The sequence below is a fragment of the Saccoglossus kowalevskii genome, chromosome 12 (assembly GCF_978046115.1).
Source record: "Saccoglossus kowalevskii chromosome 12, keSacKowa6.1, whole genome shotgun sequence".
In the NCBI taxonomy this organism is placed as follows: domain Eukaryota; kingdom Metazoa; phylum Hemichordata; class Enteropneusta; family Harrimaniidae; genus Saccoglossus; species Saccoglossus kowalevskii.
Genome location: NC_140652.1, coordinates 24631765 through 24753660, shown reverse-complemented (window position 1 = coordinate 24753660; position 121896 = coordinate 24631765). Strand labels below are relative to the sequence as shown.

Here is a 121896-nt window from a genome sequence, read left to right as displayed (position 1 = left end):
AAAGTCTATTGAGACCGCTGCTAAACTGCCACTGTATGCATATTATTTTACCGCCCTCTAAAAACAGATTTACAGTGAACCAAATATATTTACATACTGTAAGAAACTTGGTAGTATGCTATTGGTTAGAGCATTTAATTTGTTTGATGCAATCATTGTGCCAACTATTTCTTATGGTAGCGATATGGGGGTACGTAAATTCGGAAATGGAGAGAGTACAGATAACATTTTGCAGATATCTACCCGGTATTTATTATTAATAGTTGTACAAAAATGTAGCGATGTTAGACGAATGTGGAAGGCTGCCATTGTGCTGTGGTTATTTCAAGCGTTGTATCTCATATTGGTTAAAATTACTGAAACCCCAAAACATGTTATATCATGCTTAAACGATTAGACAAGACCGGCAGACTTGCTTGGGAAACCCACATAAAAATCTCCTGTTCAAATATGGTTTCAACATTGTCTGGTTTGAAAAACAAGTTGGAGATACTGCAAATTTCTTAGGGATATTTACTCAAAGAATAAAAAAAATAGTGGCATGCCTCAATTTCACAATCATCCAGGCTGTGTACTTTTGGAAAAATCAAAGTAGTATTATAACCTGGGAGATTCATTGGCAAGCAATTATAGACTAAAATATATACTGACGAGTTTTCGCTGTTTTGGCCATAAACATAATGTTGAATTAGGTAGACACACAAAAATACAGTTCGATCAATAATTTTTTTAGTTTTTGCAGTGATACGTTCGAATTTAGCATGGTAGAAAATGAAATTCACTTTCTTTTTATATGTCCATTTTATAATGATCTAAGGGCTGATCTTTTGTCAATAACCCTATGCAATTATGCAAATACTGACAGTCTGGGCTTACTTCGTCGCTACACAAACTGCCACACCATATATCAAATAGCTCTATATCTTTTAAAAGTTTTCAAGCGACGAGATGAATATGAATTCAGCTTAACTTAGTACCATATGTTTACATGGATGTTGTATTGTGTTTAAAACGTGCTATGCACTTTTCTACCCATTACATTTTGTACGATAGGCTGAGGCCCTGTACAGAAATAAAATTACATAATACAAAATTGACTAATACTAAAACGAATAATTGTAGACAGATTTCGACGTGAAATCGTGTCACTTTTATGTGCGCTAACATCTGCGAAGAGCGAAAAAACTCGTAAGTAGCCTTCTACCTTAAAATACTTAGACAATAATGCTAAGATACGTACAGTCTTGTCTTTTTTGTGTACAACATTTTGCCGTAGTGGATCAATGGTGTGGAAGTGTTTGTCTGTAGGCGAGGAATGGCTCAGGACCCCTTCTCTAAAATGGTAAAATAGTTCAAAGATGTTATGTGAAATATCTTACCAATAAAATTTAATTTAAAACCGATAATATAAAAATGTCTGTAACAGAGCTCAAACACACTTTTTGAATATTATAAAATTCACACATTTCACATCAAATATATAATTGTTGTTTTCGAACCCCCTATTCAAAAGTGCTGGCTACGGGCCTGCATATGCTATCGAAATCGTCGCTGCTCGGGCGATCTAATATGCGGTTGAATGCCGAAGGAAAATATGAGGGGAGACTGCTAAATACACACAAAAATATAACTGCAAATTTTTTATTTCTTCGGTATAAAGAATTTATTTATTTTGAATGCAACTATTGCATTTTTGATTTGCAGTTTGCTAACAATTAGGCCCTCGCACCTCGCAGTTTGGCAAGACTTCACGCATCGGTATTGGTGATTTTGGTGATAATTTTGTTCTGCCATGTAGATACATTTTCTCGCAAATATGTGTTGACCTTTGATAATTCTCACCATTTATCAGAGAGAATTTAGATTTTCGTCATTAACATGTTATATTTCAAAATTCCACGCGACCGCCACGTCGAAAAATATCAGTTATTGTCGAACTACAGACATTCTCTCCATATTAAAGGGCGGTGGTCGTCGTGCCGCGTCCTGTTCGACATGGGACTCATAGCGACGTATACAACGCGTGTAAAATACATTGTTTATTCACCCCATACTCGTTGAAATCTTGTTATATAGGCGTTGGTTCATATGTATGTGACAATAGATGAATACAAAATAAAATGTGCGTAATAACACGTCTACAATAGGTAATTTCTACATAGCCGCCCCCCCCCCGGGGATACTACCCCTGAAGTAGCAGTACTGCAGTGATAATCTGGTGCTTTTTAGATTGAACCATGATCAGCACATTACGACCATGCGTCACAAGTCTGACCTACTCCAGATTGATCCAACAACAACTTCTACGGCCAGTATACAGGCTTGCTTCAAGCACATATGGACCGGAGAGGGCCTGCAGTAGAGATGAAAGTAAGTTGCTGATGAAAGTACTAGTAAGTTACTAAGTGGGAATAAAGGGTGAATAAATGTGGTTTCGGTCAGCAGAGCTGGTTTGTAAACTTTTCCTATTTTTCTTATTTAGTACGCCAGTTTCAAATCAGTATTTGTATCTAATAAAATATGCAAATTCGGACGCAGATTCCAATAATTATGACAGATACACCAGACCACATCAATATAGTCAATTATACACCATTACGTTAGAGTATATTAGTAGTTTCAATTGTGTGATAGGGTTCTCTTTAGAACGCTTTTTATCACAAATTTCAATTTTATAAATATTACAATTTAAAGACTCACATATATTTAAACGAAATGGTTTGGTCAATTAGTTGATTGTCAATTTCAATATTTAAACTATTTGAATGACTTTCGGATGTGCTAAAAAGGCACACAAGAGTATATTCGGTCATTCATTGAGGTTATGAAGAATTTACTGTGTAGCAAAAAACAATCTGTGTCCGATAGCATCAGATTATTATTATATATGGTAAATAGAAATGGTCCTAGTACAAATCCTTGGTACGCAATTCATACAAATTGACTGCTGGCGACTGGTGAGATAATTACTGACCATGCGTAAACTCCGTCCCATATTTCACTGAGCCCGCACGATAAAATAAAAAAAGTCCATTATAATGCATATTCTGTAAAACGTACCAAGTTGGATAATACCTCTAATAATGCATTGACCGTAGAACAAGAACTGAAATCAGATTGATAAAGCCTATTCCTTTTATATACCGGTAGCTGCTCATGAACGATATTCTCAAAATGTCACTGGCAACACTGCGATAGGCCGGTAGTCGATGGCTCTTGGCTCGTGTTATTGCCTTCTATATTTCGCTGATGGAATATTGAAAACATCCGCGGGATCTACATGATACGTGGAACCATATGATAAATATGGTATACGAGATGAAATGATCATATCATAATTCTTGTGTGTATTAAAATTTTATTATATTTACATTTCGTTTTATTAATCTGTAGATGTCTACAAGGCGCCTGCTGCGCGAGTACCATCGATCAAAAGGCTTCAAGAGATAGCAACAAACAATGGCTTAGATATCAACAACGAATATTTAAACCATTATCGAGGTATTAATTAATTGGTTTTAAATATTTATAGTATTTTATGATAAATGAAAAATTTGGAATTATTGGTGAATAACTGGTGTTTTTGTTTTGTTTTGTTTTTTGTGATCAGATTTTATAGAAAATGTAATATGTAGTGCTATGGATGTGGTGGATAGTTATCCAGAACCGACCCTTCCTGTGAAATACCCAAGAACCCCTGGCTACAGACCTAAGCAGGTTGAAAATCAACTTAATGGGTGGTAAATGTAACCATTAAAGAGATTATTTAAAGACAGTGGTCGTGGCGACCAGGTGCATTCTATATGGGTCCCATACTATGCATAGCAACGTGTATACATTCGGCTCAAATTTGTTGCTACACAAATATTCGAATGCACATGGCCGCGATGACAACATCACTTTAAAGCGTGGAAGTCGTCACCTACGCATGCGTCAGATGGCCATAGCGTCTGCCCATGAGCCTTTGCGTTTTAGTATGCGTTTTTATTTAATACTAAATTCACGCGCGACCCATCTGCTTTAAATTCATCTAGCTTTTAAGCGGGATTCGGGAATTAAGTCGATTAACTGTATCTTCTGACTATCTGTAGTGAACAGATAAATTCGCAAGAATCTCACCGAATCAAATTTAGTGACGTCTTATTGAATCCATGTTTTATGTTGTGTATGGAAGGTACTGGCGCTGTGATATTAAAGGCGCCGATGACGGTATATTACACGGTAAAACTGTTGCTATTAAAGACAATATCCCAGTAGCTGGTGTTCCTATGATGAATGGGAGTTACGTGTTGGAAGGTTATGTGCCTGAATATGATGCAACAGTTGTTACCAAGATACTAGATGCAGGTATGAATCAAGGGAGCTAATTACATAATATATCAGAGCTCGTTCATGAAGTTAAACTGAAACATTGTACAATTAGAGAAAGGGCAATGGGGGTAGCTGGTACAGGTTACAGGAAATAAAAACGCATTTTACGTTAACGTTCCTACAGGAAATACAATGAAAGTTCCATTTACTGTAAAAAATAGGTTTTTACACTTTACAGATAAAGCAAATTCCTAACTACATTTTACATTTTTATAATATTTTTTATAATTTGTGTTTATGAATCATAATTTGAAATTGCGTACGAATTACGACATTTAATTTGGAAAATACTTTATACACTTACAAAAAATAATATCTCTGTACAAATTACAGAAGAATAAAATAACTGATTTCATTTTACACCTTGCTCATGTCATGTCCATGAATTAAATTTTTTTATTTATTTAAATTACAGTATACGAAAATACCCCCGACTCTCTAGAGTGATAAAGGCATCTGTCCAGGGCACGGGCCAACAACGCCCGTTACTATCTGTAACCAATATAAATGATCCTCATTCATAGTAGGAATGAAATCGCACAATTTTGTTAAGTTTGAATGTGTCAAAATATGCGCATTAAATGACAGGCGCACTATCCTCTAAATGCTGTCGCTATATCACGACAACGTCTACTACGCAAGTTGTTTAGTCACTGGTTACATCACATTCAATGCTAAACCTATGTTATATCAAGAAAGTGACCTTACCACAATTATAACCCTAATACATATAAGAACCCACGTTATGCGATATTCTTCACGATCTTCACTACCCACAAATAATGTATCATTTGTCGATCCCTGACTGTTCCAACACATAATTGTAAAACATTAAAGGACGGCAGTCGTTGTGCCGCGTCCTGTTCGATACGGGACTCATAGCGACGTATACAACGCGTGTAAAATACATTGTTTGTTTACACGAAATTCGAACACGCGCTGCGCGACGACCACCGCGCTTTAATACTAAAACAGAAATATTATCAAATATCAACTCTGAATGTCAATAAAACTACAGGAAATACACCCCCTTAACTGTACAAAAAAACACGTGACAGAAAAACTACGCATGCTTATTGAGTCTCAGCAATTGGTCATTGTTCATTGACTGTTAAATACAGTTGCCAATTACCCAAGCACAAACAAAACTGTTAACACACGTGTGCTTTCTATTCAAAAACTACGCCGCCTCGTTTGGGAAAATTACTTGTATTCCGCGTAACCTTCATTTGTATTTATACTATTTTCTAATATCTCATATATAATTCACTCGTCAGGTGGTCGGATTACAGGAAAGTCGACTTGTGAAGACATGTGTTTTTCTGGAACTAGCTATATAACTACAAAGGGTGCAGTCAGAAACCCCCACAATACGAATTATGCAGCTGGAGGGTCTAGTAGTGGGTGTGCGGCACTGGTAAAGTATTTTTTTATATTTATATAAGTTTTATTCATTTTGTTATCGCATAAATAATACAGAATATTTAAGACAGAAAAAGAAATACGCAAGAACAAACAAACTAAGAGGAAACAATTAACAAAACAAAACACAGGGTCATTTTGGGGTTTTTATTAGTTCCGCTGTCGACTTTGTCGAGCGGAGCTTATCATATAAGTGATTGTCCGTCGTCCGTGTCAATGTTTTACTTTTTCGACTTCTTCTTGAAAACTACAAGCCTGAATGCTTTGATACTTGGTGTATATGTACCTTGGGTAGGCCTATCTTAGATTTGTTTATTTCATGATGATATCTTCAATTTTCTGGTAAAAAGGATATTTTCGACTTCTTGTTAAAAACCGCAAGTCTGATTGCTTTTATATTACATATATAGGTACTACATGTGGAACTCTCCCAGATTTGTTCATTTTGTGATGATATCTTTAAATCTCCAATTTTGGTGAATATTTTTGTAGTTTTTGGTAAAAAGTGTTATTTTCGACTTCTTGTAAAAAACGGAAAGTCCGATTGCTTTGATATTACATATATAGCTACTACATGTGGACCTCTCTCAGATTTGTTCATTTCGTAATGATATCTTCCATTATTTGATAAAAAGTTATAGTTTTTCGAATTCTTGTTCAGAACAGCAAGTCTGATTGCTTTGATACAATGTACTATACATATTGTTCATTTTCTAATGATATCTTCAGTTCTTTAATTGAAATGTGCATTGCTAACAGCGGATCTATCTCAGCCGACAGACTGCTTGTCCACATACACAGTCGTCACAATGAAATTTAACTACAAATGGTACAGTAATCGTAAAGTACAGTACAGTAATGGGAAATGCACAGCATCACTGGTAACAAAAACAAATTATGCGTTTTTCAGTAATCAGAAAGTGATTTAGTATTTGAGAAATATCACATATTCAAGAGTTGGAAAATCAGAAAATTCTGGCAGATTTGCAAAGGACTATTTAAAAGAAGTCCAGAAAGCCCTTGAGTGGGTACAGAAATAAATAGGTCGTCAATCTTAAGTGATTTAATCTCATCTAAATCTTCATCTGTATAGAAAATACGGCGCAATAGTTTCACTACTCTGTTAATTGAACACTTAGAATAGGTATACTAATTAAATAAATTAGACACCAAGACTTAGAGATTGAATTATTTCATTACATAACGTAAACTTATAGGGAATTCATACATTTTACTACGATTATTACTTTTTAATTTAATTTAATTTAATTTAATTTAATTTTAATTTATGAATTTATTTTACTTTAAGTTTATGAATTTTTCATTCAAGTAAACAAAACAAGAATCTAGCGAAACAGCCGGCCGCGTGGCTGGCATTCTTTAGGGGGGGGGGGGGGTAACTTCAGGTTAACCGGAATTGCATCTAAGATACTTTTGAAATTCTGGGTTGGTGATAGATGGTAAATTTCGGATAGTAAATACATTATCTCGATGTGTTATTTTCCAAAGATATCAGCAATGTAACCAATACCTTTGTCACAAAGTAAAGTATTTCTAATATTAAATTATTATGATGGTCAAACATAAGAAACATCTAAACAACAGCTTATTACTACCTTATACTAAAATATGTTTGGATATTTAGAGTACTAAAAAAATTTCACTTCCGGTCCGGGTAGACTTAAAATACACCACGAATATTCAATTTTGAGATATAATTTTTGGTATGTGTTGATTCTTTGATATTTTGTCTTCAACGTCCTGTACTTCGTTTAGTAATTCGAACGTCCTAGTTTGCGTAAAAGGGACGAGTTTCGCGATTTCGACATCGAAAATGCCTTTGCTTCATTATTTGCTGAGGGACGGTCGCTTAGGTATGTGCTCTGTAACTTGCAGCAAATGAACCTAAAAACGTTAGGTAATCAAACACACATGACGTATAATTTATATATAGAGCAAACTCTTGTCAACTGAACAGCGTAATTTGTCTGTTTTTGCTTTTTAAAGGTTGCTGCTGGATACGTGGATATGGCAGTGGGTGCTGACCAAGCTGGATCCGTACGTTCTCCGGCAGCATGGTGTGGTATTGTGGGCATGAAACCCACATATGGATTAATTCCTTATACTGGTATTGTGCCAATTGAGTTCACAATTGATTGCGTGGGACCTATGGCAAGAAACGTTTATGACTGTGCATTACTGTTAGAGGTAACTGTCAAGTAGTAATTGAATCTTTATCTTTGATAGTTGTTCTGTGGCAGTAGCGTGGGAATGTGTGATTTATGTGTAATTCCCTTCAAAATGACCCAGTGTCCGATCATCATCAACTAGTGTTCAACGATTACAGTAAATCATTCAAACATTTTTGTGTGATGATTCACATACATGCAGGTCCTTCATATTTAAATTTTTTTAGGGAGAAAGAGGAATATGTTTACAAGAAAATATAAAAAGCGGCCATTTTGGAACATTGTCCATAGGATTTAATGTATTCCATAGATAATTTATACTAATATATAGAATTCTCCCATTTTTTCGTGACAGCCATATGTAGTCCTTATAACAGTACATATATTTTTTTAAGATAGGTCACCGAACAAAATTTTGTGATATGATGGAATGTTACTGTCATAGGAACAAATTGTAAACTATTCAAAAAAAACGCATTTTTGATCAATTTTCGAGGTTGTTTTTTGGAAATCTTCAGTGACCATATATTTTTACACATTTTGAACATTACAGTGACCCAACCCCTCTTGCTTGATTTCAATGATTTCTACTTTAATCGCGGTACTTCCTGATTAAAATGATAGTCTAAATGTTTTTTTTTTTTGTTTTTTGCAGGCTATTGCTGGTCCAGACAATGGCTTGGATCCCAGACAACCAGTTAATTTCACTGTACCATCCTATAGTAAAGGGGTATTTGTTTAGCACTTTTTAAAGCGGGGGAGTCGTCACTTGCGCATGCGTCAGACGGTCATAGCGCATGCCGCTCATGATACTTCGCGTTTTTAGTCGTGTATCATCTTCGCTTAGGACTCAATTCTCGTGCGTGCCCAGAAGACAACCTCTCCACTCGGACTAAGCGTCATCTACAAAAATTAAGTGATTCAATTTTGAATATGAAATTATTCTCTCCATCCCAAAATACCGATCTTTGAAATAGGATTGTGGTGTTGAGATATCCTCATTTCATCAGATTTGGCCACCATCAAATGTGTATAGCACATTATTAGACGTGGAAATATCCCCAAAATAATTTTTAAGATTGTGTTGGACCAATATTCATGGAGACTTTAGGGAGTCATTTACATTGACTAGATGGACCTGTGCACTTACGATCTCCCACTGAGACAAATCTTTCCACCAGCAGTGGAGATAAGCAGTGGAAATAATCGAAAATAAAGGCACATAGCAACATTTAAAATGATCAAATATACGATTTTAACCTTTTCACCACCTGACTTTCTTGTCCGAATTTTTTGTCATTTTTTTTATATTCTTCAATATTTTGGAACCAACAGACCAACATTTTTAATTGTTAGTTTTGTCCCCATCATCTAAAGTGCAGATTTTAAAAAGGACTATTTTGTGAATTTGTGATGAAAAGAGGAAACTGGTTGCGAAAAGGTTAAACGCCATATATATTACCGCCAACATCTTAGTGCACATTTTGTGTATTTTCCTATAATTAATCAGTCATAAATTAAAACTTTTGAAAAATATATAAAACCATATTTTGTTAAAGGTGACAAAAGATTATATTTGCAGTCAAATAAATAGTTGTAATTTAATGGTATTTTATCATGGTACATTTTTCTTTTTCAGTTTAGTACAAAGACACCGGGTGTAAAGATCGGCGTACTGAAGGAAGGTTTCAGTCACGAGCAATTACAACAAGATGTCGCTGATATTGTTAAAACAACAGCGTTTCAACTAACAACTCTGGGAGCTGAAGTCGAGGAAATTTCTATACCCATACATTTGGATGGTAAGGCATTTTGTTACTGGTTTATTGTATATCCTTCAAATATAACTTGCATACACTATTAATATTAACATGGGGTGGGATGAGATCATTGCCAACACTATTTGTATTTGCTTTATTTGAGTGTTCTCTTCTGTAAATTATCCTAAAGTTGTCAAGACAATGTCAACCTAATGCAAAGACAATATAAAAATGTCAAGACAATGTCAACCTAATGCAAAGACAATATAAAAATGTCAAGACAATGTCAACCTAATGCAAAGACAATATAAAAATGTCAAGACAATGTCAACCTAATGCAAAGACAATATAAAAATGTCAAGACAATGTCAACCTAATGCAAAGACAATATAAAAATGTCAAGACAATGTCAACCTAATGCAAAGACAATATAAAAATGTCAAGACAATGTCAACCTAATGCAAAGACAATATAAAAATGTCAAGACAATGTCAACCTAATGCAAAGACAATATAAAAATGTCAAGACAATGTCAACCTAATGCAAAGACAATATAAAAATGTCAAGACAATGTCAACCTAATGCAAAAACAATATAAAAATGTCAAGACAATGTCAACCTAATGCAAAGACAATATAAAAATGTCAAGACAATACCAACCCAATGCAAAGACAGTATACAAATTTTAAGACAATACGAACCTAATGCAAAGACAGTATACAAATTTTAAGACAATGCCAACCTAATGCAAAGACAATATAAAAATGTCAAGACAATGCCAACCCAATGCAAAGACAATATAAAAATGTCAAGTCAATGCCAACCTAATGCAAAGACAATATAAAAATGTCAAGACAATGTCAACCTAATGCAAAGACAATATAAAAATGTCAAGACAATGTCAACCTAATGCAAAGACAATATAAAAACGTCAAGACAATGTCAACCTAATGCAAAGACAATATAAAAATGTCAAGACAATGTCAACCTAATGCAAAGACAATATAAAAATGTCAAGACAATGTCAACCTAATGCAAAGACAATATAAAAATGTCAAGACAATGTCAACCTAATGCAAAGACAATATAAAAATGTCAAGACAATGTCAACCTAATGCAAAGACAATATAAAAATGTCAAGACAATGTCAACCTAATGCAAAGACAATATAAAAACGTCAAGACAATGTCAACCTAATGCAAAGACAATATAAAAATGTCAAGACAATGTCAACCTAATGCAAAGACAATATAAAAATGTCAAGACAATGTCAACCTAATGCAAAGACAATATAAAAATGTCAAGACAATGTCAACCTAATGCAAAGACAATATACACATTTTAAGACAATACCAACCCAATGCAAAGACAATATAAAAATGTCAAGATAATACCAACCTAATGCAAAGACAATATACACATTTTAAGACAATACCAACCCAATGCAAAGACAATATAAAAATGTCAAGATAATGTCAACCTAATGCAAAGACAATATAAAAATGTCAAGACAATGTCAACCTAATGCAAAGACAATATAAAAATGTCAAGACAATGTCAACCTAATGCAAAGACAATATAAAAATGTCAAGACAATGTCAACCTAATGCAAAGACAATATAAAAATGTCAAGACAATGTCAACCTAATGCAAAGACAATATAAAAATGTCAAGACAATGTCAACCTAATGCAAAGACAATATAAAAATGTCAAGACAATACCAACCCAATGCAAAGACAGTATACAAATTTTAAGACAATACGAACCTAATGCAAAGACAGTATACAAATTTTAAGACAATGCCAACCTAATGCAAAGACAATATAAAAATGTCAAGACAATGCCAACCCAATGCAAAGACAATATAAAAATGTCAAGTCAATGCCAACCTAATGCAAAGACAATATAAAAATGTCAAGACAATGTCAACCTAATGCAAAGACAATATAAAAATGTCAAGACAATGTCAACCTAATGCAAAGACAATATAAAAACGTCAAGACAATGTCAACCTAATGCAAAGACAATATAAAAATGTCAAGACAATGTCAACCTAATGCAAAGACAATATAAAAATGTCAAGACAATGTCAACCTAATGCAAAGACAATATAAAAATGTCAAGACAATGTCAACCTAATGCAAAGACAATATAAAAATGTCAAGACAATGTCAACCTAATGCAAAGACAATATAAAAATGTCAAGACAATGTCAACCTAATGCAAAGACAATATAAAAACGTCAAGACAATGTCAACCTAATGCAAAGACAATATAAAAATGTCAAGACAATGTCAACCTAATGCAAAGACAATATAAAAATGTCAAGACAATGTCAACCTAATGCAAAGACAATATAAAAATGTCAAGACAATGTCAACCTAATGCAAAGACAATATACACATTTTAAGACAATACCAACCCAATGCAAAGACAATATAAAAATGTCAAGATAATACCAACCTAATGCAAAGACAATATACACATTTTAAGACAATACCAACCCAATGCAAAGACAATATAAAAATGTCAAGATAATACCAACCTAATGCAAAGACAATATACAAATTTTAAGACAATACCAACCCAATGCAAAGACAATATAAAAATGTCAAGATAATACCAACCTAATGCAAAGACAATATACACATTTTAAGACAATACCAACCCAATTCAAAGACAATATAAAAATGTCAAGATAATACCAACCTAATGCAAAGACAATATACACATTTTAAGACAATACCAACCCAATGCAAAGACAATATAAAAATGTCAAGATAATACCAACCTAATGCAAAGACAATATACAAATGTCAAGATAATACCAACCTAATGCAAAGATAATATACAAATTTTAAGACAATACCAACCTAATGCAAAGACAATATACACATTTTAAGACAATACCAACCTAATGCAAAGATAATATAAAAATGTCAAGGCAATACCAACCTAATGCAAAGACAATATACAAATTGTAAGACAATACCAACCCAATGCAAAGACAATATAAAAATATCAAGGCAATACCAACCTAATGCAAAGACAATATAAAAATGTCAAGACAATACCAACCTAATGCAAAGACAATATACAAATTTTAAGACAATACCAACCTAATGCAAAGACAATATACAAATTGTAAGACAATACCAACCCAATGCAAAGACAATATAAAAATATCAAGGCAATACCAACCTAATGCAAAGACAATATAAAAATGTCAAGATAATACCAACCTAATGCAAAGACAATATACACATTTTAAGACAATACCAACCCAATGCAAAGACAATATAAAAATGTCAAGATAATACCAACCTAATGCAAAGACAATATACACATTTTAAGACAATACCAACCCAATGCAAAGACAATATAAAAATGTCAAGATAATACCAACCTAATGCAAAGACAATATACAAATGTCAAGATAATACCAACCTAATGCAAAGATAATATACAAATTTTAAGACAATACCAACCTAATGCAAAGACAATATACACATGTTAAGACAATACCAACCTAATGCAAAGATAATATAAAAATGTCAAGGCAATACCAACCTAATGCAAAGACAATATACAAATTGTAAGACAATACCAACCCAATGCAAAGACAATATAAAAATATCAAGGCAATACCAACCTAATGCAAAGACAATATAAAAATGTCAAGACAATACCAACCTAATGCAAAGACAATATACAAATTTTAAGACAATACCAACCTAATGCAAAGACAATATACAAATTGTAAGACAATACCAACCCAATGCAAAGACAATATAAAAATATCAAGGCAATACCAACCTAATGCAAAGACAATATAAAAATGTCAAGACAATACCAACCTAATGCAAAGACAATATACAAATTGTAAGACAATACAAACCTAATGCAAAGACAATATAAAAATGTCAAGGCAATACCAACCTAATGCAAAGACAATATACAAATTTTAAGACAATACAAACCTAATGCAAAGACAATATACAAATTTTAAGAAAATACCAACCTAATGCAAAGACAATATAAAAATGTCAAGGCAATACCAACCTAATGCAAAGACAATATAAAAATGTCAAGACAATGTCAACCTTATGCAAAGACAATATAAAAACGTCAAGACAATGCCAACCTAATGCAAAGACAATATACAAATTTTAAGACAATACAAACCTAATGCAAAGACAATATAAAAATGTCAAGACAATACCAACCTAATGCAAAGACAATATAAAAATGTCAAGACAATACCAACCCAATGCAAAGACAGTATACAAATTTTAAGACAATACGAACCTAATGCAAAGACAATATAAAAATGTCAAGACAATGCCAACCTAATGCAAAGACAATATAAAAATGTCAAGGCAATACCAACCTAATGCAAAGACAATATAAAAATGTCAAGACAATGTCAACCTTATGCAAAGACAATATAAAAACGTCAAGACAATGCCAACCTAATGCAAAGACAATATACAAATTTTAAGACAATACAAACCTAATGCAAAGACAATATACAAATGTTAAGACAATACAAACCTAATGCAAAGACAATATAAAAATGTCAAGACAAAACCAACCTAATGCAAAGACAATATACAAATTTTAAGACAATACCAACCTAATGCAAAGACAATATACAATATTAAGACAATACCAACATGATGCAAAGACAATATAAAAATTTAAGACAATACCAACCCAATGCAAAGACAATATACAAATTTTAAGATAATACCAACCTAATGTAAAGAAAATATAAAAATGTCAAGATAATACCAACCTAATGCAAAGACAATATACAAATTTTAAGACAATACCAACCCAATGCAAAGACAATATACAAATGTCAAGATAATACCAACCTAATGCAAAGACAATATACAAATTTTAAGACAATACAAACCTAATGCAAAGACAATATAAAAATGTCAAGACAATGCCAACCTAATGCAAAGACAATATACAAATTTTAAGACAATACCAACCCAATGCAAAGACAATATAAAAATGTCAAGATAATACCAACCTAATGCAAAGACAGTATACACATTTTAAGGCAATACCAACCTAATGCAAAGACAATATACAAATGTTAAGACAATACCAACCTAATGCAAAGACAATATAAAAATGTCAAGACAATACCAACCCAATGCAAAGACGATATAAAAATGTCAAGGCAATACCAACCTAATGCAAAGACAATATAAAAATGTTTACAACAATACCAACCTAATGCAAAGACAATATAAAAATGTCAAGACAATGTCAACCTAATGCAAAGACAATATACAAATTTTAAGACAATACCAACCTAATGCAAAGACAATATAAAAATTTTAAGGCAATACCAACCTAATGCAAAGACAATATACAAATGTTAAGACAATACCAACCTAATGCAAAGACAATATAAAAATGTCAAGACAATACCAACCCAATGCAAAGACAATATAAAAATGTCAAGGCAATACCAACCTAATGCAAAGACAATATAAAAATGTTTACAACAATACCAACCTAATGCAAAGACAATATAAAAATGTCAAGAGAATGTCAACCTAATGCAAAGACAATATACAAATTTTAAGACAATACCAACTCAATGCAAAGACAATATACAAATTTTAAGACAATACGAACATAATGCAAAGACAATATACAAATTGTAAGATAATATACAAATGTTTACGACAATACGAACCTAATGCAAAGACAATATACAAATGTTTACGACAATACCAACATAATGCAAAGACAATATACAAATTTAAGACAATGCGAACCTAATGCAAAAACAATATACAAATTTTAAGACAATACCAACCTAATGCAAAGACAATATACACATTTTAAGACAATACGAACCTAATGCAAAAACAATATACAACTTTTAAGACAATACGAACATAATGCAAAAACAATATACAAATGTTAAGACAATACCAACCTGATGTAAAGACATTATACAAATTTAAGAAAATACGAACCTAATGCAAAAACAATATACAAATTTTAAGACAATACGAACCTAATGCAAAAACAATATACAAATTTTAAGACAATACCAACCTGATGTAAAGACATTATACAAATTTAGGACAATACGAACCTAATGCAAAAACAATATACAAATTTTAAGACAACACGAACCTAATGCAAAGACAATATACAAATTTTAAGACAATACGAACCTAATGCAAAAACAATATACAAATTTTAAGACAATACCAACCTGATGTAAAGACATTATACAAATTTAAGACAATACGAACCTAATGCAAAAACAATATACAAATTTTAAGGCAATACCAACCTAATGCAAAGACAATATACAAATTTTAAGACAATACGAACCTAATGCAAAGACAATATACAAATGTCAAGATAATACCAACCTAATGCAAAGACAATATACAAATTTTAAGACAATACAAACCTAATGCAAAGACAATATAAAAATGTCAAGACAATGCCAACCTAATGCAAAGACAATATACAAATTTTAAGACAATACCAACCCAATGCAAAGGCAATATAAAAATGTCAAGATAATACCAACCTAATGCAAAGACAGTATACACATTTTAAGGCAATACCAACCTAATGCAAAGACAATATACAAATGTTAAGACAATACCAACCTAATGCAAAGACAATATAAAAATGTCAAGACAATACCAACCCAATGCAAAGACAATATAAAAATGTCAAGGCAATACCAACCTAATGCAAAGACAATATAAAAATGTTTACAACAATACCAACCTAATGCAAAGACAATATAAAAATGTCAAGACAATGTCAACCTAATGCAAAGACAATATACAAATTTTAAGACAATACCAACCTAATGCAAAGACAATATAAAAATTTTAAGGCAATACCAACCTAATGCAAAGACAATATACAAATGTTAAGACAATACCAACCTAATGCAAAGACAATATAAAAATGTCAAGACAATACCAACCCAATGCAAAGACAATATAAAAATGTCAAGGCAATACCAACCTAATGCAAAGACAATATAAAAATGTTTACAACAATACCAACCTAATGCAAAGACAATATAAAAATGTCAAGACAATGTCAACCTAATGCAAAGACAATATACAAATTTTAAGACAATACCAACTCAATGCAAAGACAATATACAAATTTTAAGACAATACGAACATAATGCAAAGACAATATACAAATTGTAAGATAATATACAAATGTTTACGACAATACGAACCTAATGCAAAGACAATATACAAATGTTTACGACAATACCAACATAATGCAAAGACAATATACAAATTTAAGACAATGCGAACCTAATGCAAAAACAATATACAAATTTTAAGACAATACCAACCTAATGCAAAGACAATATACACATTTTAAGACAATACGAACCTAATGCAAAAACAATATACAAATTTTAAGACAATACGAACCTAATGCAAAAACAATATACAAATTTTAAGACAATACCAACCTGATGTAAAGACATTATACAAATTTAAGACAATACGAACCTTATGCAAAAACAATATACAAATTTTAAGACAATACGAACCTAATGCAAAAACAATATACAAATTTTAAGACAATACCAACCTGATGTAAAGACATTATACAAATTTAAGACAATACGAACCTAATGCAAAAACAATATACAAATTTTAAGACAATACGAACCTAATGCAAAGACAATATACAAATTTTAAGACAATACGAACCTAATGCAAAAACAATATACAAATTTTAAAACAATACCAACCTGATGTAAAGACATTATACAAATTTAAGACAATACGAACCTAATGCAAAAACAATATACAAATTTTAAGGCAATACGAACCTAATGCAAAAACAATATACAAATTTTAAGACAATACCAACCTGATGTAAAGACATTATACAAATTTAAGACAATACGAACCTAATGCAAAAACAATATACAAATTTTAAGGCAATACCAACCTTATGCAAAGACAATATACAAATTTTAAGACAATACGAACCTAATGCAAAGACAATATAAAAATGTCAAGATAATACCAACCTAATGCAAAGACAATATACAAATGTTAAGACAATACGAACCTAATGCAAAAACAAATACAAAGTTTAAGACAATACAAACCTAATGCAAAGACAATATACACATTTTAAGACAATACCAACCTAATGCAAAGACAATATAAAAATTTTAAGACAATACCAACCTAATGTAAAGACAGCATACAAAGTTAAGACAATACCAACCTGATGCAAAGACATTATACAAATTTAAGACAATACCAACCAAATGCAAAGACAATATACAATATTAAGACAATACCAATCTAATGCAAAGACAATATATAAATTTTAAGACAAGACCAACCCAATGCAAAGACAATATAAAATGTTTAAGACAATACCAACCTAATGCAAAGACAATATACAATATTAAGACAATACCAACATGATGCAAAGACAATATAAAAATTTCAGACAATACCAACCCAATGCAAAGAAATACACAAATTTTAAGACAATACGAACCTAATGCAAAGACAATATAAAAATTTAAGACAATACCAACCTAATGCAAAGACAATATACAAATTTCAAGACAATACGAACCTAATGCAAAGACAATATAACACTTTAAGACAATACCAACCTAACGCAAAGACGATATACAAATTTTAAGACAATACCAACCCAATGCAAAGACAATATACAAATTTTAAGACAATACCAACCTAATGCAAAGACAATATAACACTTTAAGACAATACCAACCTAACGCAAAGACGATATACAAATTTTAAGACAATACCAACCAAATGCAAAGACAATATACAAATTTTAAGACAATACCAACCCAATGCAAAGACAATATAACACTTTAAGACAATACCAACCTAACGCAAAGACGATATACAAATTGTAAGACAATACCAACCCAATGCAAAGACAATATAACACTTTAAGACAATACCAACCTAACGCAAAGACGATATACAAATTTTAAGACAATACCAACCCAATGCAAAGACAATATACAAATTTTAAGACAATACCAACCCAATGCAAAGACAATATAACACTTTAAGACAATACCAACCTAACGCAAAGACGATATACAAATTTTAAGACAATACCAACCCAATGCAAAGACAATATAACACTTAAAGACAATACCAACCTAACGCAAAGACGATATACGAATTTTAAGACAATACCAACCCAATGCAAAGACAATATACAAATTTTAAGACAATACCAACCCAATGCAAAGACAATATAACACTTTAAGACAATACCAACCTAACGCAAAGACGATATACAAATTTTAAGACAATACCAACCCAATGCAAAGACAATATAACACTTTAAGACAATACCAACCTAACGCAAAGACGATATACAAATTTTAAGACAATACCAACCCAATGCAAAGACAATATAACACTTTAAGACAATACCAACCTAACGCAAAGACAATATACAATATTAAGACAATACCAACCCAATGCAAAGACAATATAACAATTTTAAGACAATACGAACCTAATGCAAAGACAATATACAATATAAAGACAATACCAACATGATGCAAAGACAATATAAAAATTTAAGACAATACGAACCCAATGCAAAGAAATACACAAATTTTAAGACAATACGAAACTAATGCAAAGACAATATAAAAATTTAAGACAATACCAACCCAATGCAAAGATAATATAAAACTTTAAGACAATACCAACTCAATGCAAAGACAATATACAAATTTTAAGACAATACGAACCTAATGCAAAGACAATATACAAATTTTTAGACAATACCAACCTAATGCAAAGACAATATACAAATTTTAAGACAATACAAACCTAATGCAAAGACAATATAAAAATGTCAAGACAATGCCAACCTAATGCAAAGACAATATACAAATGTTAAGACAATACCAACTTAATGCAAAGACAATATACAAATTTTAAGACAATACAAACCTAATGCAAAGACAATATAAAAATGTCAAGACAATGCCAACCTAATGCAAAGACAATATACAAATTTTAAGGCAATACCAACCTATTGCAAAGACAATATACAAATGTTAAGACAATGCCAACCTAATGCAAAGACAATATACAAATTTTAAGGCAATACCAACCTATTGCAAAGACAGTATACAAATTTTAAGACAATACCAACCTAATGCAAAGACAATATACAAATTTTTAGACAATGCCAACCTAATACAAAGACAATATACAAATTTTAAGACAATACAAACCTAATGCAAAGACAATATAAAAATGTCAAGACAATGCCAACCTAATGCAAAGACAATATACAAATTTTAAGGCAATACCAACCTATTGCAAAGACAATATACAAATGTTAAGACAATACCAACTTAATGCAAAGACAATATAAAAATGTCAAGACAATACCAACCCAATGCAAAGACAATATATAAATTTTAAGACAATACCAACCCAATGCAAAGACAATATAACAATTTTAAGACAATACGAACCTAATGCAAAGACAATATACAATATTAAGACAATACCAACATGATGCAAAGACAATATAAAAATTTAAGACAATACGAACCCAATGCAAAGAAATACACAAATGTTAAGACAATACGAACCTAATGCAAAGACAATATAAAAATTTAAGACAATACCAACCCAATGCAAAGATAATATAAAACTTTAAGACAATACCAACTCAATGCAAAGACAATATACAAATTTTAAGACAATACAAACCTAATGCAAAGACAATATACAAATTTTAAGACAATACAAACCTAATGCAAAGACAATATAAAAATGTCAAGACAATGCCAACCTAATGCAAAGACAATATACAAATTTTAAGGCAATACCAACCTATTGCAAAGACAATATACAAATTTAAGACAATACCAACCTAATGCAAAGATAATATACAAATTTTAAGACAATACAAACCTAATGCAAAGACAATATACAAATGTCAAGATAATACCAACCTAATGCAAAGACAATATACAAATTGTAAGACAATACAAACCCAATGCAAAGACAATATAAAAATGTCAAGATAATACGAACCTAATGCAAAGACAGTATACAAATTTTAAGGCAATACCAACCTAATGCAAAGACAATATACAAATTTTAAGACAATACAAACCTAATGCAAAGACAATATACAAATGTCAAGATAATACCAACCTAATGTAAAGACAATATACAAATTTTAAGACAATACCAACCCAATGCAAAGACAATATACAAATTTTAAGACAATACGAACCCAATGTAAAAACAATATACAAATGTCAAGACAATGCCAACCTAATGCAAAGACAATATTCAAATTTTAAGACAATACCAACACAATGCAAAGACAATATACAAATTTTAAGACAATACAAACCTAATGCAAAGACAATATAAAAATGTCAAGACAATGCCAACCTAATGCAAAGACAATATACAAATTTTAAGACAATACCAACCTAATGCAAAGACAATATACAAATTTTAAGACAATACGAACCTAATGCAAAGACAATATAAAAATGTCAAGACAATGCCAACATAATGCAAAGACAATATACAAATTTTAAGACAATACCAACCTAATGCAAAGACAATATAAAAATGTCAAGATAATACCAACCTAATGCAAAGACAGTATACAAACTTTAAGGCAATACCAACCTAATGCAAAGACAATATACAAATGTTAAGACAATACCAACCTAATGCAAAGACAATATAAAAATGTCAAGACAATACCAACCCAATGCAAAGACAATATACAAATTTTAAGACAATACCAACCTAATGCAAAGACAATATAAAAATGTCAAGATAATACCAACCTAATGCAAAGACAGTATACAAACTTTAAGGCAATACCAACCTAATGCAAAGACAATATACAAATGTTAAGACAATACCAACCTAATGCAAAGACAATATAAAAATGTCAAGACAATACCAACCCAATGCAAAGACAATATAAAAATGTCAAGGCAATACCAACCTAATGCAAAGACAATATAAAAATGTTTACAACAATACAAACCTAATGCAAAGACAATATACAAATTTAAGACAATACCAACCTAATGCAAAGACAATATACAAATATTAAGACAATACCAACCCAATGCAAAGACAATATACAAATTTTAAGACAATATACAAATGTTTACGACAATACCAACCTAATGCAAAGACAATATACAAATGTTTACGACAATACAAACCTAATGCAAAGACAATATACAAATGTTTACGACAATACAAACCTAATGCAAAGACAATATACAAATTTTAAGACAATACCAACCTAATGCAAAGACAATATACAAATTTTAAGACAATACCAACCTAATGCAAAGACAATATACAAATTTTAAGACAATACAAACCTAATGCAAAGACAATATACAAATTTTAAGACAATACAAACCTAATGCAAAGACAGCATACAAATTTAAGACAATACCAACCTGATGCAAACACATTATACAAATTTAAGACAATACCAACATAATGCAAAGAAAATACACAAATTTTAAGACAATACGAACCTAATGTAAAGACAATATATAAATTTTAAGACAATACGAACCTAATGCAAAGACGATATACAAATTTTAAGACAATACCAACCCAATGCAAAGACAACATAACACTTTAAGACAATACCAACCTAACGCAAAGACAATATACAATATTAAGACAATACCAATCTAATGCAAAGACAATATATAAATTTTAAGACAAGACCAACCCAATGCAAAGACAATATAAAAAATTTAAGACAATACCAACCTAATGCAAAGACAATATACAATATTAAGACAATACCAACATGATGCAAAGACAATATAAAAATTTAAGACAATACCAACCCAATGCAAAGAAATACACAAATTTTAAGACAATACGAACCTAATGCAAAGACAATATAACAATTTAAGACAATACCAACCCAATGCAAAGATAATATACACATTTTAAGACAATACCAACTCAATGCAAAGACAATATACAAATTTTAAGATAATACCAACCTAATGTAAAGAAAATATAAAAATGTCAAGACAATGCCAACCTAATGTAAAGAAAATATATAAATTTTAAGACAATACGAACCTAATGCAAAGACAATATACAAATGTCAAGACAATACCAACCTAATGCAAAGACAATATACAAATGTCAAGATAATACCAACCTAATGCAAAGACAATATACAAATGTTTACGACAATACAAACCTAATGCAAAGACAATATACAAATGTTTACGACAATACAAACCTAATGCAAAGACAATATACAAATTTTAAGACAATACCAACCTAATGCAAAGACAATATACAAATTTTAAGACAATACCAACCTAATGCAAAGACAATATACAAATTTTAAGACAATACAAACCTAATGCAAAGACAATATACAAATTTTAAGACAATACAAACCTAATGCAAAGACTGCATACAAATTTAAGACAATACCAACCTGATGCAAACACATTATACAAATTTAAGACAATACCAACATAATGCAAAGAAAATACACAAATTTTAAGACAATACGAACCTAATGTAAAGACAATATATACATTTTAAGACAATACGAACCTAATGCAAAGACGATATACAAATTTTAAGACAATACCAACCCAATGCAAAGACAACATAACACTTTAAGACAATACCAACCTAACGCAAAGACAATATACAATATTAAGACAATACCAATCTAATGCAAAGACAATATATAAATTTTAAGACAATACCAACCCAATGCAAAGACAATATAAAAAATTTAAGACAATACCAACCTAATGCAAAGACAATATACAATATTAAGACAATACCAACATGATGCAAAGACAATATAAAAATTTAAGACAATACCAACCCAATGCAAAGAAATACACAAATTTTAAGACAATACGAACCTAATGCAAAGACAATATAAAAATTTAAGACAATACCAACCCAATGCAAAGATAATATACACATTTTAAGACAATACCAACTCAATGCAAAGACAATATACAAATGTTTACGACAATACCAACATAATGCAAAGACAATATACAAATTTAAGACAATGCGAACCTAATGCAAAAACAATATACAAATTTTAAGACAATACCAACCTAATGCAAAGACAATATACACATTTTAAGACAATACGAACCTAATGCAAAAACAATATACAAATTTTAAGACAATACGAACCTAATGCAAAAACAATATACAAATTTTAAGACAATACCAACCTGATGTAAAGACATTATACAAATTTAAGACAATACGAACCTAATGCAAAAACAATATACAAATTTTAAGACAATACGAACCTAATGCAAAAACAATATACAAATTTTAAGACAATACCAACCTGATGTAAAGACATTATACAAATTTAAGACAATACGAACCTAATGCAAAAACAATATACAAATTTTAAGACAATACGAACCTAATGCAAAGACAATATACAAATTTTAAGACAATACGAACCTAATGCAAAAACAATATACAAATTTTAAGACAATACCAACCTGATGTAAAGACATTATACAAATTTAAGACAATACGAACCTAATGCAAAAACAATATACAAATTTTAAGGCAATACGAACCTAATGCAAAAACAATATACAAATTTTAAGACAATACCAACCTGATGTAAAGACATTATACAAATTTAAGACAATACGAACCTAATGCAAAAACAATATACAAATTTTAAGGCAATACCAACCTAATGCAAAGACAATATACAAATTTTAAGACAATACGAACCTAATGCAAAGACAATATAAAAATGTCAAGATAATACCAACCTAATGCAAAGACAATATACAAATGTTAAGACAATACGAACCTAATGCAAAAACAAATACAAAGTTTAAGACAATACAAACCTAATGCAAAGACAATATACACATTTTAAGACAATACCAACCTAATGCAAAGACAATATAAAAATATTAAGACAATACCAACCTAATGTAAAGACAGCATACAAAGTTAAGACAATACCAACCTGATGCAAAGACATTATACAAATTTAAGACAATACCAACCTAATGCAAAGACAATATACAATATTAAGACAATACCAATCTAATGCAAAGACAATATATAAATTTTAAGACAAGACCAACCCAATGCAAAGACAATATAAAATGTTTAAGACAATACCAACCTAATGCAAAGACAATATACAATATTAAGACAATACCAACCCAATGCAAAGAAATACACACATTTTAAGACAATACGAACCTAATGCAAAGACAATATAAAAATTTAAGACAATACCAACCTAATGCAAAGACAATATACAAATTTCAAGACAATACGAACCTAATGCAAAGACAATATAACACTTTAAGACAATACCAACCTAACGCAAAGACGATATACAAATTTTAAGACAATACCAACCCAATGCAAAGACAATATACAAATTTTAAGACAATACCAACCTAATGCAAAGACAATATAACACTTTAAGACAATACCAACCTAACGCAAAGACGATATACAAATTTTAAGACAATACCAACCAAATGCAAAGACAATATACAAATTTTAAGACAATACCAACCCAATGCAAAGACAATATAACACTTTAAGACAATACCAACCTAACGCAAAGACGATATACAAATTGTAAGACAATACCAACCCAATGCAAAGACAATATAACACTTTAAGACAATACCAACCTAACGCAAAGACGATATACAAATTTTAAGACAATACCAACCCAATGCAAAGACAATATACAAATTTTAAGACAATACCAACCCAATGCAAAGACAATATAACACTTTAAGACAATATCAACCTAACGCAAAGACGATATACAAATTTTAAGACAATACCAACCCAATGCAAAGACAATATAACACTTTAAGACAATACCAACCTAACGCAAAGACGATATACGAATTTTAAGACAATACCAACCCAATGCAAAGACAATATACAAATTTTAAGACAATACCAACCCAATGCAAAGACAATATAACACTTTAAGACAATACCAACCTAACGCAAAGACGATATACAAATTTTAAGACAATACCAACCCAATGCAAAGACAATATAACACTTTAAGACAATACCAACCTAACGCAAAGACGATATACAAATTTTAAGACAATACCAACCCAATGCAAAGACAATATAACACTTTAAGACAATACCAACCTAACGCAAAGACAATATACAATATTAAGACAATACCAACCCAATGCAAAGACAATATAACAATTTTAAGACAATACGAACCTAATGCAAAGACAATATACAATATAAAGACAATACCAACATGATGCAAAGACAATATAAAAATTTAAGACAATACGAACCCAATGCAAAGAAATACACAAATTTTAAGACAATACGAAACTAATGCAAAGACAATATAAAAATTTAAGACAATACCAACCCAATGCAAAGATAATATAAAACTTTAAGACAATACCAACTCAATGCAAAGACAATATACAAATTTTAAGACAATACGAACCTAATGCAAAGACAATATACAAATTTTTAGACAATACCAACCTAATGCAAAGACAATATACAAATTTTAAGACAATACAAACCTAATGCAAAGACAATATAAAAATGTCAAGACAATGCCAACCTAATGCAAAGACAATATACAAATGTTAAGACAATACCAACTTAATGCAAAGACAATATACAAATTTTAAGACAATACAAACCTAATGCAAAGACAATATAAAAATGTCAAGACAATGCCAACCTAATGCAAAGACAATATACAATTTTTAAGGCAATACCAACCTATTGCAAAGACAATATACAAATGTTAAGACAATGCCAACCTAATGCAAAGACAATATACAAATTTTAAGGCAATACCAACCTATTGCAAAGACAGTATACAAATTTTAAGACAATACCAACCTAATGCAAAGACAATATACAAATTTTTAGACAATACCAACCTAATACAAAGACAATATACAAATTTTAAGACAATACAAACCTAATGCAAAGACAATATAAAAATGTCAAGACAATGCCAACCTAATGCAAAGACAATATACAAATTTTAAGGCAATACCAACCTATTGCAAAGACAATATACAAATGTTAAGACAATACCAACTTAATGCAAAGACAATATAAAAATGTCAAGACAATACCAACCCAATGCAAAGACAATATATAAATTTTAAGACAATACCAACCCAATGCAAAGACAATATAACAATTTTAAGACAATACGAACCTAATGCAAAGACAATATACAATATTAAGACAATACCAACATGATGCAAAGACAATATAAAAATTTAAGACAATACGAACCCAATGCAAAGAAATACACAAATGTTAAGACAATACGAACCTAATGCAAAGACAATATAAAAATTTAAGACAATACCAACCCAATGCAAAGATAATATAAAACTTTAAGACAATACCAACTCAATGCAAAGACAATATACAAATTTTAAGACAATACAAACCTAATGCAAAGACAATATACAAATTTTAAGACAATACAAACCTAATGCAAAGACAATATAAAAATGTCAAGACAATGCCAACCTAATGCAAAGACAATATACAAATTTTAAGGCAATACCAACCTATTGCAAAGACAATATACAAATTTAAGACAATACCAACCTAATGCAAAGATAATATACAAATTTTAAGACAATACAAACCTAATGCAAAGACAATATACAAATGTCAAGATAATACCAACCTAATGCAAAGACAATATACAAATTGTAAGACAATACAAACCCAATGCAAAGACAATATAAAAATGTCAAGATAATACGAACCTAATGCAAAGACAGTATACAAATTTTAAGGCAATACCAACCTAATGCAAAGACAATATACAAATTTTAAGACAATACAAACCTAATGCAAAGACAATATACAAATGTCAAGATAATACCAACCTAATGTAAAGACAATATACAAATTTTAAGACAATACCAACCCAATGCAAAGACAATATACAAATTTTAAGACAATACGAACCCAATGTAAAGACAATATACAAATGTCAAGACAATGCCAACCTAATGCAAAGACAATATTCAAATTTTAAGACAATACCAACCCAATGCAAAGACAATATACAAATTTTAAGACAATACAAACCTAATGCAAAGACAATATAAAAATGTCAAGACAATGCCAACCTAATGCAAAGACAATATACAAATTTTAAGACAATACCAACCTAATGCAAAGACAATATACAAATTTTAAGACAATACGAACCTAATGCAAAGACAATATAAAAATGTCAAGACAATGCCAACATAATGCAAAGACAATATACAAATTTTAAGACAATACCAACCTAATGCAAAGACAATATAAAAATGTCAAGATAATACCAACCTAATGCAAAGACAGTATACAAACTTTAAGGCAATACCAACCTAATGCAAAGACAATATACAAATGTTAAGACAATACCAACCTAATGCAAAGACAATATAAAAATGTCAAGACAATACCAACCCAATGCAAAGACAATATACAAATTTTAAGACAATACCAACCTAATGCAAAGACAATATAAAAATGTCAAGATAATACCAACCTAATGCAAAGACAGTATACAAACTTTAAGGCAATACCAACCTAATGCAAAGACAATATACAAATGTTAAGACAATACCAACCTAATGCAAAGACAATATAAAAATGTCAAGACAATACCAACCCAATGCAAAGACAATATAAAAATGTCAAGGCAATACCAACCTAATGCAAAGACAATATAAAAATGTTTACAACAATACAAACCTAATGCAAAGACAATATACAAATTTAAGACAATACCAACCTAATGCAAAGACAATATACAAATATTAAGACAATACCAACCCAATGCAAAGACAATATACAAATTTTAAGACAATATACAAATGTTTACGACAATACCAACCTAATGCAAAGACAATATACAAATGTTTACGACAATACAAACCTAATACAAAGACAATATACAAATGTTTACGACAATACAAACCTAATGCAAAGACAATATACAAATTTTAAGACAATACCAACCTAATGCAAAGACAATATACAAATTTTAAGACAATACCAACCTAATGCAAAGACAATATACAAATGTCAAGATAATACCAACCTAATGCAAAGACAATATACAAATGTTTACGACAATACAAACCTAATGCAAAGACAATATACAAATGTTTACGACAATACAAACCTAATGCAAAGACAATATACAAATTTTAAGACAATACCAACCTAATGCAAAGACAATATACACATTTTAAGACAATACCAACCTAATGCAAAGACAATATACAAATTTTAAGACAATACAAACCTAATGCAAAGACAATTTACAAATTTTAAGACAATACAAACCTAATGCAAAGACTGCATACAAATTTAAGACAATACCAACCTGATGCAAACACATTATACAAATTTAAGACAATACCAACATAATGCAAAGAAAATACACAAATTTTAAGACAATACGAACCTAATGTAAAGACAATATATACATTTTAAGACAATACGAACCTAATGCAAAGACGATATACAAATTTTAAGACAATACCAACCCAATGCAAAGACAACATAACACTTTAAGACAATACCAACCTAACGCAAAGACAATATACAATATTAAGACAATACCAATCTAATGCAAAGACAATATATAAATTTTAAGACAATACCAACCCAATGCAAAGACAATATAAACAATTTAAGACAATACCAACCTAATGCAAAGACAATATACAATATTAAGACAATACCAACATGATGCAAAGACAATATAAAAATTTAAGACAATACCAACCCAATGCAAAGAAATACACAAATTTTAAGACAATACGAACCTAATGCAAAGACAATATAAAAATTTAAGACAATACCAACCCAATGCAAAGATAATATACACATTTTAAGACAATACCAACTCAATGCAAAGACAATATACAAATTTTAAGATAATACCAACCTAATGTAAAGAAAATATAAAAATGTCAAGACAATGCCAACCTAATGTAAAGAAAATATATAAATTTTAAGACAATACGAACCTAATGCAAAGACAATATACAAATGTCAAGACAATACGAACCTAATGCAAAGACAATATACAAATGTCAAGATAATACCAACCTAATGTAAAGAAAATATATAAATTTTAAGACAATACCAACCTAATGCAAAGACAATATACAAATGTCAAGATAATACCAACCTAATGCAAAGACAATATACAAATTTTAAGATAATACCAACCTAATGCAAAGACAATATAAAAATGTCAAGATAATACCAACCTAATGCAAAGACAATATACAAATTTTAAGACAATACCAACCCAATGCAAAGACAATATACAAATTTTAAGATAATACCAACCTAATGTAAAGAAAATATATAAATTTTAAGACAATACGAACCTAATGCAAAGACAATATACAAATTTTAAGACAATACAAACCTAATGCAAAGACAATATAAAAATGTCAAGACAATGCCAACCTAATGCAAAGACAATATACAAATTTTAAGACAATACCAACCCAATGCAAAGACAATATAAAAATGTCAAGATAATACCAACCTAATGCAAAGACAGTATACAAATTTTAAGGCAATACCAACCTAATGCATAGACAATATACAAATGTTAAGACAATACCAACCTAATGCAAAGACAATATAAAAATGTCAAGACAATACCAACCCAATGCAAAGACAATATAAAAATGTCAAGGCAATACCAACCTAATGCAAAGACAATATAAAAATGTTTACAACAATACCAACCTAATGCAAAGACAATATAAAAATGTCAAGACAATGTCAACCTAATGCAAAGACAATATACAAATTTTAAGACAATACCAACCTAATGCAAAGACAATATAAAAATGTTTACAACAATACCAACCTAATGCAAAGACAATATAAAAATGTCAAGATAATGTCAACCTAATGCAAAGACAATATACAAATTTTAAGACAATACCAACCTAATGCAAAGACAATATAAAAATGTCAAGATAATACCAACCCAATGCAAAGACAATATACAAATTTTAAGACAATACCAACCTAATGCAAAGACAATATAAAAATGTCAAGATAATACCAACCTAATGCAAAGACAGTACACAAACTTTAAGGCAATACCAACCTAATGCAAAGACAATATACAAATGTTAAGACAATACCAACCTAATGCAAAGACAATATAAAAATGTCAAGACAATACCAACCCAATGCAAAGACAATATAAAAATGTCAAGGCAATACCAACCTAATGCAAAGACAATATAAAAATGTTTACAACAATACAAACCTAATGCAAAGACAATATACAAATTTAAGACAATACCAACCTAATGCAAAGACAATATACAAATGTTAAGACAATACCAACCTAATGCAAAGACAATATAAAAATGTCAAGACAATACCAACCCAATGCAAAGACAATATAAAAATGTCAAGGCAATACCAACCTAATGCAAAGACAATATAAAAATGTTTACAACAATACAAACCTAATGCAAAGACAATATACAAATTTAAGACAATACCAACCTAATGCAAAGACAATATACAAATTTTAAGACAATACCAACCTAATGCAAAGACAATATACAAATTTTAAGACAATATACAAATGTTTACGACAATACCAACCTAATGCAAAGACAATATACAAATGTTTACGACAATACAAACCTAATGCAAAGACAATATACAAATGTTTACGACAATACAAACCTAATGCAAAGACAATATACAAATTTTAAGACAATACCAACCTAATGCAAAGACAATATACAAATTTTAAGACAATACCAACCTAATGCAAAGACAATATACAAATTTTAAGACAATACAAACCTGATGCAAAGACATTATACAAATTTAAGACAATACCAACCTAATGCAAAGAAAATATATAAATTTTAAGACAATACGAACCTAATGCAAAGACAATATACAAATGTTAAGACAATACCAACCTAATGCAAAGACAATATAAAAATGTCAAGACAATACCAACCCAATGCAAAGACAATATAAAAATGTCAAGGCAATACCAACCTAATGCAAAGACAATATAAAAATGTTTACAACAATACCAACCTAATGCAAAGACAATATAAAAATGTCAAGACAATGTCAACCTAATGCAAAGACAATATACAAATTTTAAGACAATACCAACCTAATGCAAAGACAATATAAAAATGTTTACAACAATACCAACCTAATGCAAAGACAATATAAAAATGTCAAGACAATGTCAACCTAATGCAAAGACAATATACAAATTTTAAGACAATACCAACCTAATGCAAAGACAATATAAAAATGTCAAGATAATACCAACCCAATGCAAAGACAATATACAAATTTTAAGACAATACAAACCTAATGCAAAGACAATATAAAAATGTCAAGACAATGCCAACCTAATGCAAAGACAATATACAAATTTTAAGACAATACCAACCTAATGCAAAGACAATATAAAAATGTCAAGATAATAACAACCTAATGCAAAGACAGTATACAAACTTTAAGGCAATACCAACCTAATGCAAAGACAATATACAAATGTTAAGACAATACCAACCTAATGCAAAGACAATATAAAAATGTCAAGACAATACCAACCCAATGCAAAGACAATATAAAAATGTCAAGGCAATACCAACCTAATGCAAAGACAATATAAAAATGTTTACAACAATACAAACCTAATGCAAAGACAATATACAAATTTAAGACAATACCAACCTAATGCAAAGACAATATACAAATGTTAAGACAATACCAACCTAATGCAAAGACAATATAAAAATGTCAAGACAATACCAACCCAATGCAAAGACAATATAAAAATGTCAAGGCAATACCAACCTAATGCAAAGACAATATAAAAATGTTTACAACAATACAAACCTAATGCAAAGACAATATACAAATGTCAAGACAATACCAACCTAATGCAAAGACAAAATACAAATGTCAAGATAATACCAACCTAATGTAAAGAAAATATATAAATTTTAAGACAATACGAACCTAATGCAAAGACAATATACAAATGTCAAGATAATACCAACCTAATGTAAAGAAAATATATAAATTTTAAGACAATACCAACCTAATGCAAAGACAATATACAAATGTCAAGATAATACCAACCTAATGCAAAGACAATATACAAATTTTAAGATAATACCAACCTAATGCAAAGACAATATAAAAATGTCAAGATAATACCAACCTAATGCAAAGACAATATACAAATTTTAAGACAATACCAACCCAATGCAAAGACAATATACAAATTTTAAGATAATACCAACCTAATGTAAAGAAAATATATAAATTTTAAGACAATACGAACCTAATGCAAAGACAATATACAAATTTTAAGACAATACAAACCTAATGCAAAGACAATATAAAAATGTCAAGACAATGCCAACCTAATGCAAAGACAATATACAAATTTTAAGACAATACCAACCCAATGCAAAGACAATATAAAAATGTCAAGATAATACCAACCTAATGCAAAGACAGTATACAAATTTTAAGGCAATACCAACCTAATGCATAGACAATATACAAATGTTAAGACAATACCAACCTAATGCAAAGACAATATAAAAATGTCAAGACAATACCAACCCAATGCAAAGACAATATAAAAATGTCAAGGCAATACCAACCTAATGCAAAGACAATATAAAAATGTTTACAACAATACCAACCTAATGCAAAGACAATATAAAAATGTCAAGACAATGTCAACCTAATGCAAAGACAATATACAAATTTTAAGACAATACCAACCTAATGCAAAGACAATATAAAAATGTTTACAACAATACCAACCTAATGCAAAGACAATATAAAAATGTCAAGATAATGTCAACCTAATGCAAAGACAATATACAAATTTTAAGACAATACCAACCTAATGCAAAGACAATATAAAAATGTCAAGATAATACCAACCCAATGCAAAGACAATATACAAATTTTAAGACAATACCAACCTAATGCAAAGACAATATAAAAATGTCAAGATAATACCAACCTAATGCAAAGACAGTATACAAACTTTAAGGCAATACCAACCTAATGCAAAGACAATATACAAATGTTAAGACAATACCAACCTAATGCAAAGACAATATAAAAATGTCAAGACAATACCAACCCAATGCAAAGACAATATAAAAATGTCAAGGCAATACCAACCTAATGCAAAGACAATATAAAAATGTTTACAACAATACAAACCTAATGCAAAGACAATATACAAATTTAAGACAATACCAACCTAATGCAAAGACAATATACAAATGTTAAGACAATACCAACCTAATGCAAAGACAATATAAAAATGTCAAGACAATACCAACCCAATGCAAAGACAATATAAAAATGTCAAGGCAATACCAACCTAATGCAAAGACAATATAAAAATGTTTACAACAATACAAACCTAATGCAAAGACAATATACAAATTTAAGACAATACCAACCTAATGCAAAGACAATATACAAATTTTAAGACAATACCAACCTAATGCAAAGACAATATACAAATTTTAAGACAATATACAAATGTTTACGACAATACCAACCTAATGCAAAGACAATATACAAATGTTTACGACAATACAAACCTAATGCAAAGACAATATACAAATGTTTACGACAATACAAACCTAATGCAAAGACAATATACAAATTTTAAGACAATACCAACCTAATGCAAAGACAATATACAAATTTTAAGACAATACCAACCTAATGCAAAGACAATATACAAATTTTAAGACAATACAAACCTGATGCAAAGACATTATACAAATTTAAGACAATACCAACCTAATGCAAAGAAAATATATAAATTTTAAGACAATACGAACCTAATGCAAAGACAATATACAAATGTTAAGACAATACCAACCTAATGCAAAGACAATATAAAAATGTCAAGACAATACCAACCCAATGCAAAGACAATATAAAAATGTCAAGGCAATACCAACCTAATTCAAAGACAATATAAAAATGTTTACAACAATACCAACCTAATGCAAAAACAATATAAAAATGTCAAGACAATGTCAACCTAATGCAAAGACAATATACAAATTTTAAGACAATACCAACCTAATGCAAAGACAATATAAAAATGTTTACAACAATACCAACCTAATGCAAAGACAATATAAAAATGTCAAGACAATGTCAACCTAATGCAAAGACAATATACAAATTTTAAGACAATACCAACCTAATGCAAAGACAATATAAAAATGTCAAGATAATACCAACCCAATGCAAAGACAATATACAAATTTTAAGACAATACAAACCTAATGCAAAGACAATATAAAAATGTCAAGACAATGCCAACCTAATGCAAAGACAATATACAAATTTTAAGACAATACCAACCTAATGCAAAGACAATATAAAAATGTCAAGATAATAACAACCTAATGCAAAGACAGTATACAAACTTTAAGGCAATACCAACCTAATGCAAAGACAATATACAAATGTTAAGACAATACCAACCTAATGCAAAGACAATATAAAAATGTCAAGACAATACCAACCCAATGCAAAGACAATATAAAAATGTCAAGGCAATACCAACCTAATGCAAAGACAATATAAAAATGTTTACAACAATACAAACCTAATGCAAAGACAATATACAAATTTAAGACAATACCAACCTAATGCAAAGACAATATACAAATGTTAAGACAATACCAACCTAATGCAAAGACAATATAAAAATGTCAAGACAATACCAACCCAATGCAAAGACAATATAAAAATGTCAAGGCAATACCAACCTAATGCAAAGACAATATAAAAATGTTTACAACAATACAAACCTAATGCAAAGACAATATACAAATTTAAGACAATACCAACCTAATGCAAAGACAATATACAAATTTTAAGACAATACCAACCTAATGCAAAGACAATATACAAATTTTAAGACAATATACAAATGTTTACGACAATACCAACCTAATGCAAAGACAATATACAAATGTTTACGACAATACAAACCTAATGCAAAGACAATATACAAATGTTTACGACAATACAAACCTAATGCAAAGACAATATACAAATTTTAAGACAATACCAACCTAATGCAAAGACAATATACAAATTTTAAGACAATACCAACCTAATGCAAAGACAATATACAAATATTAAGACAATACCAACCCAATGCAAAGACAATATACAAATTTTAAGACAATATACAAATGTTTACGACAATACCAACCTAATGCAAAGACAATATACAAATGTTTACGACAATACAAACCTAATGCAAAGACAATATACAAATGTTTACGACAATACAAACCTAATGCAAAGACAATATACAAATTTTAAGACAATACCAACCTAATGCAAAGACAATATACAAATTTTAAGACAATACCAACCTAATGCAAAGACAATATACAAATGTCAAGATAATACCAACCTAATGCAAAGACAATATACAAATGTTTACGACAATACAAACCTAATGCAAAGACAATATACAAATGTTTACGACAATACAAACCTAATGCAAAGACAATATACAAATTTTAAGACAATACCAACCTAATGCAAAGACAATATACAAATTTTAAGACAATACCAACCTAATGCAAAGACAATATACAAATTTTAAGACAATACAAACCTAATGCAAAGACAATATACAAATTTTAAGACAATACAAACCTAATGCAAAGACTGCATACAAATTTAAGACAATACCAACCTGATGCAAACACATTATACAAATTTAAGACAATACCAACATAATGCAAAGAAAATACACAAATTTTAAGACAATACGAACCTAATGTAAAGACAATATATACATTTTAAGACAATACGAACCTAATGCAAAGACGATATACAAATTTTAAGACAATACCAACCCAATGCAAAGACAACATAACACTTTAAGACAATACCAACCTAACGCAAAGACAATATACAATATTAAGACAATACCAATCTAATGCAAAGACAATATATAAATTTTAAGACAATACCAACCCAATGCAAAGACAATATAAACAATTTAAGACAATACCAACCTAATGCAAAGACAATATACAATATTAAGACAATACCAACATGATGCAAAGACAATATAAAAATTTAAGACAATACCAACCCAATGCAAAGAAATACACAAATTTTAAGACAATACGAACCTAATGCAAAGACAATATAAAATTTAAGACAATACCAACCCAATGCAAAGATAATATACACATTTTAAGACAATACCAACTCAATGCAAAGACAATATACAAATTTTAAGATAATACCAACCTAATGTAAAGAAAATATAAAAATGTCAAGACAATGCCAACCTAATGTAAAGAAAATATATAAATTTTAAGACAATACGAACCTAATGCAAAGACAATATACAAATGTCAAGACAATACCAACCTAATGCAAAGACAATATACAAATGTCAAGATAATATCAACCTAATGTAAAGAAAATATATAAATTTTAAGACAATACGAACCTAATGCAAAGACAATATACAAATGTCAAGATAATACCAACCTAATGTAAAGAAAATATATAAATTTTAAGACAATACCAACCTAATGCAAAGACAATATACAAATGTCAAGATAATACCAACCTAATGCAAAGACAATATACAAATTTTAAGATAATACCAACCTAATGCAAAGACAATATAAAAATGTCAAGATAATACCAACCTAATGCAAAGACAATATACAAATTTTAAGACAATACCAACCCAATGCAAAGACAATATACAAATTTTAAGATAATACCAACCTAATGTAAAGAAAATATATAAATTTTAAGACAATACGAACCTAATGCAAAGACAATATACAAATTTTAAGACAATACAAACCTAATGCAAAGACAATATAAAAATGTCAAGACAATGCCAACCTAATGCAAAGACAATATACAAATTTTAAGACAATACCAACCCAATGCAAAGACAATATAAAAATGTCAAGATAATACCAACCTAATGCAAAGACAGTATACAAATTTTAAGGCAATACCAACCTAATGCATAGACAATATACAAATGTTAAGACAATACCAACCTAATGCAAAGACAATATAAAAATGTCAAGACAATACCAACCCAATGCAAAGACAATATAAAAATGTCAAGGCAATACCAACCTAATGCAAAGACAATATAAAAATGTTTACAACAATACAAACCTAATGCAAAGACAATATACAAATTTAAGACAATACCAACCTAATGCAAAGACAATATACAAATTTTAAGACAATACCAACCTAATGCAAAGACAATATACAAATTTTAAGACAATATACAAATGTTTACGACAATACCAACCTAATGCAAAGACAATATACAAATGTTTACGACAATACAAACCTAATGCAAAGACAATATACAAATGTTTACGACAATACAAACCTAATGCAAAGACAATATACAAATTTTAAGACAATACCAACCTAATGCAAAGACAATATACAAATTTTAAGACAATACCAACCTAATGCAAAGACAATATACAAATTTTAAGACAATACAAACCTGATGCAAAGACATTATACAAATTTAAGACAATACCAACCTAATGCAAAGAAAATATATAAATTTTAAGACAATACGAACCTAATGCAAAGACAATATACAAATGTTAAGACAATACCAACCTAATGCAAAGACAATATAAAAATGTCAAGACAATACCAACCCAATGCAAAGACAATATAAAAATGTCAAGGCAATACCAACCTAATGCAAAGACAATATAAAAATGTTTACAACAATACCAACCTAATGCAAAGACAATATAAAAATGTCAAGACAATGTCAACCTAATGCAAAGACAATATACAAATTTTAAGACAATACCAACCTAATGCAAAGACAATATAAAAATGTTTACAACAATACCAACCTAATGCAAAGACAATATAAAAATGTCAAGACAATGTCAACCTAATGCAAAGACAATATACAAATTTTAAGACAATACCAACCTAATGCAAAGACAATATAAAAATGTCAAGATTATACCAACCCAATGCAAAGACAATATACAAATTTTAAGACAATACAAACCTAATGCAAAGACAATATAAAAATGTCAAGACAATGCCAACCTAATGCAAAGACAATATACAAATTTTAAGACAATACCAACCTAATGCAAAGACAATATAAAAATGTCAAGATAATAACAACCTAATGCAAAGACAGTATACAAACTTTAAGGCAATACCAACCTAATGCAAAGACAATATACAAATGTTAAGACAATACCAACCTAATGCAAAGACAATATAAAAATGTCAAGACAATACCAACCCAATGCAAAGACAATATAAAAATGTCAAGGCAATACCAACCTAATGCAAAGACAATATAAAAATGTTTACAACAATACAAACCTAATGCAAAGACAATATACAAATTTAAGACAATACCAACCTAATGCAAAGACAATATACAAATGTTAAGACAATACCAACCTAATGCAAAGACAATATAAAAATGTCAAGACAATACCAACCCAATGCAAAGACAATATAAAAATGTCAAGGCAATACCAACCTAATGCAAAGACAATATAAAAATGTTTACAACAATACAAACCTAATGCAAAGACAATATACAAATTTAAGACAATACCAACCTAATGCAAAGACAATATACAAATTTTAAAACAATACCAACCTAATGCAAAGACAATATACAAATTTTAAGACAATATACAAATGTTTACGACAATACCAACCTAATGCAAAGACAATATACAAATGTTTACGACAATACAAACCTAATGCAAAGACAATATACAAATGTTTACGACAATACAAACCTAATGCAAAGACAATATACAAATTTTAAGACAATACCAACCTAATGCAAAGACAATATACAAATTTTAAGACAATACCAACCTAATGCAAAGACAATATACAAATTTTAAGACAATACAAACCTGATGCAAAGACATTATACAAATTTAAGACAATACCAACCTAATGCAAAGAAAATATATAAATTTTAAGACAATACGAACCTAATGCAAAGACAATATACAAATGTTAAGACAATACCAACCTAATGCAAAGACAATATAAAAATGTCAAGACAATACCAACCCAATGCAAAGACAATATAAAAATGTCAAGGCAATACCAACCTAATGCAAAGACAATATAAAAATGTTTACAACAATACCAACCTAATGCAAAGACAATATAAAAATGTCAAGACAATGTCAACCTAATGCAAAGACAATATACAAATTTTAAGACAATACCAACCTAATGCAAAGACAATATAAAAATGTTTACAACAATACCAACCTAATGCAAAGACAATATAAAAATGTCAAGACAATGTCAACCTAATGCAAAGACAATATACAAATTTTAAGACAATACCAACCTAATGCAAAGACAATATAAAAATGTCAAGATAATACCAACCCAATGCAAAGACAATATACAAATTTTAAGACAATACAAACCTAATGCAAAGACAATATAAAAATGTCAAGACAATGCCAACCTAATGCAAAGACAATATACAAATTTTAAGACAATACCAACCTAATGCAAAGACAATATAAAAATGTCAAGATAATACCAACCTAATGCAAAGACAGTATACAAACTTTAAGGCAATACCAACCTAATGCAAAGACAATATACAAATGTTAAGACAATACCAACCTAATGCAAAGACAATATAAAAATGTCAAGACAATACCAACCCAATGCAAAGACAATATAAAAATGTCAAGGCAATACCAACCTAATGCAAAGACAATATAAAAATGTTTACAACAATACAAATCTAATGCAAAGACAATATACAAATTTAAGACAATACCAACCTAATGCAAAGACAATATACAAATGTTAAGACAATACCAACCTAATGCAAAGACAATATAAAAATGTCAAGACAATACCAACCCAATGCAAAGACAATATAAAAATGTCAAGGCAATACCAACCTAATGCAAAGACAATATAAAAATGTTTACAACAATACAAACCTAATGCAAAGACAATATACAAATTTAAGACAATACCAACCTAATGCAAAGACAATATACAAATTTTAAGACAATACCAACCTAATGCAAAGACAATATACAAATTTTAAGACAATATACAAATGTTTACGACAATACCAACCTAATGCAAAGACAATATACAAATGTTTACGACAATACAAACCTAATGCAAAGACAATATACAAATGTTTACGACAATACAAACCTAATGCAAAGACAATATACAAATTTTAAGACAATACCAACCTAATGAAAAGACAATATACAAATTTTAAGACAATACCAACCTAATGCAAAGACAATATACAAATTTTAAGACAATACAAACCTGATGCAAAGACATTATACAAATTTAAGACAATACCAACCTAATGCAAAGAAAATATATAAATTTTAAGACAATACGAACCTAATGCAAAGACGATATACAAATTTTAAGACAATACCAACCCAATGCAAAGACAATATAACACTTTAAGACAATACCAACCTAACGCAAAGACAATATACAATATTAAGACAATACCAATCTAATGCAAAGACAATATATAAATTTTAAGACAATACCAACCCAATGCAAAGACAATATAAAAAATTTAAGACAATACCAACCTAATGCAAAGACAATATACAATATTAAGACAATACCAACATGATGCAAAGACAATATAAAAATTTAAGACAATACCAACCCAATGCAAAGAAATACACAAATTTTAAGACAATACGAACCTAATGCAAAGACAATATAAAAATTTAAGACAATACCAACCCAATGCAAAGATAATATACACATTTTAAGACAATACCAACTCAATGCAAAGACAATATACTAATTTTAAGACAATACAAACCTAATGCAAAGACAATATACAAATGTCAAGATAATACCAACCTAATGCAAAGACAATATACAAATTTTAAGATAATACCAACCTAATGCAAAGACAGCATACAAATTTTAAGACAATACGAACCTAATGCAAAGACAATATACAAATTTTAAGATAATACCAACCTAATGCAAAGACAATATACAAATGTCAAGATAATACCAACCTAATGCAAAGACAATATACAAATTTTAAGATAATACCAACCTAATGCAAAGACAATATACAAATTTTAAGACAATACCAACCTAATGCAAAGACAATATACAAATGTCAAGACATTACCAACCTAATGCAAAGAAAATATACAAATTTTAAGACAATACCAACCCAATGCAAAGACAATATATAAATTTTAAGACAATACCAACCTAATGTAAAGATAATATACAAATTGTAAGACAATATACAAATGTTTACGACAATACCAACCTAATGCAAAGACAATATACAAATGTTTACGACAATACAAACCTAATGCAAAGACTATATACAAATTTTTAGACAATACCAACCTAATGCAAAGACAATATATAAATTTTAAGACAATACGAACCTAATGCAAAGACAATATACAAATGTCAAGATAATACCAACCTAATGCAAAGACAATATACAAATTTTAAGATAATACCAACCTAATGCAAAGACAATATACAAATTTTAAGACAATACCAACCTAATGCAAAGACAATATAAAAATGTCAAGACAATACCAACCCAATGCAAAGACAATATAAAAATGTCAAGGCAATACCAACCTAATGCAAAGACAATATAATAATGTTTACAACAATACAAACCTAATGCAAAGACAATATACAAATTTTAAGACAATACCAACCTAATGCAAAGACAATATACAAATTTTAAGACAATACCAACCTAATGTAAAGATAATATACAAATTGTAACACAATATACAAATGTTTACGACAATACCAACCTAATGCAAAGACAATATACAAATGTTTACGACAATACAAACCTAATGCAAAGACAATATACAAATTTTTAGACAATACCAACCTAATGCAAAGACAATATACAATTGTAAGACAATACAAACCTAATGCAAAGACAATATACAAATGTCAAGATAATACCAACCTAATGCAAAGACAATATACAAATTTTAAGACAATACAAACCTAATGCAAAGACAATATACAAATTTTAAGACAATACCAACCTAATGCAAAAATAATATACAAATATTAAGACAATACAAACCTAATGCAAAGACAGCATACAAATTTAAGACAATACCAACCTGATGTAAAGACATTATACAAATTTAAGACAATACCAACCTAATGCAAAGAAAATACACAAATTTTAAGACAATACGAACCTAATGCAAAGACAATATAAAAATTTAAGACAATACCAACCCAATGCAAAGACAATATACAAATTGTAAGACAATACTAACCTAATGCAAAGACAATATACAAATTTTAAGACAATACAATACAAAGACAATATACAAATGTCAAGGCAATACCAACCTAATCCAAAGACAATATAAAAATGTCAAGACAATACCAACCTAATGCAAAGACAATATACAAATTGTAAGACAATACTAACCTAATGCAAAGACAATATACAAATTTTAAGACAATACTAACCTAATGCAAAGACAATATACAAATTTTAAGACAATACCTCTCTAATGCAAAGACAATATAAAAATGTCAAGGCAATACCAACATAATGCAAAGACAATATACAAATTGTAAGACAATACCAACCCAATGCAAAGACAATATAAAAATATCAAGGCAATACCAACCTAATGCAAAGACAATATAAAAATTGTAAGACAATACCAACCTAATGTAAAGATAATATACAAATTGTAAGACAATATACAAATGTTTACGACAATACCAACCTAATGCAAAGACAATATAAAAATGTCAAGACAATACCAACCTAATGCAAAGACAATATACAAATGTTTACGACAATACAAACCTAATGCAAAGACAATATAAAAATGTCAAGGCAATACCAACCTAATGCAAAGACAATATACAAATTTTAAGCCAATACCAACCTGATGTAAAGACAATATACACATTTTAAGACAATACCAACCTAATGCAAAGACAATATACAAATTTTAAGACAATACCAACCTAATGCAAAGACAATATACACATTTTAAGACAATACCAACCTAATGCAAAGACAATATACAAATTTTAAGACAATACCAACCTAATGCAAATACAATACACAAATTTTAAGACAATACCAACCTAATGCAAAGACAATATACACATTTTAAGAAAATACCAACCTAATGCAAAGACAATATACAAATTTTAAGACAATACCAACCTAATGCAAAGACAATATACAAATTTTAAGACAATACTAACCTAATGCAAAGACAATATACACATTTTAAGACAATACCAACCTAATGCAAAGACAATATACAAATTTTAAGCCAATACCAACCTGATGTAAAGACAATATACAAATTTTAAGACAATACCAACCTAATGCAAAGACAATATACAAATTTTAAGACAATACCAACCTAATGCAAAGACAATATACAAATTTTAAGACAATACCAACCTAATGCAAAGACAATATACACATTTTAAGACAATACCAACCTAATGCAAAGACAATATACACATTTTAAGACAATACAAACCTAATGCAAAGACAATATAAAAATGTCAAGACAATACCAACCTAATGCAAAGACAATATACAAATTTTAAGACAATACCAACCTAATGCAAAGACAATATACAAATTTTAAGACAATACCAACCTAATGCAAAGACAATATACACATTTTAAGACAATACCAACCTAATGCAAAGACAATATACACATTTTAAGACAATACCAACCTAATGCAAAGATAATATAAAAATTTTAAGACAATACCAACCTAATGCAAAGATAATATACAAATTGTAAGACAATATACGAATGTTTACGACAATGCCAACCTAATGCAAAAACAATATACAAATTTAAGACAATACCAACCCAATGCAAAGACAATATACAAATTGTAAGACAATACTAACCTAATGCAAAGACAATATACAAATTTTAAGACAATACAATACAAAGACAATATACAAATGTCAAGGCAATACCAACCTAATCCAAAGACAATATAAAAATGTCAAGACAATACCAACCTAATGCAAAGACAATATACAAATTGTAAGACAATACTAACCTAATGCAAAGACAATATACAAATTTTAAGACAATACTAACCTAATGCAAAGACAATATACAAATTTTAAGACAATACCTCTCTAATGCAAAGACAATATAAAAATGTCAAGGCAATACCAACCTAATGCAAAGACAATATACAAATTGTAAGACAATACCAACCCAATGCAAAGACAATATAAAAATATCAAGGCAATACCAACCTAATGCAAAGACAATATAAAAATTGTAAGACAATACCAACCTAATGTAAAGATAATATACAAATTGTAAGACAATATACAAATGTTTACGACAATACCAACCTAATGCAAAGACAATATAAAAATGTCAAGACAATACCAACCTAATGCAAAGACAATATACAAATGTTTACGACAATACAAACCTAATGCAAAGACAATATAAAAATGTCAAGGCAATACCAACCTAATGCAAAGACAATATACAAATTTTAAGCCAATACCAACCTGATGTAAAGACAATATACAAATTTTAAGACAATACCAACCTAATGCAAAGACAATATACAAATTTTAAGACAATACCAACCTAATGCAAAGACAATATACACATTTTAAGACAATACCAACCTAATGCAAAGACAATATACAAATTTTAAGACAATACCAACCTAATGCAAATACAATACACAAATTTTAAGACAATACCAACCTAATGCAAAGACAATATACACATTTTAAGACAATACCAACCTAATGCAAAGACAATATACAAATTTTAAGACAATACCAACCTAATGCGAAGACAATATACAAATTTTAAGACAATACTAACCTAATGCAAAGACAATATACACATTTTAAGACAATACCAACCTAATGCAAAGACAATATACAAATTTTAAGCCAATACCAACCTGATGTAAAGACAATAAACAAATTTTAAGACAATACCAACCTAATGCAAAGACAATATACAAATTTTAAGACAATACCAACCTAATGCAAAGACAATATACAAATTTTAAGACAATACCAACCTAATGCAAAGACAATATACACATTTTAAGACAATACCAACCTAATGCAAAGACAATATACACATTTTAAGACAATACCAACCTAATGCAAAGATAATATAAAAATTTTAAGACAATACCAACCTAATGCAAAGATAATATACAAATTGTAAGACAATATACAAATGTTTACGACAATGCCAACCTAATGCAAAAACAATATACAAATTTTAAGACAATACCAACCTAATGCAAAGACAATATACACATTTTAAGACAATACCAACCTAATGTAAAGATAATATAAAAACGTCAAGACAATACCAACCTAATGCAAAGACAATATATAAAATTTAAGACAATACCAACCTAATTCGAAGACAATATACACATTTTAAGACAATACCAACCCAATGCAAAGACAATATACAAATTTTAAGACAATACCAACCTAATGCAAAGATAATATACAAATTGTAAGACAATATACAAATGTTTACGACAATGCCAACCTAATGCAAAAACAATATACAAATTTTAAGACAATACCAACCTAATACAAAGACAATATACACATTTTAAGACAATACCAACCTAATGCAAAGATAATATACAAATTTTAAGACAATACAAACCTAATGCAAAGACAGCATACAAATTTAAGACAATACCAACCTGATGCAAAGACATTATACAAATTTAAGACAATACCAACCTTATGCAAAGACAATATACAATATTAAGACAATACCAACATGATGCAAAGACAATATAAAAATTTAAAACAATACCAACCCAATGCAAAGAAAATACTCAAATTTTAAGACAATACGAACCTAATGCAAAGATAATATAAAAATGTAAGACAATACCAACCTAATGCAAAGACAATATATAAATTTTAAGACAATACCAACCTAATGCAAAGACAATATAAAAATTTAAGACAATACCAACCTAATTCGAAGACAATATACAAATTTTAAGACAATACAAATCTAAACCAAAGACAATATACACATTTTAAGCCAATACCAACCTAATGTAAAGATAATATAAAATCGTCAAGACAATACCAACTAATGCAAAGACAATATGTAAAATTTAAGACAATACCAACCTAATTCGAAGACAATATACACATTTTAAGACAATACCAACCCAATGCAAAGATAATATAAAAATTTTAAGACAATACAAACCTAATGCAAAGATAATATACAAATTTTAAGACAATACAAACCTAAACCAAAGACAATATACACATTTTAAGCCAATACCAACCTAATGTAAAGATAATATAAAAACGTCAAGACAATACCAACCTAATGCAAAGACAATATATAAAATTTAAGACAATACCAACCTAATGCAAAGACAATATACAAATTTAAGACAATACCAACCTAATTCGAAGACAATATACAAATTTTAAGACAATACAAACCTAAACCAAAGACAATATACACATTTTAAGCCAATACCAACCTAATGTAAAGATAATATAAAAACGTCAAGACAATACCAACCTAATGCAAAGACAATATATAAAATTTAAGACAATACCAACCTAATTCGAAGACAATATACACATTTTAAGACAATACCAACCCAATGCAAAGACAATATACAAATTTTAAGACAATACCAACCTAATGCAAAGACAATATAAAAATGTCAAGATAATACCAACCTAATGCAAAGACAGTATACAAACTTTAAGGCAATACCAACCTAATGCAAAGACAATATACAAATGTTAAGACAATACCAACCTAATGCAAAGACAATATAAAAATGTCAAGACAATACCAACCCAATGCAAAGACAATATAAAAATGTCAAGGCAATACCAACCTAATGCAAAGACAATATAAAAATGTTTACAACAATACAAACCTAATGCAAAGACAATATACAAATTTAAGACAATACCAACCTAATGCAAAGACAATATACAAATGTTAAGACAATACCAACCTAATGCAAAGACAATATAAAAATGTCAAGACAATACCAACCCAATGCAAAGACAATATAAAAATGTCAAGGCAATACCAACCTAATGCAAAGACAATATAAAAATGTTTACAACAATACAAACCTAATGCAAAGACAATATACAAATTTAAGACAATACCAACCTAATGCAAAGACAATATACAAATTTTAAGACAATACCAACCTAATGCAAAGACAATATAAAAATGTCAAGACAATACCAACCCAATGCAAAGACAATATAAAAATGTCAAGGCAATACCAACCTAATGCAAAGACAATATAAAAATGTTTACAACAATACAAACCTAATGCAAAGACAATATACAAATTTAAGACAATACCAACCTAATGCAAAGACAATATACAAATTTTAAGACAATATACAAATGTTTACGACAATACCAACCTAATGCAAAGACAATATACAAATGTTTACGACAATACAAACCTAATGCAAAGACAATATACAAATGTTTACGACAATACAAACCTAATGCAAAGACAATATACAAATTTTAAGACAATACCAACCTAATGCAAAGACAATATACAAATTTTAAGACAATACAAACCTGATGCAAAGACATTATACAAATTTAAGACAATACCAACCTAATGCAAAGAAAATATATAAATTTTAAGACAATACGAACCTAATGCAAAGACAATATACAAATGTTAAGACAATACCAACCTAATGCAAAGACAATATAAAAATGTCAAGACAATACCAACCCAATGCAAAGACAATATAAAAATGTCAAGGCAATACCAACCTAATGCAAAGACAATATAAAAATGTTTACAACAATACCAACCTAATGCAAAGACAATATAAAAATGTCAAGACAATGTCAACCTAATGCAAAGACAATATACAAATTTTAAGACAATACCAACCTAATGCAAAGACAATATAAAAATGTTTACAACAATACCAACCTAATGCAAAGACAATATAAAAATGTCAAGACAATGTCAACCTAATGCAAAGACAATATACAAATTTTAAGACAATACCAACCTAATGCAAAGACAATATAAAAATGTCAAGATAATACCAACCCAATGCAAAGACAATATACAAATTTTAAGACAATACAAACCTAATGCAAAGACAATATAAAAATGTCAAGACAATGCCAACCTAATGCAAAGACAATATACAAATTTTAAGACAATACCAACCTAATGCAAAGACAATATAAAAATGTCAAGATAATACCAACCTAATGCAAAGACAGTATACAAACTTTAAGGCAATACCAACCTAATGCAAAGACAATATACAAATGTTAAGACAATACCAACCTAATGCAAAGACAATATAAAAATGTCAAGACAATACCAACCCAATGCAAAGACAATATAAAAATGTCAAGGCAATACCAACCTAATGCAAAGACAATATAAAAATGTTTACAACAATACAAACCTAATGCAAAGACAATATACAAATTTAAGACAATACCAACCTAATGCAAAGACAATATACAAATGTTAAGACAATACCAACCTAATGCAAAGACAATATAAAAATGTCAAGACAATACCAACCCAATGCAAAGACAATATAAAAATGTCAAGGCAATACCAACCTAATGCAAAGACAATATAAAAATGTTTACAACAATACAAACCTAATGCAAAGACAATATACAAATTTAAGACAATACCAACCTAATGCAAAGACAATATACAAATTTTAAGACAATACCAACCTAATGCAAAGACAATATACAAATTTTAAGACAATATACAAATATTTACGACAATACCAACCTAATGCAAAGACAATATACAAATGTTTACGACAATACAAACCTAATGCAAAGACAATATACAAATGTTTACGACAATACAAACCTAATGCAAAGACAATATACAAATTTTAAGACAATACCAACCTAATGCAAAGACAATATACAAATTTTAAGACAATACCAACCTAATGCAAAGACAATATACAAATTTTAAGACAATACAAACCTGATGCAAAGACATTATACAAATTTAAGACAATACCAACCTAATGCAAAGAAAATATATAAATTTTAAGACAATACGAACCTAATGCAAAGACGATATACAAATTTTAAGACAATACCAACCCAATGCAAAGACAATATAACACTTTAAGACAATACCAACCTAACGCAAAGACAATATACAATATTAAGACAATACCAATCTAATGCAAAGACAATATATAAATTTTAAGACAATACCAACCCAATGCAAAGACAATATAAAAAATTTAAGACAATACCAACCTAATGCAAAGACAATATACAATATTAAGACAATACCAACATGATGCAAAGACAATATAAAAATTTAAGACAATACCAACCCAATGCAAAGAAATACACAAATTTTAAGACAATACGAACCTAATGCAAAGACAATATAAAAATTTAAGACAATACCAACCCAATGCAAAGATAATATACACATTTTAAGACAATACCAACTCAATGCAAAGACAATATACAAATTTTAAGACAATACAAACCTAATGCAAAGACAATATACAAATGTCAAGATAATACCAACCTAATGCAAAGACAATATACAAATTTTAAGATAATACCAACCTAATGCAAAGACAGCATACAAATTTTAAGACAATACGAACCTAATGCAAAGACAATATACAAATTTTAAGATAATACCAACCTAATGCAAAGACAATATACAAATGTCAAGATAATACCAACCTAATGCAAAGACAATATACAAATTTTAAGATAATACCAACCTAATGCAAAGACAATATACAAATTTTAAGACAATACCAACCTAATGCAAAGACAATATACAAATGTCAAGACAATACCAACCTAATGCAAAGACAATATACAAATTTTAAGACAATACCAACCCAATGCAAAGACAATATATAAATTTTAAGACAATACCAACCTAATGTAAAGATAATATACAAATTGTAAGACAATATACAAATGTTTAAGACAATACCAACCTAATGCAAAGACAATATACAAATGTTTACGACAATACAAACCTAATGCAAAGACTATATACAAATTTTTAGACAATACCAACCTAATGCAAAGACAATATATAAATTTTAAGACAATACGAACCTAATGCAAAGACAATATACAAATGTCAAGATAATACCAACCTAATGCAAAGACAATATACAAATTTTAAGATAATACCAACCTAATGCAAAGACAATATACAAATTTTAAGACAATACCAACCTAATGCAAAGACAATATACAAATGTCAAGACAATACCAACCTAATGTAAAGAAAATATATAAATTTTAAGACAATACGAACCTAATGCCAAGACAATATACAAATGTCAAGATAATACCAACCTAATGCAAAGACAATATACAAATTTTAAGACAATACAAACCTAATGCAAAGACAATATAAAAATGTCAAGACAATGCCAACCTAATGCAAAGACAATATACAAATTTTAAGACAATACCAACCCAATGCAAAGACAATATAAAAATGTCAAGATAATACCAACCTAATGCAAAGACAATATACACATTTTAAGACAATACCAACCTAATGCAAAGACAATATACAAATTTTAAGACAATACCAACCTAATGCAAAGACAATATACACATTTTAAGACAATACCAACCTAATGCAAAGACAATATACAAATTTTAAGACAATACCAACCTAATGCAAATACAATACACAAATTTTAAGACAATACCAACCTAATGCAAAGACAATATACACATTTTAAGAAAATACCAACCTAATGCAAAGACAATATACAAATTTTAAGACAATACCAACCTAATGCAAAGACAATATACAAATTTTAAGACAATACTAACCTAATGCAAAGACAATATACACATTTTAAGACAATACCAACCTAATGCAAAGACAATATACAAATTTTAAGCCAATACCAACCTGATGTAAAGACAATATACAAATTTTAAGACAATACCAACCTAATGCAAAGACAATATACAAATTTTAAGACAATACCAACCTAATGCAAAGACAATATACAAATTTTAAGACAATACCAACCTAATGCAAAGACAATATACACATTTTAAGACAATACCAACCTAATGCAAAGACAATATACACATTTTAAGACAATACAAACCTAATGCAAAGACAATATAAAAATGTCAAGACAATACCAACCTAATGCAAAGACAATATACAAATTTTAAGACAATACCAACCTAATGCAAAGACAATATACAAATTTTAAGACAATACCAACCTAATGCAAAGACAATATACACATTTTAAGACAATACCAACCTAATGCAAAGACAATATACACATTTTAAGACAATACCAACCTAATGCAAAGATAATATAAACATTTTAAGACAATACCAACCTAATGCAAAGATAATATACAAATTGTAAGACAATATACGAATGTTTACGACAATGCCAACCTAATGCAAAAACAATATACAAATTTAAGACAATACCAACCCAATGCAAAGACAATATACAAATTGTAAGACAATACTAACCTAATGCAAAGACAATATACAAATTTTAAGACAATACAATACAAAGACAATATACAAATGTCAAGGCAATACCAACCTAATCCAAAGACAATATAAAAATGTCAAGACAATACCAACCTAATGCAAAGACAATATACAAATTGTAAGACAATACTAACCTAATGCAAAGACAATATACAAATTTTAAGACAATACTAACCTAATGCAAAGACAATATACAAATTTTAAGACAATACCTCTCTAATGCAAAGACAATATAAAAATGTCAAGGCAATACCAACCTAATGCAAAGACAATATACAAATTGTAAGACAATACCAACCCAATGCAAAGACAATATAAAAATATCAAGGCAATACCAACCTAATGCAAAGACAATATAAAAATTGTAAGACAATACCAACCTAATGTAAAGATAATATACAAATTGTAAGACAATATACAAATGTTTACGACAATACCAACCTAATGCAAAGACAATATAAAAATGTCAAGACAATACCAACCTAATGCAAAGACAATATACAAATGTTTACGACAATACAAACCTAATGCAAAGACAATATAAAAATGTCAAGGCAATACCAACCTAATGCAAAGACAATATACAAATTTTAAGCCAATACCAACCTGATGTAAAGACAATATACAAATTTTAAGACAATACCAACCTAATGCAAAGACAATATACAAATTTTAAGACAATACCAACCTAATGCAAAGACAATATACACATTTTAAGACAATACCAACCTAATGCAAAGACAATATACAAATTTTAAGACAATACCAACCTAATGCAAATACAATACACAAATTTGAAGACAATACCAACCTAATGCAAAGACAATATACACATTTTAAGACAATACCAACCTAATGCAAAGACAATATACAAATTTTAAGACAATACCAACCTAATGCGAAGACAATATACAAATTTTAAGACAATACTAACCTAATGCAAAGACAATATACACATTTTAAGACAATACCAACCTAATGCAAAGACAATATACAAATTTTAAGCCAATACCAACCTGATGTAAAGACAATATACAAATTTTAAGACAATACCAACCTAATGCAAAGACAATATACAAATTTTAAGACAATACCAACCTAATGCAAAGACAATATACAAATTTTAAGACAATACCAACCTAATGCAAAGACAATATACAAATTTTAAGACAATACCAACCTAATGCAAAGACAATATACACATTTTAAGACAATACCAACCTAATGCAAAGACAATATACACATTTTAAGACAATACCAACCTAATGCAAAGATAATATAAAAATTTTAAGACAATACCAACCTAATGCAAAGATAATATACAAATTGTAAGACAATATACAAATGTTTACGACAATGCCAACCTAATGCAAAAACAATATACAAATTTTAAGACAATACCAACCTAATGCAAAGACAATATACACATTTTAAGACAATACCAACCTAATGTAAAGATAATATAAAAACGTCAAGACAATACCAACCTAATGCAAAGACAATATATAAAATTTAAGACAATACCAACCTAATTCGAAGACAATATACACATTTTAAGACAATACCAACCCAATGCAAAGACAATATACAAATTTTAAGACAATACCAACCTAATGCAAAGATAATATACAAATTGTAAGACAATATACAAATGTTTACGACAATGCCAACCTAATGCAAAAACAATATACAAATTTTAAGACAATACCAACCTAATACAAAGACAATATACACATTTTAAGACAATACCAACCTAATGCAAAGATAATATACAAATTTTAAGACAATACAAACCTAATGCAAAGACAGCATACAAATTTAAGACAATACCAACCTGATGCAAAGACATTATACAAATTTAAGACAATACCAACCTTATGCAAAGACAATATACAATATTAAGACAATACCAACATGATGCAAAGACAATATAAAAATTTAAAACAATACCAACCCAATGCAAAGAAAATACTCAAATTTTAAGACAATACGAACCTAATGCAAAGATAATATAAAAATGTAAGACAATACCAACCTAATGCAAAGACAATATATAAATTTTAAGACAATACCAACCTAATGCAAAGACAATATAAAAATTTAAGACAATACCAACCTAATTCGAAGACAATATACAAATTTTAAGACAATACAAATCTAAACCAAAGACAATATACACATTTTAAGCCAATACCAACCTAATGTAAAGATAATATAAAAACGTCAAGACAATACCAACTAATGCAAAGACAATATGTAAAATTTAAGACAATACCAACCTAATTCGAAGACAATATACACATTTTAAGACAATACCAACCCAATGCAAAGATAATATAAAAATTTTAAGACAATACAAACCTAATGCAAAGATAATATACAAATTTTAAGACAATACAAACCTAAACCAAAGACAATATACACATTTTAAGCCAATACCAACCTAATGTAAAGATAATATAAAAACGTCAAGACAATACCAACCTAATGCAAAGACAATATATAAAATTTAAGACAATACCAACCTAATGCAAAGACAATATACAAATTTAAGACAATACCAACCTAATTCGAAGACAATATACAAATTTTAAGACAATACAAACCTAAACCAAAGACAATATACACATTTTAAGCCAATACCAACCTAATGTAAAGATAATATAAAAACGTCAAGACAATACCAACCTAATGCAAAGACAATATATAAAATTTAAGACAATACCAACCTAATTCGAAGACAATATACACATTTTAAGACAATACCAACCCAATGCAAAGACAATATACAAATTTTAAGACAATACCAACCTAATGCAAAGACAATATAAAAATGTCAAGATAATACCAACCTAATGCAAAGACAGTATACAAACTTTAAGGCAATACCAACCTAATGCAAAGACAATATACAAATGTTAAGACAATACCAACCTAATGCAAAGACAATATAAAAATGTCAAGACAATACCAACCCAATGCAAAGACAATATAAAAATGTCAAGGCAATACCAACCTAATGCAAAGACAATATAAAAATGTTTACAACAATACAAACCTAATGCAAAGACAATATACAAATTTAAGACAATACCAACCTAATGCAAAGACAATATACAAATGTTAAGACAATACCAACCTAATGCAAAGACAATATAAAAATGTCAAGACAATACCAACCCAATGCAAAGACAATATAAAAATGTCAAGGCAATACCAACCTAATGCAAAGACAATATAAAAATGTTTACAACAATACAAACCTAATGCAAAGACAATATACAAATTTAAGACAATACCAACCTAATGCAAAGACAATATACAAATTTTAAGACAATACCAACCTAATGCAAAGACAATATACAAATTTTAAGACAATATACAAATGTTTACGACAATACCAACCTAATGCAAAGACAATATACAAATGTTTACGACAATACAAACCTAATGCAAAGACAATATACAAATGTTTACGACAATACAAACCTAATGCAAAGACAATATACAAATTTTAAGACAATACCAACCTAATGCAAAGACAATATAAAAATGTCAAGATAATACCAACCTAATGCAAAGACAGTATACAAACTTTAAGGCAATACCAACCTAATGCAAAGACAATATACAAATGTTAAGACAATACCAACCTAATGCAAAGACAATATAAAAATGTCAAGACAATACCAACCCAATGCAAAGACAATATAAAAATGTCAAGGCAATACCAACCTAATGCAAAGACAATATAAAAATGTTTACAACAATACAAACCTAATGCAAAGACAATATACAAATTTTAAGACAATATACAAATGTTTACGACAATACCAACCTAATGCAAAGACAATATACAAATGTTTACGACAATACAAACCTAATTCGAAGACAATATACACATTTTAAGACAATACCAACCCAATGCAAAGACAATATACAAATTTTAAGACAATACCAACCTAATGCAAAGACAATATAAAAATGTCAAGATAATACCAACCTAATGCAAAGACAGTATACAAACTTTAAGGCAATACCAACCTAATGCAAAGACAATATACAAATGTTAAGACAATACCAACCTAATGCAAAGACAATATAAAAATGTCAAGACAATACCAACCCAATGCAAAGACAATATAAAAATGTCAAGGCAATACCAACCTAATGCAAAGACAATATAAAAATGTTTACAACAATACAAACCTAATGCAAAGACAATATACAAATTTAAGACAATACCAACCTAATGCAAAGACAATATACAAATGTTAAGACAATACCAACCTAATGCAAAGACAATATAAAAATGTCAAGACAATACCAACCCAATGCAAAGACAATATAAAAATGTCAAGGCAATACCAACCTAATGCAAAGACAATATAAAAATGTTTACAACAATACAAACCTAATGCAAAGACAATATACAAATTTAAGACAATACCAACCTAATGCAAAGACAATATACAAATTTTAAGACAATACCAACCTAATGCAAAGACAATATACAAATTTTAAGACAATATACAAATGTTTACGACAATACCAACCTAATGCAAAGACAATATACAAATGTTTACGACAATACAAACCTAATGCAAAGACAATATACAAATGTTTACGACAATACAAACCTAATGCAAAGACAATATACAAATTTTAAGACAATACCAACCTAATGCAAAGACAATATACAAATTTTAAGACAATACCAACCTAATGCAAAGACAATATACAAATTTTAAGACAATACAAACCTGATGCAAAGACATTATACAAATTTAAGACAATACCAACCTAATGCAAAGAAAATATATAAATTTTAAGACAATACGAACCTAATGCAAAGACAATATACAAATGTTAAGACAATACCAACCTAATGCAAAGACAATATAAAAATGTCAAGACAATACCAACCCAATGCAAAGACAATATAAAAATGTCAAGGCAATACCAACCTAATGCAAAGACAATATAAAAATGTTTACAACAATACCAACCTAATGCAAAGACAATATAAAAATGTCAAGACAATGTCAACCTAATGCAAAAACAATATACAAATTTTAAGACAATACCAACCTAATGCAAAGACAATATAAAAATGTTTACAACAATACCAACCTAATGCAAAGACAATATAAAAATGTCAAGACAATGTCAACCTAATGCAAAGACAATATACAAATTTTAAGACAATACCAACCTAATGCAAAGACAATATAAAAATGTCAAGATAATACCAACCCAATGCAAAGACAATATACAAATTTTAAGACAATACAAACCTAATGCAAAGACAATATAAAAATGTCAAGACAATGCCAACCTAATGCAAAGACAATATACAAATTTTAAGACAATACCAACCTAATGCAAAGACAATATAAAAATGTCAAGATAATACCAACCTAATGCAAAGACAGTATACAAACTTTAAGGCAATACCAACCTAATGCAAAGACAATATACAAATGTTAAGACAATACCAACCTAATGCAAAGACAATATAAAAATGTCAAGACAATACCAACCCAATGCAAAGACAATATAAAAATGTCAAGGCAATACCAACCTAATGCAAAGACAATATAAAAATGTTTACAACAATACAAACCTAATGCAAAGACAATATACAAATTTAAGACAATACCAACCTAATGCAAAGACAATATACAAATGTTAAGACAATACCAACCTAATGCAAAGACAATATAAAAATGTCAAGACAATACCAACCCAATGCAAAGACAATATAAAAATGTCAAGGCAATACCAACCTAATGCAAAGACAATATAAAAATGTTTACAACAATACAAACCTAATGCAAAGACAATATACAAATTTAAGACAATACCAACCTAATGCAAAGACAATATACACATTTTAAGACAATACCAACCTAATGCAAAGACAATATACAAATTTTAAGACAATATACAAATGTTTACGACAATACCAACCTAATGCAAAGACAATATACAAATGTTTACGACAATACAAACCTAATGCAAAGACAATATACAAATGTTTACGACAATACAAACCTAATGCAAAGACAATATACAAATTTTAAGACAATACCAACCTAATGCAAAGACAATATACAAATTTTAAGACAATACCAACCTAATGCAAAGACAATATACAAATTTTAAGACAATACAAACCTGATGCAAAGACATTATACAAATTTAAGACAATACCAACCTAATGCAAAGAAAATATATAAATTTTAAGACAATACGAACCTAATGCAAAGACGATATACAAATTTTAAGACAATACCAACCCAATGCAAAGACAATATAACACTTTAAGACAATACCAACCTAACGCAAAGACAATATACAATATTAAGACAATACCAATCTAATGCAAAGACAATATATAAATTTTAAGACAATACCAACCCAATGCAAAGACAATATAAAAAATTTAAGACAATACCAACCTAATGCAAAGACAATATACAATATTAAGACAATACCAACATGATGCAAAGACAATATAAAAATTTAAGACAATACCAACCCAATGCAAAGAAATACACAAATTTTAAGACAATACGAACCTAATGCAAAGACAATATAAAAATTTAAGACAATACCAACCCAATGCAAAGATAATATACACATTTTAAGACAATACCAACTCAATGCAAAGACAATATACAAATTTTAAGACAATACAAACCTAATGCAAAGACAATATACAAATGTCAAGATAATACCAACCTAATGCAAAGACAATATACAAATTTTAAGATAATACCAACCTAATGCAAAGACAGCATACAAATTTTAAGACAATACGAACCTAATGCAAAGACAATATACAAATTTTAAGATAATACCAACCTAATGCAAAGACAATATACAAATGTCAAGATAATACCAACCTAATGCAAAGACAATATACAAATTTTAAGATAATACCAACCTAATGCAAAGACAATATACAAATTTTAAGACAATACCAACCTAATGCAAAGACAATATACAAATGTCAAGACAATACCAACCTAATGCAAAGACAATATACAAATTTTAAGACAATACCAACCCAATGCAAAGACAATATATAAATTTTAAGACAATACCAACCTAATGTAAAGATAATATACAAATTGTAAGACAATATACAAATGTTTACGACAATACCAACCTAATGCAAAGACAATATACAAATGTTTACGACAATACAAACCTAATGCAAAGACTATATACAAATTTTTAGACAATACCAACCTAATGCAAAGACAATATATAAATTTTAAGACAATACGAACCTAATGCAAAGACAATATACAAATGTCAAGATAATACCAACCTAATGCAAAGACAATATACAAATTTTAAGATAATACCAACCTAATGCAAAGACAATATACAAATTTTAAGACAATACCAACCTAATGCAAAGACAATATACAAATGTCAAGACAATACCAACCTAATGTAAAGAAAATATATAAATTTTAAGACAATACGAACCTAATGCAAAGACAATATACTAATGTCAAGATAATACCAACCTAATGCAAAGACAATATACAAATTTTAAGACAATACAAACCTAATGCAAAGACAATATAAAAATGTCAAGACAATGCCAACCTAATGCAAAGACAATATACAAATTTTAAGACAATACCAACCCAATGCAAAGACAATATAAAAATGTCAAGATAATACCAACCTAATGCAAAGACAATATAAAAATGTCAAGGCAATACCAACCTAATGCAAAGACAATATAAAAATGTTTACAACAATACAAACCTAATGCAAAGACAATATACAAATTTTAAGACAATACCAACCTAATGCAAAGACAATATACAAATTTTAAGACAATACCAACCTAATGTAAAGATAATATACAAATTGTAAGACAATATACAAATGTTTACGACAATACCAACCTAATGCAAAGACAATATACAAATGTTTACGACAATACAAACCTAATGCAAAGACAATATACAAATTTTTAGACAATACCAACCTAATGCAAAGACAATATACAATTTTAAGACAATACAAACCTAATGCAAAGACAATATACAAATGTCAAGATAATACCAACCTAATGCAAAGACAATATACAAATTTTAAGACAATACAAACCTAATGCAAAGACAATATACAAATTTTAAGACAATACCAACCTAATGCAAAAATAATATACAAATATTAAGACAATACAAACCTAATGCAAAGACAGCATACAAATTTAAGACAATACCAACCAGATGTAAAGACATTATACAAATTTAAGACAATACCAACCTAATGCAAAGAAAATACACAAATTTTAAGACAATACGAACCTAATGCAAAGACAATATAAAAATTTAAGACAATACCAACCCAATGCAAAGACAATATACAAATTGTAAGACAATACTAACCTAATGCAAAGACAATATACAAATTTTAAGACAATACAATACAATACAAAGACAATATACAAATGTCAAGGCAATACCAACCTAATCCAAAGACAATATAAAAATGTCAAGACAATACCAACCTAATGCAAAGACAATATACAAATTGTAAGACAATACTAACCTAATGCAAAGACAATATACAAATTTTAAGACAATACTAACCTAATGCAAAGACAATATACAAATTTTAAGACAATACCTCTCTAATGCAAAGACAATATAAAAATGTCAAGGCAATACCAACATAATGCAAAGACAATATACAAATTGTAAGACAATACCAACCCAATGCAAAGACAATATAAAAATATCAAGGCAATACCAACCTAATGCAAAGACAATATAAAAATTGTAAGACAATACCAACCTAATGTAAAGATAATATACAAATTGTAAGACAATATACAAATGTTTACGACAATACCAACCTAATGCAAAGACAATATACAAATTTTAAGACAATACCAACCCAATGCAAAGACAATATACAAATTGTAAGACAATACTAACCTAATGCAAAGACAATATACAAATTTTAAGACAATACAATACAATACAAAGACAATATACAAATGTCAAGGCAATACCAACCTAATCCAAAGACAATATAAAAATGTCAAGACAATACCAACCTAATGCAAAGACAATATACAAATTGTAAGACAATACTAACCTAATGCAAAGACAATATACAAATTTTAAGACAATACTAACCTAATGCAAAGACAATATACAAATTTTAAGACAATACCTCTCTAATGCAAAGACAATATAAAAATGTCAAGGCAATACCAACATAATGCAAAGACAATATACAAATTGTAAGACAATACCAACCCAATGCAAAGACAATATAAAAATATCAAGGCAATACCAACCTAATGCAAAGACAATATAAAAATTGTAAGACAATACCAACCTAATGTAAAGATAATATACAAATTGTAAGACAATATACAAATGTTTACGACAATACCAACCTAATGCAAAGACAATATAAAAATGTCAAGACAATACCAACCTAATGCAAAGACAATATACAAATGTTTACGACAATACAAACCTAATGCAAAGACAATATAAAAATGTCAAGGCAATACCAACCTAATGCAAAGACAATATACAAATTTTAAGCCAATACCAACCTGATGTAAAGACAATATACAAATTTTAAGACAATACCAACCTAATGCAAAGACAATATACAAATTTTAAGACAATACCAACCTAATGCAAAGACAATATACACATTTTAAGACAATACCAACCTAATGCAAAGACAATATACAAATTTTAAGACAATACCAACCTAATGCAAATACAATACACAAATTTTAAGACAATACCAACCTAATGCAAAGACAATATACACATTTTAAGAAAATACCAACCTAATGCAAAGACAATATACAAATTTTAAGACAATACCAACCTAATGCAAAGACAATATACAAATTTTAAGACAATACTAACCTAATGCAAAGACAATATACAAATTTTAAGACAATACCAACCTAATGCAAAGACAATATACACATTTTAAGACAATACCAACCTAATGCAAAGACAATATACACATTTTAAGACAATACAAACCTAATGCAAAGACAATATAAAAATGTCAAGACAATACCAACCTAATGCAAAGACAATATACAAATTTTAAGACAATACCAACCTAATGCAAAGACAATATACAAATTTTAAGACAATACCAACCTAATGCAAAGACAATATACACATTTTAAGACAATACCAACCTAATGCAAAGACAATATACACATTTTAAGACAATACCAACCTAATGCAAAGATAATCTAAAAATTTTAAGACAATACCAACCTAATGCAAAGATAATATACAAATTGTAAGACAATATACAAATGTTTACGACAATGCCAACCTAATGCAAAAACAATATACAAATTTAAGACAATACCAACCCAATGCAAAGACAATATACAAATTGTAAGACAATACTAACCTAATGCAAAGACAATATACAAATTTTAAGACAATACAATACAAAGACAATATACAAATGTCAAGGCAATACCAACCTAATCCAAAGACAATATAAAAATGTCAAGACAATACCAACCTAATGCAAAGACAATATACAAATTGTAAGACAATACTAACCTAATGCAAAGACAATATACAAATTTTAAGACAATACTAACCTAATGCAAAGACAATATACAAATTTTAAGACAATACCTCTCTAATGCAAAGACAATATAAAAATGTCAAGGCAATACCAACCTAATGCAAAGACAATATACAAATTGTAAGACAATACCAACCCAATGCAAAGACAATATAAAAATATCAAGGCAATACCAACCTAATGCAAAGACAATATAAAAATTGTAAGACAATACCAACCTAATGTAAAGATAATATACAAATTGTAAGACAATATACAAATGTTTACGACAATACCAACCTAATGCAAAGACAATATAAAAATGTCAAGACAATACCAACCTAATGCAAAGACAATACACAAATGTTTACGACAATACAAACCTAATGCAAAGACAATATAAAAATGTCAAGGCAATACCAACCTAATGCAAAGACAATATACAAATTTTAAGCCAATACCAACCTGATGTAAAGACAATATACAAATTTTAAGACAATACCAACCTAATGCAAAGACAATATACAAATTTTAAGACAATACCAACCTAATGCAAAGACAATATACACATTTTAAGACAATACCAACCTAATGCAAAGACAATATACAAATTTTAAGACAATACCAACCTAATGCAAATACAATACACAAATTTTAAGACAATACCAACCTAATGCAAAGACAATATACACATTTTAAGACAATACCAACCTAATGCAAATACAATATACAAATTTTAAGACAATACCAACCTAATGCGAAGACAATATACAAATTTTAAGACAATACTAACCTAATGCAAAGACAATATACACATTTTAAGACAATACCAACCTAATGCAAAGACAATATACAAATTTTAAGCCAATACCAACCTGATGTAAAGACAATATACAAATTTTAAGACAATACCAACCTAATGCAAAGACAATATACAAATTTTAAGACAATACCAACCTAATGCAAAGACAATATACAAATTTTAAGACAATACCAACATAATGCAAAGACAATATACACATTTTAAGACAATACCAACCTAATGCAAAGACAATATACACATTTTAAGACAATACCAACCTAATGCAAAGACAATATAAAAATGTCAAGACAATACCAACCTAATGCAAAGACAATATACAAATTTTAAGACAATACCAACCTAATGCAAAGACAATATACAAATTTTAAGACAATACCAACCTAATGCAAAGACAATATACACATTTTAAGACAATACCAACCTAATGCAAAGACAATATACACATTTTAAGACAATACCAACCTAATGCAAAGATAATATAAAAATTTTAAGACAATACCAACCTAATGCAAAGATAATATACAAATTGTAAGACAATATACAAATGTTTACGACAATGCCAACCTAATGCAAAAACAATATACAAATTTAAGACAATACCAACCCAATGCAAAGACAATATACAAATTGTAAGACAATACTAACCTAATGCAAAGACAATATACAAATTTTAAGACAATACAATACAAAGACAATATACAAATGTCAAGGCAATACCAACCTAATCCAAAGACAATATAAAAATGTCAAGACAATACCAACCTAATGCAAAGACAATATACAAATTGTAAGACAATACTAACCTAATGCAAAGACAATATACAAATTTTAAGACAATACTAACCTAATGCAAAGACAATATACAAATTTTAAGACAATACCTCTCTAATGCAATGACAATATAAAAATGTCAAGGCAATACCAACCTAATGCAAAGACAATATACAAATTGTAAGACAATACCAACCCAATGCAAAGACAATATAAAAATATCAAGGCAATACCAACCTAATGCAAAGACAATATAAAAATTGTAAGACAATACCAACCTAATGTAAAGATAATATACAAATTGTAAGACAATATGCAAATGTTTACGACAATACCAACCTAATGCAAAGACAATATAAAAATGTCAAGACAATACCAACCTAATGCAAAGACAATATACAAATGTTTAGGATAATACAAACCTAATGCAAAGACAATATAAAAATTTCAAGGCAATACCAACCTAATGCAAAGACAATATACAAATTTTAAGCCAATACCAACCTGATGTAAAGACAATATACAAATTTTAAGACAATACCAACCTAATGCAAAGACAATATACAAATTTTAAGACAATACCAACCTAATGCAAAGACAATATACACATTTTAAGACAATACCAACCTAATGCAAAGACAATATACAAATTTTAAGACAATACCAACCTAATGCAAATACAATACACAAATTTTAAGACAATACCAACCTAATGCAAAGACAATATACACATTTTAAGACAATACCAACCTAATGCAAAGACAATATACAAATTTTAAGACAATACCAACCTAATGCAAAGACAATATACAAATTTTAAGACAATACTAACCTAATGCAAAGACAATATACACATTTTAAGACAATACCAACCTAATGCAAAGACAATATACAAATTTTAAGCCAATACCAACCTGATGTAAAGACAATATACAAATTTTAAGACAATACCAACCTAATGCAAAGACAATATACAAATTTTAAGACAATACCAACCTAATGCAAAGACAATATACAAATTTTAAGACAATACCAACCTAATGCAAAGACAATATACACATTTTAAGACAATACCAACCTAATGCAAAGACAATATACACATTTTAAGACAATACCAACCTAATGCAAAGACAATATAAAAATGTCAAGACAATACCAACCTAATGCAAAGACAATATACAAATTTTAAGACAATACCAACCTAATGCAAAGACAATATACAAATTTTAAGACAATACCAACCTAATGCAAAGACAATATGCACATTTTAAGACAATACCAACCTAATGCAAAGACAATATACACATTTTAAGACAATACCAACCTAATGCAAAGATAATATAAAAATTTTAAGACAATACCAACCTAATGCAAAGATAATATACAAATTGTAAGACAATATACAAATGTTTACGACAATGCCAACCTAATGCAAAAACAATATACAAATTTTAAGACAATACCAACCTAATGCAAAGACAATATACACATTTTAAGACAATACCAACCTAATGTAAAGATAATATAAAAACGTCAAGACAATACCAACCTAATGCAAAGACAATATATAAAATTTAAGACAATACCAACCTAATTCGAAGACAATATACACATTTTAAGATAATACCAACCTAATGCAAAGACAATATACAAATTTTAAGACAATACCAACCTAATGCAAAGACAATATGCACATTTTAAGACAATACCAACCTAATGCAAAGACAATATACACATTTCAAGACAATACCAACCTAATGCAAAGATAATATAAAAATTTTAAGACAATACCAACCTAATGCAAAGATAATATACAAATTGTAAGACAATACCAACCTAATGTAAAGATAATATACAAATTGTAAGACAATATACAAATGTTTACGACAATACCAACCTAATGCAAAGACAATATAAAAATGTCAAGACAATACCAACCTAATGCAAAGACAATACACAAATGTTTACGACAATACAAACCTAATGCAAAGACAATATAAAAATGTCAAGGCAATACCAACCTAATGCAAAGACAATATACAAATTTTAAGCCAATACCAACCTGATGTAAAGACAATATACAAATTTTAAGACAATACCAACCTAATGCAAAGACAATATACAAATTTTAAGACAATACCAACCTAATGCAAAAACAATATACACATTTTAAGACAATACCAACCTAATGCAAAGACAATATACAAATTTTAAGACAATACCAACCTAATGCAAATACAATACACAAATTTTAAGACAATACCAACCTAATGCAAAGACAATATACACATTTTAAGACAATACCAACCTAATGCAAATACAATATACAAATTTTAAGACAATACCAACCTAATGCGAAGACAATATACAAATTTTAAGACAATACTAACCTAATGCAAAGACAATATACACATTTTAAGACAATACCAACCTAATGCAAAGACAATATACAAATTTTAAGCCAATACCAACCTGATGTAAAGACAATATACAAATTTTAAGACAATACCAACCTAATGCAAAGACAATATACAAATTTTAAGACAATACCAACCTAATGCAAAGACAATATACAAATTTTAAGACAATACCAACCTAATGCAAAGACAATATACACATTTTAAGACAATACCAATCTAATGCAAAGACAATATACACATTTTAAGACAATACCAACCTAATGCAAAGACAATATAAAAATGTCAAGACAATACCAACCTAATGCAAAGACAATATACAAATTTTAAGACAATACCAACCTAATGCAAAGACAATATACAAATTTTAAGACAATACCAACCTAATGCAAAGACAATATACACATTTTAAGACAATACCAACCTAATGCAAAGACAATATACACATTTTAAGACAATACCAACCTAATGCAAAGATAATATAAAAATTTTAAGACAATACCAACCTAATGCAAAGATAATATACAAATTGTAAGACAATATACAAATGTTTACGACAATGCCAACCTAATGCAAAAACAATATACAAATTTAAGACAATACCAACCCAATGCAAAGACAATATACAAATTGTAAGACAATACTAACCTAATGCAAAGACAATATACAAATTTTAAGACAATACAATACAAAGACAATATACAAATGTCAAGGCAATACCAACCTAATCCAAAGACAATATAAAAATGTCAAGACAATACCAACCTAATGCAAAGACAATATACAAATTGTAAGACAATACTAACCTAATGCAAAGACAATATACAAATTTTAAGACAATACTAACCTAATGCAAAGACAATATACAAATTTTAAGACAATACCTCTCTAATGCAATGACAATATAAAAATGTCAAGGCAATACCAACCTAATGCAAAGACAATATACAAATTGTAAGACAATACCAACCCAATGCAAAGACAATATAAAAATATCAAGGCAATACCAACCTAATGCAAAGACAATATAAAAATTGTAAGACAATACCAACCTAATGTAAAGATAATATACAAATTGTAAGACAATATGCAAATGTTTACGACAATACCAACCTAATGCAAAGACAATATAAAAATGTCAAGACAATACCAACCTAATGCAAAGACAATATACAAATGTTTAGGATAATACAAACCTAATGCAAAGACAATATAAAAATTTCAAGGCAATACCAACCTAATGCAAAGACAATATACAAATTTTAAGCCAATACCAACCTGATGTAAAGACAATATACAAATTTTAAGACAATACCAACCTAATGCAAAGACAATATACAAATTTTAAGACAATACCAACCTAATGCAAAGACAATATACACATTTTAAGACAATACCAACCTAATGCAAAGACAATATACAAATTTTAAGACAATACCAACCTAATGCAAATACAATACACAAATTTTAAGACAATACCAACCTAATGCAAAGACAATATACACATTTTAAGACAATACCAACCTAATGCAAAGACAATATACAAATTTTAAGACAATACCAACCTAATGCAAAGACAATATACAAATTTTAAGACAATACTAACCTAATGCAAAGACAATATACACATTTTAAGACAATACCAACCTAATGCAAAGACAATATACAAATTTTAAGCCAATACCAACCTGATGTAAAGACAATATACAAATTTTAAGACAATACCAACCTAATGCAAAGACAATATACAAATTTTAAGACAATACCAACCTAATGCAAAGACAATATACAAATTTTAAGACAATACCAACCTAATGCAAAGACAATATACACATTTTAAGACAATACCAACCTAATGCAAAGACAATATACACATTTTAAGACAATACCAACCTAATGCAAAGACAATATAAAAATGTCAAGACAATACCAACCTAATGCAAAGACAATATACAAATTTTAAGACAATACCAACCTAATGCAAAGACAATATACAAATTTTAAGACAATACCAACCTAATGCAAAGACAATATGCACATTTTAAGACAATACCAACCTAATGCAAAGACAATATACACATTTTAAGACAATACCAACCTAATGCAAAGATAATATAAAAATTTTAAGACAATACCAACCTAATGCAAAGATAATATACAAATTGTAAGACAATATACAAATGTTTACGACAATGCCAACCTAATGCAAAAACAATATACAAATTTTAAGACAATACCAACCTAATGCAAAGACAATATACACATTTTAAGACAATACCAACCTAATGTAAAGATAATATAAAAACGTCAAGACAATACCAACCTAATGCAAAGACAATATATAAAATTTAAGACAATACCAACCTAATTCGAAGACAATATACACATTTTAAGACAATACCAACCTAATGCAAAGACAATATACAAATTTTAAGACAATACCAACCTAATGCAAAGACAATATGCACATTTTAAGACAATACCAACCTAATGCAAAGACAATATACACATTTCAAGACAATACCAACCTAATGCAAAGATAATATAAAAATTTTAAGACAATACCAACCTAATGCAAAGATAATATACAAATTGTAAGACAATATACAAATGTTTACGACAATGCCAACCTAATGCAAAAACAATATACAAATTTTAAGACAATACCAACCTAATACAAAGACAATATACACATTTTAAGACAATACCAACCTAATGCAAAGATAATATACAAATTTTAAGACAATACAAACCTAATGCAAAGACAGCATACAAATTTAAGACAATACCAACCTGATGCAAAGACATTATACAAATTTAAGACAATACCTACCTTATGCAAAGACAATATACAATATTAAGACAATACCAACATGATGCAAAGACAATATAAAAATTTAAAACAATACCAACCCAATGCAAAGAAAATACTCAAATTTTAAGACAATACGAACCTAATGCAAAGATAATATAAAAATGTAAGACAATACCAACCTAATGCAAAGACAATATATAAATTTTAAGACAATACCAACCTAATGCAAAGACAATATAAAAATTTAAGACAATACCAACCTAATTCGAAGACAATATACAAATTTTAAGACAATACAAACCTAAACCAAAGACAATATACACATTTTAAGCCAATACCAACCTAATGTAAAGATAATATAAAAACGTCAAGACAATACCAACCTAATGCAAAGACAATATGTAAAATTTAAGACAATACCAACCTAATTCGAAGACAATATACACATTTTAAGACAATACCAACCCAATGCAAAGATAATATAAAAATTTTAAGACAATACAAACCTAATGCAAAGATAATATACAAATTTTAAGACAATACAAACCTAAACCAAAGACAATATACACATTTTAAGCCAATACCAACCTAATGTAAAGATAATATAAAAACGTCAAGACAATACCAACCTAATGCAAAGACAATATATAAAATTTAAGACAATACCAACCTAATGCAAAGACAATATACAAATTTAAGACAATACCAACCTAATTCGAAGACAATATACAAATTTTAAGACAATACAAACCTAAACCAAAGACAATATACACATTTTAAGCCAATACCAACCTAATGTAAAGATAATATAAAAACGTCAAGACAATACCAACCTAATGCAAAGACAATATATAAAATTTAAGACAATACCAACCTAATTCGAAGACAATATACACATTTTAAGACAATACCAACCCAATGCAAAGACAATATACAAATTTTAAGACAATACCAACCTAATGCAAAGATAATATACAAATTGTAAGACAATATACAAATGTTTACGACAATGCCAACCTAATGCAAAAACAATATACAAATTTTAAGACAATACCAACCTAATGCAAAGACAATATACACATTTTAAGACAATACCAACCTAATGCAAAAATAATATACAAATTGTAAGACAATATACAAATGTTTACGACAATGCCAACCTAATGCAAAAACAATATACAAATTTTAAGACAATACCAACCTAATGCAAAGACAATATACACATTTTAAGACAATACCAACCTAATGCAAAGATAATATACAAATTTTAAGACAATACCAACCTAATGCAAAGATAATATACAAATTGTAAGACAATATACAAATGTTTACGACAATGCCAACCTAATGCAAAAACAATATACAAATTTTAAGACAATACCAACCTAATGCAAAGACAATATACACATTTTAAGACAATACCAACCTAATGTAAAGATAATATAAAAACGTCAAGACAATACCAACCTAATGCAAAGACAATATATAAAATTTAAGACAATACCAACCTAATTCGAAGACAATATACACATTTTAAGACAATACCAACCTAATGCAAAGACAATATACAAATTTTAAGACAATACCAACCTAATGCAAAGACAATATGCACATTTTAAGACAATACCAACCTAATGCAAAGACAATATACACATTTCAAGACAATACCAACCTAATGCAAAGATAATATAAAAATTTTAAGACAATACCAACCTAATGCAAAGATAATATACAAATTGTAAGACAATATACAAATGTTTACGACAATGCCAACCTAATGCAAAAACAATATACAAATTTTAAGACAATACCAACCTAATACAAAGACAATATACACATTTTAAGACAATACCAACCTAATGCAAAGATAATATACAAATTTTAAGACAATACAAACCTAATGCAAAGACAGCATACAAATTTAAGACAATACCAACCTGATGCAAAGACATTATACAAATTTAAGACAATACCTACCTTATGCAAAGACAATATACAATATTAAGACAATACCAACATGATGCAAAGACAATATAAAAATTTAAAACAATACCAACCCAATGCAAAGAAAATACTCAAATTTTAAGACAATACGAACCTAATGCAAAGATAATATAAAAATGTAAGACAATACCAACCTAATGCAAAGACAATATATAAATTTTAAGACAATACCAACCTAATGCAAAGACAATATAAAAATTTAAGACAATACCAACCTAATTCGAAGACAATATACAAATTTTAAGACAATACAAACCTAAACCAAAGACAATATACACATTTTAAGCCAATACCAACCTAATGTAAAGATAATATAAAAACGTCAAGACAATACCAACCTAATGCAAAGACAATATGTAAAATTTAAGACAATACCAACCTAATTCGAAGACAATATACACATTTTAAGACAATACCAACCCAATGCAAAGATAATATAAAAATTTTAAGACAATACAAACCTAATGCAAAGATAATATACAAATTTTAAGACAATACAAACCTAAACCAAAGACAATATACACATTTTAAGCCAATACCAACCTAATGTAAAGATAATATAAAAACGTCAAGACAATACCAACCTAATGCAAAGACAATATATAAAATTTAAGACAATACCAACCTAATGCAAAGACAATATACAAATTTAAGACAATACCAACCTAATTCGAAGACAATATACAAATTTTAAGACAATACAAACCTAAACCAAAGACAATATACACATTTTAAGCCAATACCAACCTAATGTAAAGATAATATAAAAACGTCAAGACAATACCAACCTAATGCAAAGACAATATATAAAATTTAAGACAATACCAACCTAATTCGAAGACAATATACACATTTTAAGACAATACCAACCCAATGCAAAGACAATATACAAATTTTAAGACAATACCAACCTAATGCAAAGATAATATACAAATTGTAAGACAATATACAAATGTTTACGACAATGCCAACCTAATGCAAAAACAATATACAAATTTTAAGACAATACCAACCTAATGCAAAGACAATATACACATTTTAAGACAATACCAACCTAATGCAAAAATAATATACAAATTGTAAGACAATATACAAATGTTTACGACAATGCCAACCTAATGCAAAAACAATATACAAATTTTAAGACAATACCAACCTAATGCAAAGACAATATACACATTTTAAGACAATACCAACCTAATGCAAAGATAATATACAAATTTTAAGACAATACAAACCTAATGCAAAGACAGCATACAAATTTAAGACAATACCAACCTGATGCAAAGACATTATACAAATTTAAGACAATACCAACCTTATGCAAAGACAATATACAATATTAAGACAATACCAACATGATGCAAAGACAATATAAAAATTTAAAACAATACCAACCCAATGCAAAGAAAATACTCAAATTTTAAGACAATACGAACCTAATGCAAAGATAATATAAAAATTTAAGACAATACCAACCTAATGCAAAGACAATATATAAATTTTAAGACAATACCAACCTAATGCAAAGACAATATAAAAACGTCAAGACAATACCAACCTAATGCAAAGACAATATGTAAAATTTAAGACAATACCAACCTAATTCGAAGACAATATACACATTTTAAGACAATACCAACCCAATGCAAAGATAATATAAAAATTTTAAGACAATACAAACCTAATGCAAAGATAATATACAAATTTTAAGACAATACAAACCTAAACCAAAGACAATATACACATTTTAAGCCAATACCAACCTAATGTAAAGATAATATAAAAACGTCAAGACAATACCAACCTAATGCAAAGACAATATATAAAATTTAAGACAATACCAACCTAAACCAAAGACAATATACACATTTTAAGCCAATACCAACCTAATGTAAAGATAATATAAAAACGTCAAGACAATACCAACCTAATGCAAAGACAATATACAAATTTTAAGACAACACCAACCTAATGCAAAGACAATATAAAAATTGCAAGACGATGCCCACCTAATGCAAAGACATTATAAAAATGTCAACTTAATGATAATGAGTTTTGCCCTAGGCGTCACTAGTACTAATAACTGCCGGCGACTCCATCGATACCTTCAAAACACCAACAAATACCGCAATAGTCAGAATCGCCATCTTTGTTGATATGAGACCCATATCTCGCGCATGCGTGGCGTGACGACTACCGCCCTTTAACCTTCCCATGCAACAATACTTTCGTATTTATGTTCTTATTTACAATAAGAGGTAATATTTCAGTGTAGTGTGCATACCTAGGCCACATTCACACTCTCAGACTCGCAACGTCTAGTATCAACAGGAATGTCTAGCATTACTTATTTGGCAAGTCATAAAATTCTAACCAATCACACTGACTTATTTTTAGCGCCATGGGGGCGTCACGTTGTCACGTCATTGACCTTTAATATAAGAGAACTTGATACCAGACACGTACAGACAGGACAATAATATTTAATACACCCATCCTCTTTTAGCCCTGGTCAATTATCAAAACTTATTGAAAAGAATTCTGTTTAGTCAACATATGTGTCGAGACATTCTCCATATTGATGGATAAAGTCAGAAAAATTTACATTTTTCAATAAAATAAGCATTCTCGGCCGGTTTTTGATTGTGCTGCACTGATAATAGACAGTTCAAATTTCAGTAAGAATAATATATCCTATTGTATGTATATTGTATAACATACACAACATACTCATCTCGTTAACAACGAAAGAATGGCGAAAAGTTTTCCTCCCTTAAATAGTGTTCCATTTTTTCCATCATCGTACCCCAGACCATTCGTCCCGGTGTTATCGCTATCGCCACACGAGACTCCAGCTTGTCTCCTATACAATTTGACTGCGCACATCCAGAAAGTAGATGTAGCTGTGATTGGTGGAATACTAATGAGTTGAGTGTCAATCAAACGCCCACGCTATCTTTAGTAAACAAAGTCACGTGACACGCGCCATTTTAGTTTTGATTAGTTCATCGGATCGGAGTGGTCGGGCAGGCGATTTCAAGGCAGCACGGTTAACCCTTTCGTTCACAGGTTGGGAGATATTAGAATGACTGACAATTTCACGCCACTGTTTTACATTATTGGCGGATTTTTCTGCGCTATCAATCTTTCTCTTACAAACTAGACATAGATGAGACGACAGAGTCGCTCCTTTCACAACGTCGCACTGGATCAAATTGGAAAGACGATTTCCATAAGTTATCCCTCCTGCTTTTCCTGGCTTGAATAAATTCACACACGACTTTAACTGTCCACAAACTCGAAGACTACACGAACACAGTCTACAATAGTCGTCCGCAACAATATGTATGTATTTCTTCGGTGTACTGATGCACGAATGCACTGTGACACGGTGTTTCTCGGGTGTCGCCATCGCTGAGAATGCCGCCGGCGCAATTTTTCACCCAACTCGCGATTCTGTTTTGCAACATTTTATCAATATTCCCTTTGACAAAATCGCCGACAAAAGCACCGCTTTGCTGATCTTTTGTTACATAATTCTTAATGCAAACACCGACCCTAGTAGTAATTAGTAACGTCGCCTAGTACATATGAACGGTCGTCATTGCAAATCGAACATCCTTTTGAAATTTGGACGTCGGGCAGGCGATTTCAAGGCACCGCACTTAAATATTAGCAACATATTTTTTTGAGCGGTTGTTTATTCTCTTTCAAACGAGACATAAATGTGACGACATAGTCGATCCCTTATCCACCGCTAAGAATGCCGCAATGTTTCGTTCGTTTTGCAACATGCCACAAATCGTCGAAAAAAACACCACTTCGACGGAAGCTTGCGTAATAAGGGGGTTAAAACAAGAAAACAAATGCCATGTTTAATACATATCGACCTGTTTTACTTGCGAAAGATAACGGAACATGAACTCGTTTCGTGCGACTTCGGAACCCGAAGGAACACACCAACAACGTTAAATTTACCCGCTATCTTCCAAATATGGTATATTAATTTATTCAGTTGTTTATTTAGAGTGACGTCCGCGGTCGAATGCGATTGGCTATCGATGTCAGTGCAAAGGTCATATGAATATTAAAATTAAGTGGGCGGAAGGAAAATTGTATAGGAGACAAGCTGGAGTCTCGTGTGGCGATAGCGATAACACCGGGACGAATGGTCTGGGGTACCATCATCGCGACTGTTCCGAATACTGCGGTCACACATGTCTTCATCGTAATCAATTTCCGGTGGCCAGTTACGTCTGATGTATATTTATATGTATGTTTATTTAAACTTTCTGAACACCAAGCTTGAGAAAATAAAAAAATTGTCAGAATAAGACGTATTTCCCGAATATATTTAACACGGGATACAAAAGGCGGTTACTTGCTAGTTACGGCCATACACAATAATGTATTCTCCCATCTGTCCTATTATCATTACATAGTGTTTACTGTAATGGTGTATTTTCTAACTGGATTTATATCTTAAGAATATATCTATATTACTGTTTTTTTATTTGCCAAATGTTTCAGCTCCCGATCTGTTCAAAGGATTTAACTTTCAAGGAGCGTACGATATGATATTGAAAGGAAATGGTAAGTTGCAGTAATTTTGGCATTTGACAATAACGCTCATTCGTGTATCTCACAGCACTGTTCTTTCACATTTTATTGCATATTTTTCTCAGCCTCATACAGGTTTCAATTTGCGTTACCGACATGCAATTAAACTAATTATAACTGTTTTATGCAGGTGTTGGTAGTCAATACAATGGTTTTTATCCAACCAGTTTAGCAGATGCTATACACAAGGGACTTAATACAAGAATAAACGACATGTCTCATATCCTCAAGGTAGGTGTCAACTTGTTGTGGTTGTAGTATTCCATGGATTACACGCATTTATCACATGGTAATAACTGTGTTTAACTTACAGTACAAGTGAATATTGATTGTGTCTTCAATTTCACTTAGCTATTGCGTCCTGTGTGTTGTGGTTTTTATTCTCAACACTCGAGATGCAATTACTGCAATTTTATAGGTTGTTTACGGTGGTATGTTTATATATTGTTTATATATTGTTATTTGAAACTCATTAGATGATTTATGCTAATTATACAAATGAATATGCGAAACATTGTCTCCAGTTGTTGATCGCCTGCGTTTAATTGTTTAATTCGGTTTTTTGCTGTGTTATAACATCGAACTGTCAAGTATATTAATAATTATTAAAATAAAAACTACTTGCGTTTTCGTTTTAAATATGCACGCTCTGTTCTTACTTTGACAGGTAGTATTACTTGCCGGCGAATATTTGAACGAAGAATATGGTAGTAGGTTCTATACCAAAACTCAGAACATCCGAAGAGTTCTCACCAAAGCGTACGACAATGCGTTTAATGACTATGATTTTATAATAATGCCAACCGCCCCATTCAAGGCATATAAACTCCCTCCTAAAGACGTTAGCATGAAAGGTACGTAAAATGCAATGACGATGTATGTGTTGCGTAGTTTTAACGCGAGATAATAACAACAAACATACAAGCGCATATATTATAATGCTTGTGTTCCACGGTAAAATGGTACTCGAAAAAAGTTTGAATATTTAACTTCCGAGACCTGATCACTTCAAAATTGCGAAACCTTTATTCCTTGTACGTCTTACCTCTGAGATTATGTTGATAATGGCCGCTGTTTCTAATGTCGGAAGGCAGCTGGTCATGGATACGCAATAACCATAAATATATATTATCAGAGGTACATTACTTGGGGTTTGCAACGCGCATAGTACTGTATGGTGACATAATGTCAAGATCCCATTCAAGTCTCATCTTGTAGATAGCGAGACTGGTGCTACGACCTTCTGACATGACAAAGGCGGTTTGTAATAAAACAATAAAACATGTATTACCACATTCATAGTGAAATAATGTAATACATCGAAAATATACAGAAAATATAGTTATCGTAATCCGTCATATCGCGAGCAGCTATTTTGATCGACCTGGACATCCCAGTATCCTTGTTACCTCGGGCATGCGCATTGGATTTTTTCTGAGTTGGAACGCTTATGCGAGAGCGAGATTGAAACGGGATCTTGACATCATGTCACCGTAGTTGCAAACCCCAAGTAATGTACCTCTGATATTATATATATACCGTAAACCAAGTCGGGTCAGCCAGTCTTTGGTGATTTCCCGGAAGTACGACTTTCGAAAGGAGATTTATCAAAATCTACAAGAGTTGTTCTATTTTCCCCAAAACAGACAAATAAGTATGACATAATCAACATCCACATCCATCCACTTATATTATTTTTTTACGCAAGCCACAGTCTAGCCTGACTGTACGTGCCATTTTGTCTGCTTGAAAACTAAAACTATTTTTGACAATATTTTGCAGACTATTTTGCGATGAGTATGACCATGATGGATAACATGATGCCATTTAACATGACTGGTCACCCGGCTCTCACAGTCAACGCTGGATTTTCAAATGGACTGCCAGTTGGTATGATGATCGTTGGAAGAAGATTCGAAGATGACCAAGTCTTAAAGCTTGCTTATGCGTATGAAAAACTTAGAGACAAGAACGCGGGTGTATAAATATGTGTCAGAATGTATTATCGATACGGCTTCATTGTTTATCGCAATCATTTACAAATATACAATAATTAATGTAGTAAAATTTGGTATCAAACTTAACTAAGAATGTCGATATCAAAATCTATTCGTTTACATATATATATATATATATATATATGATCTTTATTTATCTGTGGTCCAAAATATAATATATAAAGAAATCACAACAATAGTTGAACTGAAACCGTGTTTAAGTCACTTCTTCACCTACGCATGCCATAGGTGGCCATAGCGTGTCATTGTTTACAAACAAGCGTCTACCCATGAGCCTTTGCGTTTTTAGTGTGTGTTGTCATCGTTGCCTGGGACTCAATTCCCGCGCGTGCGGTTGGGGTGTATTTTCTTCTGAAAGTTTTAAAGAGTGGACAAATTAAAACATTCTGGTATTCGTTCTCAATATCTCGTGAACCACACAGTAATCCTACGTTCAAGTCTATTCTCGGGAACGGAGCTACGTCACGGACGTTCTACGTTGCTAAGACGCGCACCACTGTACCACGTATTTCTATGACTCAAAGGAAGTAAAGTAAGCAAATAACACCGAACTTTACTTCCTATGTCGACAGCAACTTTGAGTTTAAAAATTATTTCTCAGTACTTATTCACTGTTAAAATGCTGTACCATTACTTTCACCATCCTACTACAGCCAGATCTGAAGGCCTTTGCCGCATTCTGGCCATGCTGTGTGGCGCGTATCGCGTGGACGGGTTTCACGTTCTCTGCACGTAATAAGCTCGGTTATTAAGCATCCTTTTTTGGGGATGCCCGGTGGCCGAGGGGAAGACGTGTAGTGGCGTGTAGCTAGGCGATTAGGTGCCGTACGCGAGCGCCGGTTCGAGTCACGCACGCAGTACGTATTTACTATAATTAGACATAGTCTTTACCTTGCCGTTTATTCGGTGTTATTTGCTTACGTATTTCTATGGGCTTTGTGCGCGCTGCTGTGGAACGCCGGTGGAGCCGGTGAAAACTCGAGAAAACAACACAAACTCAACTTTGAAGTAATCCCGAACAACCAAATTCATATATGTTACACACGTAGGGCTAATCTTGTTACACTGTTCAGGGGACTCTCAACAACCATCGCAAAGTACCGTTTTCTGCGAGTTTTTGGTCTTTGTTTTCACCGCGAGGGTTGCCAGGCGGTAGAAAATGCCCGGATGTCCGCCCCCGAGGATATTAGTATCTATTCTGTTCGCTATCATGCGCACTGCATGACAGGAACAGTGTAGTCATGACAACACAATGTGATGGGCATAAGTGCGTACATCAGCAACGCAGTTACATTAAACGCTTAGAGTTATGAACGGGCTTGAGCAATAATGTTGTCTCTCTGGATTTATTATTTTTAAGTGGAGTGGGTGACGCTCCCCCGGTTTAAATCTACATGTGAACAACTTAATGAACTTATCAATATTACCAGAGGTACATTACTTTGGGTTTGTAACTACGGTGACATGATACCAAGATCCCGTCACAATCTCGCTCTCGCATAAGCGTTCCAACTCAGAAAAAATGCGAATGCGCATGCCCGAGGTAACGAGGATACTGGGATGTCCAGGTGGATCAAAATAGCTGCCCACGATATGACGGATTACGAGAACTATATTTTCTGTACATTTTCGATGTATTACAGTTGTCACTATAATAGTGACAAGAAAAGTTTTATTTTTTCATTACAAACCTTGAACATTGATATGTGTCATGTCAGAAGGTCGTAGCCTCAGTCTCGCTATCTACGAGAAGAGACTTGAATGGGATCTTGACATGATGTCACCATACAGTACTATGCGAGTTGCAAACCCCAAGTAATGTACCTCTGATATTACCTACTACTTTGTAATTTACATAAATAAAACATGTGTTTTAAAACGCACTGCAAATTGTGAAATAAATTGTAATAAGAATTCGTTTCTTGTCAATTAGTCAGTTTGCCTCAAAAAAAAAAATCTGAATCAACCTCATTTATGTTACATTTATATTGCAAAGCAAAGTGCCAGTTTGCATATTAATGTAACAACTGCAAACATTGTTGATAAGGTAACAGCAGTATAATAATGCCGAACTAGCATATCACCCCGGAACACAAATGTATCTAGCGGATATATTAAGTAATGTGTTCTTGATAAACCAGATGACATGGAAATGCTCAATATGACCCGAGGTCTATTATTTTATATTTGTAAGGCCAGACTTTTATTATCCCTTGTTTCGCGAACCCGCCGAATGAACAGGAGCCGAAAATGAAATAAAAATATAATTTTATTTCAGCGTAATTTCTCGCGCCCGCCGACCTGTAAGCGCAAAAAAATGCTAAAAAAATATTATTTTTATCTTCATTTTTTTACCGCCCGCCGCATAACAAATCCAAGTTGCATTTTCGTTGGAGTATCATGATCAAAGTACCGAAGTCTCGCGCAGATGAGAAACAAGATTATACATGGAATACAATTTTATTTCATTTCTTCTCTCCGATCAATGTTCTCACTTACAATTCTTTGAGAATCACACAAATCTAATGGCAAAAAAGAATTAATTTTATTTTTTTCCGCCCTCCTCAAAAAAATTGCCTTATAAAAACTCGCGAAACAAGGAATAAAAAAAGTCTGGCCTAAGCATATTTTTTTAATAATTTTGATTGTTTTCATCATCTCGTGTTCTATCTCCATAGCTAGCATACTAGTAATTGAGTTTGTCCCAGGGTACCTTCGATGTATTACGTGAGTCGAGGGAATCCAGTCTGTGTTGTAGAACTATGTCAAGTGCCTACTGAAAAAAACGTATAATAATTTATGGCATGGCAGTTTAATGTATCTGTTGATAATTCTTACAATAATTAATTGAACTAATCTCGTGCGGGATTCTGTTCAATGGTGACCTTTAACATTGAACAAATGTTCTCAACGAATATACCCGATATATATGAAGAGCGCTCTCAACGCCATATTTGCTCCATTTGAAGAGTATAAATAAGCTGTCTCGTATCTGGTCAAATATTCATACTTTTTAATTTTTTGGGGACTGATTGTCTGCCTGTCTTTAGTTTTTAATTTGTTGCGAAATTCTCGACTAATTTAATTCGAAAAACATTCGAAAGTTTGTATTTTTGTATAATTCGAGCATTATTTGTAATTTTTGAAAACAATTTCATGTTAATGGCAGTGTGGTAAAATGGTGTGAATTCTATTTCAGTAGAAACATGGAGATTCAAATTACGGTCACCTGTGTGACGTTTATTTAAACCCTATAATGTATATTCCATATAATTGGCTGTGATATTTATGTTTTACGTTTGAATTCAGATCCGTCTTAAGCATCAGATGTCGTCTATTAAACAAAATACAGTCTAAACCTTTTCATAAATAGTGTTTGCGAATAACGCACAACGAACCGATTATACACCCACATTCACAAATCCACCATGTCGTAATTCACAATTCGCCCATCACATGCTCAAGTTTGTTTACAAAACAAGTAAAAGTAAACAAAGTAATACAATTTGCCAACAAAATAGACAAATATTTTTTTTTTTTTTTCACAACAAACTAATTATACGATTATATACCCATTATATGACATCTACCAACCCCACATAGTTAGCGCCCGTCACATAATGTAGTTTGGTTACAACATTTGTTGAATAAAATTTCCATGTTTTGTTACATATAAAATGAAGAATGTAAATCCCCATTCTACACAAAATGTAGAACGCAGAGCTGTTGTTAACAATTCTCTACTCCGGGGCATCCTGGTATTGTGCAATGAACAACTAAACAACGAAGTGTCAATTATATTCTCGTCATTTAAAGCGGGAGGGTCGTCACCTGCGCACGCGCGAGAATTGAGTCCCAGGCGACGATAACAACACACGCTAAAACGCAAAGGCTCGTGGGTAGACGCTTGTTTGTAAACAATGTCACGCTATGGCCATCTGACGCATGCGCAAGTGACGACTCCCCGCTTTAAGATCACGACATTCCTAGGCAATGCCACAGTCCCTCTATGATAGAGTATGTATATAGCAATGTAAACTAATATTCGTGTTCTTTCTAAAAACAAGTGCAATGCACAATGTGTAAGGTAAATTATTGCATTTTCATGTCACAGTGTGTTTGTTTTTGTTTATTTTATATCATAAATAACCTGGCACAAATGTTTAGATAGAACTCTGTAGGTGAGATTATTTTGTCTTCTGTAGCAGCTGCTCTGAGTTTAATATTTGTTCATACATGATACATGTTGTAGTGTTCTTTTATTCTTCTATAGTTTAAACCAATAAAAGTGGTTGAAGAGTGTTACGTAAATTATATTATTGCAGTCGTTTGATAATGGCGTGTTATACCTACAAACTTCACAACTATTTATCAACGCATTAGATACTCTCTGGTGTTGAGGGACTGTGGCTCAACCCAAGAAATTCTTGCCGATCTCCCAACTTGTTAGCCATTGCATAGCGCCCTCTGTTGATGAAACTTTGCAAACTGTGTGCAGCGTCAAATTTCTCCAATTTTCTTTTCTGTTTTGCGAGGCCCTGGCTTTCGCTTATTTAGTGGGTCCGTTGGTTCTCACCATAACGGAAGATTCTCGGACCCACGAATAGATAGAAAGATCATAAGTCCGGGAGTATTCGCCTGACATTTTGGTGAGAGTGCTCTTCTGAGGCCAGTTGAAAACTGACCCCAAATAGATCGGCACTGGGGGCGCTTTATAATACACTGGTACCCATAAGTGTAATTGACCCACATCGGGCGCTTTATAACCAAGGGTGTCCATATTCAAATTCGACTCGGTGAAATGCCATTGAATTGTGCATCTATACTCTTTAATATACATTTTACTTTGATTTTATGAGCATATTTAAATATTTGTTTTTATTGCATCTTGAAAAAACCCATATGGTATGATTTATTGTGACAATAATATTTTTTCTACAACTCGTATATTTCAATATAATGTCGATGAAATATTGAAAACATATTTTTTTTGATTACATGTACGTGTACTAGGCAAACCCGCATAATTCATTGAAAACAAATACTGCTGTTTGCAGCCAAAACAAGAGAAATGTTTGTGAACAGTTATATTCCGTTTTCTTCAAGATAAACTATTAAAAGCACATACTCGCTAATTGTATTAACCCCCCGATAATACAACATTTCAAAAAATAAATTCCCGCGACCCTTGGCTATCATTATCATCGTTTTTTGACACATGGTTGATTAAGCCCACAAATTATATGGCCACTGAGCTGAATTCTTATTTTTATCTATAAACATGGAAGATTGGAAAAAACTCTATTATTTGACATAGGCGTTTTTTAGCTTTGAAACACGAAAGCGAATCGATAAAATTTGTTTCGTCGTAGCAAATTACTAAAATTAGATTGTGCAACCAAACACAAATCTGAATAAAGGGTCTTTCTTTTTCCGAGCATCCTTGACTGTAGACGTCACTGTGCTCTCTTTCGCAATCTGGAAAACAAATGTATTTATGTATGTATACATGGTTTATATTAGTTGTGTAGCGAGAATGGATGAAACTCATATGTGTATATTATATCTGACAACAATTCATATTTAAGACTGCTGCCTCAGCAAACTTCTTGGTAAATAAGTTTGAAGTTGAACGTCTTGACATGAACTTCTTATGTTAATTGAACCAAGGTGTTGTCATCATTTTGAAAGAACACACTTTTGGGCGGTAGCTGTCATTCCATTTTGTAATCACACGACAATATTGATGATATTATAAATCTATTTTCGTTTTGTTTTACTTTAGATTTTGAATCCAGTCACGGTAAATATGCATACAACATAAAAGCCTTAATTCGAGATGTTTTCAGGGTGTTGGATTGGAATATTTTTCGGTTAATGTTTATTTGTCCGACGTTGAAAACGTGTTTTCATTCCAATTACATGCGTTTTTTGTTGGAAAAAATGACTTCCCGCGTCAGATACAATATTGACTTGAACTATCATTATACTATATTAATTCAAAGACAATATTGTCTTTTGAATTCTTGAGATAAATCTGTAATTGGTAACACTGATTACGCGTTTTTCAACTTAGCCTTTTTTTTATAGGAAATAATAATTGTTTCTAGAACATGTCCGAATTCAAATTTCATTCTCTCTGATTACCAATTGTGACGTGATCGGTAAAGGTAATACATGTAATGAGTGTAGGATACACCAAGGAGCAAAAGTGTGTTGTGATAGCGTAGCCTTCAACAGCTCCCGGTGTTCCGTGTGTTAGCTATTCATACACTCTCGAGTTATCTCTTAAGTCATTGTTGCAGTCAACTGCACAGCACCTTACCATAGTATTTTGTATTCACGGCGGTTCAGAAAAGTGGTGACGCAAACTTATACACAAATAGTCTAACTGAAGTGTGGTTCAGAAATGACGTCACAGTTTGCTGTAGCGCTCGCAATTGAGCGCTCCTTCAAGTTTCGTTTATTCATTTCCCAATTTTTTAAACGGACCATTTAAAGCAATACATGCGGTCTTACTTTTTAAAATTTATTTTTATTTCAATAAAACCATTAAAGAATCATTGTGAAAGTGATAAATTCTAGACTTTTGTATCCCTTTAATTTAATTTGAAGTACTAGGCAAGTACAAAATATTTTTCAATCAACAAATCATCTTTTAATTTCCGCCATATGTTGACACTGACTACTCAGAAGTCAGGGACAACTCTGTTTTACGACTCGTTAAAATATCTCAACCACCTCACCAACACTAGTACTGAAACTTTTGTCATTTTTTGTATTCGGTAACTCTGACCAACTCCATGGTTTGTCTCTCACCATTAATGCAAGAAACCAACAGCTACGGCGTGATCTCTGTTTGGTTATTCACACTGTCAATCACTTGGCCGATGTATCTCTCGTATAATATATGATATGCTCTGTGATGATGGATATATTTATGTGGGTACATGTATATGTATTCACAATAACATAAAAGTTAAAATGTATTAAGTGATTGTTTTCCATTGATATAAACTAATACGGTCATACATATAAAGTCAACAAAGTGTCCTAAACTAAAAAAATGAAACAGAAACGGTCCATTCTGATGTAAAGAACATATAGCAATATTGGTTACGTGGCCGATATGTTTGCAGTAAATTGTTTACTACGCCGTTTTCAAACAAGCACAAATTTAGCATGTAATTGGGCGTTTAATTGATTACTTTTTTTCCTAAAAAAATCATTCCAGCGGGCAGAAACAAGATTCATATGGATATTTTACAGCTTCCTCTGCATAGTCACATCATTGTTGGAGTCAATGCGAGACTACTTACAAGATTGTGTCTGATTGGCTACCCGACCCTGACACATAATATTCTAACCAATCAGATTGTTTGTTACTGCTATAAGCTTTGACTTCGAATGTTGCAATAACCCTTATATTTAAAACAGAATTGACGCATGTCTGCCGGTGGACCTAACTATTTCATTTCAGGGGTGTAACAATATAGGCAATTCTCCTTTCAAAATATTATATGTTAATTTCACACTGTAATAAAATGCTCTTCAGCTTAAGATATATGGAGATTGTGTAAATAGACAATAATAGAAACATAACAAACATACACTTTTTTAGAATTGTGTGTCCATTCATTATTTGAATAATACATAAAAATTACAAGAAAAACTATTATTTGTATGTTAGTCTGGCACGCGTTTCCAATAATAAAACAACTTGTACCTATAGTACTACCTAGACTAAAAGTGTGATTGTTGTGACAAATTGTTTTTAATCTGGGGAGAGAGAGTTGGAGGAAATTGGGCAACTGCGTATTTTTTTCACATTACCATGGCAGGAATTTGTTTCTGGGAGCATGTCTGAACATTATTTATCCCCCAATTTTTAATTTCTGTTTAGAGAGTTTTTTTTTATTTCTTACTATTGTGCAAATTCCTTGAGTTTTTGTCAGATATCAAATTGGTTAGCCCTTAGATCATTTGATAGAGTACCAATAGGAAAGTCCCTACCATATTGAAATGTTCGTAGGGACTTTTCTAGAACTTCCCGTGCGAATTTGTTTTGTTCACGTTTTTTTTTCTAATTTCTGTTCAATTATTAAGACAATGATGAATTAAAGTCGAGATTACGTTGACTGAAACGCTGGTCCAAACTCAAATCGTAACAAACTTAGAGATGCTTGGGGATTCCCAACTACCTAAGCTTATAGAAATTAGTTACGAATGTTCGCCAAATTATGTTCTGTGTGAATAAATGTCTTGACATATCAAACTTCTTTTAATCGTTCATATTTTTGTAATATTTAGAATTTTGAATAGTATAAAGTAATCATTAATGTTTGTTTCATCATCAGTTTATTAATAATTGTTCGTTAAACGAGTGGTTTTCTGCTCAAATTTCAACGCTTGGGGCCGGTAAGAACAAACGCCCTCAGCGTTGAAATTGAGCAGGGAACTAGACGAGACGCGAATAGTAAAAAGAATTTCCAAAATGGCTTCCCCTGTCAAACCGCCCCAGCAAGCTGGCTTCACTGTCGAGCCAACTGCACCATTCCCGTGGCCAGGGACGAAGAAAGAAGACAAGGATGACTCCCTTTTTGACAAAATGGCAACTTTGGGCAGATCGAAAAAGAAAATTAAGGAAGGTTAGTCATGTTATATCCAATGTTATGGTTGTGAATCGTTTACCGGAAGCTGTCAATTCCTTCACCAAATATGGACATAGTCAACTTTGTTTATATTTTATAGTGAGGTGACTGATATGATAAAATGTTGAAGTGTTCGTTTTTATGAGACAGGATTGTGAAAATCTTTATTAGCGTTTTACTGTGACACGGGCTTGACGATCTAAGTATGCGTTTGATTGTCGAAGTCTAGCAGGACATTGCTTGCAGCTCAGATTGATATCTGCTCTATCACTAAAAGTACATCTCCTATAAACATACATATAAACTAAAAATCGGATTTTTGTGATGTATACTACTATTAAAATCATTAAAATCATGCTTATTTTTACCAGAAAAAACAGGCCTGTAATTTACGTAAGCGCATTGTTAATGCATTTACCTTCCTAGCCCTGAGTACAGTCCTGTAGGGTGGCTTTCTTGTGCTCATCATTCGGCCCCCACAGTCCTGAGAAGTCGTATAGACCTATAAGACTGTACTCAAGGCTATTACCATCCAAAACAGACCAAACACTAGTACATACTGACTAATACATTGGCAGTCTACATGTGTATATCAACATTCCAATATGTGAATAATACGTGTAGCAGCCGATGTCTTGGCGTACAAGCGCAGCCGAGTAGTTTATTGATTTACTAAAAATAGAGCTGACGTAACCATAAGATGTAGAAGCGGATGAATTGTGAAAGTCAAGTATAGTTCACAGTCGAGTTGAGTGGAATTCAAGATGGCACCATCCACGATTCCTATGTCACCACTGATCAGAATAAATCGAAACACTATTCAAAGTTGAACTATTTGCCAGAAAACTTTTGTCTTATCATTGAACAATGTTCTGATGATGATGCTTAATGTTGAATGAGCTGTCTCGCGACATATATTTTGGGAAACAAACGAAAAAAATTGACCAGAAGTGCACTGTTTTCAAACTCTTGGGGTATATAGATTTCTACCATAATGATACTCTTCTATATATGCACATGTTATTTGTAGAGCTTGATACACATGCAGCCTTTGATCAGTATTGCTGATGTCGCTATGCTTTTGAGATTACACATGAATATATAAATTACACTTGACATGTAGGAAAAGTTACTTTAAAGGGCAGTGGTCGTCACAAATTTCATGTTAACAAACAATGTATTTTACATGTGTTCTGTGCTTCGTTATGAGTCCAATATTGAATAAGACATGGCGCAACGACCGCCTCCCTTCAAAAGAGGAATCAAATTCTCAAACACAGAACTACAATTGTATGTCATAATTCTCCAAATATCAGGACCAATAACAAACAACTTTTTTTCGGACCGGCACTCAAAATTAGGGACCAACACGGAAACACTTCCAACCAAGACTATTGTCCGACGTACCGACCGACACGCATCCTGCCAGTCGTGGATTATAATTTGTAAACAATAGACATAGTCACACGATGTGGTAGCAGTTTACAAACAATAAGTTAATTTTGTAAAATTAGCACCTCTTTGTCTGTCGTAAGTAAATACTTTGACATCGACACAGTCTTTAGATTGAAAGCTAAAATTCTTTCAAAATCAATTCCATCCCGATATAACATGGGCAAAGGCTTTTTAAGCGGAGTTCACGATCAGTTTAAACTACTCAAGAAAAATAATGTGTTTATTGCGTGATTGGGTAAAATACATTTGAACTTTTATCATCGCGAATCATGTAAAAACTCGTCTTTCAAGACTTCTTTTACCTTTTAAAAATTGCTAATCACCTCTTTCGAAAACCATCATGCAGTTTTCATCTGAAATCCATACCAGCCCATCATGCTACGACATCTCTTTACTTCCGCAATGTAGATTTTATGATCACCACCATTCAGAAAACTTCGGGTTCTGGCGGCATTACCATGAGGCATTCTGATTGGTTGATGGCGTTTTTGACCCAACGGGTCAATATTTTTTGCAGAAAGCTATGAATAATTATTATATGGAATAAAAAATAAACCTTCCTTGTACTGTACAATTCAAATCTGAAGAAGCAGTGTTCATTTCCAGAAAAAACCTTTCTCTGTGTCTTTCCCTCATCATGGTCGAACTACCCTAGATCTGTCAAACACGTGTCAAACTAATTGTTTACAGTGGTATACTACAAGTAGTATCCTTATTACAGTATGGTACATTGTAACATAAAATCTATATCACCTCGTAGTATGCATAGTCTAAGGTCAAATTCGGCTGTGTATCAATAATGTTGATGTTTTATTATTTTACAGTGAATGAACTTCAAGCAGAAGGTCAACATGCCATTGACTCACCTACGTCATCATTAATTTTAGCCGATATATCACCAGATGCATATAATATGGGTAAGTATCACCCTTTTTAAAGCGTTTATATTTTAAGAAAATGGTTGCTATTTATAATGCTGTGCATTTATCTCTTCTAGATGAAAATGAAGAGAGATCCATGATTGAAGCCGAATCTCGAGATGATCCCAAACTAAAAGAACTGATCACCGTAAGTATGTACGTACGTCTGTACGTTCTAAGCTCAATTCTACTTGTGTAGAAACCCAAAAAGAATTGTAATTTCACCAAGACTGGGTGGTAGTTGAACATTTGAATAAGGATATTTAATTTTGATTTTTTTATGAAAAGATTATTCAATAGAATTTAAACAAAATGGTTTTTGACAAAGTGTGGTGTAGACCAGCATCGTATTCTTTGGATTTTAAATTTAATATATTTAGCTATCGGTGACATAACCAGAAATAAACCCCAGCTTAATAATTAACTCTTATACAGTAATATTGTCTATTGTATTTGATCTTTAAAAATTCTCTAATATAGTATTTGCTCTATTAGAAGTGCATCTGTTCAGTCTAAACATGAAAAAAATTACCGGTATATTCAATATCTTAAATATACTTCAATATCTAATTTACATTTACTTGTGCTTCACTTATCATCCACCTTCAAACTCAAGACACTGCAAATCAGACTTTTTTGACATTTTACAGAATGAAATATCCAAATTTTCAAAAAAAGGCAACATTATTCTACTCGGAGATCTTAACAGTAGAACAGGCACACTACCTGATTATGTTGATAATGATAATAATAGATTTACACCATTACCTAATTCTTACTTAGATGATGACATATCAGAACCAACAGTTCGTAATAACAGGGACACATCCATTAATGCACATGGCAAAGCATTATTAGAATTATGTAAAAATTGTAACATCAGAATTCTAAATGGAAGAATGCCCGGAGATTCCAGTGGCAATTTTACATGCTACCATTACAATGGAATAAGCACTGTTGAATATGCCATAACCTCACTAAACATATTTGACAGCATTGAATATATTAAAGTTCATGATTTTACATGTACATCAGACCACTGCCAGATATCGTGCTTACTACGATTAGATCAGAATGCACTTGATATACCGATAAATAACACAGGTACTTTAAATAATTTACCAAAGAGTTGGGTTTGGGATAGATTGTCAGTCTTCGATTACCAGGATAATCTAGCATCTGAGAAGGTTCAAGCTATTGTAAAGTCATTTATTGATAAAATTTATAGCATAGATAAGAAAGGAATTAATACTGCTGTAGAAGATTTTAATTTAATTATTAATAATGCAGCCAGTCAGATTTTTAAACATAAACGAAAAAGTAATGGTGGAAATGTTAAACGTAAATCAAAGAAAAAATGGTTTGACAAAGAATGTAATATTCTTAAAACAGATCTGCGTAATACTGCACGTATAATCAGCAAATATCCTTTTAATGCTAACTTACGAAATGTGTTCTTTGCCAAGAAAAAGAAATACAAAAAGTTAATTAGATCAAAACAAAAAGAAGAACAAAATAAAATTGTTAATAAATTAACTGACATAAAAGAAAATAATCCCCAACAATATTGGAAAATAATCAATGAACTAAAAGGCTCAAGAAATGATCAATCTAATCCAATTTCACCAGGAAAATGGCAAGAATTCTATGAACAATTAAATAATAATGCTACTGATAATAATTAATAATTCTCTTTTTCAAAAACAGATCATCTCTAACATCTCAGCTATGGAAGTAAAAGAACATTTTTACAATTATAATTTAAATAATGAGATATCTGAAAAAGAAATTAGGCTAGCCATTAAAAAACTAAAGAGTAAAAAATCATCAGGATATGATGGTTATTGCCCAGAATTACTTAAATACAGTTCAGACTTCCTAATTCAGCCACTACGTAAATTATTTAATATAATCCTGGACTCAGGTATTTATCCAGATCTTTGGAACATTAGTATTATCTCTCATATCTTCAAAAAAGGAGACAAAACTGACCCAGAAAATTATAGAGGAATAGCTGTTTCTAGTTGTGTAGGTAAAACCTTTTGTAGTATAATTAACACTAGAATTAGTCAATATACCGAAGATAATAACATTATAAACAATAACCAGGCAGGATTCCGTAAGGGATATCGTACTACAGATCAGATATTTGTATTGAAAACTATTGTCAACAAATACTTGAAATCAAAGGGAAAATTGTACTCGTGTTTCATAGACTTTCGAAAAGCATTCGATAAAGTCTGGAGACAAGGGCTTTTCTATAAATTACTTAATAATGGTATAAATGGTAAAATCTATAACATCATTAAAAATATGTATCTAAATACAAAATCATGCATTCGTTTCAAAAATAAAATTACACCCATATTTGAAACGACCAAGGGTGTTAGGCAGGGTTGTGTCATTAGCCCAATGCTTTTTAATTTGTTTATTAATGACTTAAATAAATCACTAGAAGATGAATCATTAGATCCGGTTACATTGAATAACTGTAAAATTAGTTCCCTACTCTATGCAGATGATCTAGTGTTAATATCTGAAACAAAAAACGGTCTACAAAATGCACTAAATAGTTTAGAAGTTTATTGTCATAAATGGAAACTTCAGGTAAATCTGACAAAAACAAAAGTTGTTATTTTCAGACGAGGAACACTGAAAAAGACAGAAAAATTCTATTATAATGAACAAAATATTACCTGTGTGGATATGTACAACTACCTGGGTATAAACATAAAGTCAAATGGCTGCTACACTGAAGCCAAACAAAATTTAGCAGATAAAGCAGCCAGAGCAATGTATGCATTGAAACAGTTCCTACCACCAGAAACAAATTGTAGAACTTTCATCCATCTTTTTAAAAGGTGTATTCAACCAATATTATTGTACGGGTCTGAAATCTGGGGCCATGAAATTCAAGATTACAACAAATGGGACAAAACAATAACAGAAAAAACACAATTGAATTTTTACAAACAACTACTAGGACTGAACAAATTTGTGGCAAACATTGCATGCAGAGCCGAAGTAGGAGAATTCCCACTCTTAGTAGATATTCAGATCAATTTAATAAAATACTGGACTCGTATCAGTAAATTACCAGACAATAATATCACAAAACAAGCATACCTTGAACAAAAGAAATCCAATTTACAATGGTACTCTTCAATACAAAAAATGATGAACAACATGAACTTTTCACGAGAACAACAGAATGATTGGTTAACAAAACATATACAGCAAATTGGCAAAGTTGTCAAACAAAAATACATAAATTTCTGGAGAAAAAATATAACTGAAAAAACAAAGCTGAGAACTTATGAAAAATTCAAAGACTCTTATAATTTTGAAAAATACTTAGATGTGCTAAATTTGAAACAAAGAATTTCAATGACAAAATTTCGAACTAGTAATCACAATTTAGCAATAGAAAAAGGGAGACATATGCAACCAAAAATACCTACTGAAAATAGAATTTGCAAACAATGTTCACAGAATGAAATAGAAGACGAACTGCACTTTGTTATGAAATGTCCACAATATAAAGTAATACGCCAACAAATCATACAAGACATTATATTTCCACAAGAAACCCAGGATGATCTCCAGAAATTTAATTTCTTGATGACTTCAAAAGATGATGTAATAATAAAAAAGATTGGCAACTATATTCATAATGCATTTCAATCAAGGAATGAAAATGCCATTTGATATGTAACACTTGCTTTATCTTTTTTTTAACAACTAACTTTCTTTTTGTAGTAGTAGTTATCACAACTAATCTTTATTGCTATTAACTGATAGAAACATTGTATTTCTAAGGATGCAATAAAGTTATTATTATTATTATTATATCTGAAATCTACTAAAGGAATTTTGAAAACGCAATTAATGTTGTATTTAATTTGTTCATTCTTGTCACCCCAGGTACTGCTCGAGTGGACCAATGAAGAGTTAAAAGACCATAGAATAATTGTCAAGGACATCGAAGAAGATCTTTTTGATGGACAAGTGTTGGGTAAACTACTTGGTACGTAAAAAATAGGCAGTTTGTATAGACTTGTTTTGTGTTGCAAAATTGGGGTACCTGTACAAAACAATAGTGAGAAGATGAAAACAAAAATTGTATTTTAAAATTGCATTCCCACTTTGTACATCTATAAGCTCCATTTAAGGCATTTGGTTATGATTATCCGGAAATAAAATTTAGAAGAAATACTAATTAGAATAAAATGGATTTAAGTGAACAACAATGATAAGTATATTTGATTTGGTGGTTAATTAAACACCACAACCTGCAGTGATTGTTTTTTGCTTCTGTGTTCCAGCATTTCAGGATTTGTTGCCATGCCAACTGATTTTATCATATTTAATGTTGGTCACAATGATCAGGGGGATGTTTTCTGCATAAGTGAAAATGCAATCAATTGAAACATCAAGACAATTCCTGTAAATAAATGATGTGATGTCTTGGTTTATATTTTTGATCACTAAGGAAATATTTTTAAGTCTACATAAAGTGCTCCCTCTAGCATTCGTACAATGTTTATATGTGACATTTTTAAGAACTATCCCACTGACTACTGTAAAAGGATCAAATATTCACTGGGTTTTAATTTAGCACATTTTCCAGTCGGCGAAATGAGCAAAATTAAAACCCAATAAAATTTAGCATAGAACATATTATCTAAATTTAAAACCCACTGAATATGCCTGAAATTGTAAATCAGCAAAATTTAAACCCAGTGAAAATTAATCATTTTGCAGTAAATATGCTTTAAATGGCTTCATCTAGTCTGATGCTTTGGGTCTTCAGTGTTATTGTCATAATACAGACTTTGTGTCTACACCATATATTTATGATTAATGATATAATACTGACTGTTTACATCCTTACAGACATAATAACATTTTGGGTCTACAATCTACATCATTGCAGACTTAAGGTCTAAATTGTTATGGTCGTAATACAGATTTCCCTTTCTAATAGTGTTTATAAATGTCCTTAAGTTGATACAAAACAATGCAATTTATGACTACTCATTAAAGCGGGGGAGTCGTCACCTATGCATGCGTCAGGAGGCCATAGCGTGTCATTGTTTACGAACAAGCGTCTACCCATGAGCCTTAGGGTTTTTAGCGTGTGTTGTTATCATTGCTTGGGACTCAAGTCCTGCGCGTCTGAAGGTGACGATCCTCCTGCTTTAATAAATACATGCAACACTCGTCAATACAAATGATAGTGTGTGTGGCATATATTCCTTGCAGCACTGCTTGTTGATCTAGGTAAATAAATACCACTTCCAATACAACAAATAACTATTTAGATATGTTTTATTCAATTGTACAGAAAAATTGGCGAATATAAAGTTGGAAGTTGCTGAAGTGACTCAGTCTGAAGCGGGACAGAAGAAAAAGTTGAAAACAGTACTTGATGTGGTGAATAAAATGTTGAATCTACCACGGTGGCATCAGCAGAAATGGAGTGTAGATAGTAAGTAGTATTGTAAAATCTGTATTGAAAGCTGTGGTTTCTATTAAAATGGCACAACACAAAAAGATTTGGCTTCTATTAGAGCATCTGCACATTTGATTAATGGTTAATTTTTGTTCTTAATTGTTTAAAAATTAAGGGTGTTGCTTTTATTAAGGATGTGGCTTCTGATACTGATTTTACAGTACAAATCGTTTATAGTGAAAATTGAAATTTACTGCAAGACTTGACTAATAGATGATTTGCAGGTTTCAAGAGTGTATTATAAGTTGTTTAATTATGTAAGTGTGCTGTAAGGCTTGTTTGAGGTTTGTGCATGACGCGCACCATTAGTGGCTCATTTTTACCCATTTTGTACAAAATAACTGCACATTTGTAGAGGTTCAGAGTGGCAATAGTTTACCAACCAACACTATTATATCAAATAGATACTTGGAAGATTATCTTAGTAGTTTTATAACATCCAACTAAGAACAACAACAAAATGGCAAATAATTATGTTTGTATAGGATAATGTACGAATCGTTCAGATTTAGAATTATATTAGTTTCCTATGTAAATCGCTTGTGCGTTTATGTTTTACAATACGTCAACCACACCTTGAGTGCATGACTTTGTATAGATGGCTCGTTGGCACCTGTGCAATCTAGATGTGTACTTCACTAGGATGCAATTATACAGATACTATCCCCTGAAAACAAAGAAGTTAAGAAATCAAAGTGTTGTAATATCTTTTTATTCATTAGGTATTCATTCCAAGAACCTGATTGCAATTCTTCATATGCTGGTGGCTTTAGCATTTCATTTTAAAGCACCAATCAGAATACCAGAACATGTAGCTGTACAGGTGGTAGTACTTCAGGTATGTAAATTATGCAAATTATATCATTTGCATCACCAATCAGGATAACAGAACATGTAGCTGTACAGGTGGTAATACTTCAGGTATGTAAATTATGCAAATTATATCACTAAATCACCAACTATGCTCAGGGTTCGTACTCAGCCTTGAATTCCTGGAATATACTGGAATTTCGAAAATCACTTTTCCAGGCCTTAAAAAGCCTTGAAATTCTGCTTTTTTATTTAAAATCCTGGAAAAACCTTGAATTTCACTATTTTTCTTTTATTATTGGCCACTCTCCAATTTTTCCTCTCCGTCTTTTGATTATAAATTGACGATCTGTGGTGAAGTCTGCCGGTTTAGGGGTCATGTTGGTTGTCACAGCAACGTAAGGTCATGAGCTGCGTGAATTCGGCTTGTTGATTGGCTGTTGTAGAAACGCGTTCAGTGCCTACTTAGGCAAGCCTAGGAAATGTTGTATGTTTTTTTTTTCATGGACCGTGACTGACTTCATTGTTTCAACCAGCTGGTCCAAAACGGCATTGTTTCTAATCCTATTCATTTGTTTCGACAACGTGCCTGAAAATATTCACACCTATTTATTGTTTGGCGGTGATAAGATGTCAGACACGCAATGAGACTACTTTTGTTCTGGCGGCAACCTCTGTCAATACTCTTTCTGAATACGTCAGTGTTTCGTAAGTTTTCGACAATGAGCTGTTATCACCGTAAAAGTGTTAAATTCTTCTTCAATGCTCAGTTTATCTTTCGAAAACAAATAATTTCTTGATTTAAAAAAAAATCATGCTGTTTTCCCATGGAAATCAAAGTCAAAAGATCGCACTGCATTATCGGTAAATCTATTCCGTGTTCACCATGAGATCGCTGAACTGTCATTAACATATTTAAATGAGCTATGTAATTTAGACACGTGGGCACCATCCAGCATTTTGATTGGTTAATTAGCAACATGACCTATCCGGTCAATAAAACGTCACGTGTGCATTCAAAAACATGGCGGAGATCGTATCGTCCGTTTACATGTGACTGAAATTATTCACTTATGGCGAAACTAAGTTTAATTTTACTTGCATTTCATAACAATTCAATGGATTTATTTTTCGTGCGTTATTGTAATCACTACTGAATAATAATCACACTTCGAAAACAAGTACACACAGATTTATTTATCGGTTTCTGAAGATGATCAAATTCGCGCCCGGGTGATACTTCAGACATGTATTCAAGATGTTAGCGATTGGATGTCTTGTAATTTCCTACTTTTGAATGTGTCGAAAACTGAATTTGTGTGCATGTCGTCTCGGAGATTCTCACAAGACTCGTGTCCTTTGTCTAGTATCGCAATTGGTGAAGAATTGGTTAGTGCTTCGTCAAGTGCTAGAAACTTAGGTGTCTTGTTTGATTCGCAGCTGTCTATGGAAACACACATTTCTACTATTTGTAGATCTGGATATTCCCATTTAAGAAATATTAATCGTATTCGTAAATCATTATCCCAATCTGATACTGAAAAGTTGGTACATGCTTTCATATCTTCTCGCTTAGACAGCTGTAATTCACTATTGTCTGGTCTCCCTGTAACTAAGATAAAACCTCTTATTCGTGTACAAAATGCAGCAGCCCGCCTTGTCACTCGTGCTCGAAAATATGACCACATTACAGACATTTTTATTAAACTTCATTGGTTACCAGTTGTACAAAGAATCAATTTCAAATTACTTTTACTAGTGTATAAATCTTTGTATGGTTTTGCCCCAAATTATCTATGTGAATTAATCGAATTTTATGTACCGAGTCGTAGTTTAAGATCTGAATCGAAGTTTCTTATTAAAACTCGTCAGATGTGTAGTAAAAAGTCCAAGGTGTTATACAAAGACCGTGCTTTTGAAAATTTAGGTCCTAAACTTTTTAATGAATTACCTCTGTCTGTTCGTTCTAGTCCTTCAGTAGACATTTTTAAATCCAGACTGAAAACGCACTTATTTAAATGTGCTTTTAATATTTGACTGATTGTTTATTGTATCAGCGCCTTTGATCTTCAGATGTTGGAATTGTTGCGCTTAATTAAATAGAGTTATTATTATTATTATTATTAAGTAAGTTATTCACTTGTGAACCGCAGCATGGCCGGATTGCGCTACCGTTCCGTGATCATTTGCTACTAAGCAGTGCATTCGTGTTTGTTTTTATTTGAAACCTCTGTTAGAATATACTTTTCGTTACCAAGGAAATTAAAAAAATAAATGCATATTACATTAAATATACTGAGTATTTTTAGGACTTTAACGGTATGCTTGATTTTGTGAAAGCTGTGCCTTCAACATCGACTGGAAAATTAGCTGACGTTGCGACAGTTAAAGCGCGGTGTTCGAATTTCATGTAAATAAACAATGTATTTTACACGAGTGTATATGTTGCTATGAGTCCCATATCGAACAGGACGCGACACGATGACTGTCGCCCTTTAAGGTTAATAGACCCGAAGTAACGAGCAACACACTCACTGTGGTATGGACACAGCAAGTCTTACAGCAGAAGTTTTTTGTGGGCAATGAAATGCGTTAATTCGCACTACAGTTATAAAAGTTGTGCTGATTTGGACAGTTATTTCGAAGGATGTTTCCAGATAGTGATATAGCAAAGAAATTCACCTGATAGAAACTGACTGAGTTTTTGTCAAATTGGCTGATGTAATAGTAACATGGTTGACACACCATAACTGTCCAGTTACATTCACTACTATGATATTAATTGGGAATGTCAAAACTTGCAGTTTGTTTCGCTCATTATTTATGTTTCCTGGTCATAAATAAATTTGATAAAGTTTATATTGTAGTATTTACTCTGTGTGTATATAATAAAGAATGTCGGTATTGACTTTGGGTTAAACTTAAATGAGTATTCCACTGAAATGCTTTATATCGACTATATTTCCCTACAAAATTGGCCTGGAATAGCCTGGATTTTCATCAATATTGGGCCTGGAATAGCATGGAATTTTATCATCTCTGGGGTGTACGAACCCTGTTTGCTGCAACATTGCCCAGTGGATTATTCATATTACTGATTGTCTGGCGTCTATTGTATGTAGTCTGTCGTCAACTTTGCAATTGCTTTGTCTGATTGTTTTGATACTATACATAGGTACCTCAGGTAAACCTCGCTCAGATTTGTTCATTTCGTGATATGATGTTTTCAATTATCTATTTTGATGAATATTTTTGGTAAAAAGACGGATTTTTGAATTCTTGTTAAAAACAGCAAGTCTGATTGCTTTGATACTATACATATTGTTCATTTTTGCTGGGAAAGGATTGACCAGCTTTGTTATTAGTCCAAGAAAATTGTTCAGCTTGGAATGTGTCTGAACCCCTCATTAGTATGCAAGAATGTAGGAATGTACCAAGAAAATTGTTTTTCTGGAGTAAATTGTAGTGTATTTTACTTATGAAAGGTCAAAAAGTGCATGGAGATTTTATAAAAATGTGTGGATGTTAACAGAATGATGTCGTTTGGTCACAGTTGCGCAATAAATGATGGACTATTTTGGGCGTAGCTATAAAATGTCACTGAAGTACTCACACGTGTGCATGATTCCAATAGTTTGTGCTGTGAAGAAGCTCCATTAAAAAAATAAGTATTGTGTAATTTGTGGTGAGAATGTATACAAGTAGATTTATGTTTATGAATTTTGTTTCTTTTCAAAGTGTACTTATAAAACAAAAATTGTTTATGAAAATGTTTTGTATACTTTTTCGATGGATTGAATTTACAAATGATATGTTATTGTGTTTATACCATCACTCGAATTATGTGTTACGAATTTCTGATAGTTTAGGCTCTGTGTTCTTGCGAACGGGAAGACATTTGCTCGTGTACATTGGACATCGACAAAAGCAAACTTATTTCGAAAGTTGTGAAATCATGGTACTGTTTTGGCATTATACAACTTGCAGTTCCCTTTTGATGGATTTTTTGTTATCGAACTGTAGTATTATGTGAATCTGCCCTGGAAAAATCTGCAAGCAAAGTTTTAAATTGCAATTTTCACTGCGTCATAACGTTGTCATCTAAGTATGCACAATTGTTCGTCTCGTGTTCCCCAGCGCATTTAAAAATCTCTTTTGAATTTGGGGTACTCTGTGTGACTGACAGTGGTGTTTGTAAATTTTAATCAAACTGTAGTAGTGTGTAAATCTGCCACAACGTGGAGTTGCCATCGTCTCTTGTTTATCAACTTATTTAAATAAGTTTGTGCCTCAACGAGGACTGAAAAGTGATTTCCAATCATGTGTCTGTTATAAATCAACTATATTAGCTTCCTTCGAACTTCCTATTGCCATTGGGATTATGTCCACTACACTCGGCGGTGTAGTGCGTATCGATCTTCTTGTATGAAGCGCATCCGAACCCGGAAATCGACTGCAAATCAGGATGGTCTCGTCACATAATTTCTTACCTTGTTCTTGACCGCAGTACGCTTGGCTATGAACTTCCACATACCCACGCTTATGGGAATTCTGCATCGTGGGTAATACTGTATTGAACGAGGTGAAACAAACATGGCTGCCGTAATGCCTGTTGATCGACTACATCGCTCGTGTTTCTTTTCCTGTCTTAGAGTTCTCTGTTTTCTTTAATTCTGTTATTTCAATTAAACAGCGATTTGGCTGTGGCCATGAATTTAGTGATTGTCAACTGTTTTTCTCGAATTGGTTGATTGTCATAGTAACATGCGCTAATTACGTCCCGAGTTGAACAGTAGTCATTTCTGAGGTTCAAAATAAACAATCATGATTGTTTACCGGTAATTTAGTTTAATTTCTTCAGTTAAAAATTGAGTTTCCAAAATACATAAATAATAACATGTACCGGGTACCCTCATGTATACTTCAAGTTTTCATTAAAACAAAGTCAAAGTCTTTGAAATTGCTTTTCTGCCTGGTCGCCAATCCCTTTCTCCAAAACACACCTTTAAATACTCTTATTTTCCCAGCATCGAGATGGCTCTGCCAACTCTTGTCTAATGATGTCTTCAGTTCTTTAAGTGAAATGTGCATTGCTAACAGTGGAGTTATCACAGACGACAGGCTGCTTGTTTATTATTGTGACTGTCATGTCTATGACTTTTTAATACCAGTAGTATAAACTTTCTAGCTACATCCTTTGAACTGCATAATAAAACTTTGTTGTGCTCTTTACTGAGACTTTACTGAGACTTAACTCTTGATTATTTTTTTTTTTCAACAGAAAAAAGATGGTATGCTCCACACGAGACATGTGACCGAAGAGATCACCTCTACAAATGAGTAAGTAACTGCTGTTTGCTATTGTCACAATCATCTACGTTAAAATTAAATTTCCCACTTTGTATGGTCTACAGAACACATATCTCTGATTGACCCCTGTGAGCATTGTAAGGGCTTTGTGTTTTGCACAGTAATTGTATCAACCAGAATCCTGAAATCCAATCAAGCCTCTCCTGAAAACAAAGCGTGCATGCAAAATAGTAATTGAAATTGTTTGACTTATTAATTAGACACCACAACCTTCAGTTCAGACTAGCTTAAAAGCTCCCATATTTAGTGATTTGTTGTCATAGCAACTGATTTCCTCATTTTTCATGATGATCATGGTAAGACAAATTGGAAAGGCAACTTTAACACCCCTTAGTTTATATCTAAATATTGGTAATGGAACAATGCTGATTCTGATGCTGAACAGCCTTTTATTGTGTGATGTCTTTAAAACCAACTTCAGTACAATACTAATAAAGTTTCAAGCTGAAATTAGTTTGTATATCCAGGTATGCTTGCATTACATATACATGTCAACATGAATAGTCTATGCTTCCATTTGAACATGGAACTAGAAATTTTAAAAAGGGATTTGAAGAAACTCGCAATGACTTGCGCTGATGTTGTTCCATTTTGTGTTAAATCTAGTCCAAATAAGGCGGGGGGGGGGGGGGGGGGGGGTTACTTGTTCATGTGGAGGTTAACATCTCAGCAAACCTAGTCAGCTAGATGCATTGTGGGTACAAAAAATATACTACATGTATGGGTCAAAGGTTATTCATTGTTCTTCCTATTTTTTCTTTCAGTGCTGTTGGTGGCAGATTCGGTGAGTGGATTTAATATTTCCTCATATTCAAGTATGTAGTGATATATTGCATGTACCGTATTTGTCTTCAATTAGGTGCCACTTTGTTACACTTTCATTTCGTGGTAGCGCTTATTTGTGGTTAAATTTGGGCAACTTTGTTTCAAATGGCGCTTATTTCAAGCACTTCAAGTTCTAGTACCGATAACTGTGTTTCATCAAGTCATTGTTCTTGCTCCATTCTTGGCAATATTTTACATTACAGTCTGACGCTTAGTCACTGTAGCCTTTATTTAAATACTAAGTAAATGATCTGTTTTCAGACAATCTAGAAAATTATACAAAAGTATCATTCTTTAGAAAACATTCACATTTCGCCGTACGATCAACAGAAAAATAAAACAAACACAAATACATCGCTTAGTAGTAAATGATCACAATAACGAAATCCGGTCATGCTGCATTCCACAGTTACGATTATTACTTCGTGGTAATTATAATAACGTACAAAAATGTCAATGCAAGTAAAATTCAACTTAATTTCATCGTAAGCGAATGATTCTGGTCGCATGTAAATGTTTGATGCGATACGATATCCGCCATGCTTCCTGTGTCGGAGTTTACCTGAAACGTGTTTTTTTACCTGATAGGTCAAGTCGTTAATCATCCAATCAAAATGCTGGATGTTGCCAATGTGATCAAATTACCATAGCTCATTTAAATAATGTATGAACGCAACGCGGCAGAGATTTGCCGATGTTTGTGATCAAAAGATCTTTGTATGGTCTGGCTTTGATTTTAGTGGGAAAACGGCATGATTTTTTTTTTTCAATCAAGAAATTAGCTATTTTTGGAAAGTTAACTGAGCATTTAAAGAATATTTTAAAACTGTTTACTGTGATAACAGCTCATTTGCAACGGAACATTTTCACTTAGTTTTAAATTCGTGTTTATGGACTTACTGCGAAATTCGCTAAATTAAAAACCACGCGGATATTTGCTACTTCTACAGTAAACCAAAGAGACATAGAGATTATAGACCGATTTCTTACAAATTGCTAGAAACAAAACCAAATTTTTTGCATGAAAGCCCATCATACAGTAACAGTGAGGGACTTCCGCGATCGCGTCTATCGCTACTAACCTGTAGTGGATCCGCCGGCTGCAATTCACGATCATTATGTGGCAAAATTTCAACTTAGTCTGACGCTTAATTGGGGTGTAAAATATGATATTTTCGTAGCACTGGCGCCTAATTGAAGGTGGCGCTTAACTGAAGACAAATACGGTATATACTGTACATTCTATGCATGTCGTTGTGCATCCTTGTGGAATAGTGATTGTCTGTGCCTAGGGGTTTATGTTATGCTTTACTAGGTTGTGTTTATACACCAAGTAAATCTTGTTTTGGCTTTATGTGTATATGCAATCTGATTAAAATTTGATGTAGGAAGAGACTCGCAGTTGAGTCAAAGTATATATACAAGTGAGAATTTGAAATGTTGAAATAAATTGTTGACAAATGAGCCGCTTTCTGATTGGTCAGACTTTTAGGTTTTAGAGTTGGGTAGCCAATCAGACACACTCTTGTAAGTAGCTTTGCATTGACCAAAGGCTCAGGCCACCTTACAGCAAGTCTCAGAAGTATTGGGGCAGCCAATTTGCAAACTTGCTAGCAAATTGACTAACTGCTTTGGTTGGCTTTCGAATCTCGCTGGCGCCGTTCTGTGGTCACGCCCACTCTGGGTGAATCTATATAACACTAGGGGGTCGTCATACTTTAGTTGGATGGCGATTTCGCTTTCAAATATACAAGGGAAAGTGTTCTATTTTCTTTGTGTAATGATGTGTTCGTATACAAGGGATTGTCCATGCAAAAACGGTGAATAAAATCAAATTTTATTAGCGGTTGGTTTAATGTTACCCCAACGAATCGGTTGGATGTGAAAATTTATTTTCTCACCGATTTGTAGGCAACTGTTTCTCAACTTGTTGCTTTAGCTTTATTTGGTTTCAATCAGTGTTCAAAATGGCTACCCCAATATAGTAATTATCGGTGGATTAATCGCATTTATCATATTATCACTTGTACGCCAGCTGACTGTGGCTATTCTCAGGCTGACCAGGGAAACTACTTTCATATTATCACGCCTCGCAAAGCAAATCATTCAGGGGAATTCAGACATGTACCACTGAGGCTACGTAAAAGCATTCTATGTTCCCTAATGCAATATAGACTCGCCCAGAGTGGACGCGACCACGAGTCGGCGCCAGCGAGATTCAAAAGCCAACTGTTTAGTCAAAACCAAAGCAGTTAGCCAATTCGCTAGCGAGTTTGCAAATTGGCTGCCCCAATACTTCTGAAACTTGCTGTAATTTCTAGTCACCTCTGTACATTACCAATACCTTTAACTCTGTCTGACCATTTACTTAAGTATGCAAATCGCTTTCGAACAGCCAACAGTCAACCAATTAGAGTGCTTCTTGCTAGAAGTTCTCATTGGTTGCTGTTCTTGCGATATCTGAACAAAAGTGACTGCACTCTGGACTGATTTCACAAATTACGCAGTTTTTTGTATGCGGACATCAATAAGTGATTTTCCGTTGATTTCCCAATGTGAAAGGCACAGACAGAATATCTGTCGCAAAAATCAAACGATTTGAATTTATTTCTATAGCTCACTGTTCAATGCCAATCTCTGACAGGAGAATATTGCATTAAAATTCTTCAACAAAATTAACTGCCATCAAATTTGTATAGCACATTAATAAGCAGGGACATATTTCCAAAATACTTTTGCATTTGTCGAATCCCACACTATGTCTTATCGTCACTGTTTATTGTTCTATGTTCTTTTGTTTTGTATTTGCTGTGCCACTGTCATTGTATCATTTACTACATACCACTATTACAAAATATTTTGTACAAATTAAATTATTTATTTTATTTTAATTTTAATTTTATTTTATTTATTTATTAACACACAACATCCCTCGGAGGGGATGAAAAGGGTTACAAATCAGATATTAGTAAAAGAAAAATAACCACATAAAGAGTAAGGGAACAAAAAGGCATAAAAAAAAAAAAAAGATAATAAGTTGAATACAAGGAATGTATTACTGGCTTAGTTTATGTAGGTGCTGCTGTCTTGTATTAAAACAGTTTTTTAAATATTGCGCTAAAGGAATTGACATTTTCTCGTCACTTAGTAATGATATGAATTTATTTTCATTACTAAATTTGTCAAAATTTGGTATACGTTTATTAGCTACAATGTAAAGTTTTGATCTTATTTCATTGTAATGAGGACAATTTGTGACAAAATGTTGTTCATCTTCAACATGGTCATTGTCGCACATATTGCAGACTCTGTCTTTAAAATCCAATCCTGTATGCCGGCCTGTTTCAATTTTCAGACAGTGGTTGCCAAGTCTAAATTTTGTTAAGGATTTGCGAAGTTCACTGTTTTTCATAATTGTTAAGTAGTTTTCTTGTTCTATTTTGGTTTTAAAAAGTTTGTAGGTTCTTAGTTTATTTTTAGAATTTGATTTTTTCCTATTGTCATTATTTATTTCATTTTTCCACTCAGTTGTAAACTCTTCTTTTAATTTCTCATCAAAAACATCAAACCTGTTTCAGTGATAACCTTGATATTATGGCCAACTGCCTGTTGTGACCAGTGAACACCTGTTTGGCCACTTGTCATGGTTAAATTGGAAGGTGATTAAATGTTACTATTTGAATGACATGCTTGTATTCAAAATAATGATGTTTAAAATAACCCTGAATTTACAGTTTTTACTTCATCTATGGAGAGTTTAATTTTAGTGTGAGTCCTGTTGGCCAATATCTGTAGTAGGTTTATGCTATACACAGTTTGACTATACATTGTCATTGATCCCTTCCTTGTTAATTAGCGTGACTTTGATAAAACATTAATGTGTTCACTAAACAGAAATTCCTGTTTCCAATTACAAAATTCAGACAAAATCAGGAACTTTTTGTAATAGTGTGTATTATTTACTGGAAGTGAATTCTTGTGAAATTTTGTCTCTGTATGTCTTTGAGGGTGGACACAACTAGCTGGTAAAAATAATTTGGAATTTTTAAAAAGCTACAATTTTTTTTATATTTTGACAAAAAGGTTTTATAAAATTGACAAAAATACAATAAAATTGATAATGACTGAGATTTTCTTATATCATTGAACTCTACCTTGAAAGAGGGGCAAACTACATGCAGTTAAGGTTCATAATTCAAGTTATAGTTTAACTACTGTGGAATACTTTATTTTCGCTTGGAATTTATTTTCGTTATTTTCGCTGAAGGGATGATTCCGTGAAAATAAAATCCAGCGAATATATTTTTTTTCCTATATTTCACATTAAACTCATCAAAAATCAGTGAAAATAAATTCCAAGCAAAATGCCCAAAAAGCCTTTTCAGCGAAAATTAATTCCAGCGAAAATAAAGTATTCCACAGTACCTCAGTTTCAAAAGTGGTGCTAGACATCCTCAAATTGACAAATCAAGTTTCAGCAAATTGTATAGCAGCACCAATTTACCAATTTTCAGTTGCCCATACCAATGAAAAAATAACATTTAAATTCCTGAAAATTTCTCTCACAACATTAAGGCAGTTCATACAGTTATTTTTTTTACACTTACTAGTATGTGTCGTTCAGTATGACGTTCAGTGTCGTTCAGTCATTTGTTGATTGTTTGTGTTTTTGAATTTGTAATTTTGCTGCCTGGATTATATCTGCAGCACTGGGTAGGTTGGTTATATCTGCTCTCTTTTCATTTACAAAATGTATCGTAATTATATTATATTCAGTACAATTAATGGCATTAATACAGAACATTTGTGTATTTCAAAATTTGGAAATAAGGGACCTGTATAAAGGATGATGGTTAATTAACACGTTAATTTTTCTGCAATCTGCCATACACTTCTAACAATTCATAGATGTTATCAACAATCCTGTTCGTATGGGACCGATATCTATATCATGAAAACCATCACACTTTAAACATATTCTCTAGTTTAAGAATGCTGTGATGTATATTTGGTTTATTCCAAAACAAATTTTGGATGGCAAGAAAATATGGCAAGATATGTTATTTATTGACTAAATACTTGTATTTCAGAACGTGATGCGTTTGACACCCTCTTTGACCATGCACCTGACAAATTGAATGTTGTCAAAAAGGTAATGTTATGTTTTTTTTCTAGCATTCACTTGATTGCCCATATTTGGACATAGTGTTACATCATTTCCAATATTTGGACAGTGCTTTACATCATTTCCCATATTTGGACAGTATATTACATCTTTGTCAATATTTGGACATTGTGTTACATGATTGCCCATATTTGGACATTGTGTTACATCATTTCTCATACTCGTACATTGTGTTACATCACTGCCCATATTTGAACATTGTGTTACATCATTGCCCATGTTTTGACATTGTGTTACATCATTTCCATATGGTATCAGACAATACAGTATTGCTCTATTTCATTTCATTGGGCTTGAATCTGTATACCGTATTACCCCGGGCACGCGCCCAGGGGCCTGAACATACAAAATCGGGAAAAATTGGGGGTGGGCGCTTACCCGAGGACCACCCCAAAAAAGATTTTAAAAAGTTGTGTTTGTGATCGTATGATAAGGTCAAATAAAGGAATGCTTTCGTACACTTTGTACACGTACTTATTTCTTGATTTATGCGAGGTTTCAATAAACGTGAACACTCGGTCAAGAACTGTGGGAACACTAAGGCACGGGGTCGAATTTCAAGAATAAAACTTGTTTTACGTCAGCGAATGAAGTTGTATTACTCACTGAAATTGGCTACAAAGTATGGTAAGTATTGTAATCAATGCACGGTTACTTTTTTAGTAACAGTGATCAGTGCAAGTCGAAACTGCCGGGAAAAACTACCGCTTGTAATCCAAGATGGCGATGACCTCATTAGCATAATTTTGTTCACGCACGTATTGATGCATCGCATCGTAATTACTGAAGAATAGCAGACAGGGTTATGAAACAAATAAACCTTTTATTACTGATGTGAAATGTTTACAAACTATTGTGAATACATAAACATATCCAAATGGCGATACATAAAAAACAGACTGAAAATAAACTCTGGTCGTCCTCATTAACATGATTTATTCACGCACCCACACACGTGACAAAATTATGATGCAACAAGTTCCCATCGTCGGCATGCCTCATTATGGTCACAGTCAGCTGGCATCGGTGTCGCTGGGTGTATATGATAAAGGGAAGTTGTACAACCAATTTTGCCGAGTTCGCAGTTTTTCGCCAATAAAAAAATAACTAAAGCAAAAACTCACGGTTTTTCAGCATTTTTGCAATAAAGAAATTATTCTCTATCAATAATCCGCCCAAAAGAGGAACATTTCTACTAATTCTTGTGTTTTTTCGACGTTTTTTGAAAAACATGCGATTAGGCTGCGAAAGTAGAACATTCCGGAGGGGGTGAAACGGAAGAGCCAAACTTAACACGTAAAAATAGAACGCGTACTTTGACCTCTACATGGCCAACCAATGGCTGGACACGAATACGTTTGCAGTCGTTGCCAAAAAGCCCCGCGTCCATCGCCTGGCGATGCTCTTCCGTTATGAATTCACAGTCAGCGAAGTGCTACGTTTTGAAACCAAAGCTATGTGCTTCAAACCACTCACCAAGGTATGGATTATTGCAATATTGGATTCATCGTGAATGAAGAGAAAGCAGAACGTGTGCGCCACATGCTGCGTGGTTCATCTTACGTCGTTAAGTTCCAATGAGTTTTTACGTAAAAACACAAACAAAACGGCCCTTTTCAGGGCCACCACACACTTCAAAAAGAGAACTACCGTAACAAACACACTATTTAAATAAACCAAACGTGTTCGTTTTTGACAAATAAAACTTTATTGTTGACCCCGTTCTTGTCTAAAAATCACCCTGGGCTTTTAACCGAGGATGTCCCCAACATGTAACTTTTGTGAACACAGGGGGGTGGGCGCTTGCCCAGGGAGGGGCGCGTGCCCGGGGTAATACGGTAATATTTTGACATTAAATTCGGCAATGAAAAATTGGGCAACTATCTCTGTGTTACAGAGTTTGTGATGTAAAATTAAAAGCATTTTAATAAAAAAAAATAAACACAAACCCAAATCAGTATGCAGTTAAAAATCATAAAGTTCTATTTCCAAATTTGGTCATACTCTTAATTACATGTCTGTCATTTCCTGAGAACAGAATCATCATATGGGCTTAACCGCTTCCAATCAAGGTCATTGTGTAATCTAAAAATGTGACCCACGCCTTCCAAAATATGGTAGTGTTTATGTACTATTAACCAGATTTGTTTCCATTTTATCACAGTCACTTATCACATTTGTCAACAAGCACTTGAATAAAATTAATCTTGAAGTGACTGACTTGGATTCTCAGGTGAGTCTAATATCATGCCTTGTATATGACCCCAAAAGGTCCTGGTACTTTTCTGGTGGTACAAATTCACTATTGATGAGAATTTCTCTATTACCCTGTCCCCCTGAAATGCAAGCTGAAATTCAAAAACTGTTAAAGCAGAGGGGTAGTCATCTGCACACTTGCATAATTAGGTTATAAGCAACAATATGACTAAAAGTGCAAAAGCTCATGGGGAGATGCTTGTTTCTAAACAACAACACATTGTGATCATCCGCTGCATAGATAGGTGACTCCCCCCAATTTAAATGTCTCAAAATTTAACTATTAGCAAGATTATACTGTTATAGGGCTAGAGTGCTCCCGGAAAGTGAAAGGATGTGTGGCTTTTAACAGGTAGTGCATATGGTCTATAGCTAGGATTTTGTGTGTGGCAGTGTTTTAAAAATACCTGTCTTCAAACAACATTTGTTAACAAGGCGTTTTACACACGTAATTGTCGCATGGCACCGATATCAAAGACACCGTGGCATGACAACTATGGTGTTCTTTATGACTGCCCACCCAGGTTACTTTCTGCGCAAGATTGCAGAAATGGAACGTAGAAGCGAATGGATGCCGAGATCTAATTGATACTGAGAGTACGGGATAGAACGCTCCAATAATAGAAGATTTGTATTGTCATCGATCATCAAACTACAGTGAACCTTCATCGATCGCGTTCTCTTGCAACAAATTATTTGTAGTGTCAAAATGACAAAAATGTATTGCCATGAGTCAATATAACAATTTTTTTTGACTGTATGGTAGTTCAAAGGGCTGTTCTGTTCTATATAGAACTCATAGCAACATACACAACGCTAGTAAAATACTACTTGTGGTGTTAACACGAGATTCAAAGACATGTTTTTTGACCACTACCACCCTTTAATCTGATTTTCGAGGATACTTTAGTAATATCTAATTCCTGATATTAATTTGTTGTGATCAGTGGCAGCCTTCCAGTTACAAGGCACCATCCAATCATTCTTGCTCTGTTATTTGTGTTTGAAATATGCCTGCAAAACTTTGAATGAAACTTTTTTGTATTGATTTTTTTCTGTTCTCAGTTTCATGATGGTGTTTATCTTGTTTTACTAATGGGACTGTTAGAAGGATATTTTGTACCACTATTCTGTTACCATCTGACACCAACTTCTTTTGATCACAAGGTAAGATTTAATCTACATTCATATTTCTAGAGGTCCTACAACAAATAGTGTCAGTTCCTACCGCAAAATTTTATCTTCATGAGTGCCATAAATTTTTCAAATCGTGATTCAAATTTTTAACAGCAAAAATTAAATGCTTTACAGTACCGGTATATATGTTGGTCAAGTGCGTTCTTTGTTTACATCAAATTCGACTACATTTCACATTACATGGCTGCATCAACTATTAAATTGTCCATTTAGAATAACCCGGTCAATTTCTAGTGTGAGACATTTTATTTTTTATGTTGTTCCAGATACTTTAAAAATAAAAAAATAAATCAATCACTGTTACTGTAATGTTGTGATTTTTGCAAAATATATTTTGCAAAATTACTGTAGGTTCTATCAGATGTGGAATCTGTCAGATTTTATCTGGGACCGGAAAATTTAGCAGGAATAAAAGATATAAATGTTTTACCCAACTGTCACACTTTTATTTCAGGGCCTGTAAATGTACTTTTGTACTATTCATCATCTTTGAAATAAATTGGTAAAAAAACAATGAATTTTTTTTCTTCAAATAATGTATTGATTTATGTTAGGGTCAAGTACCTTGTTGATTGAGAAAAACAATACTAGTATTATTCTTAATAAATCGTTCAATGGACAGGCAATATTAAATTTTTACTTTCATCCTCCGATTATTTTTTTACAATAGTTCATAGTACTTAATTTCTCTGTGTAGGTACACAATGTACAGTTTGCCATGGATTTGATGCAGGATGCTGGACTTCCCAAGCCCAAGGCAAGACCAGAAGGTAAGACATTAACTCAAAAACAATCTCCCATATCTCTGTCTTAGAGGGTGCTATTCATAGTCCTTTTTGAGGATAGCGTTCAGCCAAATTTGTCAAGAAATAAAGGTATTTTTCGCACAGAGTTGCATAAGCAATGGCAAAAACAAATGATTTTACTCCAAAAATTACTCATAATTGTTTATGATAGAACAATTTGGCTAAACATGGAGCTATTCTTGAAACAAGACATTTTTCAAACTTCTTTTTATTCCTTATTTGTTTGAACCAGGATGTTTCAACATCAACCATGCCTACAATCTCCTAAAATAGTAGCAAAATGTTTTATTTACTGAATTATATTTATTTTACAATGCTCAAAATAATTTTTTTTGAGTAAGTTAGCTACCAATTGATCTGATCTCGTTGAAAATGAGAAAGGCAAGCTATTTGTTTTTGCTCCCCCGCCACTCCCATTAGTGTTTCATTTTCTGCCACTGTTGCTTCCGCATATATCATGGTTACCCAGGTCAGTTACGCGAGTCAGTTATTTAAAAATCTGGTACTGTAAAATAATTTATTTTAGCTGGAATTAATTTTCGCTAATTTTTGACGAGTTGAATGCAAAATATAGGAAAAAGGTATATTCGCTGGATTTTATTTTCACTGAATCAGCGAAAATAGCGAAAATTAATTCCAAGCAAAAATAAAGTATTCCACAGTAGTTGAATGATAATGATGGGTACCAATAGTTTGATCTATGATTTTGAACTTGAAACCTCGCACAGAATGACCCTTACTTAGTTAGATTTCTATATTACCAGATTTATTATTTGTAAATTTCTAGTAGTCCAGTTGAGCTGCCGATTGTGGAAATGGTAGCCCTGGCAACAGAATTGGTAGTCCCTGTAGGCCCCCATTAAATTTACTTCCTGTACAAACTCATTGTTTCTGCCAGGGTTCTTCTATTATTGCTTTCACATCTATCTCAGTTTTACGTTACGGGTATTTGACATACATATTTTTTACTAGACTGTTTTTGTTTTTTATGTTTTCATCAAAATGCCCACTCTATCTGTAACCTATCATTTCTATGTATTTTTTTTTTCATTCATAGATATAGCACAGCATCATGTGAAATCTGTTCTCCGTATTCTCTACAATGTTTTCACCAAATACAAGCAAATTTCCTAAATCTTGTCTACCTTCATTTTTTTTATCCAGGTTCCTCTATTTTTTTTTATCCATTCATTGTTTTCTGTGTTATCTGTGAGCACCTCAAGTAGATTTATTTTCTTGACAAAATGGCTAACAAAAAACCAAAGGTCAAACTTTCTTTGCTTGTAAATTTAAAATGTGCACATTCAAATCAAATTATTCAAGTATATTTTGGTTTTCTACTTGTGGTGTTCACAGATATCTTACTTGTTAGCATGATTTACCATCCTAAGGTCTGACTTTAATTCTCGTCTAGATTTCTTAAGGGTCACACATCCTGGTATTTTATATTGACCCTTAAAGGTCACACATCCTGGTATGTTATATTGACCCTTAAAGGTCACACATCCTGGTATTTTATATTGACCCTTAAAGGTCACACATCCTGGTATTTTATATTGACCCTTAAAGGTCACACATCCTGGTATTTTATATTGACTCTTAAAGGTCACACATCCTGGTATTTTATATTGACCCTTAAAGGTCACACATCCTGGTATTTTATATTGACCCTTAAAGGTCACACATCCTGGTATTTTATATTGACCCTTAAAGGTCACACATCCTGGTATTTTATAATTGACTTACTTGCATAATATATAGCCTATTTTAAGCTTTTCAGTTGGTATCTCAAGAACCACTAAATAGATAGGAATGTAGGGTTTATAATGAACACTAACAATAAAGCTTCTTTCCTTTCATGTCTAGTTGTATGTAAACTGCTCCCATCAAATTTTGATTGTGACAAGGTGACGTGACTATGAATATTACAGCAGTGATTTGATGTCGCAATTATGACAATGAATTGCATATGTGTGGAGATTTCATCCATAAAAAGTCAAATTACACAATCAGGAAAAGCAACAAGTATTATATTGACTCAACTGACATAAATATTTCTTTTATCAACTGTATAACATGTTAAAATAGCTACTTGCCTTTTTAGCGGATTTCGCTCAATGCAAAAATTAACAGAATCTTAATTTATTAATCTTAACGTACTTTATTTTAAATTAGTGATATTTTGAATTAGCAAAATTATAGATTACAGCAGTAGCTATAAATTAGCTAAAATAACATGCCAGCTAAAAGACGTGTTTTACACAAGTATTTCATGCCTTCAGTCATTGCCAATTACTATAGCACACAGCAGTACTTTCTAAGTTTTTTTTTTTCCACCAAAACTGACATTCATGGGACATATGGGATGATGATTTGAAAACAGATGTTTGCTAATTCTGCATCTGGATCAAGCATTTTGACATTGCTTCCAAATTCCTATGACAATTTGTAATTTATTTGTTTTATTTCACGTTGTACAAAATTTGTAAGTTGACCGAGATGGATGGTAAAACATTCTCATTTGCTGTTTTCTCTTAACCTGCCTGTCATTTCACGCTTACCAGCTTTCTTACCACTGTCGGCTGTCACTCTGTGACGTCATTGTTTCTATTTTTTTCCAATCAGCATGCACATATCTGATAATAAAAGTTGCTCACTGACCCGCTGCGACATTACCAATAAGTTTATTTCATTAACAGGTACACATGTATATTTAATAACTACAGCAGCAAACATTGTTATTGTTTAATCTTTTGATGCTAACCACCGTGTCTTGCCAACCACTTACTGTGCACGCATGCAGGCGCATAATGTGAACAAGTGCGACTGCCTATTTCTATTCTATTTGTCTCTGAGCATACTGAAGTTTCAAACTCACTTTGCTTTGGGTTTTGTTGTTGCATGCAAAATATCGTCCATGACATTAAAATAATGAGAATAAAAAATACAGAGTAGTTCAGCTGATGCCTTGCTCCATATTTTACTTTGTGTGCTAAATTTCATTTGATCAACATTGAGGTCGCTAACATATTTAATTTACTGTAAATGCATTAATTATTCACAGGGTTTCAATATCACAATTTTTCGCTGACAAGTAAAATCCGCTAAATTAAATCTACATGTAGAATAACAATAAAACTCATTGTTTCTTTGACAAATTCGTGAAATTAAAACACAGTGAATATGCTCAAAACATTGAAATAGTGAAATTAAATGTCAGCAAAAATAAATGGTTTTTACAGTATGTTCAGTCCTTTGCTGTATTTTAATTGCTAGACTCTGACACTGAGGGCGTTAACCATTTCTTCCATGCACTAACACTGAGGGCGCTATCTTGTATTAATTTGCAACTTCTCTATATGTCAACAATAGGGGTGCAAGTCACCATAATTTATTCATAAAGACGTGCATTTATAAAGTACGTCATGCATTTATAAAGTACGCCACAAAAAAAAGGTGATTTGTTATGTCATCTGCAGTCATATATACTTAATGCCACGATGCAGATTACTCAGTAATCTGTTAATGTGTAGTACTTTTATCATGAGTAAAAACGTCATTGCTATCCTCGGGGCATTTTCACCGCCTGGCAACCATCGTGGTGAAAACAAAGGCCAAAAATTTGCAGAAAACGGTACTTTGGGATGGTTGTTGAGACTCCCCTGAACAGTGTAACAAGATTAGCCCCGCGTGTGTAACATATATAAATTCGGTTGTTCAGGATTACTTCAAAGTTGAATTTGTGTTGTTTTCTTGAATTTTCACCGACTCGACCCGCGTTCCACAGCAACTTGCACGGAGCTCATAGAAATGCATGGTACAGTGGTGCGCGTCTTAGCAACATGGAACGTTCTGTGACGTAGCTCCGCCCCCGAGGATTGGCCAAATGTCATTTGTGTTGGCCATTATTGTTGATGTTGTTGGAGGGGTTTTTGTAAGTCTAAGATCAAGAAAGATGTTGCCAGTACCGTCGATTATTTTCCCCGATTATAAACAATGATAATTACGTGAGGAAAAACAAGACTTGAATAATCCAGCAGGCAGCTGAGTTGATCTTTAGTGAAAGTGTTGATCATTTTGTACTGCAACAAATTCCGTCGGTTTTCGCTCAATAGAAAACCACAATTTCAAGAAATGTTCAAAAACTAGACTTCTGTAAAAAGATTAATTACTCACTGGGTTTTAATTTTGCTTGTTGCACTGACTGGAAAATGCGCTGAATAAAAACCCAGTGAATATGTAAAATTTAGCATAGAACACATTATCTAAATGATAAAGTTGTGAATTTTAAACTTACTGAATATGCCTGAAATGGTAAATCAGCGAAATTTTAATTTGTCATTTCACGTTGCTTCAGTGTCTATACATAATGATAATTGGAGAAACCATGAACAAAGTTATGTGGTCCTCACAAGAATAATAAACCTACAGGCACCAGAGGGGATTATCTAAAGTACTCAGTATATATGACAGGAGCTCACTTAATTTGCCCTGTGTGTTAAATGTAAAAATAATTTATCACTAATGACAAAATCCAGTTCAAGTTTGTCATCTAGCTATAAAAAACTTGGTGAAATACTTTATTTTAGCTTGAATTATTTTGGTATTTTGTATGGAATTTATTTCTACTGATTTCAAATGACTTGAATGTTTAAGATAGGAAAAAAGGTATATATGCTGAAATTTAACCCCCCTAGCGAAAATAGTAAAAATTTATTTCAAGTGAATTTTATAGTAAGCCAAAATGATTACAATTTGATTAATTAACCCTTTCACCACCAGACTTTCTTGCCTAAATGTTTCTGCACTTTTTTCTTATATTTTTTATATGCAAAATATATGAATATTAACCAATCAAATGTCAATGCTTTTCAGCGCACACAAACACAGGTTTATCTTTTTTGGCTTCCCATTTTATTGTATGCTTTAGTTACCTTTAATACTTTCTTATTTTGTTCCAACACAAAGATTTGATTCTGTTCTAAATATTTGCAGGAATTTGAAAGACGGCAGAAACAAACCTTGCGAATCATCATTCCCCGAACCCTGCAACATTATCACTGTAATTACTGTAAATAATTTAATTTTCACAATATAACTTAAAAATTTGCCATAAGTCCCAACATAATGACTGCAATGTTTACTACTACCAAGTTTCACTTTTCACATTTAGTCCTCACCGTGAATGTTTCCGTAACTATTATCCTAATCCACTTTTACAATTAGATTTATTACAAATGTATCATCAGCTTGAATGTCTACTGTTCGCAGCATAGTGAAATAACATATTTTATTCACTATGCGATTGCTAATATTTAATGATTTCAATACATTGATGAAAACCCCATTGAGTACACAGCTGATATTGTATAATAGCAACATTCATATGCTCCGCTGCACTTCTTGACATTTAGACAATTAATCAATTTTTAAAGAGGGAATCAAACTTTTTGTCTGCACTTTAATAGAAACAATAAAATATTGCTCCCAGTTTAAATCTCGCTATATAATAAAGTCGTAAAATCTCGGATATAATAACAATGTGTGTTACCATAGAAACCTATTGATGCATGGTTTCATAGTCTTAGGAATTTTTTCAATAAATCAGTCTCCAATCAGGATAATTTATCTAAAGTGTGAACAAAACTGATTAAATTGTTATCTTATATTTTTTTTTCTGGTGATATTTTAGATCATATTTTTTTCAAATTTATTAATGTGGAATGTGCTAGGTGGCTCAATTCACAAAATATAAATATAAATAGGGCTCCCTAACCTGATGATAAAAATCGAGAATGCTCAGTATCATGAGAATAAACTGACCAATTACAGCATTTATTGGAAATCTCTATAATTGACATATAGTTAAAGCGGGGGAGTCGTCACCTGCGCATGCGTCAGATGGCCATATTGTGTCATTGTTTACAAACAAGTGTCTTCCCATGAGCCTTTGCGTTTTTAGCGTGTATTGTTATCGTTTCTTGGGACTCAATTCCTGCGCGTGCACTGGCGACGACTTTCCCGCTTTAAGGGATAACCCATTTGATATCGAGAAAAATCGAGGTATTTACATGCGGGCAAAAATCGCTTTAATTAAAGCAGTGTACTGTATTTGCCCCATCAATTGTACACATGTTTACATTTTAAAGAAATTCAGATGTGTTAATGGACAAATGTTAGATATTTTTAACAATCCAGCCAGTTGCCATTTTTGGTTCATGTAACTCCACAGATAATTGTTATACATCCCTCCAAATAACTATCTACTGTAAAATACTTTATTTTAGCTGGAAATATTTTCACTGAAAAGACATATTGGCTGTCTTGTATGGAATTTATTTTCACTGATTTTTGACGAGCTGAATAAAAGATAAATGAAAAACTGTATATTTGATGGGCTTTTATTTTCACTGAATCCAGGCGAACATACAGTATTTTACAGTAAAAAGAATAATAACACATTTCCTAAAGACATATGCAATGAAAAAAGGGGAGAGACAGGATTGGGTTATGGGCAAGAGGGCCTTAAGAAGTCCTATTATATATATATCTTCAGAAAGCTTTGTTATTGGAAAAAACTTGTATGGATATACGGTACTATTAACCTTTTTGCAGGAAACCTATTTTTATGTATTTGTTGATTCAGGGTAAATATCCACATTTTATAGCTGTCAACACGTCACTGTTGCAATTGTATTGAAAATTAATTTAATCAATTTATTTCTTTTGTGTGCATGCTCTGTCATACTGGTGAGTTATTCAAGCTGAGTACTCCCGCTCTCTGAATGCGTCAGTTCTCTCAATCTGAAATGAGTTGAGTTTTAATAAAATCCCACCCATAAAGCTTGTTTAGCCTAGTATCGTAATAAAACACAGAATTGATTCATATTCTGCAGGACAGCATATGGCAATAATAATTTTTACTTGAAATACAACATCACATTTTTATACATTTAGCACCGAAAACAATAGAATTCAGCCGTCTGAAAATGCTGTACAGACATGCTCGAAAGTGTTATGGACGTGTTTAATGTCTTATTTGCAAATTTTGCATCACATTTTCATCATATGCATCATATGCAAACATTTTTGTTTGTTTACTTCAGATTCAGAATTAGCATGTTGATAGAAATACAGTCTTGTCACTAATGTAAACATCGCACAATGTGAAAACTTTGTTGTTATTTCTGGGTGTTATCTCTCATTATTACCGCACACAGATTTAGGGGGAGTCCTCGCCCCTTCAGCCCTCAAAAAAAAAAATTGACAAACCCAGCCCACCGGACGTGCGCATACGTCAATAAGAAACCCCCTTCTTACCGAATTTCCGGATCAGCCAGTAATTACTATAAGCAGAAAAAGATGTATAATAATATAGTTATCACAAGATTGCCATAAATATGCACTCAGACAGTACAGCACTACCCTCCTAGCGTCTGGTCAGTTACCAATGTCCTACTCTGATGGTAAAATTCGGAACAACTAAGATTTCTCAATAATCTAGCTGTGGTTCAAAAAAAGCAGTAAAATAAACTCTTCTAAATACTGTAAAATCTGTATTAGAAACCGCGGCTTCTATTAAAATGGTACAATCCAATAGAGGGGGTGCGGCTTCTATTAGAGCATCTACACATATGAGAAATGATGATTTTTTGGTTCCCAATTGTTTAAAAAGAATGGGTGCGACTTCTATTAGGGATGCGGCTTCTAATACAGATTTTACGGTACTGTACAATAATAATGTCTTTATTGCATCTTTAGAAATACAATTTTTCTATTAATTAATAGCAATATAAATATATATATATAAATAAATAGAATAGTTCAAATAATAGGTATTGATAGGTCAGTATTATAAATCAAGATTATGGTCATTTCTTAAAATAAAAGAATTGTGAATAAAATCAACCAATAGCTTAACTATATTTTTGTCGCTACTTTTCATGAGTTAGTATCAAAAAATAATTCATCTCTTAAAAACACACTATCAAGGCCAGATTCACATTAATGAAGTTATTATTAGAAAATGCTGACAAGTGCCAGTGTGTATGGAGGCATTAAAAACCGTGTTGACCAATGCAAAGCAGAATTTGATACATTATTTGCAGTATTTTCTTGATAAACTAATTTATGGTCAATGCAAAGCCACTTACAAGATTGTAAGACTGTACCAGATTGGCTACCCAACCCTAACATCTAACAGTCGGACCAATCAGAGATTACAATATTGCTGTATTCTGTGTAAACAAAAAAAAATGCCTGAATGTGAGATGCATGTTTGAGAGATCGATGATGTTTCTGTTGCATAGTACGACATTGCTGCGTCTGGTTTGAATATGAAACATGACAAATCTTTACCAAATAAAAAAGACATTCATAACACGTTTTAAACAGATGTTTTTTTACTATCAGGTGCATATTTATGTTATATTTTAACAAAATTTTACGCTGTATAACAACAATAATTGAGTGTATTGGAGAAACTGATAACCGCTTGGCTGATTTTTATATTAAAATATTCTAATGTAATAATACACATGTTGCGCATCATCCGCCATCTTTGCTATAACCGCAATTGTGTTTGTAATCTTCATGTGATTACTAATCGCATGATATATTCAGATTAGGGGTTATCATATTCTAATTACCTTTTTTTTTCATTTTTTGTTGCAGATGTGGCTAATCTGGACCTTAAATCAACGTTACGAGTTCTCTATAATTTATTCACAAAATATAAACATTTGTGATCGCAATGAGTCGACATGATTTCGCTCCTATTATTGTATTGTTGCCGCTACAATTTTCATGATTTAACAATATTTGTGTAAGTCTTCTTAGAACTTAGTCAAAGTTACTGTGACTTTCTAAGACCTAGTGAAAGTCACTGTGAATTCCTACGACCCAGTGAAATTCACTGTCACTCACCAGAACCCGGTGGAACTCACTTTGACTTCCTTGAACCCAGTGACAGTTGCTTTGACTTCCTTGAACCCAGTGAAAGTTGCTTTGACTTCCTAGAACCCAGTGAAAGTCACTGTGACTCCCTAAGACCTAGTGAAAGTCACTGTGACTCCCTAAGACCTAGTGAAAGTCACTGTGACTCCCTAAGACCTAGTGAACGTCACTGTGAATTCCCACAATCCAGTGAAAGTCGCTGTGACTTTCTAGGACTCCTATAAATGTCACTGTGCCTCCCTAGTACCAGTGAAGTCCCAGTCAAAGTCGCTGTGTATTCCTAAGAGCCAGTAAAAGTCACTGTGGCTCCCTAGAACTCTAGTAAAAGTCACTGTGGCTCCCTAGAACTCTAGTGAAAGTCACTGTGTCTCCCTAGGACTTTAGTGAATGTCACTGTGTCTCCCTAGGACTCTAGTGAAAGTCACTGTGTCTCCCTAGGACTCTAGTGAATGTCACTGTGTCTCCCTAGGACTCTAGTGAAAGTCACTGTGTCTCCCTAGGACTCTAGTGAATGTCACTGTGTTTCCCTAGGGAAGGTCATTGTGATTCCTTAGCACCCAGTGAAGAGTTCACAGTACACAGTGAATTTTTTTTTTCTATTACAGTATTATTTCTAATAAAAACAAAAATAAGTATAATTCAAAAGCCAATTTTTTTATTGTATTTAAATCATAGTTGAATGTCATTTTGTATCTTTTTGGTTTTAGTTAATTATTGACATTAATATAAATTGGGTAATCTAGGATTCATCTACAGCTTCATTCTTTGAATTCCAAACTCACAACCAGTCTCACCATTTCACAAAATTAAATTAACATATTTGTTTTCATTTTTTTTTTTAATCAAGACCTGCAGCTAATATGAAATTATATTCATTTTGTCCAAAATTAAAGAAAAATACGTAAAAATAGACAAAATATTGCACTAAAATTCAACACATTGAATAAAAAAAGCTGCATCACCCTTTTTATTGGTATTTCTTAAATGTAAAGTACGCCCTCTATGGTTATAACATTTTAGCAGTGAAAATGTGTCATTGTATGAATATTGAATGTTTTTTTTTAGTATAGGGTAACAAATTGTCACAAGAAAAAAAAAGGGGGTCATAATGCTTGATTTCTGTAGAAATTTAACCACACCACTTTACCACTATGGGGCGGCCATTTTGAAAGGAAATGAAATACTGTAGA

The 121896-nt window shown here is 31.3% G+C and overlaps 2 protein-coding genes across 4 annotated transcripts; both read left to right on the top strand.

The window, feature by feature from the left end:
• Nucleotides 1-2174: 2174 nt before the first annotated feature.
• Nucleotides 2175-78834, top strand: LOC102801964 (uncharacterized). 2 transcript variants are annotated; one of them, XM_085506195.1, is made up of 12 exons: nt 2175-2370; nt 3394-3501; nt 3611-3740; nt 4175-4347; nt 5649-5788; nt 7801-8001; nt 8638-8712; nt 9622-9784; nt 76654-76716; nt 76874-76978; nt 77415-77597; nt 78526-78834. In XM_085506195.1, the coding sequence occupies exons 1-12, from the start codon at nt 2238-2240 to the stop codon at nt 78726-78728; spliced, it is 1677 nt and encodes a 558-aa protein (XP_085362321.1). In that variant the 5' UTR covers nt 2175-2237; the 3' UTR covers nt 78729-78834. The 2 variants fall into 2 exon arrangements, with proteins under 2 accessions (XP_085362321.1, XP_085362322.1); XM_085506196.1 differs by lacking the exon at nt 8638-8712.
• An 8360-nt stretch (nt 78835-87194) lies between these two features.
• LOC100366754 (beta-parvin-like) lies at nt 87195-120568 on the top strand. Of its 2 annotated transcripts, none has more exons than XM_002734478.4 (13): nt 87195-87409; nt 89692-89784; nt 89865-89935; nt 93712-93814; nt 95135-95278; nt 96025-96140; nt 101394-101452; nt 102247-102266; nt 107398-107459; nt 109657-109725; nt 110814-110915; nt 111643-111715; nt 120425-120568. In XM_002734478.4, the coding sequence occupies exons 1-13, from the start codon at nt 87256-87258 to the stop codon at nt 120496-120498; spliced, it is 1140 nt and encodes a 379-aa protein (XP_002734524.1). In that variant the 5' UTR covers nt 87195-87255; the 3' UTR covers nt 120499-120568. The 2 variants fall into 2 exon arrangements, with proteins under 2 accessions (XP_002734524.1, XP_085362649.1); XM_085506523.1 differs by lacking the exon at nt 120425-120568 and adding an exon at nt 112809-112915.
• The last annotated feature ends 1328 nt before the right edge of the window (nt 120569-121896 follow it).

What these genes read in the sequence shown, in the direction of transcription:
- LOC102801964 (XM_085506195.1), top strand. Translation starts at nt 2,238, where the DNA reads ATGATCAGCACATTACGACCATGCGTCACAAGTCTGACCTACTCCAGA. An exon ending in TACCAAGATACTAGATGCAG is followed by an intron (nt 4,348 to 5,648) that starts GTATGAATCAAG and finishes TTCACTCGTCAG; the next exon opens with GTGGTCGGATTACAGGAAAG. An exon ending in TATACCCATACATTTGGATG is followed by an intron (nt 9,785 to 76,653) that starts GTAAGGCATTTT and finishes CAAATGTTTCAG; the next exon opens with CTCCCGATCTGTTCAAAGGA.
- LOC100366754 (XM_085506523.1), top strand. Translation starts at nt 87,256, where the DNA reads ATGGCTTCCCCTGTCAAACCGCCCCAGCAAGCTGGCTTCACTGTCGAG. An exon ending in TGCTGTTGGTGGCAGATTCG is followed by an intron (nt 102,267 to 107,397) that starts GTGAGTGGATTT and finishes CTTGTATTTCAG; the next exon opens with AACGTGATGCGTTTGACACC. An exon ending in GCCCAAGGCAAGACCAGAAG is followed by an intron (nt 111,716 to 112,808) that starts GTAAGACATTAA and finishes TTTCATTCATAG; the next exon opens with ATATAGCACAGCATCATGTG.